The sequence below is a fragment of the Rattus norvegicus genome, chromosome 3 (assembly GCF_021556685.1).
Source record: "Rattus norvegicus strain SHRSP/BbbUtx chromosome 3, alternate assembly SHRSP_T2T, whole genome shotgun sequence".
Lineage (NCBI taxonomy): Eukaryota > Metazoa > Chordata > Mammalia > Rodentia > Muridae > Rattus > Rattus norvegicus.
The window spans coordinates 141,036,778-141,177,301 of record NC_141536.1 but is presented as its reverse complement, the minus strand read 5'-3'; the positions used below and the strand labels follow the sequence as shown (position 1 = coordinate 141,177,301).

General features: G+C 48.5%; 6 protein-coding genes and 2 long non-coding RNA genes across 24 annotated transcripts; 3 read left to right on the top strand and 5 right to left on the bottom strand.

Annotated features, from left to right (window-relative positions):
* Window positions 1-23,373: 23,373 nt before the first annotated feature.
* Hm13 (histocompatibility minor 13) lies at window positions 23,374-58,685 on the bottom strand. Of its 5 annotated transcripts, none has more exons than NM_001399536.1 (13): window positions 58,401-58,685; window positions 50,495-50,593; window positions 47,510-47,592; window positions 42,222-42,310; window positions 39,558-39,643; window positions 39,341-39,466; window positions 38,471-38,528; window positions 36,401-36,484; window positions 33,644-33,680; window positions 32,688-32,790; window positions 28,056-28,141; window positions 24,526-24,725; window positions 23,374-23,811 (listed from the first exon to the last, which is right to left on the bottom strand). In NM_001399536.1, the coding sequence occupies exons 1-12, from the start codon at window positions 58,581-58,583 to the stop codon at window positions 24,575-24,577; spliced, it is 1,185 nt and encodes a 394-aa protein (NP_001386465.1). In that variant the 5' UTR covers window positions 58,584-58,685; the 3' UTR covers window positions 23,374-23,811; window positions 24,526-24,574. The 5 variants fall into 5 exon arrangements, with proteins under 5 accessions (NP_001386465.1, XP_087508411.1, XP_087508410.1 ...); XM_087652285.1 differs by having other exon boundaries at window positions 24,579-24,725; XM_087652284.1 differs by lacking the exon at window positions 24,526-24,725 and having other exon boundaries at window positions 42,971-47,592.
* Window positions 40,374-41,152, bottom strand: Mcts2 (MCTS family member 2). Its single transcript, NM_001408789.1, has one exon. It carries the CDS (start codon window positions 41,050-41,052, stop codon window positions 40,507-40,509), a length of 546 nt encoding a protein of 181 aa, NP_001395718.1. The 5' UTR covers window positions 41,053-41,152; the 3' UTR covers window positions 40,374-40,506.
* Window positions 58,686-58,796: 111 nt separating the features above from the next.
* On the top strand, window positions 58,797-94,272 carry LOC102553281 (uncharacterized). Of its 3 annotated transcripts, XR_015684718.1 has the most exons (6): window positions 58,797-59,068; window positions 77,117-77,220; window positions 77,566-77,668; window positions 88,596-88,751; window positions 91,635-91,721; window positions 92,708-94,272. It is a non-coding gene; the product is annotated as an uncharacterized LOC102553281 (long non-coding RNA). The 3 variants fall into 3 exon arrangements; XR_015684719.1 differs by lacking the exons at window positions 58,797-59,068; window positions 77,117-77,220; window positions 77,566-77,668 and adding an exon at window positions 85,617-87,693; XR_015684717.1 differs by lacking the exons at window positions 58,797-59,068; window positions 77,117-77,220; window positions 77,566-77,668; window positions 88,596-88,751 and adding an exon at window positions 90,527-90,695.
* Window positions 92,267-100,732, bottom strand: Rem1 (RRAD and GEM like GTPase 1). 11 transcript variants are annotated; one of them, XR_015683254.1, is made up of 6 exons: window positions 100,568-100,732; window positions 99,307-99,845; window positions 98,261-98,340; window positions 94,143-94,241; window positions 93,794-94,044; window positions 92,267-93,019 (listed from the first exon to the last, which is right to left on the bottom strand). XR_015683254.1 is itself a non-coding variant. In NM_001434435.1 (5 exons), the coding sequence occupies exons 2-5, from the start codon at window positions 99,644-99,646 to the stop codon at window positions 92,748-92,750; spliced, it is 894 nt and encodes a 297-aa protein (NP_001421364.1). In that variant the 5' UTR covers window positions 99,647-99,845; window positions 100,568-100,709; the 3' UTR covers window positions 92,267-92,747. The 11 variants fall into 11 exon arrangements, 3 of the variants coding, with proteins under 3 accessions (NP_001421364.1, NP_001020924.1, XP_087509770.1); XR_015683256.1 differs by having other exon boundaries at window positions 100,659-100,732; XR_015683258.1 differs by lacking the exon at window positions 100,568-100,732 and adding an exon at window positions 100,084-100,283.
* Window positions 100,733-104,725: 3,993 nt separating this feature from the next.
* On the top strand, window positions 104,726-105,661 carry Defb25 (defensin beta 25). Its single transcript, NM_001037516.2, has 2 exons — window positions 104,726-104,839; window positions 105,461-105,661. Exons 1-2 carry the CDS (start codon window positions 104,782-104,784, stop codon window positions 105,616-105,618), a joined length of 216 nt encoding a protein of 71 aa, NP_001032605.1. The 5' UTR covers window positions 104,726-104,781; the 3' UTR covers window positions 105,619-105,661.
* An 11,996-nt stretch (window positions 105,662-117,657) lies between these two features.
* Window positions 117,658-126,492, bottom strand: Defb36 (defensin beta 36). The gene is made up of 2 exons (NM_001037515.1): window positions 126,429-126,492; window positions 117,658-117,907 (listed from the first exon to the last, which is right to left on the bottom strand). Exons 1-2 carry the CDS (start codon window positions 126,484-126,486, stop codon window positions 117,762-117,764), a joined length of 204 nt encoding a protein of 67 aa, NP_001032604.1. The 5' UTR covers window positions 126,487-126,492; the 3' UTR covers window positions 117,658-117,761.
* A 3,431-nt stretch (window positions 126,493-129,923) lies between these two features.
* On the bottom strand, window positions 129,924-138,519 carry LOC147995757 (uncharacterized). The gene is made up of 2 exons (XR_015684716.1): window positions 138,418-138,519; window positions 129,924-130,876 (listed from the first exon to the last, which is right to left on the bottom strand). It is a non-coding gene; the product is annotated as an uncharacterized LOC147995757 (long non-coding RNA).
* On the top strand, window positions 135,722-139,353 carry Defb27 (defensin beta 27). Its single transcript, NM_001037519.1, is given in 2 exon segments — window positions 135,722-135,802; window positions 139,113-139,353. Coding segments are annotated over 2 exon segments (204 nt in total). The 5' UTR covers window positions 135,722-135,744; the 3' UTR covers window positions 139,259-139,353.
* Window positions 139,354-140,524: the final 1,171 nt, after the last annotated feature.

Here is a 140,524-nt window from a genome sequence, read left to right as displayed (position 1 = left end):
TCCGGCCTCTGGGCCCTTGCCCTGGATGTGCCCTCAGCCTAGATCACTTACCAACCAAATCTCTGCTAGTTTGTCACCCTGAGGTCCCAGGTCAAAGGTCCCCTCCTTACTGGAAACCTCAGAAGACCCTTGGCTATTTTCTTTTACTATCTAAAGTGATCTTTGTCTTGTGCTCTGTTACCCATGTCCTAGTCCCATCCTCCTTCCGTGGGGCTGGGAGCTCTAGAAAGTGAGTAAAATTTACGGGGCATGCTAAACCTGTTACCCCAGATTTCAGGTAAGGCAGCTGGAGAACTGAGGTTTGAGGTCATCTTGGATTGCAGAGTACGACCCTCTTGAGGAGGGTGGGGAGCAGGGTTGGTGAGCTCAGAAAAGGTTAACAATTTGCTCAAAGTCACACAGCATAATGCTTTGAAGCTGAATAATTTTTAGATAATTTTGGTTAACTAACGAATTGTTCCTCTAAGTCCCCAGTTTCCTCATTTACAAAATGAGAATAAAAGTGGAATTTGGAGCTATGCAATAGCACAGTGGGAAAGGTGCTGAGGCCAGGCCTGACAACCCGAGGACCTATTCTTGTGATCTACCCAAATGATCAGAGGAGAGAGCCAACTCTTACAAGCCGTTCTGTGCCCTCCACATGAGTGCTATGACAACACTCCTCCACACCACCACACGCACACTAAATAAACAAGGATAACATAGTAACAAGAGACACTTAAAAGCTGAACTTAACCCAGAGTTACGGTTAATGTTTAACCTGCAAGAAGTGTTCTCAAATGGGAGCCAGCAAAAAACGGTTGTATCTTTTTGGGGTCTCATTTATCAAGACTCCAGATCCGGCAGGAGGCTGGGGTTGGGGTTTGGCACAAGACGGGTGTAAAGGCTTTCTGGCCTTCCCACTCATGGAATCATCCCTGCCTGCTCTGGACTCAACTTCTCCATCTGCACAATGGACCTATAGCCAGCCTCACTGTGAAGGTTCCAGGCTGCTTTCCTGGTGATTCTAGGGAGTGTGATGGCCTAGGCCTGGACCCACCTTTTGCCTTCCACCCAGTTTTCAGAAGAGGCCCCAGAACAATGGGAGGGAGCTTGGAGCCTGGCAGTCTGGGCCTGCCCAGAGTCCCTGCAGATGAAGGGGTGGGGCCTTCCTGTGTCTGGACAAAGGGCTGCTGCCCCCATCCCCCAGTCTCCGAAGGCCAGGAGAAAGGCAGAACCCTTGCCAGGGAGCTCATATCTTAAGCTACCAAACCTTAAGGCGGCACACTGCTGTATACACCCGCACAGAGGATATGGGCGTGCTGATCCAGCACCACAGGCCTGTGCATCAGACACAACCAGCATGGTAGCAGCATGCTCTTACATATGAGCAAAGGAGCAACCCGCTAAGATGCACATTAACATACGTTAACATGTATGTACATACACCAAATCTGCACAAAGCCAATACACTGGAAAAGACACTAAAGGAGGCCACACATCAAACCACAGAATGATCTTCCTCATCCCAGCCACTCACATAGCACATGCAGCCATCCCAGGAACTGAACCAACTAACACACACCCTCCTCCCCTGTACTGGAACCACCAAGGTAACACACACTCCCAAACTGGGCAGGACCGTTCATACCAAAGCACCATCCACAGACTGCAGTGTAGCTTGGGGCAGAGCATGCTGGAGGCCCTGGGTTCCATCCTGAACACCACACAGAGCAAACCAAAGCAAGCCGAGCATAGGCCTCATAACCCAGGACCATCACCGAAAATCTCCAAGGCCTGCCTAGTAAGTCCCAGGCCAACAGGGGCTACATGCAAAGTAAGAGCCTGTCCAAAACTAACTAACTAACTAACTAACGCCAAAGCTCAAATGAAAACATTAAAAAAAAACCCCAAAAACAAAAAAACCGAAAACCTCTCAGATACACCGAGCTAGCTGTGACAAAAACTTCTCTTCTAGGCATCATCAATCGCAATGCTTATGCCCAGTCACTGTCAATTTCTGCCAGGATGAAGACTCCATGTTGGGTGATACCATGCAACTAGGATCCCAACTACTTGGGAGACAGAAGCAGGAGGATCTGTCTCAAAACAACAACAGACGGCAGATTCTATGGAGTTTAAAATTAAAACAAGCCAAAGTCCCACCAAGACACAATGCCGTCACCCAGCCCGGTGTGTTTAATTGTACACCGCCCCTGGGTCCTCAACACGAATATCCACTTCAGCAGGCTACATTAGTCCCACAGACACACAGCCGTTCTTATCCTGACCTCAGGAGTCCCACGCCCACGCATACAGGCCTAGCCCTTTCCCAGGACTGAGGTGTGGGAGTTTGCCTGACCTTGGCATGCTTACTCCGAGGCTGGCAGGTCCAGCCTAAGCAAAGCCCAGCAGAGGTTGGAGGACGGGACAAGGAGATGATTGCCCAAGAGACCTCTGGGTGGGGCCTCAGTGACTTTTTGCTTGCACCCTCTGGGACCGGACAGGAGACTCCAGAGATCCCCTCCTGGAAGCTGCGCCCCTCCCTTCCTCCCTGGCACATGACCTGGCCTTTCTTTGACTCACCTACTTCCCATACACCTGGGCTCCCTCTCCTACTGCTCCAGGGCCTGGAACCAGGGGAGCAGCTGAGGTTGAGACTCTCATAGGACCCCACCCAGCTCCCTGCCCATCCTTCAAAGCCTCGAGCACCCCCTTCCTGCCCTGCTCCACCCAACCCTGAGTATCCTGTCACTGGGGTTGACATCTCAGGCCCCAAGGAAGGACAGCTGGATTCACACACTGTGTGAGTCACCACCCTGCCTTTCCTACTTTTCTTTTTAAAAGTCTCATTATGGTTTTTACCGAGGTCAGAGTAGTGATGTGCAGGTTGAAAGGAAGTTAAGACACCCAGGAAGCTGGGTTTGATGGTTCACACCTGAAATTCTAGCTCTCGAGCAGCTGAGTCAAGAGGGTTATCTTTAGTTCAAGACTAGCCTGGGCTACATAGTGAGTTCTAGCCAGCTTAGAATTGGACAGAAATTTGAGAGCTCGTCTCAAACACCAACACCACAAAAAACAAAAGCAAACAAACAAAAACAATGAGGAGGTCATCCAGGAACACATAAGAATGAAAGGGACCTTTTCCAGGGTGTCTCAGAGGCTCCAAGAGGCCATTTGGCTCCACTCCTTTCAATCCGAGGGACTGAGCCATTTAATTTCTTTGTGTCTCTGTGTTGTTATCTGTGAGAGTCAGGAAGGTAGTGCTCCCACCTCTGTGAGGACAGCAGTGCTCCCACCTCTGTGAGGACAGCAGTGCTCCCATCTCTATGAGGACAGCAGTGCTCCCACCTCTGTGAGGACAGCAGTGCTCCCACCTCTATGAGGACAGCAGTGCTCCCACCTCTGTGAGGACAGCAGTGCTCCCACCTCTGTGAGGACAGCAGTGCTCCCACCTCTGTGAGGACAGCAGTGCTCCCACCTCTGTGAGGACAGCAGTGCTCCCACCTCTGTGAGGACAGCAGTGCTCCCACCTCTGTGAGGACAGCAGTGCTCCCACCTCTGTGAGGGTGAGTTGATAAGGCCAGTGAAGAGCTTGGAACAGTCTTTAGGAAAGGCGGCCTTCTTTAGAAACTGTTCTAATTGTTCCCAGACCACACTGTCTCTCTTAGAGGCTCCACAATGGCCATTTTCTTCATATAGAGCGGCTCACACTTGCACTACAGGGAGTGACTTTAGGGAGCCCCATTCGTTCAACTGGAGTAACCAAATGGGAACACTTTGCTAGGGACACACAGATGCTATCTGTAGCCAGCCATTGTCACCTCAAAGGCACAGTCAGTAGACTAATGAAAGCTCTATATTCTGGCTAGCGGAACGTCCTGCAAGATCACTATCTGCGGTGCCCGTGTACCCTTCACAGTTAATTCAGGAGCCCCCAAACTGCTGCCTACCTAGGGAACTCGTAGTCTGGTGGGACAGCTGGACCATAATGAGGCCAGCATCTCCCAATTCCCAGAGCTGTGAAGACACAGGGATGGGAGACAACCCACAGAAGACTGTTAGGGAAGTCAAGGGGGTCTTCCTGTCAGAGGAGACTACTGCCCTGCTAAGACAGGTTTTTCTAGCTCTGACATCTGCTGAGCGTGCAGACATGTTTGCAGGAGACAATGGCCCATCACACTGCAAAGCCCTTTCCAGTCGGGTAATTTAAAATGCTGGTGCTGGTGTGGGAGGAGACCTCTAGTCCTCTGCAGGTGGGTGCGGAAACTGGTAGGATGGCTCAGAGCTCTGTGTGGCAAGAGGAGTAAAAGTGAACATTCAAACACCCAGTGACCCAGAGGCTTGCTCTCACTCCCACGGACAAACCCAGAGTGTCTTGCACACAACACGCTGCAGATGTGGGCTGGGCCCCACAGCACTGTCCTGGCAGCCTCAAAAGGAAAGCGCCTTGTCCTCACAGAACAGAACTAAAGTGACAATGGCCAACTGTGCAACACTTCATCAGAGTGAGCTGGAGGGGACGGGAGCACTCCGCAGATGCATGACCGACTCCTGCTCAGGCGAACGGAGAATAAAAGAGAAAACAAACACATTAAAATCCTCATGAGCAGCCTGGCAGTAGTGGCTCCTGTCTTTAATGCAGAGACAGGCGGATCTCTGAGCTTGAGGCCAGCCTGGTCTACAGAGCAAGTTCCAGGACAGCCAAGGCTACACAGAAAAATCCTGTCTTGAAAACTCAAACAAATCTAATGAAAAGTGCCAGTATGTTTATGTGCAGCAAAATCTAAAGCAGTGATTCTCAACGTGGGGGTCATGCCCCCGAGGGTGGGGGGGTCAAACGACCCTTTCACAGGGGTCACCTTAGACCATTGGAAACCAGATACTTATATTATGATTCATAACACTAGCAAAATTACAGTTATGCTGTAGCAATGAAAAGAATTTTGTAGTTAGAGATCACTAAAACGTGAAAAATTATATTTAAAGCATTAGGAAGGCTGATAACCACTGCTCTAAAGAAAGGGGCATGGGGAGTAATAAAAATAGAAGCAAGGGACAGGTGTGGTGTTACACGCCTTTAACCCCAGCACTCAGGACAAGAGGAAGATGGATCTCAATGAGTTCCAGGACAGCCTGGTCTACAGAGTGAGTTCCAGGACAGCCAGGACTAAGGGAAGAAACCCTGAAACTCTGTCTTGAAAAAGAGAGAGGTGGGTAGGGAGGGAAAGTATGAGGTGGTTAGGGATGTAGCTAAATTAAGAGTGCTTGCCTTACACTCAGGAGGACCTGGGTTTGACCCCCCAACACATGACTTGGTGGTACATGTGTACAGCCAGCACTTGGGAGGAAGAGGAAGGAGGATGAAAGTTCAAGATTATCCCAGCTACTAAGGTAGCAAATACTAATGCCAAAGCCCTGGTGGGAGAGAGACCCAATGCAGGACAAGCTATTGGCACCCCTCCCCCATGCCTCTCCCCAAAACAACAACTACAAAAACCTACAACCAAGGCTAATGTCTCCTGCAAGTCTGCAGTGTTTCGAACTGAGGCAGAGCTGGGCGTGGACCTTGGCCTGAGCTGCTCCTGCAGCGATGTGGGACGGAGTAGGACCCCGCCTGGAAGAGGCTAGCACCGGGTTTTGTTCCGCGCGCGCAGTTCCCGAAAGCATCCCCCGCCAGGGCACCCGCCCCGGCAGATGGGCGCCCGGACTGAGCGCGCTGGACCGTGGGAACCGGCCCGCGGCTCAGGAGAGGCAGGGCACAGATGGGGCGGGCGCCGGGGGCGGCGGCAGATGGGTGCGAGGCTGGCCCCGGCTGTGCGACAAAGGCGAAGGGCAGATGTTTGTGACCAGATGTTCGCAAGAGTGAGGCGGGGGCCTGGGAAAAACCGACAGGCCAGTTTCCTGCATCCTTCCCTCGTGGCCGCAGGGGAGAGCCTGGGAAGCCAGGGATGGAGGTCTTGGTCTCACGGCTGATGTGATGCTGGGTCTCAACCTGGGTCCACTGCACCACACCCTGCACCACCGTCCTACCCTGGTGTACAGTAGCACAGGAGTCTGTGGGTGCAACTGTACCATCATGGCCACAGCACAGCTCAAAACCTCCTACAGGAGGACCCTATGTGCCAAGTTCTGGCCAGTGCTGAGTTATCACAGGGAACAGAACCAAATCAAATCTACATCCTGGGCAGCTTTTATTTTGGAGGCAAGGACACATGCAGTACAGATACATAACATTATCTTATATAAGAGCAATTCTTACTATTTTACTAATTGCGAGATAGTCTTGCTACAAAGTCCAGGCTGGTCTGGAATTCAGAATATCCCTACCTTGTCACCCCCAGCTCCCAGAAGGTAATATGCTATTTTTATTTTTTAAAAATCTAGGGGCAGCTGGAGAGATGGCTCAGCGGTTAAGAGCACTGAATGCTCTTCCAGAGGTCCCAGCAACCACATGGTGGCTCACAACCATCTGTAATGGGATTCAGTGCCTATTCTGGAGTGTCTGAAGAGAGTGACAGTGTACTCACATAAAGTAAAACAAATAAATCTTTAAAAGAATCTATTTATTTATATTTGTACGAGTGTCTTTCCTGCGTATGTGTATATATATGTATACATACATATATATGTACCGAGTATGTACCTGGTGCCCAAAGAGGCCAGTTTTCTGGAGTTATCAATGGTTGTAAGTCTCCATATGGGTACTGGGAACCAAACCCAGGTCCTCTGTAAGCAACAAATGCTCTTAACTGCCATCTCTCTATATCTGTCTGTCTGTCTGTCTGTCTGTCTGTCTGTTGTTGTCTGTCTGTCCTGGGGGGATAGAGAGAAGAAGATCAGGAGCTTAAGGGCATTCTTAGTTACATAGTAAGTTTGGGGCCTGGCTGGGTTGCACCAGCCTCTATCTCAAGCCGGTTTAAGCCTGTGAGAAGGTTCAGCAGCGAAGGTACCTGCTACCCAGCTTCATGAACTGATTCTCATCTCTCAGTTCCAGGGACTCACATGAGGCAGAAGAGAACTGAGCCGACACCCCCCCCCCCATTGTCTTCTCTCTCTCTCTCTCTCTCTCTCTCTCTCTCTCTCTCTCTCTTACACACACACACACACACACACACACACACACACACGACTAAAAATACTTTTTTTTCCCTTTTTTTCGGAGCTGGGGACCGAACCCAGGGCCTTGAGCCTAAAACTACTTTAAAATTCATTTTTTTAAAAAGTCAGGTCAGTTCGTTATGTTTCCTGGGAAGAGGAAGCTGACAGGCAGCAGAGCATGAAGGAAGGTTACCCGCAGTGTGTGTATCAGCTTGTTTGAAAGAGCAACTAGAAACAAGTCCTCATAAACAGCCCCTGGAAGAATGGCTGAATGGACTGTGAATTCCTCGTGGCTCTAGGATATCATGAGACAGCACCTTTCTTTCAGGAATTTGTCTTATGTGGGGGAAAAGAATGTATGTATGGGAAGGGCAGCCAGCTGGAAAAAGCCACACAGCCACGGCCAGGGCATGTCTCAAATCATGGTGTTGTAGTCACGAGGGAATGGGGAAGAGTGGAGCATGGGTGTGGGCCTGGAATTTCAGCGTTTGGGAGGCAGAAACAAGAGGATAGAAAACTGGGCTTACCTACGCTACAGAGTGTTCTTCAGGCTTTCAGGCCAGCCTGGGCTACATTTCAAGATCCTGCCTTAAAAAAAGAAAACTATGGAGGTTGGAGAGGGGGCTCACTGGTTAACAGCAATTGTTGCTTTTGTAAAGGACTCAGGTTAGGTTCCCAGCATCCACATGGCAGCTCACAGCCACTTGTAACCCCAGCTCCAGGGTTCCAATGCACACCACATATATACACTCAAAATAAAAGTTGTCTTTTAAAAAGGAAAACATCCAGGTGTACTGATGAATTCCTTTTAAAACCCTAGCTTTCAAGAGGCAGAGGCAGATACAGGTGGATCTCTATGAGTTTGAGGTCAGCTTGGTCTACATAGTGAGTTCCAGAACAGTAAGACCTGTGTGAACCAACCCAACATCAAACAGAAAAAGAATACAGCAGGCTGGGGCTGGGGCTGGGGCTGGGGCTGGGGCTGGGGCTGGGGCTGGGGCTGGGGTTTGGTATTTGCCTCAAATTCATGCAATCCTTGGTTCAATCTCCAGTGCTGCAAACGACCTCAAAACCCAGGTTTATGCCATAAGATGAAAGGCCACAAAGGACTTGCTGTTGACTTTAATCCTGGGAGCTTACAGGACAGAGGGAGACGATAATGACTCCAGAGAGTTGTCCTCTGACCGCCACACTCATGCCATGGCATGTGTACCCTCCTCCACAACACACACAACACACACATAACACACATATACAACACACACATAACACATACAAACACATACACAACAATATAGACACACAAAACACATACACACAACACACACATAACACATACATACAATGCTTACACACAGACACATACACAACACATACAAACACAGATACAACAATACACAGACATAACACATACACACACATATACATACACACGCCATACACACACACACCACATACACAGACACACAAAACACATACACACAACACATACACAAACACACACAAACACATACAACACACACAGGCATACACGCACACAAGACACATACACTCAACACAAACACATACAATGTACACACTAATAATAATATTTAATGAAATAAAAACGTAAAGAAGTCAGAATAATGCCTTGCTGCTCAGTGTTTAGTGTCCTACAGGGCCGTTCGGCCATCACTACTGACAGTTCTGGAGCGTCCCCATCACTTCAGAGAAGCCATTAGGAACTCCTCACCACAGAACACCGCCCCACACCCCTGGGCCTGTTATTATTTTTCTGTCTTTAAACATCTGAGTGCTCTGGATACTTGATGTACATGGAATTGTTCAGTATGGATCTTAGTGACTTATGCTTTGATTTATTTGTTCGGGATTTGTTTGTTTGTTTGTTTGTTTGTTTGTTTTATTTTTGAGACAGGGTCTCTTTACATAACCCTGGCTGTCCAGGAACTCACTATGTAGAGCAGCCTGGACTTGAGCTCACAGAGATCCACCTGCCTCTGCCTCCTGAGTGCTGGGATTAAAGGTGTGTGCCACCATGCCCCAGCTTGCAACTCTCTCTCTCTTTTTTTTTTATAGCAATAAAGTTTTCAAGTTCCCCCCACTTCCTCCCTCCTCCCCCCCTTTCTCTCACTCCACCTCTCTGTCTATTAAGCAAGGCTAGGATGATACTCCAGGACCTTTCTTGTACACGCTTGCAAGGCAAGGGCTTCTTCACCGCTGAGCTACAAGCTGTACATCCAACCAAAACAAATTTTCTTCCTTTATATTTAGATTTTTTAAAAAATGTGGAAAAAAAAAAACGTGATAACTCAGATTTCAGGTGCACCCTGTATGGTGTGTTTGCGCGCGCGCGCGTGTGTGTGTGTGTGTGTGTGTGTGTGTGTGTGTGTGTGTGTGTAGAGGCAGGCTATTGTGAGCCACCATGTGGGTGCTAGGTCCTTGGTAAGAGCAACAAGTACTTCGAGCCACTGAATCATCTCTCTAGCCCTTTTCTTTGACAAGGTCTTATGTAGCTCCAGCTGGCCTTGAATTTAATATGTGGCTCACAGCGGCCTTTTCTGTCTCCATCTTTTGAGTACTGAGATAAGAGATGTATGTGTGTCACTATACCTGGTTTATATTATGCGGGGACTGAAGCTAGGGCTTTGTGCCAGCTATCTAGGCAAGCACTTTACCAAGTGAAACACATTTCTAGCTGTAGATCGTGTGTCTTTGTTTTTCCGGGGTGGCATGAAAATGGGTAGGCAGGTCAGACTAGCCTTAAATTCACAGAGATCCCCCTGCCTCTGCCTCTTAAGTGCTGGTATTGAAGGTGTGTGCTATATGACCAGCAGAACATATTTTTTTAGGGCACAGCTGGTGGAATACATTTTAAATCTCAGCACTTGAAAAGCAGAGGCAGCTGAATCAGGAATTTGAAGCCTTCCCTACAGAGGGAGTTTAAGACCAGTCTAAGACCCTATCTCAAAAACAGCAAAACCATGGAGACACTGGCAAGTTGTTTGTTTACTTTTTCATCTTCTCTTTTCAAGGCAGGGTTTCTCTGTGTAGCTCTGGCTGTCTTGAAACTCGTTCTGTAGACCAGGCTGGCCTCAGAGATCCACCAAGGGTGGGATTAAAGGCATGTGCCACCATGCGCCTGGCTTGGCGAATTGTTTCAGTGGGGATTTGGATGGGGATTATACGGATATCTCAGATGTCAGATGCACCTTTTGTTGTGTTGTCCAGGTTTCTGCATCCTTTGCTTGTCTGTGGTGCTGCACTGTTGGTCTTGTGCTGACTAAATGACCACACAGCCACAGTGGAACACTGAGAATGCTTTGGCTTTAAACAGAATGGAAGCCTTTCTCAGTTCTATGCCCCAAACACCCTGAGATACTAGCTTGAATGTTTGAGGGTGGGCAGGAGGAGTTTGGGAAGGGTAAAGATGCTATTTTACATGGGGAACGGAGGGCTGGGAAGCCAGTGATTCCCGAGATCCCATGGGAATGGACAATGATTCTGATTCTGTTTCTAGCTGTGATTGGCAAATATCCCACCCCATCCTTCCTTTATATTGAGGTGGAACTGCACATTTGAGGATTCATTTAGTTCAGGAGTATTTTGAGTTTCTGGAGGCTATAAAGCAAATAGGAAAAATGGCTTCAACATCACTTAGAGACCTGGCCAATGGAGCTCTCAGTTCCTGGAGACCTTTGTCATCTGTGGCAGGCATAGCATCTGTAGTGTGTGTGCTTATCTTCTGGGCATCCCGTCCATTCCCTCTTCAGTTGTGCTTTTGTTTTTCCTAGGCAGGGTCCAGGCTGGACTTGGAAGTTATGATCCTGGTGATGCAGCTCAGTTTGTGTGTGTCTAGCATGCAGGAATTCCTAACTCTATCTCTAGCATCAAATAAACTCGGCAACACTTCTGCAATCCCAGCACGCAGGAGGTTGAGGCAGGAGGATCAGAATTCAAGGTCATCCCTAGTTACACAGCAAATTCAAGGTCAGCTTGGGTACCTAAGATCCTATTTAAAAAATACTTCCCCCCCCTTTACAAAGCAATTAAATTATAACTGGTATGCCTTAGCATCTTGAGAGCAGAAATTCTGGGCAAGTCCATTAGACTTAGTTTTGATCTTCAGTTTTAAGAGCCTACTGTGTGCCATGGTTTGGCCAAGTCTTGTGAAGATGGTGGTGAGTAACAGTAGCTTTCGTTCCCTTCTTAGCTTCCTCAAGGTTTTTACACGACATGGTCATGACCTAACTCCTTAACTGATATTCAGAATGACAATAATGAGCCAACGTGCTTCCGATTTCAGGCTGGGAGAGCAAAACTGCCTTCATATCCCTGCTCTGCCGCTTGGGAGACTCGTATCTTCTTGGGTCTGGGTGTCCCCCTTTTCGAGAGGGATCTCAATCGTGCCACTTGTTGGGTTGTGGTGGGGGGTGTACAGGACAATAAGGAACTTGGAAATTCCTCCTGCCCAGTTTAGTCCAGCTAAGTGCTCAAGAAGCCACGAGGACTGGAGTTTTCTTTCGGGCTGGAACCCAAGGTTTTTGTGCATGCTGGATAAGAACTCAGAAAAAATTAACTAAACTATTAAAAACTTTAAAAGATCGCTATTATGGGAGCCTAGCAACTAGTGCAGCATCAACTCCATTTTCCCAGGAGGAAACAGTGCAGAGGAGAATGGCTGCTTGCCCAAGGGCAGCATGCTCTGGCTGGTTGATTCTCAGGATCCGGGTCTATGGAGCAGGGAGTTAAGGGCTGGGAGCTGGGGCTCCTCCTCTCAGTTGGCTCCCCTCCTCTTCCCTGGGAAAATCCAACAGGTGGTGGGGCCACTGTGCTGGGGCCATTGTGTGGCCTGGAGGGTCGTGAGTGTGTGTGTGGGAAGATGGATGCCTTCATTACCATGTGAATCCTGGGAAAGCGCAGGGCTGGAGGTGGGTGGGTGGGGGACTTGGCTGGCTCTGGCCAGACCACACAGCGGCTGAGAAGGGGGTCCCTGTGAACCCTGAAAGAGCCTTTTAAAATCCCAGGTACCGGGATTCGTCCTCTTGTTTAATCCCTTATTTTTAGAACATTTCCATCCTGTGAAGCGTGGTGTAAACAGAACACTGACAGAAACAAGAATCTTTAAAGGGAGAAACACCCGTTTCCCACCCATACACATACTTTTTCAGTTGCAATTCCCCACTGCAGGGGCTGCCTATCACAGCAAACTGTAGTCCCACACCTCAGTGGAACATTTCCCGGTGGGGTTCTTTCTGACTGCTCCTCAAATATGTCCTAGGTAGCTCCAGAGTGATTAGCGAGTAGTTGGTGAGCAAACTGGTAGAAGCAGGGCTTGGACTTAGAAACTAGACGTGGTCACTATGGTGGGAGTGGAACGGGTGACTGGTTTGATGATGGGGAAAGAGATGGAGATACACAGACTACAATGCCGGGTGACCATGAATCCCCCACTTTACAGATGATTAGAACGAGTCCACTGACAGAATCCACACAAGGCTAGCACTGCGGCAGTAAGGCCGGTTCAGTTTCTGCTATTTCTGGAGTTTTCCCTTGGGACAGGAAAGAGGAAGGCTACTTGAGAGTTGGGGTGGGTGAGGGAACAAGAAAACCAGAACTGGGGAGTGGCTTCAGGCACAGAGAAATGAGGACCCGAAATCCAGATCTGACACATACAAGCAAGCACACAATGAAGCACACAGATGTATATACATAGACACATGCACACACAGAGAGACACATATAAAGACACAGGCACACATGCACACACAGACACATATGCAGACACATATACATAGACACGTGCACACACAGACACACACGTACACACATATACACATAGACATATGCACACACAGATACACATCCACACAGAGAGACACACACACAAAAGACCCACACACATATACAGACACACAAGCACATGCACATGCAATCACACAAAACACACACATGCACACATATAGACCCACATGCACACACAAGCACACTCACACAAAAACACAGAGACACACATGCACACTCACACAAGCATACTCATAGACATACAAGCATGTGCACTCACACAAAACACATACATACATGCATACACACAGACACACAAGCACATGCATGTGCACTCACACAAAACACACATACATACATGCACACAGACACATATACACAGACACACATGCACACACACAAACACAGGCACACTCGCACACAGAGACATACATGCACATGCATGCACAGGTATGCACACTTAAACACACACATACATGCACACAGACACACATGGATACTCCATACATACTCGCTACAGAGCAGAAAGAAGGCAGAAGGGCACAGGTTCACAAGTTGACACAAACAGGCTTGAAACCGCTCATAAGCTGGTTCTCAGCTCGTGTCTCCCTCTCTCCACCAGGCATCCTGCCGCAAGCGCTTATAAATTCGTGCACCCTTAAGTGTGCCAGAAACACCAAGGCATGCACAACGGGGAGGAAAGAGTATAGGCAGCCACAGGTTTGGCCTGAGTTCTGGCACTAGACCAAGATAGTGAAAGCTCATTTGGCAAAATGCAAGTCGAGATGTTTATCTGACTGTCCAAGAAACGAGGAGAAATGGAAGCAACCGCTCGGCAGACCGGTTCAGCCACTGCTGGTGAGCCCTCTGTGTCTGTAACCTTTATGACGGAAAGTAACTTGATTTTTTTTTTTTTGTTTGTTTGTTTTTTTTAATGGCAAGGTCTCCCACTGTAGCCCAAGCTACAGTGCCACGTCTTCCTGCCTCAGCCTCCACATCCATCTAGGGAAGTAACTTTGAAATGACGAATTCACTGTTTGTAGTTTCTATGGTGCCCGTGCCTTCCTTGCATCATCCCAATCTGTGAATTCCACCTCTTTCACTCCCCCCGCCCCCCCACCCGCCTTGTTTTTTCTGTGATAGAATCTCCCGGTGTCTCCCTGGCTGGCCTAGAACAACTTGCTATATAGACCAGGCTGGCTTTAAACTTTCATTCTCCTGTCTGTCTTCCAAGTGCTAGAATGAGAGGTTCCACCGCACACAGCCTGAACGGTCATTCTAGTTTAATAGAACATGTGCTTCCCGATTACAGAATCTCACATAAAAGCCAGCTAAGATCTGAAGAACGAGGTTGGCTAGGTGTCGTAGTCCATACCTTAAACCCAGGAGGCAGAGGCGGGCAGATCTCTTGTGAGTGGAGGCCAGCTGGGACTGTGTGGCAAGTTCCAGGCCAGGCAGGGCTGGATAGAGAAACCCTGCCAAAGAAAGAAAGAAGAGAGAGAGAGAGAGAGAGAGAGAGAGAGAGAGAGAGAGAGAGAGAGAGAGAGAGAAAGGGAGAGAGAAAGGGAGAGAGAAAGGGAGAGAGAAAGGGAGAGAGAAAGGGAGAAAGGGAGAGAGGGAGGGAGGGAGGAAATAAAGGAAGAAATAAAGAAAAGGTCATTAAACAAATAAATAAATACAGGAAGGAAGGAAGGAAGGAAGGAAGGAAGAAAGGAAGGACATTTCTTACTACCTAGCAGATTCAAAGACAACTGTGGCTAGCAAAACCCTGTCTAGGGGGAGAAAAAGCCAAAGTCAGTTAAAGGCTGGTGTGGCTCAGTGGTAAAGCACTGGCCGTGTGTACAGCCGTGCTTGAAGCCTCAGGATTGAGTCAGCACAGCAAACAAAGTAAAGCAAGCTAAGGTTCCGAAGACAGGGGCTTCTTCAAGGAAAAACATTTTAAAGATAAACTTGTTATAATTTTGTTTTTGTTTTCCTCTTCCTTTCTCTTTCTTTCTTTTCATTTTGCCAGACAGGGTCTGCATAGCCTTGGCTGTCCTGGAACTCATTATGTAGATCAGGCTGGCCTCAAACTCAAGAGATCCACCAGCCTCTGCCTCTTGAGTGCTGGGATTAAAGGCTGCACCACTTGTACCCAGCTGTTTGCTTGTTGTTTGTTTATTTATTTATTGAGACAAAGTCTCATGTAGCTAAGGCTGGCCTAGACCCCTTCGATCATGAAGCATCCACCTCCTGGGTATTTGGATTACAGACAGCTCCCCTCCCCCACCCATGAGACTAACCAGCCACTGTCTGATTAAAGTACTGATCTGCACGGTGAACCCCATACCTAACACTATCATCAGGCCATAATGATATATCTATATATGTCTGTCTGTCTGTCTCTATCTATCTATCTATTTATATATGTCTATCTATCTATCTATTTATATCTGTCTATCTATCTATTTATATCTGTCTATCTATTTATATATGTCTATCTATCTATCTATCTATCTATCTCTATATCTATCTGTCTGTCTGTCTATCTATCTAAAATATCTATCTGTCTGTCTGTCTGTCTGTCTGTCTATATATAACAACCTGTGGTCATGGACCCTGGGAAAACCTACGGCTGCTACTCTGCTATACAGGCACAATATTAAATTGACTGCTAATGGCTTACTGTTATACACATAGGTTAGTGCATTTCTCAACCCTCGCCTGAGAAGTTTCTATTCACAACAGATGGCAGCTGACACAACTGGTCAAGGCACAGAGAATAAGAGACTGCACAATGCTCAGTCCTAAGTAGAGCATCTTCATCACGTCTCCTCCCACGGCTCGGGGACCATTGTGGAAGAGGCAGTGGAAGACGGTGAGAGCAAAGGCAACGGCCAATGACAAGGCACTCGTTTCCTAGACGCAGCAGGGCAGCTGCACACGAGCTCACAGTGGTTGTCACAGCAATCATGACACCTGGACAAACTTGTCCCAGACAAAACTCTCAGTGTAGGAGGGGAGGTGGCATCAAGCCCCACCCCTAGCTGAGAAGGTACTGACCGTTGATACCTGCTGGGAGAGGGAGAGTCAATTTTCCTTAACAGTGTGGTCCCTGGTGGGGACGACCACGCGTCTAAGATTATATGAGGAACACGAGTTGGACTAGATGGGCTAAAAGAAGGATAGATCCAGAAGTAGGGCAAGGGGTGAATATGCTAAAAACATACTGTGACATTCCCAAAGAACTGATACAAAAACGAGATAATAACAAAAACAAACAATACTAACAGGGCCTTGTACTTTTGTACTTGTTAAACAAGTACTTTATCTTTTTTTTTTTTTTTTGGATATTTTTATTTACATTTCAAATGTTACTCCCTTTCCCAGTTTCCCCACCATAAGCCCCCTATCCCATCCTCCTCCCCCTTCTTCTATGAGGGTGTTCCCCCTCCCAAACCACCCCCCCTTTCTGCCTCCCTGCCCTGACATTCCCCTACACTGGGGGGTCCAGCCTTGGCAGGACTAAGGGCTTCTCCTCCCATTGGTGTCCAACAAGGCCATTCTCTGCTACACATGCAGCTGGAGCCATGGGTCTGTCCATCTGTACACTTTGGATGGTGGTTTAGTTCCCGGAAGCTCTGCTTTGTTGGTATTGTTGTTCTTATGGGGTTGCAAGCCCCTTTAGCTCCTTCAACCTTTTCTCTGACTCCTCCAATGGGGACCCCGTTCCCAGTTCAATGGTTTGTTGCTAGCATTCATCTCTGTATTTGTCTCACTCTGGCTGAGCCTCTCAGGAGACAGATATATATCAGGCTCCTGTCAGCATGCACTTTTTGTTAAGCCACATTCCTAGTCCCTATAAAAGTCTGTTTTTTTCCCTTTTTATTTTCCAAGATAGTTTCTCTGTGTAGCCCTGGCTGTCCTGGAACACACTCTATAGACCATGCTGGCCTTGAACTCAGAGATCTGCCTGCCTCTACTTCCCAAGTTCTGGGAATGGTGGCATGAGCTACCAACACCCAGTTGCCTAGCAAGTTCTTAATAAACTAAAACTGAGTGACATGGAGAATAGGAAGGATACTGGGGCAGCCAGGCTAGGTGAAATCCGTGTCTTCAATGTGAGAACTTGGGAAGGTTCTTGATTACTATTTGGCCTTGGGCAGACCCTTTCCCATCCGTACCTTTATTTCCCCATCTGTACAATGGGAACTCACCCTATGGGATGGGGCTGATGTGGGGCTTAAGAATATGAAGCCCTCCAACACCTGGAATGCGGTTAGCACAGCAGTGAGAGTGGCGACTGCTGCTGGCGTATTTCTTACATGTCTGTGGTACCCAGTTCATACTGCTGCCTCCTAGATGGGGCCACGCTTGAAGGTATATTCAGGCTCACGCGTGGAAGTCTTTGCATTTGCGTGTATATGTACTGCCTTGATAGTTTTAATGTCAACTTGACACAAGCTACAGTCATCGGAGATGAGGGGACCTCAACTGAGAGAAAATAGGGAAGCCTGTAGGACATTTTCTTAGTGATACTTGGAAGAGGGCTCAGTCCACTGTGGCTGGGGCCATCCCCAGACTGGGTCCTGGGTTCTATAAGAAAGTGGTTAAGGAACAGGACAGTAAGCAGCACTCCTCCACGGCTTCTGCATTAGCTCCTGCCGATAGGGTCCTGCCTAGTTTAAGTTTCTGCCTTGGCTTCCCTCAATGGACTGACTCAGGATGTGTAGGCCAAACAAACCCCTCCTCAAGTCGCTTCTGGTTTGGTGTTTCATCACAGTGATAGAAACCCTAAGACATGTGCCGTGTGCACACCTGAACGTGTGCATTGCAGGAGAAACTGTGCACAGGGAAATCCCAGGTCCTTCCCCACAGTGAGTGGGTAAATAACACAGCTCCCTCTTTTCGGCTCTTCTCTACTCTGTGCTCATCCCTAGACTCCTTCGTCTCAACCCTGCTGGGGTTTCCCGTTCTTTCTGGGACCCAAACAGATCTAGAGGTCTTGAGGATCTCCCTGGGATCTCAAGTCAGGCTAAAGGGAAGCAGGTTCCTCAGTTCTGGGCAACCAGCTGAACTTTTACCAGGAGAGCAAAGACACACCCCTGGGTGTGAAGACCCTGCCCACAGTATGGACTCCCTGTTTTTTTTTTTTTTGCCCTGTAAGTTTCAGTGACCTTAAGTCTCGGGGAGGGGGGGGTGGGGGGCTGGCTCTTCTTCCCCTCCCCTCTCCCTTATCTTTTTATTTTTCTCGAAATAAGACATTTGAAATCATATTATTTTAGTGCACGTAGGTGTGCATGCCACAGTGTGAAGGTGCGCGTGGAAGGGGGAGACAAATTACAAGAACCGGTTCTCTCCTTCCACCATGCAGGCTGAGGTCCAAACCCTGGTTTTAAGGTGTGGCAGCCAAGTGCTTTTAATCCAGAGTCGCCTTGCTGAGCCTCTCTCTCTGAGACAGAGCTCGTCATAGCCAGGACTAGTCTTTAACGTCTACATTTGATTTGTGAATTTTGTGCAGGAATGAACGCGTGCTCCAGCACATGTGAAAGAGTAGAGGACCAACGGTCAGGGGCTGGTTCTTTTCCTCTGCCAGTTGGGGCCCCAGGTCATCACACTCAGAGGCAGGTGCCTCTACCTACTGAGCTGTACTGCCTGGCTGGCGGACTTAAACTTCTGAACCTCTGGTTGGAATTACAGGCATGTACCACCACACCCAGTCCTAAGGGCTAGCTTTGGAAAAAAAAAAAAAAAAAAAAAAAAAAAAAAAAAAAAAAAAAAAAAAAACCACCCCGTTTCCTTCTACCAACTTCCGGTCGTCTGTTTTTTGGTTGGAGTGGTGAGCTGTAAGAACCCGAAGATTATTCACATGAATGAAGCCATGAGAACATTGTCAGGACACGCTAAGGGGCATCTGGATGGCCTCGGGTCCACTCTACGGCCCACTTGTGTTATCTCCCATGTCTCTTCTTTCTCTCAGAATCAGGGCTTCTCTTTGTGTAGCCTCTGCCTGCCTCTGCCTCCTGAGTGCTGGGATCAAAGGTGTGCGCCACCACCATCGGGCTCTCTCCTTTCTATCCATCCTGTAGTCTCTGCCCTGGCTTCCTGACCTTGTTTATTTTAATGCCCATTAAGGATGATGACACTTTCCTGCTCAGAGTTCTCCCTAGGGTCCCCGCTGCCTTTAGAATAAATTCTAGGGGTTGGGGATTTAGTTCAGTGGTAGAGTGCTTGCCTAGGAAGCACAAGGCCCTGGGTTCGGTCCCCAGCTCCGAAAAAAAGAAAAAAAAAAAAAAAGAATAAATTCTAAGTTCCTCCCTTGGTCTGGCTTGGTGCAAGGGCTGTTTATTGCTCCCCATCTCCTCCCACAAGCTTCTGGCTTCTCTCCCTCTCTGCTGGACCCTTTTCCTCTTTTGGGCTAGGACTCACTCTTGGAGAAAGTAATGAGAAGCGGGGGCAGGTGGGGGGAGCTTTCTCCCCTCACTTTTTCTGTGTTTACTTGGAGTCTCATTTCTTCTGTCTCCCTCTAAGGTTCTTGTTACCATTGGTTTTAGTGATGGGGCTCGAGCCTGAGGTCTGCCTCCCTCTTCTAGATCAATGCTCTACTGAGCTCAAGTGCTAGCTGCTGGATCAAAATAATTAAGACATTTGACAAATTATTTTCTTGAATCTAAGCTTGTGGGTACCCCATGGATTTCTGACTCTTTTTAGATGTATTATTTGATGTGTATCAATGTTTGGCCTGCATGTGTGTATGGATGTGTGTGCGTGGTGCCTGTGGTGGTTAGAAGTGTTTCCTGGCCCTGGAGTTACAGATGATGTTGAGTTGCCCTGTGGGTTATGGGACTTGAACCCAGGTCCTCTCTGTCAGCACCAAGTGCTCTTGACTTCTGAGCCAACTCTTCCGTGGTGGATCAAAATCTTTAAAAACATGAATAGAAGACTACATGCGTAGAAAATTTCTTGTAATCTTAGCCTGGTATACAGAGCTCCATCCGGATCAGCCTGGGTTACATAGCAAGACCCAATCTCAAACCAAACTACCCACTCCCTCCAAATTCCCCTACCCTCCAAAAAGGAAAAGGAAAACCTTCCAAGTGCAATTCTTTTGAGCATTTTTTACCTCCAAATTTATCTATGTTTTTGAGACAACAGAATCTTACGTAGCCCGAAATAGCCTCAAAATCTGCACCAGAAGCTGACTACAGACAATCCTCTTGCCTCAGAGTATTCTAGGAGTACAGGAGTGTGTTAGCACACTTACTTTCAATTAACACTTTTTTTTTTCACATCTTAGGAGACTCTTCCATAATATCTTTTACAGAGGATATTCTAGGTGTTCATGTTTCCGAGAAGTTTAATCCTAGACACTCTTGAAATAGAGAAAAACGCAGCTCAGGGATGAAACAAAGGATTCCTCCCCTGTGTGAAGCTTTTGCCCAAGACAAGGCCAGGCCTCAGGGCTGTTCTAGACCCTTGCATGCATTCTTTTAACACACTGCCGGCATAATTTTGCACTGCGCCAGGTGTTGGGGGTGGGGTACAAGTCCCTCATTTTCTAGGTAAGAACATCAAAGTAAAAGGTTGCGGGGGTGGGGGGTGGGGAGTGAGGGGGTGGAGGTTTAGCTCAGCGATAAAGCGCTCACCTAGCACGTTTCAGTCCCCTGGGACTGGGAAGAAAGAAAAACACAAATAGAGAAGGTAAAGCCAGCCGAAATTCCAAAGCTTGTCCTTGGGCCACAGTGACCCTGTCCTCCCGGGTGGGACCGACCCCGGACCACGCCCCCAGGGCGAACGGCTTCCGGCAGCGGAGCTGCGCAGGCGAGCAGCCCAGCTGGCGGCCCCCGCAGTGCGTAGGGAGGCGGCCCAGACTCGCTGGAGCCAGGCGCTGGCCGGGCCCTACCGCCTGCGGAGTCCAGGTGTGGCCTTGGCGGGGGCGAGAGAGGTGGCGCTTTCCTTCCCGCTTGCAAGGCCCTTCCTGGCGCACCCCGCAGGATGCTGCTCCTCCCGTGGCCGGCAGTCACGAGGGGCGTCCATAGTTGGAGAACAGGAAGGAGGCGCAGGCTGCCGCTGAGACCCCAGCCAGCCTGGCTTTTTTTTTTCCTGGGGTGGTGGTGGGGCCACTTAGTTTGTTTGCCATTTTGTGCAAGGGCAGCTGGATGGCACAAGCCCTTGCTTTGCCCACTAGGGTCGGGGCAGGCAGCCCATCTCCTGTGGCATCATCTCTTGGCACATCCACTCAGTTATTTCAGTCAGTCTCCCCAGAGGAATGTCATCTTGCAGGCTGTCAGCTCCAGAGAACCACCATTTGTGTTCCCTGCTATGTCCTCCCTTAGCGACTTAGCTGGTGTCTGACACGGCATGGAAACAGAAGGGCTCCGGACTTTCCAAAGGGGGACCTGCTCTGAGAGGAAGCTCTCATCTCCTTAGCTAAAGAAAGGGATTTCATCCTAGAAACCATCGTCATCCTCTCCCTGTCCCCATATCCTTATGCTGTCCCCAAAGAATCAGGAATCCACCAGCACAGTGGTAAACACGAGCTTAGAAGCCAGAGACCAAGGTTCAAACACCTCCCAGGCCAGTACTGACTCACTGCTTCAGTTTTCTTATCTGTAAATATGGTAGGTGCCCTGTAGGATTGTTATAATTAATCTCCCCACTTGGCTTTGAGGCAGGGTCTGGCTTTGAACTCTTTGCAGCCAAGGGGGATTTTGAAATGATCATCCTGTCTTAGTCTCCGGAGTTCAAGATTAGTCACAAACCAGTATGGATCAATCTTGCCCTTTTTTGGGGGCTGGGGGTGGGAGCTAGTTCTTATCATGTAGTGCTGGCTGGCCTGGGACTTGCTTTGTAGACAAACCTTATCTCAGCTTGCCGCCTCTACAAGTGCAGGGCTGGCAGGCATATACTACACAGGGATAAGCGAGCATTTCTAGAACACTACACAATGCTGGCCACATGCTAACCTGGTTTAAGTATGGAGCATGGGGTCTCTTGCGGGGATGGTCTTACCCCTTACATCCTCCTCCTACTGGAAAAACCAAGGCATATAGAGAACACCACAAACTAGGGGAAATCTGTTTGAAAGCAGCTTCCGAAGAACCCACCCCTACTTCAGGGTAAGCCTGGCACCAGGCCCATCTGAGGCCCTGCCCAACCACCCATCCCGCCTCCCAGTATGCAGGCCCAATGCATGCCCGGCCTGGTGCCATTTTTCCATGGGGCTCAGGCGGTGGTGGTTCACATCTGGAGTCTAGACTCAGAGGCTCTGCCGGCCGGGCCTACCGCCCAGGCTGGGCCCCGCTGCCCGCTGTTTGCTCAGCTGAAGCTGGTTAATTGGAACTGGAGTGGCCTCTGTGGCTGGTTGGCCAGGCAAGCCCTGATCGGTGCTGCAAGGTCTGTGGAACATCTGGCAGGGCCAGGATGGTCATTAGGTGGCAGGCGCCCGGCGCCACTGCCACCTCAGCCTCTGCTGGGGGTCGGCAGTGACTCAATGAGGCCTTTGTGGGCTGTGGGCTGTAGAGCCAACCACACTGTGTGCCTGGGCTGCCTGCCCCATCTGCCACCCTCAGAGGGGCTTTGTTCCAGGACCACATGGCCTCCCCCTGAAGGCAGTACAGGCCTGCAGAGACCCAAGAAGGCCCTAAAGAGACCCCCTGCCTACAGAAGCCTTTCAGGCTTTCCTCCCCATAGAATCTTAGACTCAGAGAAGTCGGGTGGCTAACTCAGAGGGGCCCAGCATACCAGCCACAGTGACTCGGTCCTATAAGAGGATGTTGAGCTGAAGTCAACTGCTTGAGGTCACATCACTGTCTGAGGGTGGACTGCCCCATTCCTTCTCTGTACAGTGGGGCTGCCAGCACATGTAGCTTAGAACTGTAAGTACAAATCAGAATCCTGTATCGACACACTTGGTCTACATCAGAAACCGGGAAGACTCAAGCCCACTCAAGTCCAGGCTCTGGGTAGTCTTTGTTCTCTGGCCACTTCCAATCTGTTAATTTTAGCCATTAAACCTGAACCCTAGCCAGGGAAAGCTCACGGGTCATGGCCATTTTACTGTCTCAGTTTTCCCACCTGGGTAGGTGGACAGGGGATGAGCTGCCCTCTCTTGTCCCTTGGGGACTTTCTTGAGGGTCAGGAGTGAGGGAAACTTTGACTATGGGATCTCTAACTCCTGCCTGACCTTGGATGGCCTCTTCTATTCTCTGGGGCTTGCTCCCTTCCCAGTGCAGGCTTTCTGAAGACCTGGGCTGTATTTTGATTTCCAGCCAGGGAGGAGCCGTCTGTCCATAGTTACACGGTCCTTGGCTGAGGTGGGGTGCCCTGTGACACTCTCTTCATCCCATACCAAGGCCAACAGGGCACATACAGCACTGCCCGCCACCTTCACTGTCCCCAGGAGTTTGGAAGAAGGCGGGGAGGAAAATCGCTGGCTGGGGAAGAAGGCTCACGGGAACCCTCTTCTGGCCTGAGGTGGACACCTAAGAAGGCGCTTGCAAAGACCTAGTGAGTTCAGCACAAGACACTGGGTAGAGTTGCTGAGAACTCCCTGGGAGCACAGTGGCCTAAGTGGCCATGGGATGAGTTTTAATGTGAGGCAAAGTCAGTCCACAATACAAAAATCTAAAAACCACATTCAGTTCCCACCTGGCTCCTGGGGAAGGAAGCAGCAGAGGGTTTCCTTTGCCTGCAGGGGATGAGGAGGAGCAGAAGAAGCCAGAGAAAGGGGAGAGGGGACAGGCAGCAGAGGCCCGCTCCCCATCCTGGAGCCACCTTCGCCTCCTGCAGGTGTCTTCTTGTCTTTGTCGCCTACAGGTCATCCCCTGCCTGCCTGGTCTGGCCCTCAAGGGTCAGGCAGCGCCGCCTCATTTCTCCTTCTTCTCTAGCCTCTTGGATGCCGACGCCTCTGTTGATTCCTCTTTGGATTCAGTCACGGCTGCTGGATCTTTAGGGTTAGACTCCTCATAACTGACCAGAAAACAAAGGAACACACTTAAGAGGCTGCTGGGGGCAGAGTCTTCTTTGCCCCCTCCTTGCGATCCCAGGGAAGGTCATTGCATCTCAAGCCTACCCTCTGCCAGTACCTGGCCCCAGCCATCTGTGTGTCCTCATGGGCGCCCTGCTTAGCTTTCCCTGTGCCCCGTGCTGCCAAGGGGCTGCAAGGGCAGTGGCAAATGGGGAAGGCTGGGGCTGGACTTGTGTGGATCAACTTTAAGCTTCTTGTATCTTCTGCTGGAGAGAAGACAGTAGCAGGGGACGAGACTCTGGGAGACCAGCTGTGTCCAGAGTTAACAGCTCTGCCCTGGTGGGAACTGTTCTGGTGACCAGCACAATGCTACTCTAGGGTAGACACATTAGCTCTCATCAGGGTCTCTGCTTACTAAGCCCAGTGCATATTTCCTGGCTGGCCAGGGGGGCAGCAAGTACCTGGTTGATGAATAAAGGAGCACAGAGGAGAGAGCCGTGTGTCCAGAGTCATAGGCTTAATGGAGCAGTCATAGGTCTACTACAGTCTGACAGGGCCACACATGCTCATCTCATGTGACTCCCACTGTCGGCAAGTACCCTGAGGTTCTGGGCCACCTGCTTGCCTTGGGCCTGGGCAGCAAGTGCTGATGGTTCCTGCCACCAGCCCCAGGGACACTCCCTGACTTTCCACTAAGGCTGGAACATCTGCCCTACCTTAGGCCCAGGACAGTGGGGAAGCGGGCAGGTGGGCACCCGCTGGGCATTACATGGCGCTGGGATTCTGCGGGCGCCGGCGACGAGGGCCAGCTAGCTTCTGCTGCATGGAGTCGGCCAGGCTGGCAGGGGAGCCCGAGACTGTGGGAAAGTGAGTGAGCCTCGGCGTATGAGGCAGGATTACGGCCGAGGACTCGTAGCTGTGTAAGAGACAGACAGAGAAGACAGAACAAGGAGATACAGAGGAAAAGGTCAGGGAAAGACAGACATCCTGCCCTAGGGGCACAGAGCACCACTGTTTTGGTTCCATGGCTTGTACTTCCACTTTGCCGAGTGTAAAGCAGCCTGTGTGCAGCACTGCAAAGCGCACCATGCCGACAACAGAGAAGCAGGGCATGCTGGGATGGGCTGAGCATGCCGCCAAACCGGGGTCTCTAACATATGCTGTTCCACAACATAGCAAGTGCCAGGGTGTAGCTCAGCAGGAGAGCACACGCTTAGCCTAAGTGAGGCTCTGGGTTTGAACCTTGGCCTCTAACACACCACATGTAGGAAAAAGCACCAGAGTGCAGAGAAGGTGCTAGAGAATGATACCGGTCTCTGCAGGTCTGTGAGATCTGGCCTCTCCAGCAGACTGAACAGGAGCGTAGCCTCCCTTCTCGAAGCTGTGCTGTATGTGCATGCGCAGGTGCGTGGAGGTCAGAGGGTGATTATGTCTTCCCCTCTAACTTTGCACCCTACATTTGGAGCCAGGGTCTGTTAATGAACCCATGGCTCACCTACTGGCGAGACTGGCTGTCTAGTAGACTCCAAACATCTGTATGGCTATCCCCTCACAAAGCCAGGGTTACAGATGTGTGCCACTCGCCCCTGCTGGGTGCTGGGTTTCCAAACCCAGGTCTTCATGCTTCTGCAGTAGGCACTTTATTAACAGCCATATCCCTAGTTTGTTTTAAAAAAGTCGATTTGTGTGTGCCATGGCGCTTGTGGAAAGTTCAGAGGACAACTTATGAAAGTCGCTGCCCCCCTTCTACCACCACTATTTTAATTCTTTGGCATGTGAGTGCTTCGCCCACATTTATGCATGAGGCTGCAGAAGAAAGAAGTGTGTGGATCCCCTGGACCTGGAGTTTACAGAGAGTTGTGAACTGCCATGTAAGTGCTAGACTAAAACTACGTCCTCTGTAAGCACAAGAAGTACTCTTGGCTGCTGAGCCATCTCCCTAGAGTTCTCTAAAAAAATTTTAACTTTTAAACTTTTCTTTACTAACTTAGAGACAGGATCTTACTATGTAGCCCTGGCTGGGCTAGAACTCAGACACACACCTGCCTCTGTTTTCCAAATGCTAGGTTCAAGGGCATGCACCACCATGACAGGATTAAGGTCATGTTCCACTGTTTCGTTTTGTTTTTTGAAACAAGGTTTGACTGCTCCATTTCTGACTTGGGCTGGTTCACCCTTTCTTAGGTAACCAGGAGGCCACCATATCAATGCCTCATGAGCATAGTGTGACTTACAGTTGAGACCCTGCTGGGTCAGCCTCCCCAGCAGCTGGGACTAAAGGCACCTGGCTGAAACAAGGTTTACTCTGCCTGCCACTCAGGCTGCCAGCCTGCGGCTTGACCTTAATCCTCCCATCTTAGTGGAGGCTGGTCTTGCAATCAGTGGTCCTTGTGCCTGAGGACAGGGTTAAAGCATGAAGTATCATAAGGCACAGGCTCAGCTGTGAATATTAAAAGAAACATTCATTTTCTACCCACTTGGCCAGCTGGGTGCTGAGCGTTCAGGCACAGTTCTTCATTCTTGTGCAGCAAGCGCATTAGTGACCGAGTGCTCTCCCTAGTCTGTCTACAGGTACTGTGGTGGTATGAAATGAAACGGCCTCCATAGTCATCGGCAAGTGGCTGAAAAGAATTAGGAGTGTGTCCTTGTGGAGGACATGTGACATCGGTGGGCCATGAGGCTTCAAAAGTCCATGCCAGCTCAGTGTCTTGCTCTCAGCCTGCGGACCAGGACACAGCTCTCAGCTCCTGCTCTATACCCCAACCATCATGTTCCCTTCCACAACTAACAGACTAAGGCTCTGAGGTAAGCAAGCGCCATAATTAAATGCTCTCTTCCACCAGAGCGCCCTGGCCATAGTGCTTCTTCACGGAAATAGAACAGTGACTTAGACCGATACAAATTTATCCATGTGTGCCATGGTGCTTGTGAGCGCAGAGGACAACTTATGGGATTTGGTGAGCATGTACACGTGTGTGTGTGTTTGCTCTAGCACATGCACTGAGGATAGGCTTCAGATCCCTGTGGAGGCCTGTTGTGAGCTGCCCAGTGTGGGTGCTGGGACCCATACTAGAGTCCTCCGAGAAAGGAGCAGGTACTCTGACTATGGAGACACCTCTCCAGCAGTAGCAACTGTACAAAATGTAACCCATTCAAGAATGAATCACATGAGTTTTCAAAGTGGCAGTGAGAAAGAAATAAAAGCAAAAGATGAGGCTGAGAAAGGCATGGAGGACAGAAGAGAGGACTGCCTGGCTCGCTTGCTTTTCCCCAAGGACCTTCTGGGTAGGGTGGGGCTTGCCCAGGAGAGCATTTAGGGAAACCAGGCCTCAGAGGGGGAAGGAGGCAGCTTCTGCCCTGGCTGGGTGCTCAGAGCTTAATTAAACCATGGGGATACAGGGGACTGGTTTAGAGATCTCTCCACGCAGGGATGTACAGAGAGAGATGGAGTGCTGACCTCAAGCACCAGGTGCCTTGCCAGAAGATGGGGTGGGCGGGCTTCCAACCGGCAGGCCGAGCCCGGAGCTGGGGATTCCAGGCAGGGCAAGCATGGGGAAGGGGTGAGTCATCTGTCGCTCTGAGGCAGCCAGGTGCACAGGAGGCCCTGGCAGGCACTTGGGGGACAACTCGAGGCCAAGCGGGTGGAGTTGGGTGAAGGCCCCCGAGTGGGCAGCTTTAATAGTAGCTGGCAGCTATTTCTAGGTCTCTGGCAGATGGGGTTGGTGGTGCTGGGGAGCAGACACCTGCTGGGAGTCATGCAGGCCCTGGGGTAGGGGTGGGGCTGTGCACAAGGTGTGGCAGATGTGGTAGTGGCCGTGGGGAAGGGGAGGGCATATGAGAAAAGAATAGGCTGTAGGTTATGGCTACAGAGGCAGCTAGAGAGGGATGGACAGATGCTTTCTTGTTAAGGGCATCTTGTCCTAGTACATGCAAACTGATGTTGGGGGGTAGGGGTAGGGGTGAGGGAAGATGTCTCAAGTCACCTGGTGACAGAGCTAGCCTGTGATCCAAGGCCCTGGACAATGGGCAGTCTGGAGAGAACCTCTACCAGCCATTTGTCTAACACACAGTAGGCATGTAGGCTGCCCTAGGCTAGACCTCCTTTACTCCTAGGGAAGGTCCCACAGCAAAGCACAGGCCAGGCAGCTAGTCACCAACAGAGAGGCACAGGTGGTGGACACTCCCTCGGAGACAATGCTCACGTGATCAGGCAGGCTGTGTGCAGGTGTGCCCCATCCCGCCTTACCTGAACATCTCTGCCACTTCTCCCTTGACCAGTGCCACCAGGACAGGAAAACCGATGCAGGCAGGGACCAGGTACAGGAGGGCCGGCTAGGACAAGACAGAGGCTAGTGAGGGAAGGCACTGACTCAGGACATCCCAGTACCCCAGCCCTTTTCTGAAGTTAACTGAGGGATAGCTCAGACCCAGGTTTTCAGAGTGAGTCAATGGCAGAGCCTAAACACAGGGCTAGAGCCAGAGACCAGGGCTCCTCCTCTCTGGCAGGAAAAGCACGCACTGTAAAAAACTGGATGCAGGGCTCTAAGGTTCCCTAGGAACCTGACTGGTAGCGAGTGTCTGAATCACAAACACCAGTTCAGTGCTGCTGCTTCTCTGGCTGGCTTTCTTCCTAGTAGCCGGCAGCTAGGCTGGGGCAGAGCCTTGCATTTGGGAGACACAGTGACAGGGTGAGAACAATGACAGTAGCTACCTGTGGCTGCAGCCAGTCTAAATGCGACTCCTGCTCACTGGCTTTTACACTTCTGTGCCCCCCACCTCTCCCAAGTCTGTGCTAAGACCCTGGGAAAGCTGGGCTGAGAGAGAAGGAAGACAGTCCTCAGGCACGAGGCCTTCCCTGGTCCTTCTAGCTCACCTCCATGCTGTGACTACCCCCTTTGGACAGAGAAGGTCTAATGTTTTGGGGACAGCCCAGGTCTCCATTCTGAGAGTTAACCGGAGAATGGAAGTCCCACATACTAGACCCTGAAGTCATTCCTTGCCTATTACCTTTGAAAGGTGGACATCACACCATAACACCGTTGCTACTGGAAGACCCCATGAGATGTGACCCTTGTCATCTCTTCCATGTCTTGTGGAAGACAAGATCTAGTTTAGTTGTAGCCCCAGGACCTTGGCATGTGCGGGTTCAGCTGCCTAGGCTACTCTTCATCCCTCTGCCTGGTTCCTTCTCCTCAGACCTTGTCTCTGTGGAGACGCTTCCACTTGCATGGCTTCAGGTCCCTGGCAGTGTGTAAGTGATCACTGTAGGCAGAATGGAGTCTCTGTCCCCTGGTGGGTTGTGGACGTGGAGGGAGCAAGTGTCTTCTTCCCTGGTCAGTCTCTATGTCTGGCATTTAGCAGTGGGCTGTGGTGTGTGTGTGTGTGTGTGTGTGTGTGTGTGTGTGTGTGTGTGTGTGTGGTGTTGGGGGTGGAGGTAGGGGCACGAGGTGTACTCATGGCTTCTCTTTGCTCACGAGTTAAGAGATAATTTATCTTGGAGGTAAATGGAGTGAGATAACAGACATCAGTCTCAGTATGAAGCCATCCTGTGACCCAGCAGCAGCAGGTCTCTCTTTGCACCTGAGGATGAGCTTCAGGGGACCATTTTTTGGCCCTGGTCTGGGAGGATAGTGAGTCACATTACTTTACATAGATCACCCTAGAATCTAGTAATACGCCTAACTATCCAGACCTGAGTTCTAAAGATGGTGTTCCTGAGGATCACAGAAGGGGACAGACCTCCCCAAGGTCATGGAAGGTGTGTAAGGCCAAGCTGGGATGGGACCTGGGAAGTTGGGCTTCTTTCACCGGCACTGGGTCCTTGTGGGTTTTTGAGGTCCATGACCCAGGCTGTGAGAAGCAGCTGGAGGTACTCTAAGTCCTAAGCAAACTCATGAGAAATAAGACATGTGAAGCGATTTAAGCTTTCAGGACACAAAACTAGAAAAATGGGCAGAGGTCTAGCTTAGTGGCAGACTGCTCACCTAAAGTCTAAGCAATTCTGGGGTTTGATTCCCAGCACTGCCACAGGTGGTGTGGGCGGGGCAGCTAGAGAAAGAATAAAATATCTAGAAAGTAGAAAGGAGAAGGTGGACATTGTGGTGCACACTTGGAATTCTAGCACTAAGGAGACTGAGGCAAGAGAATTACTCCGAGTCTGAGGCTAGCCCAGCTAGACAGGGAGAACTTGCCTCAAAACAAAACAAAAAAACAGGCAATGAACCAACCAAACAGCCAAAACCAGGCTGGGTGTGGTGGTGCACACCTTTACCCAAGCGTTTGGGAAGTAGAGGCGGGAAGACCTCATGAATGATAGTGTACTCTCACACAGTAAGTTGCAGGCCAGCCAGGGAAACACCAAACAACCATCAGCCAAACCTAACCAAACGAAACCAAATCACACAGCCCCTGTGACTAGGAGGAAAAAATAACGTGAACAGAGCAGGGATGGAAGGTCCAACTCCAACAGCAAACTTGATTTATGGGGGCCGGAGGGATGGGCTCAGGGGTGAAGAACGCACACTGCTCTGGTAGAAGACCCGAGGTTGGTTCTGTAGGCTCACAACTGCCTGTAACCCCAGCTCCAGGGACTCGGAAGCCCTTTGCTGGCTTGTGCAAGCACCTATACTCATGTACACAAACCCAACACTCTGTCACATAGCAGTAACAAACTAAGGACAAACCAGTGAGCAAAGTGGGGATGTGAGGGTGGGGAAGGGCTGGTCAGGAGTGACAGCAGGGCTCTCCTCTACAGCCCATGCATTCTCTTCCCCAAGACAGCCTTGGGCAGAATGTAGGACTTTCAGGGGAGTATGTGTGGACTTTTAGTCATCCCCAGTGGCCTTCTTACCAGGGAGCTGGTGGCCTCAGGCTCATGGGAAGGTTTCTTTTAAGACAGAGGAGGTTTGCTATTGTCAGAGGGATACAAGCCTGCCTTCTTTTTTCTTCTCAATGTACCCGGGAAACTCTTCAATGAGTGTCGAGGAGAAAGAGAGATGTACTATTCAGGGCAGTGAGGTAGGGACCAGGGCTTTCTGAAGCAGCTTCTCATATATGTAACCCAGGCTCCCTGGAATTAGCTATGTAGCTATGAGGCTGACTTTGAACTTCTGCTCCTCCTCTTCCACCTAAATGCTGGGGTCATAGGCATGTACTACCATGCCTAGCTGGGAAGGCTTTCTAAAAGGCTAAGTGAACTGAAGGCCATACAGGGGACATCTACCTAGAGCAATGTTGTCGCAGGGGCTGCTCATGTCTTCTTGGAGAAGCGGACACCATTCATTAGGCTCCACCTGCGCCCTGGATCCCCTCTTCAAGGACTTTCAGGGAGATAGCCATCTCGATGAATCAAGACCAGGTGCACAGGCCTGGGCATAGTCTGGCTAGCTGGATTACCTGGTCAAGTCTGTCCTTCTAGGCCTCTGGGCCCTCCCTGTACCCTGCATGAGAGCAAGAATCTCCTTCCTCTCCAGGGGAGAAGGCAAGCCCGCCACCTGGTGGCTGCAGGGGGAATGAATGTCTCTGGCCTACTCCAACGCAGGGCTGGGAGCTGTAGCACAGGCCTTGAAAAGGCCTCTAAGCCTTTCCGGATCTGGCCATCTGTAATCCTCTCACCAAGCACATGCCATGCTCCACTGACACAGCAGAGGCTGTACCAAACATAAATGACTGAATGAGAAGGCTCTACAAACAGTTTGGATTTCTCTGCTTATGAGCCACACCCTTGGATCTTTGTCGAAGGTTTAAGCACAGGCCCGGAGCTCAAGAATGGGATCTTGTGATGAATTCTAAGGCAGCTCCCATGTGACGGTATTTTGGAGATGGGAGGAGTGAAAAACAACAGTACAGTAGCTTCCCCCTTATCCTCAGGGCACCTCAAAACTGTACAGCATAGCATGCTGTGTGTGCCTACGTCTGTAACGGTTAGTGGTGTGCAGTGTGATAATTCTGGATCAGGAAAGACTCATGTAGACAGTAAGAGTTATCTTGGCATTTAAAACTGGAGTTTTCCATTCAATATTTTTGGGCTGTGGGCAACTGACCTCACAAAAAACAAGGTATCTAGGTGTAGTCTGTCCCACCTTTAAGCCACTCCCCTTTCTGCTTTCATTAACTTAACAACTAAGGAAATTCGATCATGGAACTCCCATGACCTGGCCTGCCTCCCAGAGAGGCGTCTGGTGGATTCCCACTGGGGCTTCCTCGGCCTCTGCACCGAGACTGTTCTTGCAGCCTGGGCCTGGTTTTTATGCTGTCCCAGGTCAAGGCCGAGCTCTACTCCCCACTCACTGGATGGAGCACCAGCTCCAGCTTCCTTACCACCTTTCTAGGACTCAGGTTACAGAGCCTGGCTCGTGCCCTGTGTCGGTCAGACAGGAGGAGAAGCAATCCTTCTGTCCAGTCCCTAGTGGCTTCTTCCCTTCAGACCCCCAAGACCCCATGCTGTCCACTGAGCTGGCTCAGTATCTGCCGCCTACCGTGGTGGGAGGAGGCAGCAGAGCCTTGGCTTCCACTTGGCGGAAGCACCCGCTCACTCGGTCCTGCTCTGTTCCCTGCTAGGCTGCCTGGGACGCCAGCCTCCTCCCCCATACCTGGAATGGCCAAGTGACACACTGTCTGTTTAGGGGCGACAGGCAGAAACCAGGTGGAGAGCTCTGGCAAAATGTCTGCTCTCCCAGTGAAGACAGTGGTGTGCCGAGAATGCCTAGAGCAGCAGCTGCCCTACTGTCACAAGTCAAAGAGCCAAAAAGCCACGACTGTTTGCTGCCACCACAGGGTCCTGACTTCTGGGCTGCTTGTGCATATGACAGAGCGACTCCCTGTAGGGTCTGTACTGTCGAGGGAGCACTCTAGACACCGCGAGGGACGCGCTGCTCACCTGGGCGTGCTTGAAGATGTGCATGATGAAGATGGTGAGACCCAGGCCGAAGATGTAGGCAGCGAAGCTGGTGTAGAAGTAGGTGTGGGTGTTCTTCTTCAGGCTGCGGGAAGGTGGAAGAGGAGGTTAGAGGAGGCACATTCTGTCTGCAAAGACTGGAGCTGCATATGTGTTGGTGTGGAGTCTCTGCTAGGAGCCTGGACAGCCGTGCACACTGTACTTCCCTGAGCTATGTCTCTGTCGATAAGTTACTTTTCTTCTTCCATGTTCAGTTTATACCTTTGTCAAAATGGGAAAGCCATAAGGCCATTTGTAAATAACAAATGTAAAAATCTAGAAATGACTCTAAGAGTTTTAGCCAGCGCAAATCTCTTAGGGGAAAAACAAGCTGGCCCTAGGTTATCCCCATAGAATGTAGATTTGGGGCAAGGCCCAGGGAGTCTGTTGGGGACTGAGTCGGGCACTGTGCGTGCTTGGCAAGTGTTCCTTTGAGCTCCAGTCCAGCCTTAAGTTTAGATTCTACAACAGCCTGTAAACAGTCCAAGGAGGGAGAATGCAGGGAACAGCTAGACCTGAACACAGTGGCCCAAGTACAGCCTGACATAGAGCGGCTGCAGCTGGCTTTCCCCAAAGCCACCGAGGTCAGCCTGTGCTCAGCGCGCTCCCTGAATTGGCACAGCAGACCCGAGAGGGAACTCTTGCTTACCACCATGGAATGAGGTTGAGGCTGACAAGGTCAGACTGGCCGCCAAGGGCACAGGGCTACAAACACCAATCTCAACTAAAAGGATCTCCCCCCCCCTTGGCAGCGGCGGGAGGGTGGGGGTGGACTTCAAACTTCAGAATGCAGGTGGAATGAGAATTTCTCTGGCAGGACATGGGTGGAGGTCCCTTTTCTGGGCTCCTGAAAGCTGGAGAATGCTGGAGAAGCCCAGGCCAGGCCTTCCCGTGCTTACCTGATGTCGAAACGGAGCAGCAAGGCGATGAAGATCCCTGAGAGGAAAGGCACAGTTAGAAGGCCGGGACTGGGGTGGAGGTGGGGACATGGAGTGGGGTACCCGACTGATGGACCGGACTGGCCCACCTCCAGCACCTTATTATCACAATGGGCCGTCTAAACACCGAGTGTCCCACTGACCAGGCACAGTGTAGACCAAGTAAAGCCACAGCTCCTAGAGCTCAGCCAAGGGGGCAGGACAGCAGGAGGACGACACCAGTCATGACAGATTCCGGCAGGATACCCAATCTAGGCCTGTCCTAACCGAAAGATGGACGTCTTGTGATATAAAAGGTGGACTGCAGTGGGCCCTAGTCTGAAGAGGGCTTCACTGAGGGTGACACAGGCCAGGGAAGGAAAGCAGGTTCTGAGGAACTAGCACGGCTAAATGTGGAGCAGGAGGGAGACAGCGCAGAATGGCCATGCAGCAGGCCCAGGTCTCCATTCTGAGAAAGGAACACAAGACACTGGGAGAATTCTGGGAGGAGAACCACCTAAACAGATCTAGAAAGAGCCCTGTGGCTGCCGCCTGGTAGGAGGTGGAGGACTGGAGCTAGAGGCAGTCCACTGGGAAGTACCACGGAAGCCCAGGAATGCAAACTCTGTCCCTTAGCACCCGACCTACACTTCAAAACAAAGTCCAAATGCCCCAGAATCCAGAGTCCCTGAGACACAGCTAGCCAGTGCAACCTGTGTGCCACACACATCCTTAATGGACCTCCCTCCTCACAGGCCTTTCAGGCTCACACAGGACAGGGTCTAAGTCTCACTTAGCTGAGGACAACCTCTCAAGAGCTGAAACATTCTGTGTCCATCAAAAGCATCAACTACCAATCATGATCAATAGATATATTTACAGTGCTGCCTTTGGAACCCAGGCCCACTATTGTGCACGCCAGGCAAGGGCTCTACCACTGAGTTATGCTCCCCACCTCATGTCATTAATTTTAAAGAAGGAAATGAGTCGTCCTCTGAGCACTGTGAGAGGAGAGATGGGTGGAGAAAGCTGACCAGAGCTGCCTTTTCCACAGTGTTTGGGGCTCATCGCCCCCTGGTGACTCATACTGGTAACAGCTCTCCAACTAAAGCAGAGGCAGAGGCTCTAAAACTGTATTCAACTGCTGGCACCTGAGGGGTTTCCAACATGCTGCTCTCTGGCCTAGAAGATTCGGAGACGTGTATAGATGCTGGAGTAACTAATATGGAGAGGATGTATGTACTCCTAAAGCCCAGAACCAAACACACCAGGTCAATAGTGGGCATCTGTCTGTAAGGCAGTGGTTCTCAACTATGGGCCATGATCCCTTTGGTGTCAAATGACCCTTTCACAGGGGTCACCTAAGACCATTGGAAAATACAGCTATTTACAATTCATAACAGCAGCAACATTACAGTTATGAAAAATAGCAATGAAAATAATTTGGTGGTTTGGGGTCACCACAAGATAAGGAACTTTATTAACAGTTGAGAACCACTGATGTAAGGCACTGGACCTAGGGGTGGGATTCTATCATTCTCCTTAAAAAACAGTTCTGGCCACCAAGCCAGGCATCGAGCTAGGAGGAACACAGGACCACAATCTGTTCTGCCCCTGGTCGTCGTCACCATCACCATCACCACCACCACCACCACCACCACCACCACCACTGAGATGTCTCTATCCACTGCCAGGGGGCTTAAAATTAATCTTAAAAAAAAAATTCATGTGCATTGTTATTTTGCCTGCACACACGAGTGTGTGTATGTGTGTGTGTGTGTGTGTGTGTGTGTGTGTCTGTGTGTCTGTGTGTCTGTGTCCATTCGTGTCGGATCCTCTGGAACTGGAGTTGTGAGCCGCCACGAGTGCTGAGAATTGAACCTGGGTATTCTGTAGAGCCACCTCTCCAGTCCCTACTTTTTTTTTTTTTTTTTTTTTTCTTTAATAAGAGTCCCATGTTGAGCAGCTAACCAAGGCTAATTCAGAATTCCCTGTGCCTGGGGTTACTGGGGCTAAAGGCACGTGTCATCATCTCCTACTACGGGAATCACATCTCTCCCATGTTAATTACCCTGTTGACTTTGGTATTGTATAGTGTGGGGAACCGGGGGGAGAGGTGTGTGGGATATGTCAAACCCAATCTCTTAGACAAGCAGAATCATTTCTTTGCGCCTGTTTCTTTAACCTGGAATACAGAAATTCCATCTATTCACCCTGTAGAATCAGAGGCCCACTGCTGAGGGCAGTGTGACTTTCTATCCATCCTTTAGAGGAACTAGGTTAGACAGATCCCAGACAGGCGAGTAGGGAGAGGGCCACAGATAAGGACACACAGTTTCAATTGCTTCACCCCTTGACCTCAGACTAAGGCCTGGCAGGCTTTTTCTCCCATAAGCAGAGCTCCCTCCAGCTCCAGGTTGGCCATATATGTTCAGGCCATTCTTTTTTTTTTTTTTTTTTTTTTTTTTTGGTTCTTTTTTTCGGAGCTGGGGACCGAACCCAGGGCCTTGCGCTTCCTAGGTAAGCGCTCTACCACTGAGCTAAATCCCCAGCCCCAGTTCAGGCCATTCTTATGTTAAAGAAACCTGCCGTACACCACCAAACCACAAACACGCACTGAGGGAGAATCTGACCTTGCTCATTCCCAATAGGTAAGGCTAGCTTCCCAGTTAGTACTAAAACTCTGACATACCAAGCATCTTCTCCAACCCTCCACCACCGTCCACTCCCAGCAATTACCTGGGATGACAATGTCTCCAAGTCCCAGCATGGCAAAGTTGTCTGCTTCAAGACCCTTCTCCAGCAGATCCTGGGGGAACACCACTGCAGGGAGAGGCAGGGGCGAGATGGGAAGGGTCAGAGAGGACTCTGTTTCCCCAGCCTCCAGCCCTGTGAAGTAGGACTCAAACATATTTGTGCTTTGGGTGTACAGGGAGATGACAGGGTGCACAAAGGATGAAATGGCAGCTCTTACAGCAAGGACTCTAGGATCACCTAGCCACAGGTTTCATTCATCCCTGTCTTTCCTTCCAGTTGCCATGGGACCAAGCCAGGGCTGCCATGATTGGACAGACCACCACGCATCTCTCAAGGTCACCTCACCCTCTTTTTCTCTGAAACCACCCGGTAAGGTCCTTGAGCTTGGATATCTCAGGTGATTCAGGGTCATCTAGGGTTGAGACTCCACGTTAATCTGCGTTCTCCATCTACCTTGCTGGAGCACAGCAGTTTGCTTTTGAGACAGACTTAGCTATGAAGTCCAAACTGGCTTTGAACTTTCATTCTTCTCAAGTACCAGGATTTCATTCCTGCATGTTCAGCCAAAGAAACCAATGCTTTAATTTTTTAAAGATTATTTATTTTTATTTTATATGCGTTGGTGTTTTGCCTGCATGTATGCCTGAAGGTGCCAGATCCCCTAGAATTGGAGCTCGACAGTTGCGAGCTGTTATGTAGGTGCTGGGAATTGAACCCTGGGTCCTCTGGAAGAACAGCCAGTGCTCTTAACTGCTGAGCCATCTCTTTTTTTTGGGGGGGGGGGAGGGGTGGTGCTGGAGACTGAATCCAAGTCCTACCGGTGAACACTTCACTACTGGCTACACCTACAGCCCCTAACATGACCTGGCCAGTGAAGCACGAAGGAAGCCTCCCCAGTGCCCTTGGGGGTGGCAGGGGTGGAGTGGGGTGCACTCCTTCTCGAGGAAAGAGAAACAGAGTTCTCCTTCTCTGCCTCTGGACATGTCTGGGTGAGGAGTCAGTGCTGGAATTGTGGTTCTTCTCGGGGACCATGGGAGGCTGAGCTTAAGCATACTGGGAATGGTAGGGTGGGAAGGCAGAAGTAACCTCGGTTTTGGTGATTTTAGAACGGCATCCCATCCTTGAGCTCATCTACCCAGGCTTACTGTAACTGAGATAACAAAAATGTCTCCTTGTTTATTTAGGCCCTGAAATCTCAGTACTTTGGAGGCAGAAGCATCAGGATCAGAGGCTCAAGTCACCTCAGGCACACAGTGAGTTAGTTCTACGATTGCTTTGGCTACCTGAAATGCACCTCAACAAACACCCAAAGAAACTTTCCTTCTTCAAAGACATTGGTACTTAAGGTTTTCCATTTTCTCTTGGGTGGGAGTTGAAACAGGGTTTCTCTGTGCAGACCTGGCCAGCCTTATCTACAGAGTGAGTTCTAGGAACTCTGCAGACCAGGCTGGCCTTCAACTCAGAGATCTACCTGCCTCTGCCTCCCAAGTGTTGGGATTAAAGGCATGTGCCAGCACACCCAGCACTGCTGGATTTTCTTTTTTTTTTTTTTTCTCTTTTCTTTTTTTCAGAGCTGGGGACCGAACCCAGGGCCTTGCGCTTGCTAGGCAAGCACTCTACCACTGAGCTAAATCCCCAACCCCACCGCTGGATTTTCTAATACTGTTATATAAACACCAGTCACTGTAAAGAGCAGCACCGAGGTGAGGTGCAGACACCACCAAGAGTTGGTAGACAAACAGCACCTGGCAGTCAGGGAGCAAGGGAACCCCAGTGTGGTGCAGTGAACGTGGAGGCCCTGCAGGCCCTGTGATACTGCTAAGCACCTTGCCCATGTTTGTTCCCGTTCCTATATATTTCATGCCACATGAAGTCATGACCAAGTGGCCCATGGCCAGGGTCTGTGAGGAAGCCTGAGTTCAAGAAAAGAGACAAGAAAAAAGATCAACGAAGAGGAAATAAAGAGGCCCTGACACCAATGATGTAACATCAGCAATGATGACCCAACTGGGTAGAGAGGAGGATGGCTTGGATGTGAGAGTGGTCACTTACATTTTATTGGTGCCTCAAAGGACTTGGCCACAGTCACCATCACGTTGGTGCCGAATACCTGGAAGGAGAAGACATGAGTCTAAAGGGGGAGCGGGTGGGTAAGAAAAGGCTCCCTAGGCTTCTAAATGCAGTACTGTGGAGGCATAAGAGAGTCGAGCAAGGAACTGGGAGAGCCCAGTGCAGACCTGACTGATATTGAATTGAGGTGGCCCTTCATGTGGTTCTGGGCAAAAGAAAACGTGAAGGAGAAAGACTCTAACTGGCCCAAGCAGCTAGATTCCACCAGGTGGCGGTGGCACAAGTCTTTAATCCCAGCATTTGGGAGGTAAAGACAGTTGGATCCCTGAGTTGGAGGCTAGCATGGTCTGCAGGGCAAGCTCCAGGACAGCCAGACTGTTACAGAGAGAAATCATGTCTTGAAACACTACCACAACCGCCAAAAGAAGAGAGACAGAAAGACAAAGACCGTAGGTAGCATTCATTCAAAGAGGTCTTCTGGAGCTAGGGAAAGGATGCTCCAGTTAGACAAATCTCAGACCCTTTTCAGCAGTACCTCAGAAAAGTGAGTATGCAGCCAGAGCACAACTAACCTTTGTCCTTTTTGCTGGGCCATTCACCAGCATCCACCACTACTCTCCAAATGTCCCTGAGCCTCAATTCAATTGCCCCAGAGACACAGGATTAAGTTTCCCTGGAAAGACCATCTGAGGGGATCTGAAGGCACTAGGTTCTCTGGATTTATAGATGGACCAAAAATAGACCTGCTTTGGGGGACAAACTTCTGTCAGACTGCCACTTGCACCAGAGATTCAGGGAAGCCAGGAAGCGGCGGACCCTCAGAGCTGGACGTCATGTCCCTGCCTGACTCACCCAGAAGATGTCATAGATGAAGAGTCCTCCAAGCAGAATACAGCCAGTGCTCACGTTGTTCAGGTGCAGGAGCTCTACCCCATTAAGGGAGAAGGCCAGGCCAAACAGGTTGTTGGCAATCCAATGCTGAAGAAAGGTGGGAGTGAGACCAGCTTGCTGTGTCCCATCCTGCCCTATCACCCCAACCTCCCCTTCTGAGCAGGCTCTGACTACTTACCTTCCTTAGAAGGTACCAGACACCAACGACGCTGCTTAGGCCCAGGCACACCAGGTCCTTAGTGTCAAACTCATAGTTGATGATCTCTGGGCAGAGAGGCCAGGTAAGTCCACTCCCCAGAGCGAGCCTGTCCCCCCAACCTGTCAGCCCTTGGATGGAGGAGGGCATGGCTGTTGGCATGGTCAGACAGGCCCATAGGCTCAGCCTTGGCTTGGTTAGATTGGTGGGGGGAATTAGGATGGGAAAAACTCACTGGAGCCATCTCCACCCCTCAACTTTCTGGAGGGGGAACATCAGCCCAGATCAAATGTAGGATGTTAGAGTCATAAGCTCTGCCACCTGACGCTGGGTGTCCCTGTGAAGGCAGTGCCTTCTTAGGAGTTTGTTTCCCTATCTGTAAAAGGTCAACAGTACCTTCCTCATGATGGTAAGGAGTAAGTAAGGCTGTTCTTACAATGCCCTCATCACAGTGCCTGGAACACAGTGGGTTCCCAACTAATGGTACTCTTACCAAGCTCAGAACAGCTCAAGATTTTAGGAAATCAAGTGAATTGCTGGCAATGCTTCACAAGCAGAGGAAGGAGGAAAGAGACAGAGATGTAGAAAAGAGGCTCAAAGGCTGCTCTCATCAGGAGCACCTTGGTAGAGACCCTGATGTCAGACCCACTCTGGATGCTTCCGAATTCCCTAATAAGGAAGCTCAGAGAGGTGGTGGAGACTGCCCTAGGCCAGAGTTCGGCCACTTTTGTCAGACTCCACAGTGCAGCAAGCTGCTTGTTTCCAAATTTCTGCTCTCTTATGGTTACAACACCCCGATTTTGTTTTTTTAAGGCATCTTGAATTTATTCAGCACAACCACAGAGGTATTGTCTTCATGATGTCACATACAGACACACACACAGATACAACACAATATTTATATTTAGCTCAAGTGTATTGCGTCTAAGGCTCACTTATATGTCTTCATGTGCCACAGCCCGTCATTTAGATAATGGATATTCTCAATGCCGATCCCCTTGTTGATCTTCTCAATGTCTGCTGCTGCCATCTTCATGACTCCGACACACAGGGCATGCTCTTTCCCTTCTGCCATGACCGCCACGATGGTATCTACTGCAGCAGTGTAGAGCTTCGCTCCAGGAGATGTTAAACCCGGACACATGATATTTGCACCACTGAGCACAAATTTGATGGCTCCTTTGTCGACCTGCTGGTGTGGCAGGATAAACGGGTATTTGTGAAGTAATCTTAGCGTTGGATAAAAAGGTCCTTTTCTCTGCCTGAAAAACAGTAATTCTCCGTTGACTGTAAGGATTTCCATGTGTTCATGGCATCTCACTATTTTGACGGGATCTTTCTTAGGCATGATTTGATTAAGCCACGGCTCGATACCTGGAAACTGCTCAGTCAGTTGGCTCTTAATACCCTTAATAACGGAAGTTTTCAGTTGGATGCAGTTGGACACACTTTCTTTCTCGTCAAATTTCTTGAACATGATCTTGGTGAAGGGGCACCGACAGGTAAGAGAGCTGAGGCGAAGCGCGGATCGCTGACCGTCCGAGTCCGTGGTCTACAGGAAGGATGGCACCGGCATCCGTGCCGGCCGTTGTCGCTAACCGGAAGATGGTCCGACAGATTGCGCTTTACGGCTGTACAAAACCAATGACTTCCGCTCCACTGACCACCCACCACGTTTCCTCTGACCCCCACGTGGTTGCCCCACCGGTTCTTCTTCCGACTTCCGGCTCTTCTCCGGATTTCCGATTGCAAGAAGGGCGGGGTCTGGACCGGAAAATGCGTCAGAGCATCCAAATCTAAGGATGGACAACCACTTCGGGTTCGGACTGGACATGCGCCAAGCTGCGGCACAAATCTCTCGCGGCACACTTCTCGCGGCACTATATGGCTCCCCCCCGGAGCTCGCGGGCCAATTGGAATGTTCCTGTCTTCCCTCAGACTGCGGGATGGTTGCTATCCTAGACGTCTCCGGAAGGTCCCCCGAGTATTATAAAGCTTCGGAACCCTGAAGGGCTTTACGGTTGGTTGTTAAAAAAACAGGCGTAGCCATAAAAAAAATCCAGTATTTATTTGGCAAAGATGTACTTGACGCAGAGATGAAACATATCAATGTTTTGGGGACAATGCAGAGTGAGTTTGGCAACCAGGAGAGAATGGAATACATTCCACAGGCATTTCATTTCATGTGTGTGAATTATCTTCCATTTGGTCCAAGCCATTGTTATTCTTGTCACCTTGTTTGATCCGCACGGTAACATACATATCTTCACAGTTATCTCTTTCAAAGCTTGTGTGAAACAATCACGATAGCCACGCTAAGAGCTGTCTGGTACGGCTTTAACTAGGGGGCCTATACAAGCCAGGCACTGTGCTGAATGCTTTCTGCTTATTGTTTACTCCCTAACAGAAGAAGGTAAGGTACTAAATTATTTTTATTTTACAGATGGGGTAACAAACATCCAGATTCCCATATCTAGGTGGTGGCAAAGCTGGGCTATGAACCAGGGCCATAAGAATTGTCTCAAAAAAAAAAAAAAAAAAAAAAAAAAGAATTGAGTTTCTCCTTTAGTACTCGTTTCTTTGGGAGACCCATATTGGAGAAAGAAAAGAGGGAGACATACTTCAGGGGAAGTGGGCAGCACTGACCTTCCTTGTTTTCCCCAGAGCCCTGTGTGAAGAGCAGCTGATACTGGCGATTTGGGAAGTTGGCTGGAAAAAACTTATTCATGAAGGGGCTGAAAAGAAAGACAAAGCAGGTCGGCAAACTCAGCCCCTACAGATGACCCCAGCTCTGGCAGTCCCCACTAATACTTATTTTGGTTGTTAACCTGCAAATACCCTTTGGTGCCTTGGTAGGTACACTGTTTCCACTCTAGAGATTTGGAGTCTATCAGAGGATGACTTGACCAGTGTCACACGGGCAGCCAGGATCTGAACTGAGATTCAAACTGAGGTTTCTGAACGTCTAGTGATTTGTTTCATGTATTGGCAAAGTAGACATAAAACTTGGTCTGAAAAAATTGGGGGAAGAATCAGAATTTCCAAGTGTGGCCCATGTGCCTCCTGTATCTGCCTGTTTTGTCCCAGATTCTGATACTGTCCCAGTTCCATGATACTGATCAGACAACAGAATTTGGGTTTTTACAAATGTAGCTGAAATCTAACAGCCGGGTGAGCCACAGCCCCCAGGGTGGGAATATCTTCAGTTTTATGCCTATTATGAGGTCTCCGTTGCTCAGGATGAGCCTAACTTTAAAAACATTTTTACCTAGGCAAGGCAGGGAACGGAGGGGTATTTTCCCAGATTACATTAGAGCCGGTTGAGCAAACCAAGGCCTCTTGGTTGTGGGTGTGACAGTGTTGCAGTCCTGTCTCCCTGGGCTTGGTTTCCTTACCTATGTGTGAGAGAAGCTTTTTGCCTGTTTCAAATTAGTCTGAGAAGATGAAATGAAGCAGGAGAGATGTCCAGCTCAACGCTGGCCTGTAGCAGGGATGTTTAAGAACATATGTCATAGAAGACATCCCAGAATGGTTTCCCACTAAGAAGAGAACCAGGGAAGGTTTGGAAATATCTAGGTCACAATGGATAAGAGAGATGCCCCCCCTCGCCCCCCCCCCCCCGTGGCTTGGAGAATATGAATTTAAGAACTACCTCTGGGCCCCAGTTTCCATTTGTTAAACAACTGATGCTTTGCAGGCTGTGTGAAGTGATTGATAAATGAGTATCACAGGCAAAGAGGCAGGCACAGGGCTCACAGTGGGCATTCATGGAAGGCAGAAGCAGCCAGGATGGCCAAAGCTGGGTGCTCAGTTTGCTGAATCTCTTTTGAGGGAGGGCGAAGGCACGGTACATGTGCAGACACAAGCAGAGGCAGAGAGTGGTTTGAGGAGCTAAAGCACTCACCCTGCCTAGCCTCTTAGGAATTTGGGGTTTCATTTTAACCAGCAGAGTAGACTGGAGACACGATTCTTAGGTTCAAGTCCTATCTTTGCTACTTCTCAGAACTGTGACCTTGGCGAAGTTACTCAACTGCTCCACGCACTTCTTTCCACATCTGAGTTAGTAGATACCTTATTACGATCACCACTGTAATATCTCTCAGAGGATTATTGTTTGTGCTAAGATGGAGTCTCTCATTCACAGCTCAGACTGGCCTCAACTCCGCAATGATCCTTCTGTTTCTGTCTCCTGAGTGCTGGGTTACAGGAAACCCAAGTCTGATACTCTCAGGGACTGTGAAGAGGACTAAGCTAATACTTGGTATTTTATGAGTTCATCTGCAGCTTCCACTTCAAGTGTTAAATGTCTGTGCTGATTTCTGCATGTATGCTACACCACTCTGCCACACATTTAGGCCTTAATCATTCTGAAATAGTTTCACTCAGTTGCTCAGGCTGGCCTCCATTTTTTAATCCTCATGTTTTAATCCCTCTAAACAACTGGGATCACAGGCAAGCGCTGAGGAAAAGGGTTGCTGTAAGATACAACACAAAAAAGGACTCACATGATGTAACTGGTGTGAAACTGTGAACCTCAGGGCCAGGGCCCTGTCTTGTTTGCTGGCCTATTCTGAATGCACTTTTACTTCATGCACACTGTTTTGTGGACTCTCTCTCCATCACTCAGAAGAAACTCAAAGTTCATTGTTTCCTGCTGAGAAATGTTCTGGTGCCTTCACCTCTGGGGGTAGACAATGAGGGCTAATGAAACTGGTGATGTGCCCTGTTCTCCAGAGGTGGAAGCCTGGGGCTTTTTCTCTGTGGGCCACTTGAGTAGGGCAAGAGCTCAGCCACAGGTGATAAAAATAGGCCAAGATTGCTTTGGCAGATGTGTGGAATCTGGCTGGGTTGGAGTTTTGGTGACTGTATTATGTGAAGGCAAGATGTCCCCTGCCTGTCCCCAAATACTGTGAGCTGTGGTCTGGTCTGAGTGGGGTGGCAACAGAGGTGGAGGAATTTAGGTGTGGCCTGGGCCAGCATGGCCTGGGATTTGGCTCTTACAATCTTTAGCAGGCATTTTAGAGAGATGTGGAGAGGTGAGTCTGTTTTCTCCAAATTCTCTCTTCCCCTTAACTGTGGCTACAAAGCGATAAAGAATTCTAGTATTGTGGTCAGACAGCCTGGCGACCAAACTTCTTTGCTTTTATTAACTGTGAATCTTGGAAAAGCCATAGTAATTCTTTTGAACCTCAACTTCCTTGTCTCATACCCTCAGACCTTCTGGTACAAATCAGAGGAAGGTCTGACTTATGGATATAAACAGCTCATGGAAACTCTTAAACACTGTAGTTTTCTTAACCAAAAGACTCGAGAAAACACACCTCCAGTGAGTAAGAGTCAGTTTAATTTTTGGATCAACACTCTTAAAACAAAAAAACCCAAAAAACCACGATTAACTTATATTCCCCCCTTGTAATAAAATTTGTTGTTGAATTTCTTTCTCATGGTAACCTTACGCCTCAGTCTCTCAAGTTCCTGGGTGCCACAGCAGATTACTAGTGTTCTGAATTTTGTTAAGAAAATGACTCATGACTGGGGATGTGGGTCAGTGCTAGACCACATGGCTAACCTATGGGTGACCCTGGGTTAATTCCTAACACCAAAGAAAAAGCAGAAAACAAAACTTAGGGCTGGGCTGTAGCTAGGTAGAAGAAACTGCCTAAGAATGTACAAGGCCCCAAGTTCAACACCCAACACAGAAAACAACCAAACCAGCTTCTACCTACAAGTTTACCATGTACCATGTGCTGTTTCATACACTATCTCATAGAACTTAATGTAGCTAAGGATGAGCCTGGGCTCCTGCTCCTCCCCGTCTCTGCATCCCAGTACTAGGATCAGAGTCCTGAGCCCACACACGAAGCTTCTACGTGTGCGCCCCCACCCCCCTTTTTTCGAGACAGGGTCTCACAGTATAGAGCTGCTGGTGACTTGCCTGCCTCTGCATCCTGAGTACTGGGGTTAGAGGTGTGTGGTACTGCCTGGCTTCCCTCGGAGTTAACTGCTGACTTTTGTTTGTGGTGCTGGGATCAAACCCAGGGCTTTATTTACCTTACTAGGCAAGTGCTTCACTAAGCTCTGTTCCCAGAAGATGGTTGGCTTTATTTTGTGTTGATAATAGCTATCAGTAACATTCCTGAATTGGTTAGAGGGCAGAGAGACAATTGGCTATTCTGAGACATGTGGACCTCAACAGTTTGTAGGCAGTGGGATATAGGGCTGCTGGGATACTGTGAAATAATCAGCTCTCAAGCATATGCCCTTAATGGTGCTTTCAAAGAACATGCTCTCCCGAGTGGTGAAGCTAGGCTATGGGAAGAACAGGGAAGACGGCTCTGGCCAGACTCGGAGTCCTCATTGGCATGAAAAGGAAGGAAACCCAGGGTTTCAAGGCGATGACTCCTATCCTTGCCTCAGGTCCTCATGAGTGCTGGACCTGCCATTCTTGCAGGTAATCCTCTGAGAAGGGCGGCAGTACTTTCAACGCAGCTAGAGAAGGTTCTAGGTGAAAATGGTTCTAGATTTACTACGAGGCCCATAGCTAAATCCCAGCTATGTAACACCGGGCCGATCCTGAGCTCACTGTGGGCCTGGTAAGACTTCAAGGTGTGCGGAGACAGGAGCAGCCCATTTGACACTTCCTGTTTGTTAGAAGGCTTTGTATACTATGGACTGATACTTGGAGGCCAAGGGTACATTTGAGATCACACTGCCTGCCTCCATCCTGCCAGCTTACCTGGAGGAATAAGTCTCACTGTTCCTTGGTGCACATTCTGTGCCCACATCATGTAGCTCTAAATACTCTAAAAAGAGCCTGAAATTGGTCCTTTAATGTACAGAGACCATCTAGCTCCTGATCTGGCACCTCCTTCTACCTCTTCCAGGTTTCCTACTTCTCAAACCTGAGTTCAAGTTGTGTTCCTTCCCTTGGGCAACTTTTCCTGGCCACTCCTCAGTCTGTCTGTGGACTACTGCTAACATGCAGACAGGAATGGGCTGGATGCTTTTTATTGTCCATGCCAAGGATAAGACTCTTACTTGGTGATGTGAAAAAGTACCAACAGAGTTTACGTGTGCAGGCCAGCTCTGCAGAGTGAAGGTGGCCAATGGCCCCTTGTTTCCATGATACTGTCCCAAATCATTTATGCCTGATGTGAGCAACTGGGTCTGAGCAGAGTGGCCTGTGTCCACAGACCTGGGCTTCCACCCTCATTTTGCTGTTTACCAGCTGTGTGATCTGACTGAATGTCTTAATCTAACTTCAGCTTCACTAACTTACCCAGGAGCAACACCCAGAGTTAAAGGTGTCTAACAGGTGATCATAGAAGTCCTAACAAAGGACAGCTGTACTTTTTGACGGATAGACATTTTGTACATGAAAGGCACCAGACCAGTTTAAAAAAAAAATAAAACAAAAAAACCCACACACAACCCACAACTTTGAGGGACTAAAGTCAGATAGGTTAACATGGAGTACAGAGGCTGGATTTAAGGCCAGGCAGTCACGTTCAGGGCCTGCCCTCTAACCCTCTGCAGGTAGGTGCCTATCCCATGAGGAACCAAGCCTAGTACGTGTAAGTGGTCCTGATATGACACACATCAGCACTGTGATGACTCTCTGACACTCCTGCCTATGTTTTCTCTAAGACTAGGTCTTATATGGTAGCCTAGGAACTTGCCTCAGCCTCTTGAGTACTAAGAGCCACCATACGTACATGGCCTTGCACATCCTTATAAGGAGTCTGTGGCCCTGAGAAGTTCTGGGTTCCATCCTAGGTCGCATAGAGTGCCAACATGAGGGGAAGATTCCCTTAGATTTTATAGGCAGGATTTAAACCTGACTTTGAATGACACAAAAGATCACGTTCTCATCCAAGACCCTGTACTGGCTCCTGAGAAGCAGCTTCAAGGGCTGTGGAGAGATGCCTTCTGACCTGATGGTGTGGGACAGGGCCAGGATCCCCAGCACGAAGAAATACATGGACAGCAAGAGGTTGATGTACTCCTGGGAGAACAGCTGAGGAGGAAATACAAAAAGAAGCAAGTCAGGGTTACCAAAGCCTGAAGAATATCCTGGAGGTTGGTCTCATTCTGTCCCTCTGCAGTTAGGGGCAGTCAGGACGAATTTCAGACTCCAGGACCTCCATTTTCACAGCTATGGTGAAGAGCAGTACCTCAGGTCCCGCCTTGATGGGTTCTATGAAAAAGTGTCTAGATGCTTACACATGTGATTTCATTGGAGGAGGGCAATTACTATGTGTGCCTAAGGCCTTAGATGGCAGTTCCAGAGGAATAGAGGAGTCTGAAATCAAACCCAAGAGCAGTGTCAGAACCATAGAATTTGTTCAATGGTTCTCCCAGCTCAAACATCCAGGAGCCCTTTCGAAGCAGCCCCCAGGTCCTCCAGCATGATAGTTTTGAAATAACTACACACTGTGTGCTCCACTTTTCCTATTGACTCTTCAAGTGACACCTTCCCATGCCTGCAATGGCAGCTGTAAGTTGGGACACCAGGTCCTGACAGCCACTTCATCTTATCATTGCAGGTCAAACAGAAGCAGTCTGCCACAATGCTCCAAAGCTAGCTTCCTTCTGGAGCTTGGGAAGGCTGTGCTGAACTGATCTGTGCCTGTTGCAGTGCCTCTGCTACACTGGTCACCAAGTTCTCTTAAACGTGGATGTAGGGCCCACACCACTTGAGAAGACTCAGTTATCTGCTGAATGTGAGTCTGATCATGTTGCTCTCCCTCCAAGCCTTTGTGCGCTGTTCCCTAGTGGGAAGAAGGGCTTGTACCACCTCTGGATGGAGTCTGTAAATCACTCTGCCCTGCATACACACTGCCAGTTTCACCCATGGCAGGGCAGACTCATTCCCCTTCCTAGGCATCCTGGGGGTGTGTTCTTGAGCTGATGAGACAGCTTTCTTTCCCCCTTACCTAGGCCACTCCAACTCTGCCTTCATCAGCTTTCAGCACTGAGAAGCTTTACTCAGGGAACTGGTTGACCCCTGCCTAACAATTTGGCTGCATTTCCTGACTGTCTACCATGTGTAGAGCACTGTGCCAAATACTAGCCACACAATGAGGAGTAAGGCAACTTCAGAGTTCATATGCAATGGGAGAGAAAGAATTGCAAACAATGCTGGGGGCCAAGGCAGTGCCAGGTTCTGCAATACCATGACAGAGAGCCCAGGAAGGAGGGGTCCTGCATGAGCCAGCAGAGGGAGCACTGTGCCCTGGTCTAGAGGCATGGGGACTGAGGAGAAGCAAGACTCCTGCCTGTGGACTGGATGTGCAGAGAGGTATTGGAAAGGGTAGGAACAAAGGGACTTGTCCTGGCTGAGCAGGTGGGTGGGTATGAGATGGGTTCTGGCAGGAGGAGCTTGCAATGGCCTGATTCCATGCTTTACACTTAATCTGCAAGACTGGTGTATGTCTTCACCATTTTACAAGACGCTTTTGGGTTTCATTTGACTTGTAGACTAGTGGGACTAAGTTTGGTGGCAGTCAGTGGTCACAGAACCCAATGGGAAGGTAAACGAGTGTCAACACTTTGGAGGGCAGTTTGATGCTATCTGGGGTGAGGTGCAGTTCAGTGGTACAAAAATGTGCTTGGCACGATAACACCTCGGTTCTCAGCAGCTCCACTGCTGCCACCAGTACCACCCACAAAGGGATCTGGCATTGTCCATCTGACTGCAAACGGAGACCCTGTTTGACTTAGAATCTTACTGCATACTTGAGGAAGACATATTTGTGCACCAAAGTATTTTGTGCCACACTGTGGAATGAACATACTCATATTCACCATGAATGAATTGCTAGCAGTGCCACTATGAGAAGCCAACACCGGGCCTGAGCCCCTGGGGCGCATGAAACAACCAGGCACATCTGATTGTGTTAGTACAGGGCAACCAAGCAACTCACAGAGCCCTCCAACCCTCAAATAGTTAACGTCATCTAGGACTACCAGTACAGATTCTCAAGAAACTACGGGAGAGGATGTGGCTTGTTGTACCTTTCCTTAGGTTGAAGAACACAAACAGACATATTTGGTTACTGTGTTAGTAATGAAATCTAGGGCCTTGTGCCTGCTAGCCAAGTATTCTATGACTAAGCTACACTCCCAGCCTTGAAAAAAATTAATCATTTAAAGAACTTTGCAATTGCAAATTAAAGCTATTCTTGACTAATTTTCAACAAACAGAATGAGTTTGTGATATACTAGTAAAAACATGAAGAGTTTAACACTTTGCTTCTGATGCCAAGGCACATTTACCGAAAGCCTGAAGGGAGTCACAGCATACAGTGACTACCCTGTTGTGGGACCTGCTTCTCTCTCAACAGCCTCTTCTGTGTAAGGAATGCTAAGTGTCCAGTGTCCATTACTTTCACACTCAGAGAACAGTATGTATACATGGAGCAGAACAGGCTTACAGTGCACTTAGCTACATGAGAAAATGCTCACGGTATTTTCAAGGGGGAGTGACCTCTACAGATGAGCTACACTGTGTGGCCACAGCTATGGAGAGAGCATGGGAGGACCATGGAAGACACACCTCTGAGGGGAACTGGGCATGGACCTGGAAGTTGGGTTTTGTTTCTTTCTTTTTAACTTTTCTCTGTTTGCCAAGTTTTCAACATTGAGCCTGGTTAACTTTTATTGGGAAAATAAACCTCAATTTAAAAACAAAAAATAAACAAACGTGATCAGTATGGCCGAGGTATGTCTGCAACAAAAGCTCACTCAGACCAGCCCAATGCAAGGAAACAGAAGTGGTACAAGAGTACAACACTGGGGAGACAGAGGCCTGCTGGAGGGGAAAGGGAGCAAACACCAGCCCTGGCTTCTGCCCGCATGACTCACTTTTGATGCTGTTTCCATGCAGAAAATAGTTATCTAGGTAGCAAAGGACTTACTTTGAAAAAGAGGTAGAGCCCCAAGAGTGTACAGCTGGCGATGATGGGGAAGCGGGCAGCGTCTCGGCTGGTGATGGTTTCTGGCATGTCCGAAGAGCTCTGGAGAGAGAGGGAAGGGGCAGCTGAGCCACCATGGCTCCTGGAACACGAGGCTTCAGCAGTCATCATTCTCCCTTCGTGCTGGTGCACTTTGATATCTCGGGGATTCCCACATTCCCTGTCTCGAGGCTTTAGCTAGTGCTAATTCCTCTGCCACAGGGCTTTATGATGACAGCTGTTATTATAATTGGCAAAAATTTGGCATGAGAGCCGACAAAAGATAAAATATTTACACAAAAAAGAACTGAATGTTAAGCACAGCACCTTAGTGCTGTGAGTATGGGAAATAAATGAAACCGGAGTAACAGTGTAGCATGCGGACTACACCAGTTTTACAGAATTTAAGTCAGTCTTGTGGAATGCACTCCTACACTTGTACTAAAAACATGGGCTTGGTGCTACACCTTCAACCCCACACTCAGGAGGCAGACATAGGGCCTCGGTGAATTCAAGGCCAACCTGGTCTACATAGTGACATTGGGTCTATTCTAAACCCAAAGCAAAACAAAAGCCCAAATCTTTATTGTTTTTAGGGAGCCAGTCCACACCCCGTTGGGAAGCCCTTCAGACGGCCGTATTCACCCCCCTTTTCCTGAGATAGATGGATGTTCTTGCAACGAACCTGCTGTTTGGTCTCCTTCAGCCTCCTGATTAGTTGGCGTACAGGTGTGCACTGCGGCACTTGGCTCTTCTAGTTTCTATGACAGCACCTAAAGTCCTAGCAACGCCAGATTAGACTCCTGATCTAATAGCTCTCTTAACAGGAGCCGGTCTCATCCCAGCACTGGAGGTTCCTATCATGGTATCTGCCCTGTGAGCGAGGTCTCGGCACTCCTTCAAGAGAGCCCCTCGAGCAGCTGTGAAGGCTGCTCATCAATTTGGCTCATCAAAAACATTAGGAAAGCATGACAGGAGGGCGGCTATATGGAGAGAAAGACTGAATCTGAGGAGCTCTTGTGAGCCAAAGCGCAAGACTGCAAAATGCCAAGGAGCCGGCAGCTAGGCAGCAAGCCTGTGAAATCACCAGAAAAGGAGTCTTATAAGACAGATGTGCACAAAGCCTTGGGAAGGTTATTTGGTGGGATGTAGAAGGTAAGTCTACATAAGCTCAATGACACAGGGAGCACGTGCCTAGGGATGCATGTTTAGATGTGTGAACGTGTGTTTTAATGGGTGCATGTGTATACCCCTTTTACAGAGACAGGGCCTCTCACTTGAACCCACAGGACCTCAATTTGGATAGTCGGGCTAGACGGCTTGTTTGAGGGGTCTTGTTTAAATGCTGGGATTAGAGGTGGCCTGCCACATGCCCCACTGATGAGATCTGAACTCTCGTCCTCACTCTTGTGGACAAGTGCATTACTGACTCACTTCCTCAGCACTAATCCTTATCCTTTAAAACTTTCTGTGGCAGTGGGGAGTGAATCTGGATCCTCACACACAGCTCGGCAAGCACTCTGCTTCTGAGATCGACAGCCTGTATGGTGAGAGAGGTTCAGACCATGTGTCAGGATTTCATTTCTGATCTTCCTGAATGGGAAAGTTCATGCTTTGTAGCATACCAACCTGACAAGCCATGGGTAAGTGAAGGCCAACAGGTTTTTCTGAAAAGATAATTGGTGATATATGCCAAAAACCTCACATTTGGCCAAACAATTCCAAATCTGGGGAACTTCCCTACAGATAGTCATGGTTCTGAGTCTCAGTTATTCCTCTGCCAAAAAGGGCGACAGACTTCAGCTTTACTTACCTCAAAATGGGCGTGTGTGTGTACGTACATGCGTGCTTACTCGTGCGCGCACATGTGTGCTGAGAGGCTGAAGACTAAGACACATATGGGGCATGAGAAAAGGCAAACAAAACTGTGTGAAGTAAACAGGAAGGTCTTTAACATGTTCCCCCATGCCACCCACAGGGCTGAGGGCTGCCCAGGCTGCAAGGTGGGCTCCCCACTTTGAATACCTCCATGGGTTGCCAGAAGGGATATAAGCACGGGCAATCCCGACCGGGAGGCCCAGTTTCTTTCCTTCTTTCCCCTGCCAGTCCGTGGCTTCTGCTTTTGGTAGCAGTGTGATAACACTTGGGTGGCACCTTGCTACCATGCACCTCCAAACCAGAATACATTTTCCGTGTAGCAGCAGTATGGGCACAAAATCAACAGGACAGCTCCTATCTCAGTGAGTCCCCAGGCAAGTGGGCTGCAATCCTGACAGCTTAAATAGCCTGGCACAATGCAGTGTGATGTGGGGTAATGCAGACACACGTGCTTATCCATGGGATGAAGGCCAAATGGTTAGAGCTTGCCCTGAGGCCAGGAAGCCTAGCAGACTCATTTCCTTGACTGCAAAATCAGGACTCCAGTGTTTGCAGTGGAGTCATTACTGAAGTCTATGTGCTATTTCTACCGATACGTACAAGGAATCACGGGTAAGCCAGCTCTATTTCTGCAGCGAAGTAATTGCCACAGGTGGCTAGAGCAGATGCCATTTAAAGCCTTGACAGACAGTCTCAGGGTCTGGAATGCAACGGAGGACCAATAAAGGCCAACTGTGTTGAGGTGTTTGCTCTGTGTACACAGTGGAGCAGTTCTCAGGCAGACTGCACAGAGAGGCTTGGGGCTCGAAAGCACATTCAGGGCTTTGTGGCTTCCCTACAAACCAGTGCTATGGCTCATTTCCACAAATTCCTTTCAGTTTAGCCTGGTCCCAGGGCAGGAAGAGGCTTCATGTTATTCGATGACAAACCAAGGTTGGACAGATGCTTCACCAAACAGAGGAATCTGGTCTCCTCTGTGGGTGTCTATTATAAATACCTCACACTTCAGTGTTGAGTCAGAGTGGGAGCCTTGCGATCTGACTGGTAGTAATACAAGAAGGAGAGCATTTACTGAGCCCTTTTATGTGCCAGGCAGTGTCCCAGGGCCCCTGCCTGAGCAGGCACTTTCTTAACTCATTAAAAATGAGGCTCGAAGAAGCAGAGTATTTTGCTTAGTATGACACAGATGGTGAGTGGCTAAGCCAGGGATCAAACCCAGGTAAGCTGGTGGCCTCACCTCTCTCTATTAGCAGACCTGTACCTTTCCTCTGGAGAGGAAAGGCTTCTGTTGGCAGCCTGATGATGCCAAAGAGGCCCGTGGCTTCCCCAAAACTCAAGAGTCCTGAAGAAAAAGAACAGTTTATTTGTTTGTTTTTGAGACAGAGTTTCTCTGTGCAATACTGGCTGTCTTCGAACTCTCTCTGTAGACCAGGCTGGCCTTGAACTTAAGCGATCTACCAGCCGCTGACTCCTGAGTTCTGGGACTAAAGGCCTGAGCCACCACTGCCAGGCTGAACATCTTTGTGGTTACAAAAAAACCAAACCAAACCAAAAACCCTTACACTTTATTAAGATTCACTACAATTTGATTTGGGCTTTTAAGCCCAACACAGCGAGAATTAACGGGGAGCTGTACAAATGGCTGAGACATTTAGCTCTCAGTTGCCTGGGTATTTAGACACCTGGGTGGAAGCCAGAGCAATGGGGAGCCCGATGCCCAGCTTGAGCCCTGGACGGCTGCTTCCTGACCACACCCAAGATATCCTGGAATTCCCACTCGATTACTGTCTATCTAGACTGAGGCCCCGGGGACACCTGCGGTTACCTCACACTCACTCTTTGCCACCATTCTGTCTCCTGACTATGTCCTAAACGCATCTTCTCCCCACATATGCCCCGCACCACACAGCTGGCTTCACCAACTGCACCTGGCATTTTGCCTCCTTCCAACCGATACCCTCTCTAAAGCCTGCACCAGGCTGTAGTTAAATACCTATGAGCTCTACAGCAGGCCATCTTGTAGAAGCTGAGGATAGAGATTCGTGTAGTGTTTGACTCGATAAGCCAACTTCAAGAAACTTGCCCTACGAGTTATGAAAATAATAATTTTAGCATGGTTTTTAGTGGTTAAGGACTAAAAACATATTGTGGAGGTCTCTAAATTAGTGGCTTTCAAACTTTTAGAGGTCATCAGAATCACCAAGAGGGCTTTTCAGAGCCCACCTTGAATGTCTGATTCTGATTCTGCATTTCCTGAAGAGTTCCGTCCTTTCAGAACTGGTGCCCCGAACAAACTCTGGGTACAGTGGGAATGGTGCTCACATCTGCACTTCTAGCTCCCAGGAAGTTAAGGCAGGAAGAGTGTTTAGTTAGAGACCACACTGGGCTGCTTGCTGAGTATCAGGCCAGCCAGAGCAACACAGCAGGATCCAGTCTCATATAAACAAAAACAAAACCCATTCGCACTTCCTGAAAATCCAGATCCACTGACACACTTGGGTGTCTGAAGGAACAAAATCTCTACTGATGGGTAAATAAGACGCAGGCACAGGAGCCGCTGCTGGAGTGGGAGGGAGGTAGTCATATCTACCTGTGGGCTTTTGGCTAGTGTAACAGGGACCTATCTCACTACAGAAAGGCAGAGGCACTGTAAACAGAAAATGACTAATTCACACTGCTAAATGAAAACAAGCTGGAGGGCAGCGGGTACCGAATAATCCCCTTTCAGTGAGGCTACCTGTGCGCGTATACAAACGCCAGTGTCTATTCATATACGGGCAGAAAACGTTCTAAAAGGCAGGCCCGCTGGGGAAAGAGCTTGGTGGTAGAGTATATGTTTAGCATATATGAGGTCCTGGGTTAGATCAGGAGTGTCTCAAAACTGGAAAAGTTCTGGAAGCTTCCGTAAGTAGCTGCGTGTGCGTGTTTCCAAGGAGGATTTTATGTTCTGGCAGCTGCCTGAATGTCACACACGAGCTTTCTAAGTACCCATTTTAAGTGTTACTTTACCTTCAGTGGTCTTTTCCTCAGAAAGGTTGTAGGGTCCCCGAGCATCTTGTCACATAGCACCCAAGTCCCTCTCCTGAGCTCCTGTCATACTTCTCTCCATTCCCTCTCCTCAGCCTGAAGAACCCTCACTCACATGGGCAGAACACCTGTTGCCTCTTCCGGGCTACAGCAGAAGTCGGCTGATCATACATTCTTCGTCTCATCCCAGCTGCCCTGTAACGGTGCCCAGTCCTGTTGGCTGAGAGACTCCTCTTTGCTGAATCGAAAGCCTATTAGACCTATCAGTCAGCTCCTGCTTGGCTGGAAGTTGTCCCCTCTAAAGGACACAGGTTTCTGACACCCCCACAGGGCGACTTCTTTTGCCCAGGATTTCACAACATACTCTGCCTTTTGTAGATGCTGCAGACCCCAGGGGAACTGTCCTTGAGTGCACTCTCTCGGCAGGCTGTGGTGTCGAATACCAGTTGGAAGTGCCAAGCTCCTGGGTCCCCGCTCTGCCCTCCTCTCTTGGACAAGGTGGACAAAGGAGTCATTTGGTTCTCATCGTATCTCAGGTCACAACACTGCTTGTGTGTTTTCAGTGGCATCTGCACCAAGAATGGGCCTGGTCTAGAAGTGGGCCCACCTGATGCATTCTCTAGCTAGCTGCCAAGGGACCTTCAGAAGCCATTCTTTGATCCTCTGGTCTTTTTACAGACAGACATGATAAACCAGCTCTTGCCTGCTGCTCAGAGTTGTGAGCACCAAGGCAGATAAAGGCTCCATACGTTAGAGCATCCTGGCTACTGGCACTGGGAAGTCACTAACAAATGGCCAGGTCCTTTGTAGTCTAAATCATCTAAGGCCTCCCCGTAGTCGATGCCTGGAACAGATAAGAGACATTATGGTTCCCTTTCTTCTATCCACGCCCTCTGCTCCAGCTACTCTAAGTCACCCGCTGTTTCCTGCAGTGCCTCCTTCCTTCCTTCCTTCTCTGGTACCTTGCTTGCTTTTCCCAGCTTAAGAATGCCCTCTCCTGGCTGGAACTGCACATCTCATGTGCGCAGCCACAGATGCTCTGCCTTTCTCTATAGCCCACCGCAGCTGCTCCCTTACCATCTTCCTGAATTCCTTGGTAACAGGGCTCTGACCTACTCATCTTTGCGGCATCCCCCACCATTGATAACAGCTTGAATTCAAGAAACCCTGCTGCCTGGAATGCATTTTCTGCAAAGACTAGTCCATGTGCAGACCAATGAGAGCCATTCAGTCTAGGGGCTGCTCAGCCTTGGGCCACGCTGTCCTGCCTCTCTCTTGTCCTAATCTGTTTCAGAGCTTGCCTTGGCACCAAGCATCTGCCTGACTGGACTGGTTAAGGACACCTGAACTCTGCTTAGAAGAGGCAGAGGAGCAAAGAAAATGGGTCACACCCAGCTCTCTCAGCCCGGGTCCAGACTGAGTGCTCTCTCTTTATCTGCCCAGAAAGGTCCAGCAGGAGGCTCCTGTACTCTGCCACATGGTGTTTTGAGAATCGCAACTGAAGCAGTTTCAAAAGTGCCAGCTGCCCTGTGCGGCTACCCTTTCTGGGGAAGGCAGCTTCCTCTCCAGGCCACCTTCAGGTTTGGTGGGGGAGGGGCAGTGGGGAACTGTACGGTTAAGGTTAAGAGGCTGTTGGAGAGAGGATGCCAGAAAGGGAGAAGTTGTTACTTTCTATGGGCCTCAGAAGCTTAATATAGGGCAGATTTGGGAGGGGGTATGTGTGGAAGGTTCTGGAGTCCCCCTTGATGTGCAGAGACAGACTGCACAGAAGCCCAAGGAGAGGGCCCACCCCAGTCTCATTAACAGTCCAAACGTAGTTACTATTCAGCAGGTAGGCTCAATCTGCAAAGGGATTTGTTCTGGGGAGAGAGGCTACTGTGAGGTAGTCACCGTCTGGGCTTTAGCTTGGAGAGATGCAAGGCTGGGTGGTAAGCAGGGTGAAGAAATCAACCAAACAAGTCTAAAGCCGGGAGAACCAAGGAAGATGGGTGGAACACATTCTAAACAAAAGACAAGAAGCCCAGCTGGTGCTCTAGCCCTCCAGCCCTTTCTCCCCTGGGCAACTGGGTCTCTGTAGCCCAGCTGCTCTAGAATTTTTGATTCTCCTGCCTCAGCTCCCTGAGTGCTAGGCTTATGGCATGGCAGCGGGCTTCTATTTTATATAAAGAACTTTACATTTGCTTATTTAATGTGATCGTGATGAGGTCAGAAAATAACATGCAGTAGCCAGGATATCTCCTTCCACCATTTGCTTCCCTGGGATTTCACTGAAATCATCAGGCTTGGCGGCAAAAGCACCTTTAACCGCTGCGCCACCTCCCCTCCCCTGGGTTTTGTTTTTGAGGCAGAGAGAGGGTCTGATTTAGGAGTTCCTGGTGGGTATAGTCGCAGCTGTGATTCCAGGGCGACAGAAATCAGGGCCTAAGGATGGATCTGGATGCTACAATTAACTGTGGGTGTGGCCAGGCATGGCTCCTTAACAGAGGATGACAAAAGATGGTGCCTTTCAGAGCCATACCTGTAAGGAACACTGAGGCTGACCCAAGCCCTGGGATGGGGTGATTGCCCCGGGTGCAAACACTTGGTTGCTTAATAGCTATAGCATCAGGTGGGTTCGGGTCCAGCAGGCTCAGAGTCAGCGCCTGCCTTTGTGTCTGGGGTCGAGCCGACAGGGTTTCCAGCTGCCGCATGAAGCAGGGGGTTTTGGGGGGAGGGGAATATGGCAGGGTCTGTTTGAGGGACGCTATCTGGGGACGATGCTAATCCCCGCTTCTGGGAGTGGCCGGATCTTGGGACACCAAAGGCCAGTCACAAATGTGAACCCAGATGGAGGGAATGGTGATCCATATCGGGGTGGGTGAGTGACGCGGGAAAGGGGGACAGCTATCGGGGTCTTCGGGGACCCATCCGTGGGGGCTGTGGCCAGGATGGAAGTTGAAGGCGCTGGCTCTCGCCCTGACCCTACCTTGCCGCGGGCGCAGCGCACCGAGCGCAGGGCGCCGAAGAAGATGGGCAGCAGCGCCATGAGCAGGAGGCTGCCGTAGGCCAGCGCAATGCCCTCGGGTGTGGAGGGCGGCCGCGTCGTGCCGTTGGCTGGGGTGCCAGCCTCGCTGCTGCCGTTGTGCGGGTCGCTGAGGGCCGAATCCATGGCGAGGCTGCGCTCGGGCTCCGACTCCAGCTCCGGCCGCCGCAGCACGAACGCAGACGGAGAAGAGGCACTGCGGGGAAAGCCACGTTCCCCTAAAGAAACAGGAAGTGACGTGTTCCCTTGCCTTTCCGTGAGGCGCAGTGAACGCGCGCGCGTTCACGCTACCGCGCGCCCGATCGCCCTCTGGTGGCGGTGAGGGAGGGGCGGCATGTTGCTAAGCAACTTGAAGCCGACCGGTAAAGAAGCTCTGGACCACTATGGCTATAATCCATCCTGAGATATGAGGACCCATCCCTTAGTCCTAGGCTATTTCTTCAGTGCCAGGCTATCCATCTCTCCGCAAATCCTCATCCTTCATCCAAGAAGTTATGCATGCATTTACCCGAAACTCAACTGTTCATTCGAGCCTTAAATATGTATTGGGGTTTCCCACTTACCCTTGTCACGCTTCTAAGGTCCAAGGACACTGAAGAGAACAAGCAAAGGTTTGTCCTTTCACGAAGCTTGAATTTTAGTGTGCAGGAATTGGGAGGGGGAAGGCGGAGAGAGTAAAATGAACAAAATAAATTACGAAGTCTAAAATATGATTATCTGTTAGAATAGCTTTAAAATGTAAAGATGAAGGCATATTGATATGACTTAGAAACCATGTTGATGCAGGCAAATTAGAGAAAATCGAAGCAAAATAGGATGAGTGTGTAAAAGGTTGCAAATGCATTATATGGCTATTACGTGCCAGGCAATAATAACCCTTCCCACTCTGTAACCCCAGACAGCTTATAAACTCCGTGGCTCTTATCCTAACCGGAAGGAACTTTTTGGGGGTACTTTTAGTATTTTTTTAAGAGATTTATTTAATTTATGCGAGTACACTGTAGCTATCTTCAGACACACCAGAAGAGGGCTCTAGGTCTCATTACAAATGCTTGTGAGCCACCATGTGATTGCTGGGAACTGAACTCAGGACCTCTGGAAGAGCAGTTAGTGCTCTTAACCCATGAGCCATCTCTCCAGCCCTAGTAATTTTTTTTTTAAAACAGGCAGCTTCATAAATGCACATGACAATAATCCAACAGTACTAAAGGGACTATTGAAAGAAAAATTCTTTTTGAAGGTCCTCCCCCCTTAAAGGAAACTACTCTTAGTTGTTATTTTATTTCATGTATGTGGACTTTGCCCACATTTATCTGTGCAGCAATTGCTTGCCAGAAGAGAGAGTCAGATCCCCTGGCACTGGAGTTACAGACAGTTGTGAGCCATCCCGTGTGTCCCAGAAATTGGACCTTAGTCCTCTGAAAGTGCAGCCAGTGCTTTTAACTGCTGAACCATCTCTCCAACTCCAAAGTAGTCAGTCTTAATAGTTTCTTGTGTATCATTTTTTTGAAATATGATTTCATATAGCTAAGGCTGGCCCCAACTTTTGTAAGTAGTTGAGGATGACCTTAAACTTCTGACCCTCTTAAACTCCCCAGGTCTGGGATTACAGGTGTACACCACTATTCTTTGGTTGTGCAATGTTAAAGATTGACCCTAAGCTCTCAGACATGCTAGGCTTGCAGCCCACCAGCTGAGCTACATTCTTAGGCCTCTTGTCTATCATTCTAGAACTTTCCTTGAGTTTATAAACACATGCATTATTCATTTACTAATCTATTAAACAAATCACAATTGCATACCTAGTGTACAAGAAGTTGTCCACTCAGGTGTGGGGTTCTAGTTGTTAAGAATGAAACACACACAGAGCTAGGCGTTGAGCGATTGGAAGGGTCCTGGTAAGAGGTTGTTCAGAAGCCTGATGTTGAAAGACGACGGGGAAGCAGAACAAAGCTAAGAATTCCAAGCAGAGGATAGATTAAGGTGTTATGTGTACCTATAGGGTATGTATTCTTTTTTTTTTTTTTTTTGGTTCTTTTTTTTTCGGAGCTGGGGACCGAACCCAGGGCCTTGCACTTCCTAGGCAAGCGCTCTACCACTGAGCTAAATCCCCAACCCCGGTATGTATTCTTTTAATATCTTTTTTTTTTTCTTCTGCTGAATGGTACAGTGTATGAAGGCAGAAACAGGGGTTGGGGATTTAGCTCAGCGGTAGAGCACTTGCCTAGCAAGCACAAGGCCCTGGGTTCAGTCCCCAGCTCCGGAAAAAAAGAAAAAAAAATGAAGGCAGAAACAAGGTCACTAATATTCAGCACTGAATTTCAAGCACCTGAAATAGTGCTTGTAACATAGTGTGCAAGGGCAGTGGGGAAGTGCAGGATACTGCAGGCTGACCTCAAACGTGATTCTTTGGCCTCAGGCTTCAAAGTGCCGGGATGACAGATGCGTGCCACTTTGCCTGACTCTAGTCAATAATTAATTATTCGAGTTCTAAAATGCTTCTTTCACACAAATAGAAAATCTGTTGGGACTTCCGGTGATGCCCAGTGGCCCTAGCCAAGGTCCATTGTGAAAGCAAAAGAGAAAGTTGTGTCCTGCAGGTGCCTGGCACTGGACAGAGTATGGGTCAAATAGAGGACCTCACTCTGAGTCTGAAGATCTGTGGTCCTCCAGTTCAAATTTAGTAAATGCTATCACAGAGGCTTAGTACACAGAAGCTGCAGAAGAGAGACGCCTACAAAGCTCAACTCCATTGTGGCAGAGCAGGCAAAGTGAATGTGAAACTGAGATTTAGTAAGTTGACAAAAGTACAGATGGTAATAAAAACAAAATCCCTGCTTCAGGTTAAGAAGGTAATTCATACTAGACAATGGATTTACTCTTATTTTCTCACGGTCCCAAAATGATTTCAGAGAGACAAAGTTGTCCATGCAAGTCACAAAGTCAGACATGGAAGAGCGGGGCCTTGACTGTAGGTCTATAGGCCTTCAAAGGTTCTGTGGCAACAGCCCAGCTACGCAGAGGCTAGGGTGCGTGACATGAGCCCAGCTGTTGATAGTTCCATTGCAGAATGTTGACCAGGAGCCAGGCATGGTGTTTGGGAAGACTCTTCATCTGATAGCTTGGGACTACAAATTGGAAACAGTTTACTTTTTACTTTTATTTTTGCTTGTTGAGACAGAGTCTTACTAAGCAGCCTTGGCTCACCTGGAACTCCTATTGATCTGTCTGCCTGTGCTGCACGCAGGGCCTAAGACTGTTTTGATTTCTCTTGGGTGGAGCCTTGGATTCGGTTAGGTCTATGACGTATCTGGCCTCTTCCTTCACCCTCCTGGACAGGAAGTTGTGACCAAGGTAGAAAGTCCTGGAGCTGACCCAAGTTCAGGCAGTCACTCTCGAGGCTTCTCTGTGGACAGTTGGGTTCCTGACTTGGAGATGCTCTGTCTTGCTATCCCCTGGAGAGAGTGATAGAGAAGTCAGAAAGAGGGAGAGAGTGCCTGCCCCAAGGGGGAGTGTTCTATGTAGGCTTACATCTGTGGAATATATGCTTAAAGGCAGAGTCTAGCATCTGGGATGGTTAAATTACCAAACATTCATTCTAAAGACAGGTACAACCACACCTCATTTCTCTATGGGCAAACCTCACACTCCCTCTTTGTTCTCTATCTATGCTCATCTGCATAGACGAGGACACTGTCACACCTTGTTCAATGTACTTAAATGTACTTCCTCTAATAGCTAGCAAAGGTCATCAGTGGGTATGAAATCATTTGGGGCAGATAGTTGAGGAACAGGATACTCATGGAGCCTTACAGTGTCACCTTCCAGATGACTCTCTATTAAGCAGCCACAAAGGGAAATGTGCCCTTCCAACAGAGTAGTCTCGGTTAACTGAACGATCAAACTTAGTACAAGCCAAACTGGGACAAAGTGACACGATGCTGTGCAACATGGGCCACATCACCTAGGTAGTGCCAAACACAACATGCACCCATGCCCTGCCTGCATCTACTTATGGAGAGAGAGCTGGAAAAGCCAAAACAGTTCAGATCCTATAAGACACATTCCACATAACAAACTCATTCTCAAAAAGAAATAGTGGCGATTATTATAGATTGAAGAGGCTGAAAAGAAGAAAAAAATCTAAGGTTGGGAGTCATGGCGTATGCCTGTAACACCAGTAACCTTAGCACTGGAGAAGTAGCTGGAGAGTCAGAAGTTCAAGGCCAGCCTTGGCCTTTAGAACTGACCTTAATACAAACCAAAAACGAAAGTTCCTTATCAGGCGAGACACCCTTGGCTGGGATATCAGTGCATTTCGCCGTCTATGGTACACACTAACACAGTGTCTCTGCCACTGACAGAAATCTGGTGGCCTCTCCAGCTCTCAGGAGCATGCTTAGTTCTTCTAGAATCTGTTGGGGATTCTCTGTCATTTTTTGTCAAGGAAAACTGAAACTATGCAAACAGGAATCCAGTTTGTGTTTCCCCAATTCCCAACTGACAAAAAAATAAAATAAGAATAAAATTAAAAAAGGAAAAAGAAAGGAAGAAGGAAAGAAAGAAAGAAAAGGGAAAGAAAAGAAAAAGAAACTAAATTCTCCAGGCTCTCCCCAAACATTCTGAAGAGAGTCCCATCCCCAAAGAAGCATGTGCAGGAGAAGCAGTGGAAAGCCCACCCCTGGCAAGCGGACCACAGGGATGATGGAACAAAGCGAACCGACTTCTTCATCTTTGAATACTGTTAGCGCTTTACTTTGGTATTGTGCGTGTAGGACTGGGCAGGTGTGCTTGGTCAGTTGGCTTGTTGACAAGGTTATGGTTATATACTTTAATAATACAATTATATGTTGCTTCTTTTACCTATTGTGAAACATCTTGTTGCTAAAACTGGATTATCGCATCATATTCTAACTCCTCACCCCACTGCCTTTGAGATTTACATATTTGTACAGATGCTGGTTTTATGGGCTTTTGATGGCTATAATGGGGCCATGTTGTCATTCGTTGCCCACCCTTTTTAAAGATTTATTTATTTATTATATGTGAGTACACTGTAGCTGTTTTAGACACACCAGAAGAGGGCATCAGATCCCATTACAGATGGTTGTGAGCCACCATGTGGTTGCTGGGAATTGAACTCAGGACCTCTGGAAGAGCAGTCAGTGCTCTTAACCGCTGAGCCATCTCTCCAGCCTGAAAGTTGTCATCTTTTTTTTTTTCTTGGTTCTTTTTTTCGGAGCTGGGGACCGAACCCAGGGCCTTGTGCTTCCTAGGCAAGCGCTGTACCACTGAGCTAAATCCCCATCCCCGAAAGTTGTCATCTTGAAGTGCCCCACCCCCTTTGATGTTTTGACAAAATACCTGACAAGAAGCAGCTTAGGGAAGGATGGATGGGTCCGTTTCTGCTCAGTGCTCACAGGTACAGCCCATCCACAGGGCAACAGGAGCAGAGACCACTCTGTTCACTTTGTCCCCAGTCAGGAACTGAAGCGAGATGCATGCCAGGCCTCAGCTCACTTCCTCTTAGTTTGGATCTGGCCATGAGATGGTGCTACCCACGTTCAGGGCGGGTCTTCCCTTCTCAGTGAAACCTCTCTGGAAACGATCTCATGGACTTTTCCAGAAGGGCCATTTCATGGTGATTCTAAATCCAGTCAAATCCATGATGAAAACTAACTAGTGTACTTTGTTCTCTGAGAGGCTAGGACTGGCAAGTGGGGAGCCTGAGTTTCTGTTTGAAAGGGCTAGGCCAAGGGTGAAACATTTTAGCAGTGGAGGGAGTGCATTGAAATTAAACTGAGGTAGAGAATCAAGCCGTTACACAGAACAGGCAGGGCTTGAGCTGGGCCTCAGAACTCCCAGGTGCCTGGGTGTCCGTGATGCCAGGATTGTGTGTCCCCACCCCTGCTCTGCTCATTTTGTTTACTCTCCTTCCCTAAAACACACTGGACTACAAATGTCAGACCCCAGAATTTGAGTTGAGGGTCAGGGGAATTTCCAGGGTGCCCAATTGGAAGTCCTTTGGGATGGGCAAGTCATCTTACAAGGCTGCGTCTGAAGTTGGGGGGGGGCAGCCATTTGAGGTCTAACTTAAGAGGTTGGAATTGTCAGCTGCAGTCAGGTAGCAGCTAGAGACGGCTCCACACAGCCACCAGCAGCAGCTGCAGGCATTCTTTTACTGGAATTCTTGATTCGATACAGAAAAGCATTTCAGGACAAGTCAGTAGGAAGCAGAAATGGAATTCGCTAAGGGAGATTTTAACATAGATTTAGATTGCAGTATGGGAGTTAAGAGAGAGAGAGATCCAGCACCAGGTGTGGGTAACAGCTTCCAGAGACAGACGTGCATGGTGTCTCAGCAGTAGCCATACACACAGTTTTGGTGGCTTCTGAAGTTGCACTGCCTGAAGGCTCTCCAAGGAATCTTTATTAAAAAAAAACTTTTTTTTTCTTAGCATCTGGAGCGATGGGTCAGTGGTTAGAGCACGTAGTGTTTTTGCAGAGGACCCACATTCTATTCCCAGCACCAATACTGGGCAGCTCCTAACCACCTGTAACTCAGCTCCCTGGAATTCGACGCCCTCTTCTGGCCTCCTCTGGCACCTGCACTTACGTGCACAGATGCAAAATTAAATAATAAAATTTTAAATGAAAAACCAAAACCAATCTTTTTGGTAGTGACCATAGGATAGTGTCTGAGCTGCGCTGGCTAGGATTACAAGCAGCCAAAGTGGTGAATGATCTTAGCAGCGGTGGGTCTGCTGGAGACATAGCCCCCGATGTCCCTTCCTGGCTGCAGCCCGAGCAGTTCTTTCACAAACTCCTCCCCATGCAAAGTAGATTCCTGCCCACGCTCTCTGCAGCCAAGAATTTCAGAACTGGCGAGTGTAAGACAGAGTTGGAGTTTATTGAAAGAGGTGGCAGCACAGATTCCAAACAGGAGAGTTTGACTGACTGAAGGGTTGTGAGGAAGGAGCCTGCGGTTTTCACTGTGGGCTCGGTGGGTGTGTGGGTGACCCTGAGGCTTTTAAGGTCTATTAACTTGCAACCAGAGTCAAAGGTTAAAGGGTTTCCCACTGTAAACAAGTTTTAGGGTGGACGTCCTGGGCAGTTGTTTGGCTTTAGGAATGGCAACAGGGCAGGTCGTATATCCTTCTGACCCCAGTTTGCCCATTGTCTTTGACATTTTGTTAGAGATGTCTGTCTTTAGGAAATTAGGAAAGTGTCATCTCTATCGGTAAATTTGGCTTTCCCTGGGTGGTGTATGCGTGTGCGTGTGCGTGTGCGTGTGTGTGTGCATGCGTGTGTCTGGAATCTTCCGATTGTCAGCAGGAAAGGGATGATGGGCCTCTTTGGTTTCCTATGCCCCTTGTTGCCCTTCCATCTTGCCTCTAAACCATGAACCGCTAAGTTTAAAAGGGAGTTAAAGCAAGCCTTTTACTGTGAGTGGAGTTTATAGTCTTACTTGGCAGATTCCAAGTCTTCAGGTTTGTAGCTGGGAAAAGAGGAAGACCATACTTGGTCATATATGCTTAGGCCTTAAGCATGGTCCGTCGTTATTTTAACCTAAAACATGTTTCTGTTGTTGTTGTTGTTTGAGACACAGTCTTCCTATGTAGCTTTACACAGTCTAGCACTCTCTATGTAGACCAGGATGGCCTTGAAAGAGGTGCTCCTGCCTCAGCCTCGTGCGTGAGTGCTAGGATTGATGAAGGCATGCTCTTTATTTTAACATTCTTATTCGAAATATCCATGAAAAGAACATTTTCTCTATGTTGCCAGCCTTACCAGCAGATGCTAATTGCTCAAGAACTGTTGCTTCTCATCTGGTGGGCGGCTTCACCAGTCTCTGGAGGGAGGGGATATTTTTCCTTCCTATGTCCCCTTAATTTCTCCATCTTTCCATCCTGCCTCAGCATGACAACGTGTTAGTCACAAACTGTTAGCCTCACATATACCAGGTTGGAAACATTCTCCTGGCACCGGTGTTTTTCCTAGGGAGAGGATTGTGTATGGGAAAATTCTTTGGTAACCTGCTGGAGGGAGGAGAGATCCTGAGCATGTTGGCTAGCAGGGCTGAAATGGCCACTCTGCTTTGGAGTAGAAGCAAACAGGAATTTGTGGGAGGGAGGGAATGGAGGGGAAGAAAAGACTGGGCTGCAGAAGCAGAGAGGAACCAGTGAGATGCCCTGAGGAGGAACTCCACTGACAGGGGGCATTCTCTGGTTGTGTGTGTGTGTGTGTGTGTGTGTGTGTGTGTGTGTGTGTGTGTATGTATGTGGTGTGTGTGTATGTGGTATGAGTCTGTGTACGTCTGTAGTGTGTATGTGTGTATATGTATGTGTGTTTGGTGTGTGTGTATGTGTGTGTGATGTGTATGTGTTTGGTGTGTGTGTGGCATGTGTGTGTGTGGTATGTGTGCATGTGTGGTGTGTGTGTGGCATGTGTGTGTGTGGTGTGTAGGGATGCCTTGTTTATGACATCCTGATTGTGAGCCTTCTTACAGCTTTTCCGACACCTCCAGTACCCTGGTGGGAGGCCCCTGAGCACCACGGTGCCTCCTTTCTCTACGTGGTGTGGGGAGCTTCACACAGAGGAGAAGAGATTCTGGAATGAGAGGGAACTGTGTGTGTTCTGCCCAGTGGGGAGATGTGAGCCATCACATTGGCATTGGCCAAGGCCAGAGTGGAAGGGAGTTCATGAAGAAAAGAAAGAAAGCCATGTCAGCATGGCCAGGTATGAAAACAGTATGGACACCAGATGCAGCTAGGAAAGAAAGGCACCTCTGTTAGACTTCTGCTTAGGGAGTGGAGTGAGGGCAGGAGCACACTGCTCACCCGGAATTGGTACCTGCCACACTCATGGAGGCTCACAGCTTCCTGTAACTCCCATCTCAGGGCATCCGATGCTCTCTTCTGCCCTCTGCAGGCACCAGGCACACATGTGGTGTACATGCATGTATGCAAGCACACACACACACACACACACACACACACACACACACACACACACACACAGAGCAAAAGAATCTCAAGGCTGGAGAGGCAGATCAGCAGTAAGGACACTCACTGCTCTTGCAGAGGACTTGAGTTCAATTTCCTGTGTCCACATGATGGCCCATAACTTTCCAACTCCAGGTCCAGAGATCTGCCTTTTTTCTTCTTTTTTTCTTTTTTTGCTTCTTTGGGCACTGGCATTCATGTTGTGCACATGTATGTATACATGCAGGCAAAGCAGTCATACACATAAAATAAAAATAAATAAATCTTCAAGGCATATAAAGGAGAAGTAAAGTTGGGTGAAAAGAGCCCCGTGAGGGGGTGTGAGAAGGATGGGTTGTGTCAGCGCATCTCCATTCTCAGGGCTTGCTCTGTGGCTCCAGCTAGCCCTGAACCCTCGATGTCTTGCTTCAGCCTCTTGAGTGTTGGAGCTGCGGTGCTCACCGTCATACCTGGCTGGGCTCTGGGCTGCTGACTTATTGCACTGGACAGCGAACTAGGTAAGAGTGAAGTAGGGAGTCCTCTAAATGTCTGTCTGGAGTTCTTGGAGGCAGAGGCTCCCCTTGCTTAGTGTTCTCTCTTGCCAGCAGAGGGCAGTCTAGGCCGGTTAACAGATATGACCTCCCAGGGGTGGCTGTTTGCAACGTGAACCCAAGGGAAGGCCGCACTTTGTGATGGAGAAGCCTGAGCCACAGGCCAGTTCTAAGACTGAGGCTCAGCTTTGGACTCTAGGCTGAATCTAGTCAGAGAAACCTGGGCTTCATCAAGCCCAGTGCTGCTGGCAAATCCGAGCCCTACGATCTCTCTGGGAATGTTTCAACAGCCTCCATATTCCTCTCCCACAGTTCCTCCCCAGCATGCCTGGTGTGCTGTTAGAAACCCTTCAACGGTCCTCTGTGCCTGCAAGATGTGCTGTTTTGTTTGTCCTGCCATCAGGAGAAGGGGAGCATGTAGCTCCTTTAAGTATCTGAAAGACCTAGCCATCTCCACCCTGTCCTGCATGGATGTATGTCCACCATGTTTATGCCAGGTGCCTGAGGAGGTCAAAAGAGAGCATCAAACCCCATGGACCTGGAGTTACTGATGGATGTGATTTGGGGGTGCTGGGAACTGAACCCAGGTCCTCTGCAAGAGCACCACACGTTTTTAACCACTGAAATATCTCTCTAGCTCTAAGTCATTATTAAATAAAACAACGAACAGGCAATTTCCCAGAGCCCACTGTGGTCTCTGTATCTCAACCTTCATTCCTCACCCTACACAGCTGTGTTGCAAAGTACAGAATCGCACAGGTTAGAGGTGGGAAGAGAATTTTTGGTGAGTCTCTGTGGTCCACAGGACAATGTCCATTCTTTGGATTGGTAATTGGTCCTTTTTATGTCACCTCTGGCTTCTCTCTCTAGCCTGATTTCTCTTGTCCCCAGACTTTCAACTTGCAAAAACTACTCAGTTAATGTAATTTTTGTAATGTTAATGTAAAAACTCCCCGGTTAGTAAAATTCATTCATTCATTCATTCATTCATTCATTTGTGTGTGGGGGTCATGAATGACATGGTACATACAGGAAAGTCTTTGGGGTTGGTCTTTTCTTATCTTTACACAGGTGATGCCCACTCTTGGCTGTCAGCCTGGCTACATCTAGAACGAGTCACTGGGTATACCTGTGAGGGATTTATTTTCTTTCTTTTTTCTTTTTTCTTTTTTTTTTTTTCGGAGCTGGGGACCGAACCCAGGGCCTAGCAAGCGCTCTACCACTGAGCTAAATCCCCAACCCCGGGATTTATTTTCTTAAGTAAACATTAGAAGTGGGAAGGCCCATTTTAAATCCAGATCCTCTGAGGTGGTAAGAGCCACCTTTGATCTGGGCCACACCTTCTGCTGGCAGCTCTAATGTTGGCAAGTCCATTCCTTCACTGGCAAGAGGGCCTAATTCTTCAGGGTTCTGGCACATTCTGAAGACCAGCTAAGACACTGTATACTGAAAAACAACTGGATTCTTGGACCTTCCTTTAGTAGACAGACATTGTTAGGGTAGCTTGACCACAGCCTGTAAGCCATTCTAATAAATCCCCACCCCAGGTCATTCTGTAAGTTCTGATCTCCTAGAGAACCCTGACTGGTACACATGGGTCCTGGAGGTTGAACATAGGTGTCTACACCTTCACGGCAGCTCCAACTATTGACCATCTCCCTCTATCTTTTCCTCATTGCTTTTTTTATTTACTTATATTTTTCAATATTTAATTTTATTTTAAAGACCTATTCATTTTATCCTAGGTATACGAGTATTTTGCTTTTTAAGTATGTATGGGCATCACACGTGCCCAGTGCCTGTGGAAAGCAGTTAGAGGGTGTTGTATGCCCTGGAGCTGGAGTTACAGACAGCTCTGATTCATCATGTGGGCGCCGGGGCTTCCGGAAGAGCAGACAGTGCTCTTAATTGCTGAGCCATCTCTCCAGCTCTAAACACGAACATTCAATTTTTTTTTTCTGTTGATGTTTGAGGCAGAATCTATCTAGGTAGGACTGGTTGTCACAGAACTCAATATCTGAACCAGGCTGGCCTCAAAAACCACACAGATCCATCCACCTGTCTCTGCCTCTTGAGTGCTGGGATTAAAGTATGTGCCACCATTCCTGGAAAGATTTTCTAAAAATCTATCAATCAATTAATTTTTATTTATTCTTGCCTCATACATTATATCCTGACTGAAGTTTTCCTTCCTTCCTTCCACTCTTTCTAGTTCCCACCCCATCAACTCCTCCTTTTCCCTTCAGAAAAGAGCAGGCTTCCCAGGGATACCAACTGAACACACACAACGAGTTGCAATAAGACCGGGCACAAAACCTCATACCAAGGCTGGAGGCGGCGGCAACCCGGTCAGAGGAAAAGGGTCTCGGAAGCTCGTGAAAGAAAGACACCTCCTACTCCCACTGTTAGGAGTCCCACAAGAGCATCAAGCTACACAACCGTTACACATGCAGAGGACCTACGGTCCCATGCAGGCTCCGTGATCGCCGCTTCAGTCTCCGTGAGCCCCTCTGAGCCCTGCTTAGCTGATTCTGTGGGCCGTGGAGTTTTCTCTTTTTATATTTTATTTTTAAATTTACCCATACGTGTGTGCCCGTGTGCAGTTTGGTGCATCGCGTTCATACAGGTGCTCGTAGAATCCAGAAGAGGGTATTGGATCCCTAAGATGGTTGTGAGCCACGTGATGTGGGTGCTAGGAGCCAAACTCGGGCCCTCAGGAAGAGCAGTAAGTGGTCATAATGGCAGTTATCTCTCCAGCCCTATTTACTGATCGTTTTTAATTTTTTTTTTTTTTTCGGAGCTGGGGACCGAACCCAGGGCCTTGCGCTTGCTAGGCAAGCACTCTACCACTGAGCTAAATCCCCAACCCCTCATTTTTTTTTTTTTTTGGTTCTTTTTTTCGGAGCTGGGGACCGAATCCAGGGCCTTGCGCTTCCTAGGTAAGCGCTCTACCACTGAGCTAAATCCCCAGCCCCCCAACCCCTCATTTTTAATTTTAAAGGCAGCATCTTGCTATATGTCCAGGCTAGCCTTACACTCATGATCACTTTACGTCATCAGTGCTGAGATGACTGGCATGAGCTACTAGGCTTAGTGTAATTCAAAAGGAACCCAGGAGGGCAGCAGGCCAGCTCATTAAACCACCACCACCAGTATTGCTGGATAGTACTGAAGTACGGAGCCCTCACCTGCTCTTCTCCTGTCCTCATCTCTAGCTTTCTGGTGGAGAGACAGAGCACCAGATGGAAGGACTTGGTACAAAGCCAAATAGGAGATCGGGCTCAGAGTTGGGTAGGCTCTTGGCCTTTGGCCTCCTAGCCCACAGTTTTTTCCATAACTAGCCAGAGGTTCTGTCAGGCACCAGCCACCATGTATTCTGACTACTTCAAATAACTTCCTGTTTCTGAGCACAGTGTTTGGAGTTCCAGCATTGGAAGCCATTTCCTTTGGAGGGCGAAGGGAACTGAAGGCCTCTTGGTCTTCAGGGAGCCCCAGTTCATGTTGAAAACTCCTGTGATGAGTCTTCTGATAAGCCCACGTCAAGCTCGTTCCCAGGAGGGTGAGCTGGCTGACCAGCAGCCAAGGGCGAGATGAGATGCCGTGGGAAGGAGATCCTGACTGTGGGCCTGAGGAATGTGGGAAGCACCAGGCAGCAGAACAGCAGGGTGGGGAGAGTGTTCATCTCAGAAGGTCAGACAGCTGTGAGAGCCTGGGTTGAGGATGCAGGAAGCCTGGCTTTACCACCAACTGGCTTTAGGTCAGCATGCTACGGTGCTGGCTTGTTTCTGGATTTTTGTAGAGGATCTTGCATGCTAGGAAGCTGCCAGCTCTTGGTGGTGGTTGCCATGACAACTATCTCTGTGCTATAGCAACCAAGGAGACAGTTGCCATGACTATGGCTGCAAGGTACAAGAGACAAGTGATTGGCTAACAGTTCCACCTTGAGGCATATTCTCCTTCCCCTCCCATTCCTTCTGCCAACAGTTGCTAAAGTTCAGTGTGTGTGGCCAGACACAGTGGTGATCAACTGAGATGTCAGGCAGCAGGGACCTAGTGTTCCAAGACTTGGGCGTAGGCTGACATTCTGTATAACAGTAAATCTCTGCTTTATCTGTGCCTTACTTTCCCTATCTAGATATTTCAAAGACTGTGCAAGCTCCCTCCAGTTGTAAATTGAGGTTGCCTTTAATTGGGAACCAAATGGTTGTTACGAAAGTAGTGAAAAGTGTCCCAAGGACCCTTTTGGTCCTTACTGCCCCAATGACACTAATGTGTCACGTGTGTAGTGCCCTCTCTGTGGCTGTGAGGAGGCCTGGGGAGAGGGGTCCTTTCAAAGAGCCTGGAGTGTTCATTGTTTCAGGTGAGTGGCACTAGGAACTCCAGATAGAGCCATTAATAATTATCAGAACCATATACAATTTTTCTTTTGGCTAGTCTCTGCTTATATCAACATGGCGGCCTCTAACTTCTGATCCTCCTGCTTTAGCCTCCCGAGTCCAGGTATGTGTCCCTACATCCAGTTTATGCTATGCTTTGAATTGAACCCAGAGCCATGAATGTTAGGTGAGTGCTCTATCAACTTAGTCACACCCACCCGGCCCATAGTATGACCACGTGTTTGTATCGAGCACCAAGCTAACAACAGCCTTCCTTGTGTCTGTTGTAGAAGAGATCATGGGCACTGCACTTTCTGATGTCAGAGAGATCAGGCTGCCTCTGGCTTAGCTGATGGTTCTCAAGTCCAGCCTTGGCACAGAGATAATCACTGCCCTTCTTCCTGGTCTCCACAGCTTTGGCTTTCTGGGTTTCAGGGATGGCTGATGGTTTTAGAAACAGGTGGGGCACAGCATGAAATGGCAGGGCCCAGGAACCCAAAGAGGAAGCAAGGAACTTGGATGCTTCTCCCTGGGCAGATGCCAGATCTGTTGCCTCCAGGCTCTGCCCTTCCCCCTGCAAGCTGGACAGTCCCCACCCCTTGCCTTTCATAGCAGGACTTTGCAAACAGTCTCTCCGGATGGACACTGGACACGGCTGCGCCTCCTCCCTGCACACTTTCCGTTCCCAGACTGAGCCTCAGCCAGGGCTCCTCAGGAAAATTGGCTGAAAGAGACATTTTCCATGCTCTTGACTCCTCTGGCTGTGCTGGCCCTCTCCGGCATCTTCTCCCATTAGCGACCCACACCCAGAAAGAGAGGATGCTGTCAATCAACTTGCTGTTATTCATCCACCACTAAGTTTGAAGTCATTTCACCTCTCTGGGCCTCAGTGTTCTCAGGCTGCATATGGTGGTGCAGGCCTGTGGTCTCAGCACTGGAGAGAAGGAGGCCAAGAAGAGAAAGTTGAGGCTAGCCTGGGTATTGGAAAAGTACTTGCTGTGTAAGTATGAGGACCAGATTTGGACCTTCATCACTGACAGGTACTCATGACAGCCACAGCAGGATTCCAGGACTCAGGGAATTGGAGAGAGGTTTCCTGGGGCAAGCTGGTTAGCTAGCCTAGTCTAGGTGGTGAGTGCTGGGTTCAGTGAGAGACCCTGCTTCAGTATATAAGGTGGAGAGAGTTTGCAGAAGACAACTGATGTCAACCTCCGGCTTTCATGAACACATTCACATATGTACACCAGCACACACATAACCGTCCACACATACGTGAACAGTTATGCAGGTATACACCCAGGTACAGCACATGCATAGACACATGCTAAAAGAAAAAATAAAAAGAACCTATAAAATCCATCCAAACAAACACCACACACACACACACACACACACACACACACACACACACACAGAGAGAGAGAGAGAGAGAGAGAGAGAGAGAGAGAGAGAGAGAGAGAGAGAGAGAGAGAGCGCTGGCTCAGTTGGTAAGATACCTGACACACAAGTACAAGGAACTCAGTTCGGATCTCCAGAATCTAAATCAACAGTTGCGCACAAAGACCCAGCCCTGTAACCCCCTAGCTTGGGGGTAGAGAGCAGAGACAAACGGATCCCTGAATCTCATTGGCTGGACAGCTTAGCCAAACCACTAAGCTGCCTGTTCAGTGAGAGGCCTGACTCAGAAAGTAAAGGTGAAATCAGGCAGTGGTAGGGCTCGCCTTTAATCCCACACTCGGAGGCAGAGGCATGTGGATCTCCATGAGTTTGAGGCCAGTCTGGTCTACATAGGAGTTCCAGGAAGTCAGGGCTATACAGAGGTATAGAAACAAAAATAAAGGTGGAGAGTGAGAGAGGAAGGACATTTGATGTGGACCTTGAACCATCACATACTTGCACACACATGTTCATGTACACCTGCACATATGATACACACACACACACACCATATACCTGCCCATATCACACACATGCATATACCATATACTCTACACAGTGCACCCACCACACATACACCACAAACACACATACATGCATACAATACACACCACACATATACACACACCATACACATACACAAACCACATTATACAACACATACCATACACATACACACCACACATGCATACAACACATACAATCACACTCTCTAATACACACACCATGCACCACATATACATATACCACATACAAACATACATGCTTACAACACACACATACCACATGCATGCAACACACACACACCACACACACACACACACACACACACACACACACACACACACACAATGAGCTACCTGGGAAAGACTTAGTTAGAACTCAGACATTTCTTTTTCTTCTTCTTTTTTGTTTTTTTCCAGACAGGGTTTCTCTGTAAAAGCCCCAGCTGTCCTGGAACTTACTTCATAGACCATTCTGGCCTTGAACTCACAGAGATCCACCTGCCTCCGTCTCTGCCTCTGCCTCCTGAGTGCTGGGATTAGAAGCAGGCACCACAACCATGCCTGACAAGAACGCAGACATTTGATGTTGTGTTTTGAGAGAGGGTCTTTCTATACAGTTAAGGTAGTCTTTGAACTCAGTATCATCCTGCCTCTGGGTCCTGAGGTTACAGGTATGTGGTACCACGTCCAGCAGCATGTTTGAGACAGGGTCTTACTATATAGCTTAAATGTACTGCAACTTCCTATGTAGCCGAGGCTTGCCTCAAACTCTCCATCTTCCTATCTCGGTGCTGGATTTTAAGGATATGCCATGATGGCCATTTTATTTTTAAAAGATTTACTTATTATTTTGATTTTATGTGTATGAGTGTTTTGCCTGCATGCATGTACCTGCTTGTGTACTTGGTGTCCCTGGAGTCTGGAAGAGGGTACCAGATCCTCTGGAACTGGAGTTAAGGGTTAAGGATGGTGTGAGCAGTCACGTGGGTGCTGGAAACGGAGCCAAGTCCTCTGCAAGAATAGCAAGTGTTCTTGACCACTGAGCCATTTCTTCTTTCTGTCTCTGTCTCTGTCTTTCTGTCTGTCTCTCAGAGACAGGGTTTCTCTGTGTAACTGTCCTTGCTGACCTGGAACTTGCTTTGTAGACCAGGCTGACCTGGAACTCACAGAGATCCACCAGCTTCTGCCTCCTTAGTGCTGGGATTAAAGGCTTGAGCCACCACAGTCAACTTCTATTTCATTTTTTAATTTTTTAACTAGGTAATTACAATTAAGTTTTAGATTAGCATATAAAACATCACAGTAAACACTGACTGTTTCAGTCTGTGTAATGCCTACTAAACACAGTCCTTTGTTTGCTTGGTTTTTTTTTTTTTTTTTTTTTTTTCAGAGCTGGGGACCGAACCCAGGGCTTTGTGCTTGCTAGGCAAGTGCTCTACCACTGAGCTAAATCCCCAACCCCAACACAGTCCTTTGTAAACCTGAGCAGATCCCACATTTCAGAGGCCAAGTGTCTCCCCTAATCTCATCTGGCTCTTGGTTAAACAGGAGGTGACTGCAAGCCCGATGTTCAGAGGAGGCTCTGGTATGCAGGAGAGGACTTCTCTAGCTAGGCAGACAACAGAGTGCAGTCATCCACAGTAAAGCACAAGTCGGCTTTTAGAAGCTGTTCTTTCAAAGCTTTGCTGGGCTTTGGGCTAGCTGAGGGCACAGTCACAGAGGGGAATATTGCCCAACTCTTGTAATCCAGGAAATGTCATGTAAACAATGGGACACCCTCCTGACAGTTTCTACTCATCCCTTTCCCCAACAAAATGGAAAAAAAAAAAAAAGGCCTGGTGCTGTATGAGGTGGGCCTTGGTGTGGGAAATCCAGCACAGCTCTCATGGCAGACAATCTAACAACTGACCTGTAAAATGTACATGTCTTGGGTAGCCAGCTTGACTCTCCTAGTTTCTCCTACGTGTTTCACCCAGATGTCAGTGGGTGAATGATGTATGATACAGTATATCCATACTGTGAAATATTTCTCAGTTATGAAAAAGATCATAAGAAAGAAAACACTGGCAGGCCGAGAGGAGAAATACACACATCCACAATTATAGTTGGAGATTTCTACACTTCTCAGCGTGGATTTTAAAAGGAGGCATATAGTTACTTTTAATCAAGGGGGAAATTGATTAAAATTGATGGGTACATGGAAGACTTGACCCGCATGCCACGGTGCCCAAGTGGAAGCCAGAAGACAACTTTGTGGAGTCAGTTCTTTTCTCCATTTTATTTTTTATTATTTTAAACTATGCGTCTGTGTGTCAGGGGTGGGGTGGGGCATGGGCATATGTATGCAAATTCAGCTGCCTACCCGATCCTCCGGAGCTGAAGTTACAGGAGTTCGTAAGCTGCCTGGCATGGGTGTGGGAACTGAGCTCGGGTCCTCCAGAAAACCCCATGTCTTACCCACTGGCTCAGGCTTGGGCACCACATCGTGACCAGTTGAGGAAAAGAGAACCTGCCTTTCAGTTGTAGCTCTCTCTTCTTTTGTGAAGCTGCAGGCAGCCTCGTGGATAAATGCCCCTTTTAAATTTCTTGCCATCTGTTTTCTGTTGTTTTGTTTATTCTTGTAACAAAATTATTACTGTAAATTCAAATCCAGTTTGAAATCCTTAAGAGCAAACAAGCATTTAGTAGACATCTGCCCTGCAGCCCAGAAAACCTTCCTGCACGTGTCATTGCCCTGAACGGGGCAGATTCTCCTTAGATCAGTCTCTAGCTAAATGTAATCAGAATATCTTCTTGATCCCACAGAGGAGAACAACGCTGTAGCTCTCTAATGTGGAAAAAGTGAAAAAAAAAAAGTCCAAACATCTTCTACATGGAGTCGAAAAAAAGGATAAATATCACCGTTGATGGTGGATACGGGCATGGGGGAGGGCATGGAGAGGACATGGGAGAGGGCATGGGGGAGGGCATGGGGGAGGGCATGGGAGAGGACATGGGGGAGGACATGGGGGAGGACATGGGAGAGAACATACGGGAGGTTATAGAGAAGGTTATGGGGGAGGTTATGGGGGAGGACATGGGAGAAGGCATGGGGAGGGCATGGGAGAGGGCATGGGGGAGGATATGGGGGAGGGTATGTGGGAGGGCATGGGGAGGACATGGGAAAGGGCATGGAGGAGGGCATGGGGGTGGGCATGGAAGGAGTTCTATGGCAGATACCACAGTTCTGTCCAATGGCCTTCATTTCCTTACAGAAATCATCTTGTTTGGAACAGTGGGGATGAAGCAGGTGTGGTAACCTCATTCCCATTCTCTTCTGCCCTGAAGTAGCTTCTCCAGCTTCCCTCAAAGTTGGAGGTAATAAGATTCGTTTTGGTCAGTGAGCTATAAACCAAAGTCTCTTGGCAAACAATTTCCCCCTTGATTAAAAGAAGGATAGATGGAGGGATGGAGAGAGGGAGGGAGGGAGAGAGAGAGAGAGAGAGAGAGAGAGAGAGAGAGAGAGAGAGAGCGCTCTTTCTACCACTGCTGGTTCTGACTACTTGCTTGGGATACTAGTCTGAGGCTGGGATGCTTGGAAGTGTGGTAATCACACCATAGGCACGAGAAAAAGCTTGAGAGAGCTACGGAGCTGCCGACCAGGCTCCTCACCTTTTAGGGCTGATGAGTCAACCCGCAGCTGCCCACCTCTGGAGACCTGGGTAGAAAATGTTCTTAGAAGGATTCGTATCATGCATAGCTGCGGGCAACTTCATAGATAAAGCATCTCTGAAATTTCATACCGCATGTTCTCCATTGTTTTGATTTATCCTCCCAATGAAAATGTATTATTGCTGTAATTCCAAGTTCAGCTTGAAATATACACTGCCTGGCATTGGGCATCCTTGATATTCCAAGGGGCAGGAAAGAGGCAGTGTTGGGAAGAGGGCTAGTGAGGAGTTCACAAGAGGAACACACTGTTCTTTGTGATCATGTCCTAGCTGAGAGGAGAGGTCTTACAGACTGGGGGCAGCTGGGCATCCATTTCTCATCTCTGTTTGGGTTTTCATCTGAGGCTGTAAAATGCTAGTCTCTGGTTAGATTTCGGATGAAGGATGTGCATACTGCTGGCTGGTAGACATGTCTTGCCCAATTTTTAAAAAAAAAATTATTTTATGCGTATGGATGTTTTGCCTACACGCACATCTGTGCGTCACGTATGAGCCTGGTGCCCACAGACGTATGGAGATACATATCTTTAATTCCAGCACTTAGCAGTCAGGGGCAGGAAGATTCTGTTCAAGTTCAGCTTGGTTTACACAGTGAGTTTCAGGCCGGCCAGAGATACATAGTAAGACTCTGTCTCAAAAAACAAAACAAAATTAAACTAAAAACAAAAACCTTGAGGGCTGGAGAGATGGCCCAGTGGTTAAGAACACAGGCTGCTCTTTTTTTTTTTTTTTTCCGGAGCTGGGGACCGAACCCAGGGCCTTGCGCTTGCTAGGCAAGCGCTCTACCGCTGAGCTACATCCCCAGCCCCATCAGGCTGCTCTTCTAAGAGGGTCTGTGTTCAATTGCCAGCACCCACGCGGCAGCTTACAAGTGTTTGTGACCAGTTCTGGAAGATTTGATGCCCACTCGCAGCCTCTGTGAGTACCAGGCACGCGTGTGGTGCATAGACACATAGAGGCAAAGCCTTCATACCCATAAAGTGAAATAACTAAGGTGAGTACATTAAAGATTTGAGATATTCCACAAAAAGATCTGGCTCCTGATTTTCTTAAGAAATTGGAAGTATCTGTGGTTCTGTCCTCCTAACTGACAGCCCAGGGGCGACAAGCAGCTCGGACCTCCCTTCCTTTTAAGCAGGCGAACTGTTACTTTTCTATTGCTGTGGATGAAGCACCACGATCAAGGCCACTTGGAGAGGGAAGGGTTTGCTTTGGCTTACAGTTTCAGATGAATAAGAGCCCATTATATCGGGAAAGCCCTGGGGGCTGGAGCAGTGAGCTCGAATCATGAACGCCGAGCTGAAGCGGAGAGTGAGAGAGTGAACTGCAAGTGGGGCAGGCTCTATACTCCCAAAGCATGTCCCAGTGACACACTTCCCAAGGCCACGCCTCCCAAACCTCCCTAAACAGCTCTACCAAACAGGGGCTACGTGTTCTAATGCCCTGTGGGGGAGCATTGCTCATTTAAACTATAACATGGGACAGGTTGTTCCGAGTCAGATGCTCTCTAAAGTCTACCCATGACCTCCATAATTTATGTGACTTAACTCTGTGAACGTGTGTGTGTGTGTGTGTGTGTGTGTGTGTGTGTGTGTGTGTGTGTGTGTGTGTTTGGACTTTTGTATAAGCCTGGAAGAGCCATTAGCAAGGAGTCATTAGCACCTCACTACCCTGCTGAGGTGGGTGGGGTGTTTATCGACCTGGTAGCTCAGACTGTGGGAAACGTCTTGTTTTGTGAGGAAGCTAAATGTGAGACAAGTTTACTTCTGTGGGTGTGGAGTGGGATTTCCTGAAAGGTGAAGAGGGAGAGATTTGCTCAGTGCAGGCACATTAGTGACCAAACACCTGTCAGAAGCAACTTAAAGTAGGAGAAATTTAGTTTGGCTTGCAGTTTCAGGGACACACAGTCCACCATGGCAGAGAAGACATGGTTAGCAGAAGCAGCTGGTTCTGAGGTGATGGGAGCTTGCAGTGTTAGCTTCTCACATGGCTTGGACCAGGAAGCCGAGCTGGATTACACCTCTTAGGGCTCTCTCTAGTAGCCTTTTCCGGTTAGCTAGACCTTATGTTCCAAAAGTCCCAGGGCCTCTTAAAACACCACCAGAGCCTTTAGGCCGAGTGTGGGGGAGATACTTCAGACTACCTTTAAGCATTGCTTCTGGATAAAGGGATGGGCTCTAGGAAGAGAGGCGAGATGAGCCTCTGCGGATAGTGACCCATTTCTAATATCCCCCAGGTCTTCTCTTCATATCCCTTGCGTCTTAGGGTTTCATTGCTGTGAAGAGACACCATGAGCAAGGCAACTCTTATAAAGGACAACATTTAATTGGGGCTGTCTTACAGGTTCAGAGGTTCAGTCCATTATCATCAAGGTGGGAACAAGGTAGCATCTAGGCAGGAATAGCCCTAGAGCTGAGAGTCTACATCTTATTCTGAAGGCAAACAGGAGAAGACAGACTCCTTAGGCAGCTAGGAGGAGGGTCTCAAAGCCCACACTCACAGTCATACACCTCTTCCAACAAGGCTGCAGCTCCTAATAGTGCCACTCCCTGGACCAAGCATGTCCAAATCTCCATACTTTGGAACACGGCTAGGGTGAAGGTATGAATGAATAAAAGTCCATTCATCACTTTCCTGCCTTCATTTCTCTCCCTCACTATGGTGGAGACATAAGTAACTTTCTACAATTTCCAGGTCTAAATCTCTAGAATCCGTTACATTACATGGTGAAGACATGTTGCCTTACACCTGCTCACCAGACAGATGACTTTAATCTGAAGAGGTTAGCAGCTGGGGAAATGGCCGTGGGCAATGAATGAGGACCTTTGTTTGGCTCTCCAGCACTGATGTAGTAGCCTGGTATGATGCTGTGCATCTGTGACCCCTACTGGTGGTAGGCAGAGACAGGCAGGTCCTGAGGAACCCCTGGCCAGCTGGAAACAGTGAGGGCTGGGTTCTGTGAGAGACTTCCTAAATTAGGTGAAGAGGCACAGAGGAAGACCTCTCATGACGTCCACCTGGAGAAATGGACCAGTGGTTAAGAGTACTTGCCACTTTTGCACGGGTCCTGAGTTTGATTCCCAGCACACACATTGGGTGACTCAAAACTGCCGGTAACATCAGCTCCAGGTAATCTGATACACTCTTCTGGCCCCCCTGGGGACCAGCGCCAGGAAAGTGGCATACACATACACGCACGATATGTACATAGTTAAAAAGAAAATCTTGCAGGCATGTTGACACACACATTTAGTCCAGCACTCAGGAGTCAGAGGCAGCTTGGTTTCTGTGAGTTTGAGGCCAGGTTGGTCTACATAGGGAGTTTCAAGTCAACTTCAGGGCTGCCCAGTGAGATTCTGTTTAAAAACCAAACCAAACCAAAAGCAAACACTACATCTGTTTTGTTCTGATTTTGAGACTTATTGTGTGACTGGCTTGAAAATGGCTTTAGAGACCTGACTGGCCTCAAACTCATGGAATTACTCTTGCCTCTGTCTCCTGAGTGAATGGCTCAAAACAAACACAAACAAACAAAAACCCCAAACAAACAAATAAACAGCCCTGAATGCTACTTGATAAATTCATGTATAGTCATGAGTACTAGCATGCACATATGTTTGTATATTCACACACACACACACACACACACACACACACACACACACACACACATACACACGAGACAAGGAGGCAGTCCCATGTGATCCGTGCGGGCCCAGTGTAATCTCAGGGTGGAAAGGAAGGCAGCGGAGGGGTCAGAGAGATGGCGCATGTGCTTAGTTTGACATTGTTGCCTCTGATGATGATGATGAGGAAAGCTGTGAGCTGAGGGACGTGCTTGCCCTCTGGGAGCTGAAGAGGAGGAGGAAGTGCCTTCTTTGCAAGGTACTGCCTTCACGATGCTGTGTACTGAGTCTCACCAGACCCGTGCCCCAATTTCACCCAATTGTAAAATAGTACACCTGTGCTGTTGGGAAGTCACTGAACGTATGGTAATTTGTTGTAGGAGCAGTAAGGAACAAATATTCCGAACCACTTGGAGAGGCCACATGTAGATGGAGACCATTGCCAGCTGCCTGTGTCACCCCAACATGTGGCATCACCTCCTGCTCTCAGCAGAGAGCCCAGGCGCAGCTGGATCTGGGGAGCTCTTATCAGAGACCTTCACTCAGATAGGGTTAGATCCTTGACTTCACGTAGAAGGGAGTTTCAGGATGAGCCCATGTGGAGCAGAGTTGGAGCGTATTAAAATGGATTTAGTATTAGACATTAATGGACATACACCCAGAAAAAGAATTAGAGACACCCAAGAGCGTGGGTGTGGGCTTCTGATAGTGCCTTATCTCCACAACAGCATATTTATGGTTTTAGTGACGTCTGAGGTTACTATCTTCAAAAGTTTGCTAAGGAATTTAAATACATTGTCAGGTGATTTCTGGGGTGCACTGGAACGGGGTTACAGCTGCTGAGGTAAAGCCCAGCTCACGGGGCTTCAAGAAACAGGTCAGCTTTACCGAAAGCAGATGTTAACAGCTTTGCTTGTGAGATCCTTGGAAAATATTCAGACATCTAGCCAGGCCATACCTGTGTGCATGGTTCATTGCTATTTTAACTTCTTAATTTGGCTTAATCGCTATGTAAAACGAATATTGTCTTTATATTGGCCACCTTTACAGCAAATGGTACTAATTTTGCTGGAAGCCTTGACTGTCAGCTGGTGAGAGGCATCAGCCAGACTCCAGAGAGAGGAGTCCTTTTCCTTCCCATGGGACATCATCTCCCCAATCTCTCTGTTCTGCCTCAGACCCACTTTTTTCTGGGTGAGTTCCTGACTCATAGTTTCTGGGCATGAGAAATAGTGGCGTTTAGAAGGCTTCTGCACTTCAGGGCAGCTTTAACTCCGCCCAGAGTGAGGAGTAGTGACCCATCTAGCATGGCTCCCTCTTTTCTTGTCTGACACGTAGCTTTCCCTGTACGTAACTTTTGTTGTTTCCCTATTACATCTGTTTGTTTGTTTGTTTATTTTGTGTGTGTATGGTTCTCTTCTTCCACCGTGTGGGTCCTGGGGATTGAAGTCACTTCTTCCTGCTCAGAGGCAGGTTCTTCGCCCGCAGAACCATTTTACCAGACCCCTCAAAACAGCTTGGATGATCAAAATGTGAATGCTTCACTCCTTCTTTAAATGAGGAAAAAGAATACCCTTGGCTGGGAAGGGAGAGGCAAAGATTAAAACAGAGACTGAAGGAACACCCATTCAGAGCCTGCCCCACAGGTGGCCCATACATATACAGCCACCCAATTGGACAAGATGGATGAAGCAAAGAAGTGCAGACCGACAGGAGCCGGATGTAGATCGCTCCTGAGAGACACAGCCAGAATACAGCAAATACAGAGGCGAATGCCAGCAGCAAACCACTGAACTGAGAATAGGTCCCCCGTTGAAGGAATCAGAGAAAGAACTGGAAGAGCTTGAAGGGGCTCGAGACCCCATATGTACAACAATGTCAAGCAACCAGAGCTTCCAGGGACTAAGCCACTACCTAAATACTATACATGGACTGACCCTGGACTCTGACCCCATAGGTAGCAATGAATATCCTAGTAAGAGCACCAGTGGAAGGGGAAGCCCTGGGTCCTGCTAAGACTGAACCCCCAGTGAACTAGACTATGGGGGGAGGGCGGCAATGGGGGGAGGGTTGGGAGGGGGACACCCATAAGGAAGGGGAGGGGGGAGGGGGATGTTTGCCCAGAAACCGGGAAAGGGAATAACACTTGAAATGTATATAAGAAATACTCAAGTTAATAAAAAAAAAAAATAAAAAAAAAACACCAAAAAAACAAAAAAAATAAATTAATTTTATACCCTTCTTTGAGTAAAAAAAAATAAGATTGATTAAAAACATAGACTGATTTTATTTAAAAAAAAAAAAAAACAAAAAAAAAAAAACAGCTTGCTCAGGGACAAACCCGATTAATCCAAGCCAATGATTGGTTCGAAGGTGGTCATGTGACTATGGAAAGCTTAGCTTGCTAGAAGCCTCTGGGAGAGGATCCTGGCTGGTGAAAGGAATGTGTCCAGGAAGCAGCACTCTCAAGTCCCCTGGATAACGTCATGATCATATTTGATATTTGGAGCCGGGGTGGCGGTGTTGGCATCTCAAAGGTAGTCAGCCCAGGTAAGCTGGGACTCAGAGAGGAAAGACAGAAAAAGGAAAGTCTGATAGAAGTGCTCAGTGTTCATAGCAGCACTGTTTGTAATAGCAAAAGAAGTCCAATGGGAAGATGAAGAAAGTCTTGTATGTTTATAAGCTACACAGAGGAATGGTATACAGCTCTAAAAGGTATAAACTGTAGTTAATTATCAATGCAAAGGAATATCACAAATACAATATTGGATATGAAAAGTAATGCTGAAGGATATGGATACATATCTACATATACATATAGATAGATATAGATATATAGATATCGTTTGAATAGTCTAAAAGCATGCTTCCGGAGAGTATATACATGGGAACAGATAGAATGAATCGAACAAAGATATAACTACAAATTACACAGTACTAACCATGAGAAACATCTAAGGAACAATCACTGAGTTCTCATCTGAGAGAGGGAAGAGTCGTCCAGAGGCAGCAGATGACTTCAGGGAAACTACAGCTTCCACACTTAAAAAGGCTAACTAACACACACATGAACTCCCAGTGTATGCCGGCGATCCCAGCAGGGGGAAGGGGACACGGTGCAAAGCCTCACCCCTACTCAAGAAGCTGTCTGCAATTAATAGCTGCTGGAAAAGAGGATAATCAGTTTTCCTCAGTGGAGTGACTGGGGTCAGGCTCCATGTTCAGGGATAGCTAGCCAACACAAACCAGACTCCATGTTCTGTGTGTGTATGTGCTTAGAAATTTTTAAAAATATTTTATTATTTTATGAGTATGAGGGTGCCTACATGTATGTCTGTGTACCACATGCATGCCTGGAAGAGGGCATTGGATCCCCTGGGACTGGAGTGAGTTACTGGTGGTTGTGAGTCACCGTGTGGGTGTGAGGAGTTGAACTTGGGTCCTCTGTAAGAGCAACAAGTGCTCTAACCACTGAGCAGTCCCTCCAGCTCCACCACCCCTCCCCCTTTCTTTTTTCAAGAGAGAGAAAGAGCATGGCATTGGGCAGATAGGGAGAGGTGATCTGGGAGGACTCGGGGTAAGGAAAGAATATAATTAAGACACATTAATGAAATTCTCAATAAATAAATAAAACAAAAAAAAAAAAGAAAGGAAAAAAGAAAACTCCACAGGCCCATCCTTAGTCCAGTCTGATGGAGACAGTGCCTCATCTGAGTCCTCCTCTTCCCAACAGCCTCTAGTTTGTGTCAACTGACAAAAATACTAACCAGCATGATGTCTTTGCTATCCATAAAATTGAATAAGCCTTTCCGTTTTCCCCCATCAGAAAAGGGGGCAAGGGGAAGAAGGGAGGCCAGAGACTCATTTCCCAGAGGAGAGAACTGAGTTCTGAGAGATGAAGGGAATTACCAAGTCGTTCCAAATACTTAGTCATTTCATATTTTTAATTTTAATTTTTTTTCTTTTCTTTTCTTTTTTTTTTCGGAGCTGGGGACCGAACCCAGGGCCTTGCGCTTCCTAGGCAAATGCTCTACCACTGAGCTAAATCCCCAACCCCTTAATTTTTAAAGTATTTATTTATTCATTCATCTTTTTATTTATTTGAGCAGTCTATTTGCATGTATGCCTCCAGGCCAGAAGAAGGCACCAGACCTCATCACAGATGGTTGTGAGCCATCTTGTGGTTGTTTGGATTTGAACTCAGGACCTCTGGAAGAGCAGCCAGTGCTCCCCCCCCCCCCCGGGGGCTGGGGACCGAATGTGCTTCCTAGGTAAGCGCTCTACCACTGAGCCAAATCCCCAACCCCGAAGCCAGTGCTCTTAACCTTGGAGCCATTTCATTTTTATTTTTTGAGACAGGATCTTTTTATGTAGTCCTGGCTGTCCTGGAACTCACTATGTAGAACAAACTCACAGAGATCCTCCTGTCTCTGCCTCCCGGGTGCTATGACTAAGGGTGTGCATTGTGTACCGGGCAACCCCACTTCATTTTGTGAATTGGAATTATCACCTCCGGGAGGAAGGCAGTCTGAGTGAGGCCTGGAAGTGCATGCAGACCAAGCTTCCTAGATGGGATCAAATGTTTTTTCCTAGTTCTAAAGTACTTTCTATAGTCTCATCCGTGAAGCATGGGAATCATACACACACACACACACACACACACACACACACCACACACCACACACACACACACACACCACATACACACACACACCACACACACACACACACACAATCACCCCTTCCCTTGAACTTGGACCGCATGGGAGTGAGAGAAACCACACACTTCGGTGAACCCCAAGCTTCCATCCCATCATGCTGTTATTTTTAACTGAACTCTGAACCGAAGGGGACAGTGCTCGAATTGAGATGGAACTTGTGTGTTTTTTCAAGCTGTTAAAATGGAATGTTCCAGTAGTTCTTGAGACAGAAACCACCATGTGACAAATTCCACCATAATCTCCCCCTTTTGTATATGTTGATTTGTCCGAGGTCGCATAAATGGCCAGAGTCTAGAGACACTTAATCTCCCTGAAGGAGCGGAACAGGAGTTGTTTCTTCCCACATCTCCCTCTCTTTTCCACTCCCAAGCCAGGCGCTTGCACATTTCCACTTCTGCTAGGGGTTCCCTCCATGCCCCAGGCCTTCCTTCACAGCACAGATGAAGATGGGTGAGCCGGTTCCTCTGAGACCCTGAACTTCCCGCTACCCAAGGACAGGAAGCCGTGGATGGAACTTGCTCCCTTTGGGGGCTCCAGGCAGAAGCCTCACGGTTTGGGTGGAGAGCCCCAACTATTCTACTAACTCGCCTCTGTATTCTGAGCAGCGGCTGGGTCGTCTCAGAAGCAGGTGGCCTTCATCTCTCTGGATCGAGCCAGCACAGTGCAGCAAGATGGGGACTCTGCGGAGCCTTGGGGCCCCTGGGGAGACATTCCTCTTCCCAGCCTTTATCATATTTTTCCACAACATTACTCTCCCTTTGAGGTGCAATGGCCCAGCTGGAGGCTGAGGACTTTCAAAGCTGCCTTGTTCTGTGCCCCTCCCCACTCCAGGCAACTAGGTGCAGAGCAAAGACTCCTCTCTCCACGACTTTTCTGGGCTTGGGGTGACAGCCTGCAGTGGGACGTAGATGAGCTCCAGCCACTGTGGGACAAGACTGCTAGTTTGGTTTCTGGTGCTATTTGCTCACTGTGCAACCTCGGCTGGGTTACTGAACCTCTCTGTGCTACAATTTCTCCACCTTAAAACTGGCATGGTGGCCAGGACAAGGACAACGCAAGAAAACCCACAGAATCGACTAACCCGGGCCTACGAGGGCCCCCACACTGAACCACCAACCAAAGAGCATGCCCAGGACCAACCTAGGTCTCTTAGACATATGTTAACATGTGTAGCTTGCTCTTCATATGCGACCTATAATAACTGGAGTAGGGGCTGTTTCTGACTCTGCTGCCTGCCTTTAGACCCCTTTCCCCTAACTGGGCTGCCTTGTCTAGGCTCAATAGGAGAAGAAGCGCCTAGTCCCACTGCAACTTGATATGTCAAGGTGGGTTGATACCCCTGGGAGACCTTCTCTTCGATGAGGAGAAAGGGAGAAGGAATGACAGGAGGGGAGAGGAGGGGGAGGGACTGGGAGGAGTGGGGAGGGGGAAGGGAAGCTGCAATCAGGATGTAAAGTAAATAAACCAATTTTAAAAACTGGCCTGGTGGGGTTGGGGATTTAGCTCAGTGGTAGAGCCCTTGCCTAGGAAGCGCAAGGCCCTGGGTTCGGTCCCCAGCTCCGAAAAAAAGAACCAAAAAAAAAAAAAAAAAAAAAAAAAAAAAACTGGCCTGGTGATGACATCACCAGTTTGGAGGATATAATATTTTTCCTGCTGAAAGCACCTATATCATCGTACCTAGCACATAGCAAAATGTGGGAAAAGTGCTAGTTAGGGTGGAAGTCTGCCACTGACCTGACAACCTTCTGAGGCCCGGTGCATTATGGGGGGCCTCCTTCATTAGCAGACGTTCTCCTTCTCTGATCTTGTCTGAGTCCTAAGCCCCCGCCCTCACCTCCACCTGAGGACTGCCACGTGGTCTCAATTAATTTATAGGATCAATTTCCTTTCTTTGGACAAAGCCTGCTCAGCCAGCATCTGAGAGTCCTAAAAGGCTTCCCCATGCTAACGAGGCATTCTAATCCTAATCCCCCAGCCATTGACCTTTGTCCATCCCGGATGTCCCTACCCTCAGTCCCCCCAAAGCTTTATAAGCCTTCAGTCACCCCAAGTGAAGTTGATCTTCCTACTGACTGCGGGTCCCAGTGTGGTGTAGTCACTCTATTACCCACAAGACTGCCCCCCCCTACCCTCCACTTCCCCACCCCCTGTTCAATGTCTCTCCCCCACTGATCCCCAGGGACCGGAAGACCCACAGCAAAAGTAATACTTTCTGTTATTATCCCAGGATCTTGAACTCGGACCCTCTCCTCTCGCCGTCTTCAGTTTCTTCAGCATCCAGGATGCCTCCTGACAGTGGCTGAGTCCAACTGGCCTTGGGTCTATTTCTCAGGCTCTCTTGGCCTCAGCGTGTTCATCTGTAAAAGAACCTACTGAGGAGGAGGTAGGGACCTCAGAGGGATGAGAAAACAGGTATCAAGGCACAGGGCTGGACCCTGACACACAGAAATACTTCAGAGTTAACTCTCTTGCTTGTTTCTGTGGGGAAGGCCTCTCTAAGTCAGGGTAGGTGGTGCGCCGTGTGGTACACATGCTGTCCCAGCTTTGCCTTACTCATGGACACCTAATGCCTGGACCGGAAGGCCGTTTTACAGGTCCATGAGTATCTGTCTGTAGAGGCCAGCAACTGTCACAGCCGCAGGCGCTGTGCAGGTGACAGAACGGCGTGTAACCTCACCCTAGTGAGCCTCCATTTCTTGGGCTGAGAACGGCAAGTAAACACAGGGACATAAAGATATGCAGATGGGGAAACTGAGGCCTAAGGAAGAGAGAAATTTTCCTAAAGCCTTCCAGTGGCATATCCAGGCAGAGACTTCCAGGCAAATCCTCAGTTTAGACTCACTTCCGCTCAACACTGAACTTCTCCAAGGTCTTAAAATGCAAGAGCGTGCATGTGCAGAGATCTCAGGTACCGGGCCTCAGCAGACCTCCATTCCACATTTTGTTGTTTTGATTTTTCAAGACAGGCTTTCTCTGTGCAGCCCTGGCTGTCCCAGAACTTGCTGTGTAGACCAGGCTGGTCTCCTCCCCAGTGCTGGGATTAAAGGTGTTTGCCACCTGGGCTCACCTTGTAGATTTGAGACAGGGTCTCTCACTGGGACCTACGGCTCACAGAGTAAGCTAAGATGGTGGTCCATGGAGGGTTAGGAATCTGCCTCTCTGCCTCCTCGGTGTCGACGTCACAAACCTGTGCCATGGTATTTAGCTTTGTGCCTGGTCTCTGAGGAACTTGTGTCTTTGAACCTGTGCAGCACCAAGCCATCTCCTCAGCCCTATTTAATATGTCTTTTTTTTTTTAAATAAGCCATTCTTTATTAGTGTTGAGGGCCCGGTGACCTTTACCCATTCCCATTTGCCTCCCTTTTGGAATCCCCAGTCTGCCTGTGGTGAAGGACCAAGACACACACATCCAGCCCCAACCCATATCCTCATGGACTTGAATGCAAGAGAGCGGCTATGGTGTTTCTCCAAGTATCTGGGATCAGGAAGCACAGTACTTTGTGGGGGTGGTGAGGTTCTTTGGGGGTGTGTGGACAAATGAGGTGTGAGAGGTAATCACCTGTCTCCTTGATGTTGGAAGAGAGGAGGGCAGAGGCAGAGGGTTACGGTGTGGTGTGGTCTCCGAAGCCCACAGTACACTCATTTGATATGTCTTGAAACAATTAATCCTCGAATCAGGTTTGGGGCAGGGACTTGCCAAGCATCTTATTTTATAGTGGGGAGGGAAAATGTAGCACAGAGACGAGGAGGAGGGAACAGAGTTCTAATGCCGACCCCTGGCTGCAGGCTCTCGGCTGTCAACATAGCCACACTCGCTATCCTGGCTTCCTTTCCATTCTGAGTGGCTTCTCTTTCTTTGTGGGTGAATTGAGAAGCCCTCCCTGATGACCCCTAATCTCTGTGACTCTCTTACGTGCTTAGTTGTTCTCTAACGGACCTTCCCACCATCCAGGGTGAGCTCCAGGCAGCCAGCAGTGTCTCTCCGGGGCCTGGCTCTCTGCTTTGGCACATAGTAGACCCTCAATAAAACCCGTGGGGCAAGAGCGAAAGGCCCACTGGGAAACTCTGGTCGGCCTCCTCTCTCGGGTCTCGGTCCAGGCAGCTGTTTTCCCCTCCCCCTCCCTCGCACCCGTCCCTCCATCCGGCCTGCATTTTTCCGGGTTTGATATCATTTTTTCCACTCTCCCGGCTGCTGCTGGTGGCCTCTGCCAACTTTCCACAGTTACAGCCTTCCACCCCCATTCTCGACCGCAGGCCGGAGACAACTTCAGGGGCGGGGAGACCCTCCTCCGCTTCCTGGGCATGACTGCTGACCAGTGAGTTGGTGGTGAGCATCGGGGAACTGGGCACCTCAAAGCACGATTTTTCAGTGCCCCATCCTCTGGACTGGGTCACGTGTGATTTCCGTGTAGGGTCCAGGAGTCTGGTGGAGGGCAGCTGGTTGGAGGCACGGGTGTCTGAGGCAGGATGGTCTAAACAGTTTGCATCTTGTTCTCTTCTCCAAGTTGTGACAGTCCCTCCTCCCCCATCCTCCCCGAGATGGAAACTCCTGACCTGACCCCTACACGCAGCTGGGTCCTCAGCCAGGCGGGAAACCTCAGTATGTCCTTCATCCCTCACAGCCAAGGGAGGTCAGAGGAGGGGGCTGGGTCCTGAGGGCCCGGAACTCACTGACTGTGATTCTGGAATATCCTCTGCACGTCTCAGGGCTTCACTTTCCACATTTGGAAAATGAATGCACTGATCTAAATTAGTGTCCATCCCGGGATTAATGGACTGAGTTCCATGGAATCCATGCCCGCCCCCCTTAAATTACATGTAACATCGTGTAAGAAAATTGGTATCCTCCCTTTGTTTTGAGATGGCTACATAGACCTCGCTGGCCTGGAACTTGCTTTATAGACCAGGCTGGTTTTGAAGTTTCGGGGGGGATCCTCCTGCCTCTGCATTCCCTGAAAGTTAGAATTATGGGTATTTATTTAATGTCCACCTCCCTTTCCTGGTAGGCTGGATTGGCCTTGAACTCTAGATTCTTCTGCCTCAACTCCCTGAGTTCTGGGATTATGGGATGCACCCCTATTCCCACCTCCCCCTTAGAATTTTACCCCACTCCCACCCCCTGCAGTGCTAGAATCAAACCTATGACCTCACATGTGTTAGGAAGCTTGACCTTCAGTCATACCTCTACCTCCTGTCACTCTATGTGTCTATAGGTCAGAGGTTACCTGCCTACTGTTTTGTTTTTGTTTTTGTTTTTTCCCCACAGACAAAGCCCCTGACTGGCCTCAAGCTCACCAAATAAGGCAGGCTGCCCAGCCAGAGTTCCAGGGATCCACTAGTTCCTGCCTCCAAGGTACTGAGATTACAGCCCGAGTTTTGCCTGAGTTTTGGGGATGGAACTCGGGACTTCTCCTTAGCTCTTCGTTTACTGAGCTACTCACCCCACCCCCTCCAGAAGAGAAATGTGGCAAGGGGCTCACAGGACCTGGGATCTCAGTGGCTTCACTTAGAACAGCTGTGTGATTACGGGGTCCTGCTTTCCCTCTCTGAACCTCCTTTTTAGAAGCAGCCAGAGGAGGTTAGGGGCCACACTTCGGTGTTGTACAGACAGAACACACATATGCACAGAAATAACAGGGGCTGGGTGTGCAGCTCCACGGTAGAACTTCCTAGCATGTGTGACAGGTTGGTAAGTTGGCATAGCGGGCTGGCATAATCAGCAGCTCTTACAGTGCCAGTCTAGACAGGCAACATTTTGTGGCTCTGGAATCTAAAAAATAAATTAAGGAGGAAATAGCAGGCCACTCAGAACTGTACTGTGAATGTGATCCACAGTGTGTCCGTCTCAAAGCCTTGAGGTAGAAACTAAACGGGGAAGTTGGGAGGAGGGCCTGAGCATATAATTAATTCATTGACTTTATTGATTGTCCAAGACATCTAGGCCAGCAGGCCAAAACAGTCTACAGTCAAGTTAGACGTTTGGGGAGGAGGTGGATGCCTGGAAGAACCCACTGAGAGACATCCACACATCAGACAAGACATCCCAAACTGGCTTATTGTGGTAAATTCTGAGAGTTGGTCACAGCCCAGGGACAAGAAAGCTTTTTTTTTTTTGTCTTTTTTTTTTTTTTAACAAAAAGACACCCATCCTGTAAAAAAGAAAAACAAAAACAGAAAACCTTGTGCCTAGCTAGGGTTTATAGCCCCATAGTCTGTCTATTCATCACTTTGCCAGGCAGGAAGGATCCCCAAAGCCCTAGCTCCTGGCAACGTCCTGGCCATCCTGGCAACAGCAGAGGTCAATCACGAGAACTCTAATGATGCACCTTTTGTCCTTAGTGGCACCACAGTGTCCTATCGCCCCAGAGAGACGCTGGCCTCAGAGCACAGCCAGGTTGTGGCAGGACTTGGAGCGGGCTTTGAGTGCCCGGCGTCGTGCGCTGCGTGCTGTCAGGCGTGCCAGGAAGCGGCGGGCACGCTGGCCCAAGCTGGCCCGCCGTCGAGGTGAAGGTGTCTCCGGGGCCGCATTGTCTTGGCGGCGCAGGCGCAGTTGGCGCACCACACCTTCGAAGAGCTCTGTCACGTTGTGCTGCAGAGTGGCTGAGGTCTCGATGAACTTGCAGTCGAACACCACAGCGCAGGCGCGGCCCTCTGAGGGGACAAAGCCATAGCCAGAAGGCAGAGGTAAAGATGGAAGAGATGTGTTCAGACTCTCAGGAAGCAATTTCCCTGGTGTCTACTTAGTTGAGGTGTCAGGGGACCAAGGGGCAAATCATAGGCTCAGTGTAGGGACGGATACTCAGAAGTATAAAGCTGGGAAGATTTGACCTTGTAAGTAGGGCCATTTTAAGACCCTTATGGGTCCCACTAGAAATATGAAACTTATTAAAATATTCCTCGCCCATTGTAAATATAATTTATACCTAACTTTAAAAGTTTTGGTTTGTAGTTCCTGGCCAACACACTAAGTGTTTCATATAAAGCTTGAATTTACAATCTCCCCAAATTTATGCCGGAGCCACTAACGGCCATTTTCAGCCTTTGAGAGAAGCTGGGAGGCACTGGGTGGGGGTGGGCAGGTCGTCTCTGATTATCAGCTATGGGACTGAAACCGGGGAATTTTAAACAAAGGTCACAAGGCAAGCTGTGGTTCTGGAAATCTGTTCGCCGTCAAGGAGGAATGATTAAATAGGGTTAGAATGATTGAATAGAGACCTGCCTAGACAAAGGGGAGCTGCCAGGCCAGGGCAGACGCTTGGTATGTAGAGGGGAGAGAAGGGGTCTCTAGGGCTTGGGTGCCGATTTGGGAGGTGAGAGAGGACCGGACGGAGAAGTCGTTTCTAGTAGGACAGACTAGGCTGGAGGGCACAGACCTTCTCTGAGGCAAGCACTGGAGGAGGGGCAGTCAGGCTGAAGGAGACTCACCTTCTACAGAGACTTCTCGGCAACGAGCCAGGTCGGCCTTGTTGCCCACCAGGATGATAGGCACATGGGCGGCCTGGTGCGTGCGCCTCAGCTGGATTCGGAGCTCGGAGGCACTCTCAAAGCTGCTGCGATCTGCGATGGAGTACACGATGACATAGGCGCTGCCCGCCTGCAGGCATGACTCCTGGCTCCAGCTTTCATCCTGCGGGGGAGGGACCCCAGGCCCATCCTCAGAGGGTGCCTATCCCTGGCTGGGAAAGAGGCTCTGTTGGTCTAAAGGGCAGAGTAGGAGAGGTTCTACTTGGAATGGTTTTGGTGGACACATTCTATCATAATGCCCCGGGGCTACCTGGGGAAAACCATGGATTCTCTTGAGCCTCAGTTTCTTTCCTCAAAAGGCTGATGGACACTTCCTTATTTCCTTCCCACTGACTGTGGGGGCTCTGTCCTGCAAATAAAGGAATACCTTTGGCTGTTCAGACTCCTCACCTTTCTCTTCCTCCTTCCTCCACCCCATCTTTCTCCTTTTGTTTGTTTGTTTCTTTCTTTCTTTCCGGACAAGATCTCCCATTATATCCCAGAGTGGTTTTAATCTTGAAGCAATTCTCCTGCCTCAGGCCCTGGAGTGTGTGCCCTATCAGGCCTGGCTCATTCAGCTCTATCTAGTGTGTAAGAAGAGGATGGGGCATTGTCTGCAATCCAGAATTAAGGAAAAAAAAAAAAAGGAAGAGAAGAGAGGGTCATTGAATGGGTGAAAGTGTTGGCAGGGAAAGTCTGGGTAACGTTCCTGGATCCCACAGTGGGAGGAGAGAACCAACTCCCAAGGTTGTCCTCTGACCTCACACCCACACAAGGCGAGCCTGCATCTGCACTCACACACAAAACTGATAATAGAATAAAGTGTGTGTGTGTGGAGGGGGAGGGAGATAGAGACAGAGATGGAAACAGAGAGGGAGAGGGAGAGGGAGACGGAGAGGGAGAGGGAGAGGGAACAGAAGAATTCAGGGAGACTTTTCTCAGTATAGTTTTGGATAGCTGAAAGGTCACCTGTGGTGGGTGAGGACACAAGGGGACAGGAATGGAAAGGGACACTTAAGAAGCAGAGCTCTTTCTAGTCATTTTACCAGGGGAAAGGACAGAGGCAGAGTAACAGCCGGCGCTCTGGGAGGGTAGATTTCAGGCCTTTAATGAGGTCTGGTTCCTGTCCTCAAGGCTCATGTTCTGGAAGGCGGGTTATGGGATGGGCTAGAGTCGGGGAGGGCCATGCGGAGGGACTACAAAAGTGGTGGAGGACAGAGAGGTGGCGTGGGGTGTTAGGGGAATTCTGAAGAGTATGGGGGAGTTCCCCAGTGAACCTGTGGGCAGTGTTTGAAAGGAGGAAAGAAGGCTGGCCAGGAGAAGGGAAGAGTCAGTCTTAATGGCTGTGTGTGTGTGTGGGGGGGGGGGGAGGCTGAGTGTGTAGAAAGAGAGGAAGGTGCTAGAAAGTAGGACAGATGAGCAGAGAGGTGTCAGGTCCCTGGTGGGGGAGGGGCGCATGCTCAACAGCTGTATTGATGGTTTCTCAGGCCAAATAACTTTTGAGTAGAATCAGACCTAGAGGAAAGCGCACTGTGTAAAGTGTTTGTCACCTGCCCCTGAGGATCTGAGTTTGATTGAATTTGATTCCTGGAATCCACATTTAAAAAAAAAAACATCAAATATCTACCCCACCCCCACCCCCCAAACCTAGGTGCAGTGGTGAGGTCAGAGGACAACTCTCAGGAATTGATTTTCTCCTTCTACTGTGTGGGGTAAATCTCTGTCAGGCTTGGCAGCAGACACCTTTCCTCAGCTCAGTCATCTTGCAGGCCCCATGCCTGGCTTTTGATTGGTCTGCCTAACTCACTGACTACTCTATGGGGTAGCGTTATACTGCATTCAGAAAGCAATTCTTTCTCATACTGGTCCTTGAGCTCCACGAGGCTAGCACCTTGTCTGTCTCCTTCACCAGGGTCTTCGGCATCCTGGCCCACTGGAGACAGCCAGCGAGTAGACAGTAATGGGGAATTTAGCACAGCCCTGTATCTGGCATGGATTCCGGAGTGACGGCACCTAGGCTTTGACGTAGCCTTTTGTAAATAGTCAGTGACTGTTATCTGAGGTTTATGGAGTTGCTTTAACTGAAGGATCCTCAGAGCCTTTGCATAACTTCGTCCCATACCCGGCAAACCAGGGAGTCTTGTACGGCTGAGAACTGCTTGGGTAATAATTCCTTCAGACAACTCAGAGATCAGAGGCTTTGGTATGCAGAAACTGCCTGGGTAAGCGTGCCCTTTGTGTAACAATGGAAAGGCTTCGAGGAGGTGATTTGGAGTTCAGTCCATCCGAGACTGTTTCACCCTGCTGCTGAGGAAGCCGTAATGCATCCGGAAGTGTCTCTCTTTCTCTGATCAAGCTGCATAACTAAAAACACCAATATAAGACTAGGATGAAGGGTCAGTAGCTCCCAGGGCGGTTGGGGACATAATCCTAGTGTAAGCTGTGGCGTTTGTAGATCTGGGCATGATTTACTTGCCCGGGAGAGCTTTGGACACAGCCCCTCCGAGCATCAGCTTCTTCGCTGACAGAAGGGAAGAAGAGTGGTGGTATAGCTTTACCTGCCCATCATAGTGTGTGTCCATTGGTTTCCATCGTTGGCCTCTGGAGAGGGTGCTCTGAAACCCCGGTTGCTGCTTGGAGATCATCAGTGGGCTCTCTCACACCTTCTTTTGTATTTGTCAAAAAGGAATCAGTCAAGACAGACATGGTGATGCATGCCTATGATTGCAGCACTGGGGAGGCTGAGGCAGGAGGATCAAGAATTTGATGCCAGGGCTGGTGAGATGGCTCGGAGGGTAAAGGTGCCTGCTGCCAAGCCTGAGGACCCAAGTTCGATTCCCAGAATTGGAAGAAGGAGAGAACTGGTTCCATCAGATTGTCTTCTGACTTCTACATGTGCTTGTATCCCCCCCCTCGCCCATACAATAAAAATCTAAAACAGTGGTGGTATAACATGAGGCCCCATCTAAAAGAATACGACGGATCTGTCTACACAGCCCCCTTATTCCCCCTTAGGTTCTATCAGCAGCACTGAACACTGCCCACTTATTATTATTTTTAAAACGGGGTTTCCATACACAGCCCCAGCTGTCATGAAACTCACTATGTAGCCCAGGCTGGCCCCAAACTCACAGAGATCCATCAGCCTCTGCCTGCCCAGGGCTGGATTAAAGGCATGTGCCATCAGGCCTAACACTGTATTCTAAGCTTCCTTTATGGGGCTTAAGTTTAGGAGAAAGGTGACACAACGAGTCACTTCTCCATGTTTCCTGTGCCCACTAGGTGACCTTGTGTCCCTAGCTGTGAATATAATACTTAGCACATGCCAGGCAGGTGCAAGATAGTGGGTTTTGTTGGTTGAACCCCTTTACAGAGAGAATATCTCCACTGAGGTTTTAATTTCTTCCCATCACTTTGAGACAGAATCTCATGTAGCCCAGGCTAGCCTTGAACTCACCATGTAGTCAATGATGGCTTTCAACTTCTGCATCCTTTTGCCTTTAGCTACTGGGATTAAAAGCATGTGCAATCATGGCTAGTCTGTGCAGTCCTGGGGCTCTGACTCAGAGCCTTGTAATTCAGAGCAGGCCAGCATGTACTCTGCTAACTGAGCTGTATTCCCCAGTTCATCTCCAGTTAATTTATCACAGTCCCACACTATGTACGGATATCTGTGTGATGAAAGGAAAGAGGCCCATTGCAGGCCTGTTCTGGAAGGGGACGGGAGGGGGGAGGGGACCCCTGGTTTCCCTTTTCCACTACCTCCCCAGCTGTCACCCCAGACAGTTCCCATGTTCTGCTTAGCTGCAGCTCTCTTTGCATTCTAAGCTGGGCTCATCCTTCACAACTGCGTTGGGGTTTTAAAAGTCAGCCGGCGGCCATGTGGCTAGGGCACAACTTGCGTAGTGTTGAGACACAGAGCTGGCTCTAGGCCCTGGGTTTGATACCCAGAAGTTTTTATAAACTAACAGTAGTAGTTATAAAAGCATCTGATAAGGCAGGAATGCTTGACCCATTTATCAGATGAGAAGACTGAAACTCAGGGTAAGTCTATTAATTGCACAAAGCTAGGAAGGAAAAGGAAGGGGTATGTGTCATCCTTAGGCATTTCAGGGCCAAATGCACTGCTTATTTTTGTTTGTTTGTTTTTCCTGATGTGGGAGTGCTGTGAGGATGAGGAGCATTGGAGAAGTGCATTCTGGGATGTCTGCTGGGAGGGGAATCAGTGAGGGCAGAGCTCAGGGCTACAAGGTTCTTCAGCCTTTAGGAAAACTTTAGGTTTGAAGGGCGCTGAGGCAGGCCCCTGCCCTAGGTCCCGCTCTGGATGCCCCAGAAGGAGACAGGTGTCTAATATTAATTCTAGTGCCCCCTCCCCTAACCAGTGCGTACCAGTTTCTCAGCCTCCCAGGTGTCCATGACCACCAGTGTGGTGTCCTCTCCGTCCACCGACAGCGTTCTCTCATACACACCTGCAGTCAGGAGAGAGAGAGTCAAATGAGTGTGGAGGAGACCACTGGAGACAAGCTTCCCTTCCCTCCCTTTCCTTAGGGGTAGGGAATCCTGTCATTCCTGGTGGTCAAAGCTCTGCCAGGTGTCCATGTGTCACCAGGTGTCCATGTGTCACCAGGTGTCCATGTGTCACCAGCTGTCAGCATAGTACTTGGCACATAGCAGGCAATTGCAAGAAGCTGAGTGACTGTGGGCTGGCGGGGTAGCCTGGGAATCCTCCCCAACCTGCTCTGACTCTCAATTAGTGTGCCTTCAGGCAGATCGTGTTATCTGGGGCCTCAGTCTCCCCACCTATGACACACAGGTGTGCATATGTACATGACTCCCAGGAACGTCAACACTGGAGAACAGGCCAGGCCGGACAGTCTCCGTCTTTGCTCCGTGTTTAGCCACTCCTTCCCTATATACCCTGTATCCTCAAAGCCAGTTCAGCAGAGGTCTATCTTCATGTCATCTGTCCTAGTGCTGTGTGCTAAATGCATGGGGGGGCGAGAGGGGGGAGCAATCCAGAGCTCACAACTGGAGGTCTGGAAGTCTCAGTTTGGGAAGAATGTTAGTTTCGTTGTAGGTCTTGGTGGCTGACAGATGGGAGGGGTGGGGGTTGAGAGTCAGGGGGTCTTGGGGCTGGGAGTTTCTAAGCTGGGGGGAAGCCCATCATTTCTTGGCACCCATAGTTTCTGGTTTTCTCCCCTCGGGACATAGAGATAAATCATGTACCTTTCATCCAGTGTCTCTCCTCTAGGCCCTGTCTAGGCTGTCCTGCACAGCCCTAGGTGAGCACCATTTACTTCGTAGCAAGCATGAAAGGTACCCTTGTAAGATGAACCGTGTGTGACCTGCACATCTGTTCTCTGCAATCCTGTGCCCCTGGTGACAGGCTTTTCTGTCCTGTGACCACAGCCCGACTTGTCCCACAGGGCTCCTACCTCCCAGCTGCTCGTGAAGGTCTCGTTCTTGTTTCTCTGCAAAGAGGCTGGCCAAGCTAGTCTTCCCGACACCGGGGTCTCCAAGAAGCACCACCCGGTAGAGTGCCTCCCAAGAGCCTTCAGAGTCGCTGGATTCAGAGGACCACCCATCCTGGGCAGGGGAGGGTTTCCGAATGGGAGGGTTGAGGGAGGCTGACTGACCCAGTCGGGGATGCTGGGATTGAGCAGGGGGTGCTGTGCACAGGCGGCCAGGCTGGTGGCCCCTGGACGACAGGGGTAGTGGTGTGCTGGCTCGACGTCGCAGAGTGGTCTTTGCTTCCTGCTGGGTGTTAAGAGTCATCCTCTGTGAGGAAATCTCTGGCTTCCCTGGCTCCTTCCTTCCTTCCAAAAGAAGTAGGCTGGGTGGCAGTAAGTCTGTAGCCCGGAGTCCCTTCTTCGGGCCTGATAAACTGTGGAAATAATTTCCTCCAGAGTCCTCTCTGGTTCAACTGGAAATAGACCTTTCAGCTCCTTGGGTTCAGAGATTGCTGGTTTCAGGCCTAGAAGGGGTGAGGGAATAGGCTGTGAACATTCACAGATGCGCACTCAGATGCAGATTCCCAAGGTCTGAGGATGACCCCTTTCCCGGTGACACAGACAGGCAGTGAGGGCTACAGGAAGCTGAAGCATCTATAGTGTACTCATCCTGCCCACCCTGGTCCCCCACCTTCGGTATTTGAGACCCTCCCCACAGAAAGCATCAAACCGGCCCCTTCCCCCTTCCCCACTGGTCTTCACATGTTTAGGGATGGGAGACACCGAGGAGGGTTGAGGTCTCTGGTAAGTTTTATTCCAGCTGCCTGAAATCCCCGGCCGGCCGAGTTTGAAGAGGAACTGCCGGGATGCATTGATGCCCTACAAGGGCGAGGGGTTCCGGGGATCTCCTGGCTGTAACCCGAGTGTTCTGGTGCCATGGGAACGGCGTGCCCGGCCCGCCTCTGCGTGAAAAATTCAGGAGCCGCTGGCGCCATGGTCTCCAGCTGTTGTTGTGTGGGATAGGGGGAGCCACGAGGTACCCGACAACAGGTTTGGTGACAGAAAAGGGTGCGGGGAGGAGAACCCAGAGGGGAGCCCAGTGGGTTCGGAACTCAAGTGCCCTTGGAACTTTCTCGACTCGCGTTCCTGGATGTGAGTCCCGAGTTCTGGGACACGCGCAGGGGGTGATGGTGGTAAGGGTCCCTTGTGCCAGGCTCTCCCACCCGTGTCCCCCATCCCCACCTACCCCTGCTCCGGACACGGGTTCGAGGCCTCCGGTCCTCGGACCACACTGCATGCAAGGGTCCGGAGAACTCCGCCAGAACAGGCAAGTTTACCTTGACACGCGGAGGCTCCGAGTCCCCGCTGCCCCAGCTGCTGGGTACTCCTCTGTCCCCCGGCCGCAGCACGTAGCCCCTCCGGCCCGGCCCGCCCGTTTCAACGCCACCCCGCCCCGTGCGGCCCCGCCCTGTCAAGGCAGCCCGGGTCCCCGCCCTGTAGACCTCCGCCTTCAGTCCTCCCCGTGAGGTGGGGGGTGGCTATGTAGGAATGGGGTGCTGGAGAGGGAGTTTATTCTTGGGTCTGGATGTCCCTCTGTGTCCGCCTCAGTTCCCCCCACTTACGGGGCACATCAACTTCAGCCCTGGACGGAAGAAGCCTCTGGGGGAACTTAGTGTTCAGAGTCACAGGTTCCACCTTCCAAGGGAGGCGACTCCGCAGGACTGGGCTCTGGGCTAAGGAATCTGCGTTTTAAACAAACGCCCAAGTGATGTAGATAACTCGCAGAACACACTCCGAGAAAGCTCTGGGTAGAGGGTTAATTTTGGAAAAGGGCTTGGAGGAAGCAAGAACCTATACAGTCTGTAGTAAAGAGTTTGGAATGTCTGATTCTGATATCATTAATTCACTCTTCATCCATTTGCTTATGATTAGAAGGGACTAAGGTATCTGTCCTTTGGTTTACCGTCCCCTTTAAAAAATTAACACTTAAAACAAAACAATTATTTGTTGGGGGGAGAGGGAAGAGCGTGCCGTGCCTTAGCACCTGATGCAGAGGACAACTTGTACAAGATGCTTCTCTCTCTCTACCCTATGGGTTTGAGGGATGGAACTCAGGTTGTCCGGCTTGGCAGGGAGTGCCTTTGTCTGCCGAGCCAACCCACTGGCTCTGTCTACCAGTTATCCATCATTTAAACATTTGAAGGCATGTGGGAGCAGGAACGATACTGATCTGGGTAAAGGAGAATGAAACTGGCGGCAAGGCCAGGATTCAAGCTCTCTGAGCAGGGAGCCCCTTTAGCTCTTGAGAGGTTAAAGTGTATATGCATGGTGGTGGTAGAGACCTGGAGGCCGGGCAGTACCTGTGGGTGGGACTCCCAGTCATGCCTGAGGGGCTCCAGTTTTGGAACAGATCCAAGCAGCAAGAAAAGCTGCCTCAGCCCCCACAGGGCTTGGGACAATAGCAACCCTGCTCTGGTCTGACTTCCTTCCGCAGCCTGGAGATCAGGCTGTGCTCAGAGTTTAAGAAGACTGCAGAACGATGGCTTCCAGGTGTGCCTTGCCTTGGGTGACCCCATTTTACAAAGCAACAGTTGGCTTCATTTTGACTGGACATGCAGAGTTGCATGTGGACTCTAACGCCCGTCCAGCACCACCCGTGAGGCAGACACCAACAGACAACTTAGTCCTGTGAGGGAAAAAGCATCCTCCATTAGTGCATCAAATCAGACTGGGACCATATAAACTCATGTATGAGAATTGCAGCAGAAAAACAGACAGGGGGATTTACAGAACGCCAGGTCATTAAAGGGCACAGCACCCTCACCTGAACCCCACAAAAAGGACAAGAGATGTAGCTATGGCAACATCCCCAAAGACCTGTCATGTGACAACCTGCTGTGTGTGTCAAAGGACCAATAGCTCCCAGCAGAGTCTCCATTGTTTGACTGGGGTGCTTGAATTACTATTCATTCATCCACTGTCCATCTACCTGCCTGCCTCTCTGATTCACAACTCAGCCCTGTGTCTGGGCTCTGTGGGCCCGTAGCAGCTCTCTACTTGTATGGTTAATATCTTGTCGAACCTCTGGCAGTGACGTCTCTGGTCCAGTAGTCTGCCTTCTGCCTGCAGGAATATCCCTTCAACTCTGTGGCTGCTTTAACCCTTTGTTGAAGCTATTCTATAACACTCACACTCACACACACTCACACACACACTCACACAGATACATACCTGTATAGACAGATACATGCATAAAACTGTAAAAAGTGTAATATTAGTAATTAAGATCAGAATAAAAGAATCTGAGATTGCCAAGGGCCAATTACAAAATCAGGACTGCTGGAAATGGACATAGCTTGTGAATTTATTGTTTTTCAGTAAATTCTGGCACTGGGAAAAACACACAAATGTGATCACGCTTTTAACGTGTAGCTTGGCTGTCCCAGTCTCCCTGTCCTACCTGTAGTATGAGCTGTGCTGAACACATGCTTTCCACTCTTTGAGACTGTGGTGACCTGGTTTCCAGCACTATTTCTGTGACTCAGTCACTGTGTGACCTTGGACATATTGACTCCCCTCTTTGGGTTTCAGTTTCCTGGTTTAAAACTGTAATTTGCCAGATGTGATGTACATCTGATTTCCAACCCTTGAGAGTTGAGGAAGGAGGACTGTGAATTCCAGGCCAGCCTAACTGTATACCCTGACCTTGTCTTAACAGGAGGTAACCTTGCTAAAACATACAATCAACTGAAAGGCTTTTGTCTATGACATAAAAGTGTGAACTTGGCAGTTAAGACCTCAGGGTCGTAGAGTGCTTACCTAGGAAGCGCAAGGCCCTGGGTTCGGTCCCCAGCTCCGAAAAAAAGAACCAAAAAAAAAAAAAAAAAAAAAAAAGAAAAGAAAAGAAAAGAAAAGAGAAGAAAAAAGACCTCAGGGTCTGCAGTTGTTTCACAGTCTTCTAAGTAGGTCTCGAGGCTGTGACCTGCCCTCTCAAGCCCATTCTGCTCCTTCTGTCCGGGCTACCCTTTCCTACTCAGCTTTCATGATGTAACTTAGACGCTTACGTGCTAGATACCAGGCTAAGCTCTGTGCATGTTACCTTGGTGGCTCGGCTGGTCTGTAGCAGCGCCTTAGAAATGCCTGAGAGAGTCCCACAGCTCTTCGATTGAGACATTTGGGGCAGGCCTGTTGAGTTTGCATTTCTCTCAGGTAGGAGTACGAGTTTGCTGCTCCAGGGACCACATTTTGAGAACTTTACTTCATTCAGTGCTCCGAAGGTAGTTACTACTTTCTGTAAGGAATGTGTTCTTCCATTTTCAGTGTGGGCCTAGGGGTTGGAAAGATGTCTCAGCTGCTGCTCTTGCAAAGGACCCAGGTCTGGCTCCCAGAACCCACATGGTGGTTCATAGCCATCCCTAACTCCAGTTTCAGATCCATTTCCCATTTGGACTTCTGTAAGCATCATACATACTCCTGGTGCATGCACACATGTAGACGAAACATAAAAAAGTGAGTAAATCTAATGAAAATTAAAAAAATAATTTTAAAAGGGGGTTGGGGATTTAGCTCAGTGGTAGAGCGCTTGCCTAGGAAGCGCAAGGCCCTGGGTTCGGTCCCCAGCTCCGAAAAAAAAGAACGAAAAAAAAAATAATTTTAAAAAAGGAAAAGGGCACTTTCCTTCATTTTGTAGATGGCAGCCTGGGTCTCTTCATACTTAGGTGACTTATTTAAGGTCTTGCAGAGATCAGGGGGTGGGTTGGTCACTTCTGTCATTGTTGCGACAAAATACCTGACAAAAGTGACTTAAGGGAGGAAGGGTTCTTGGCTCACAGTCTGAGGGTGCACAGTCCATCAGGGTAGGCACTGGAGTGTGAGGCAGCTGGGGAAAGAGGGAGGGAGGAAGGGAGGGAGGGAGGGAGAGGGAGGAAGGGACGGAAGGATAGTGGTGGTCAGCTCACTTTCTCTTTTTTTAATCCAGTCCAGGATGATCCTGGCCCTGGAGTGGTTGCCTACTTTTAGGGTGTGTCCTCCCACCTCCATTAACCCAGCCTAGACACTTACAGACATGCCTAAATGTTAACCTCCTAGGTGATTGCTGGATGCTGTTGGGTCGACAATCAGTATTGACCATCACATGGGAAGATGCTAGGTAGAAGTGGGCCTTTCTCAAGTGTTTTCTTACTCTCTCAGGCTGGGAAGAGTCGTCCATGTTCTCCCAGTCTCTCTGTCCTTCTGTCATGAGCCCCAGAGCCTTGCACAGCCACTGGAGGATTCGGCTGACTAGTCCATGCAGAGGTAGCCGTGAGAGCTGAACAGTCTTGGGACCACGTGGCCTCACCCTCCCACCTGGGCTTGCTGCCCATGACTCTGCAGCCCATAAAAGCTGGGTATGCAGCAAGACTGTATGCTGGGCTCCTCTCCTGATTTCTTCCAGGCAACCTCCCTAGGAGCTTGGTGGCCATGGCAAAGTGGATTCTGCTCATTGTGGCTCTCCTGGTCTTGGGTCATGTGCCATCAGGTAATCACTCGTGTGTGTGTGTGTGTGTGTGTGTGTGTGTGTGTGTGTGAGAGAGAGAGAGAGAGAGAGAGAGAGAGAGCAAGCAACCGAGAGAGAGAGACAGACAGACAGACTGACTGACTGACAATGATTTCCTTAAGGGATTATTAACCTCTGAGAGCTTCCATTTCTCCCCACTTGTACAACAGGGATTGCAACAATACCATGTGCAATCATACAGTGTTGTTAAGAAAAGTGTTAAGGGGGTTGGGGATTTAGCTCAGTGGTAAGAGCGCTTGCCTAGGAAGCGCAAGGCCCTGGGTTCGGTCCCCAGCTCCGAAAAAACAAAAACAAAAACAAAAAAAAAAAAAAAGAAAAGAAAAGAAAAGAAAAGTGTGTGCCTGATGGGTGGATTTACTTGGACAGTAAATTATTCTCTTAACTATCGGTCTAACCTGTAACATATGGGCTCGCCTAGAACGAGATCTGTAACCTCCATTATCATCCATGCTCTCATTCATGACTTGTGGGCTAACAAACGACCAGAGAGCTGACCTACGTAATCTGTAGTCCAACTTGTGACCAGTGGTCTAACCTGTGACCCACAGGCCTCTCTGTGATCTGTGGTCTTCTTCCACACAGGGAGCACTGAATTCAAACGGTGCTGGAATGGCCAGGGGGCCTGCCGGACTTACTGCACAAGGCAAGAGAAATTCATCCACCTGTGTCCGGATGCTTCTCTGTGCTGCCTGTCCTATTCTCTCAAGGCTTCACCCCACTCAAGGGCTGGAGGTGTGTAGCTTGTTCTAGAGTTGCTGCCACCGCTCTCCAATAAAGTTCATGCTCTCTCTGTGTTCTGCTTGCATGATCGAGTTCATTTCCTGATAGGGAAGGAGGATGAAGTCAAAGATGTGGGAGTGATGGTTGGAGGAACAGGTGCTGGGGGGAGTGAGATTAATGATCACTCTGAATGTTCCGGGCTTGACTAACTCCAGAAAGATGATCCATCCTCCTGAAATCTTCCTCGGGATCCTCATCCACAAAGCAGGGATTGGATGGGTAGAACTTTGCAGAAAGAACGTCAAAAGCAAGGTAGAGCTCGTGATAAATTAATAAATGTTAATGATAACACGGTCAACAACACGCATCTGCCACCCAGGACACGATGGTTAGCTTGGCTTGAAAGGCAAGGTAACTTGGCTGCGAGGGGAAAGGTTACACTGGCAATGCTATTACTGATACATCTTGGCGCCATGTTATTGATAAGAGCTTTTTTTTTTTCTTCATCTCCTACCTGGTATTCACGAGTCTGCCTAGGTAAATGGGGCCCTAAGAACTTGATTAGACAGTTTTCTTACGAGTAGGAAGACACACAGAGGAAGGCCTGTCTCTTCCGGGATGAGGGCCAATGATGCAGGAAGGTGGGGGAAACGACCCCAGCAGAATGAGACAGGCACATAGGGAGGCACGGGGTTCAATTCCTGTCTGCCTTTTAGACTGTGTTAGGTGGAAAAACAGGAAGCTCACCTTTCAGGGAACCCTCCTCGTTATAAAGGAAATCTGGAGGGGTGGGGATGTGGTTTTGTTTTGGAGTGCTTGTCTAGTGTACGTGCAGATTTATGTACAAGCAACAGGAAACACACACACACACACACACACACACACACGAAGATTTCAGGCCCCATGTCCTGTTCAGAGAAGGCATGGGGGAATGACTGGTAGGGAGTATGTTGGTAATTCAAACCATAATAGTCACAGCTCTTAACGACACAGCACCGGGATGTAATAGTATGGGCAATGCGACGCATTCTCTGGAAACTTCTTGGCTGGCTTCTGCTTGCATCCGCTGTGCCACCTTACTGTCTCACGGTCACTTTCAGTTTAAGAGGCTTGGAAAAGAAGAATTCTGCCTTTCAGCTCCTGAGGACACCTGAGCTTGTGAGAAAGGGGGTTAGGGAGCTCCCCTGTCTGCCTTCTTCTCTCTGGGGTTGAGTCCACAGACAGAAAGGAACGTAAAGGGCAGAGACTCTAGTTCATTTTTCCTGAGATTTCAGAGACAGGAGCTGTTCTGGGTGGTGGTGGCCCAATGGTGTGTGTGTGGGGGCGTGAATTCCATGAGTGGATTGATAGTGATCAGATAGGTGAAGTTTGTGTCAGTGAAGAAACTGGTGTGACAGAGGGGCAGTGTTGGAGGACACCTGGCCTGAGAGTGTGAAACCTTTAGTTTCTGGCTCTTTAGGATTTGCAGATACAAACCAAGGCAGCTGGAGAGGAAGACAGACAGACCCACGGAGCTCAGGGACAATACTCCATTGCCGAATAACTTCTGTCTCAAAGTGAGCTGTGTGGAGGTTGGTGTCCTGGCTTCCCGCCCTGTTTCTGTGTGGTCTACATGGGGGAACTGAAGGTTAGCAAGTTGTTAAAGGCACACCAGGGTGGGCGGAAGGGCTACACAGGAACACTGACAACTAACTCCAGCAGGTCAGCTGAGCCACAGGAGTGACGACGAGGTGGCATTAGCTTGGGACAGCCATGAAGAGGGAGAAGGAGATCAAGCCATCCACACCTTAGTGGACTCCAACCAGCCAGTCTTTCCCATCGCCTGCCATATATAGGTAAGCAGTAGGAAGAGAGGAGGACTCTAGAAAACTGAGCTCTCATTCCGACTAAACTTTCTGGTATAGGAAACCCCAAAGTGACACTGTGGTGAGTCGAGATGTCAACTTACCATGATGTAGATTCAACTTGGAAGAGACTCTCAACGACAAATTATCTAGAGCTATCTAGACTGGCTGTAGGCATGTCTGTGCAGGATTACCTTGCCTATTAATTGAGCTAAGAGACATTATTTTATGGCCTGGACCCTGAACTCTTTAAGTTTGGAGAAAACTAGGAGGAGACGTGCACATAAGCAGACAGTGTGGATGTATCGGTCTCTGCCCTTGACTGCAGATCTGATGGGAGCAGCTGCTTGAGTCCCTGCCCCGCTCAGCAATGGGCTGTAACCTAGAGCTGTAAGCCAGACAAACCCTTCCTTCCCCAAGCTGCTTCCCTACGTGGGAGTATTTGTCACAGCGACAGAAACGACACTAGAAACAGATGCTTACTCATGGGCTAGGCTGGACCAAACTAAATTTAGTCTGGTGCCCTGAGTGCATTGCCCCAGTGTTTCAGAAAGAATAGAGTAGCCAATGCTCCAAGCGCAGCCTCAGATGTCACACTCGTGGCTTTGGGACTTTGCTGTGAAGTTGGTGATGACTTCTAAGAGTGGGGGTAGGAGAGACTCAAGTTCTCACCCCAGCTATGCCATGGGAATCAGGCTGTGGGACCCAGAGCCAGTCACTTTTTGAGCCTGATTGTCAGGTTTCTTTGTTGTCAGGTGGAAATCACCACAGCCTATAATGGGGTAGCTGGTGGAGGATGGGGGGGGTCAGAGAGGGTGGCTCAGCACCTTTGAACGGGCCCAGTAATACAAGTCACTGTGATCTGTCGTTGTTTCTGAGCAAGAGGCATGCTCTGGCTACCTTCTCAAAATAGTTTTATCGCTGGAAAACCTCCGGAATAGTACGAAGAGTTTCCATGGTTTCCTCAGACACTGACTGTGTTGAATAGTTTTATGTCAGCTTGACACAAGCTAGAGTCTTCTGAGAGGAGGGAGCCTCAATTGAGAAAATGCCTCCGTAAGTTCAGAGTGTAGGCAAACTTGTAGGCATTTTCTTAACAAGTGCTGGATCGGGGAGGGCCCAGCCTGTTGTGGGTGGTGTCAGGCTTGGGCTGGTGGTCCTGGATTCTATAAGAAAGCAGGCTGAGCAAGCCTTGAGGAGTAAATCAGCAAGCATCACTCCTCCATGGCCTCTGCATCAGCTCCTGCCTCCAGGTTCCTTCCCCGACTTCCTTCAGTGATGAACCACAATGTGGATGTTTAAGCCAAAGAATCCCTCTCCTCTACAACTTGTTCGTGTATCATTTCAGCAATAAAAAAATCCCAAGACAAGTTGTTACCAGAAGTCAGGTTTTGCTGTGATAGTCCTGACATGTTGTGAGGAGGATTGTGGAAGGACTTTGGAACTTTGGGCTAGAAAAGTCATGGAGTATTGAGACCTCAGTGGGATGGCCTGTAAGATCTTGGATAATAAGAATCTTGAGGGGCTGGAGAGATGGCTCAGCGGTTAAGAGCACTGACTGCTCTTCCAGAGGTCCTGAGTTCAAATCCCAGCAGCCACATGGTGGCTCACAACCACCCTCAACCATGTAATCTGATGCCTTCTTCAGACACACCAGTGTACAGTGTACTCATATATAAAATGGATAAATAAGTCTTTTAAAAAAAGAGGGCATGACTGGAAATTCATATTAAAAAAGAATCTTGCGAGCAGTGCATAGGAAGGAAATGGCTGTGAAGTTTCAGAGGGAAGCAGATGGCTCTGTTCCGCTGGGGCTGAAAAAATTGGCTATGATCAACAAGAAACCAAAATCACTAAAGTAAATCTTTTACTTCCCCGGGACAATGGATGCTGTTCAGCTGGGGCTGAACAGTCAGCAGGGATTGAGCTGTGCGTAAGCATCACTGAGGTGAACTCTTCTGGGAAGCGTTTCCTGAGGGTTAGTGCAAGCTGTGGTCCAGAGGTTGCCCATGTCGTACCTCCCGCTGGCAGCTGAACTTGTAGTGTAAGAGTCGCCTGGGTGGCATTGGCTTCAAAGGCATGAGGGGGTCATGGGTTGCAGCTGAGGCTTGGCACTGTGTGAAGGACTGGAGTCCCTGAAGAGAGCCCAGGAGAAGCTATTGGTGAAGGTGCAGCCCAGCTGAGGCAAGAGACCCCAGCATTTTGGAGATGCCGGTACTAGGGTAACCAGCCACTAAGAACAGCAGCCATGGTGGTATGGAGCTAGCTGGGAATGTGAAGGACAAGCTGTGTGCGCTTTCAACGGTGGGGCCAGAGAAGTGACCAGAGCTCAGGAGATTGTGAGCGGATTCCACATTATTTACACACTTGAAATTTGGCTTTGTTCGGATTGTGACTGTACCTGGTTCTGCTCCTTTTGCTGTCAAGTTTGTAAGTAACTTACAAAATTGTCTTACGGGCTGGAGAGATGGCTTGGTGGTTAGGAGCTCTTCCAGAGGTCCTGAGTTCAAATCCCAGCAACCACATGGTGGCTCACAACCATCTGTAATGAGATCTGATGCCTTCTTCTGCTATGTTTGAAGACAGGACAGTGTACTCATATACATGAAATAAATAAATAAATGAATAAATAAATAAATCTTTAAGACATTAGACTTACACTGGCAACTATTTTCGTAAAGAATTTATGAATTGTGTAAAAATCTCTTTTGACATCTTATAAAAATTTATTTTAGCCAATTTTGAAGTGTGTTGACATAGTTTATTTCTTATTGTGTGTGAGTATATTATGGGAGGAGAACAAGAGAGTTAATTTCTTTCCTTTTGAAGTGAGAAAGTATTTACTTCATTTTTAAAATTATATTACAGCCCACAGTTGAGAGACTTTGGTTTTTTTTCTTTTAAAGGAGATTGGGGGCTGGAGGATGACTCAGTGACTGCACTTCCAGAGGTCCTGAGTTCAATCCCTAGCAACCACATGGTGGCTCACAACCATCTGTAGTGTGATCTGGCGCCCTCTTCTGGCCCGCAGGTGCAATGCAGATAGAGCACTCACATAAAATAAAAATACATCAATCAACAAACATGTTTTTGAAAAGAGACCGACTCTTTAAAGTGTTTGTGTTTGTAAAACTGAGTCTTGTAAGTTTGAAGATGGCTTAAATGGTGATGTCAAATATATATATTTTTTTTTTGGTTCTTTTTTTCGGAGCTGGGGACCGAACCCAGGGCCTTGCGCTTCCTAGGTAAGCGCTCTACCACTGAGCTAAATCCCCAGCCCCGGTGATGTCAAATATTAATGTGAAGTCTTGAGGAAGAGCAAGAATAGAAAGACTGGGGTTTAACGGTGATTTGTGGGTCTAGCTGACCAAGAGTCAGTCAGGTAGGTTAGTTTTATGTCAACTTGAAATAAGTAAGTCCTCTCAGAGGAGGAAGTCTCAGTGAAGACAGTGAATCCATTTTTCATCCTTACCGCCTTAGCGTGCAACTCCAAACTCCGTGAGCAGTTTGCAGGTAAATTTTAGGTGTGCTGGCTTGGGGTTTTGTTTTTTAATTTCACTCCTTTGTTTTCCTAAGACAAAGGTGCTTGTTTATGTAACCACACAGAATGTAAACCCAGTTGTTAACAATGAAAAAAAACTCATTGTTTAATCCTCAGAGCTTACCTAGATAAACACCATCTCTCAGTTGTAACATTTGTTTGATCTCCTCGACCCCAGACTAGAGCTTCAGCGCTAGCCATGCCTCACAGCCGCTAGAATGTTTTGCCTACCACACACCAAGCCCTGGCTTTGATCCCCAGCACCACACCAGTTGAACATGACACGGGCGAGGTGGAGGTAGGAGGCTAAGATTAGCTACACAGACAGTTCAAAGACAGCCTAGGGTACTCGAGGAAAAGAGAGTTCATCATGATTGAGTCACTGACATCTGTCACTCATCCAGCCTGCTGTGTATGGAGTGTCCTTCTGTTTGAGTTGCTGCTGTCTACTTATGACTAGATTAGACAGCGTACCTATTTTTGGCCCGAATGTTCCAGAAGTGATGCTGTATCTCTCTTCTTGGGTCATATCAAAGAAAGCCACAACAGACAGATTGGATGGATTTCTAAACCCTTTCCTATGTTTAATTTTATACTTACTTTAAAATATATATATTTGTGTTTGGTGTGTGAGTACGCCTATGTGGTTGTGTACACACGAGTGTGTGAGTGTCCTTAGAGGTGAGAGGCATTGGATTCTCCGGAGCTGGGATTACAAGCAGTTGTGAGCTCTCGGTTGTGGGTGCTGGGAACTGAACCCTGGTCTTCTCTCCTCGAGAGCAGTGTATGCTCCCAACTGCTGTGCCGTCTCTCCAGCTCCCTCTAGTGCTTTGAAAACAATGTTTTCCCTAATTGTAAAAAAGTAGAACGTGTTTGCTGAGAAAAGTTTCAAAATGGAGATGCACAAATGAGAGAATGAAGACCAGACTATGTTTATTATACAGAAGAACAAGTAAAAATGTGTAAAATGTAGTTTAAAAGTAAAATGAAGTCAAGCAGTGGCTTTATGCCTTTGTCATTCCAGAATATATTCTCTCTCTCTCTCTCTCTCTCTCTCTCTCTCTCTCTCTCTCTCTCTCTCTCTCTCTCCATATATATAAATTCTAGACAGGATCTTTCTGTGTAGCCATGTCTAAATGAAATCCAGTCTGGCCTTGAACTCACAGAGGTCCACCTGCCTCTGCTTCCTGCCTGCTGGAATTCAATGTGTGTGCCATCAGGCCCAGCAAAACTTTTTCAATGAAAGATGTTTAGACTTAAAATACCTCCCACAGAAGCTATAAAATCTTTCATTCTTTATAATTCCAGTAGCATGGTGAAGACCCTTTGAGAACCTTGCAGCATGCATTTGTAATTCCAGCACTTGGGAGGGTCGAGGCCAGCCTGGGCAGCTCTGTTTGAGACAACTTTTCTTCAAAACGTCGGTCAGTTGCCCATCAAGGAGTCTTACAGGCAGATACTGTCCTCTAGTGGTTTCCTGGGGGAATCTACCAGGTACATTTTTGATGGTTGATTCTCTACTGGTAAGTAAGGGACTGGGGCTAGGGACCTTAGTGGCTTGAAATATGTAGTGCTGTCTAGGAGAATGAAATATTGGCTTATCCCCCAGACTTGTAGATGAGAAATCCAGATGCAAGTATTTCTTGTCAACTGAATTTTCCTGGAACAAAAATACTGCACAAATCGTGGCACCATCCTACGCTGTGCACATGAGTGTGTAGACATCCAAAGAGGCCAAGATAATGTCATTGGATTCCCTGAACTGGAGTTTGTGAGTTGTCATGTCGGTGCTGGGACCCCAGATTAAGTCCTTTGCAAGAGCAGCAAATGCTCTTGATCACTGAGCCATCTCTGCAGCCACTGGGAGACTCTATCACTACTGCTCATGGCTTTAAAAAAGTTTATTTTTTTTATTTGATGTCTATGAATGTTTTCTCCATATCTGTACCTGGCTCCTGCAGAGGTTAGAAGAAGGTGTCAGACCCCTGGGGCTGGAGTCACAGACAGAGGCGAGCCACCCTGTGGGTGCTGGGAACTGAAGCCTGGTCCTCTGTAAGAACAGCCAGTGCTCTTAACCACTGAGCCACCTCTCCAGCTCCTGCTGCTGCTGCTGCTTCCTCTTCTTTTTCCTTCTCTTCTTCCTTTTCCTCTTTTCCTTTCTTGTAGTCCTGGGGATCAGATCCAGGGCTCTGTACATGTTGGGCAAGTATTCACCACTAAGTCACTGCCTACCCCTCATTGCTGCTTATAGGTCAGTTTAGATTGATCTATTTTTACAGATAATATTTGCCTGACTATCAAACTCAGGTCATCAAACGTAGCATCATGTGCCCTGAGCCATCTCCCTGCCCCCTCAAGCAGTTTCTTAATGACCCTCTAGACTTTATTAGTACCTGCTATAATGTCTCCATTTGAATCTCCAGTTGTATTTTTATAACTTAAAAATTACTTATTATCCTTGTGTGTTCAAGATGCCCACGACATGCTTGTGAAGGTCACAGGACAATGTCGTGGAGTTGTTTCTCTCCTCTGACCTTCATGTGGGTTCTAGGTATTGAACTCGAGTCACCATGCTTCTGTGGCAGGCTCGTCCAGCCACAGAGCCATCTGGATGACCTTCTCATCAGAGCCCTCTGGCTTTCTTTCTTGGTTAATTTGGCCAACAATTTGTCAGCCTTGTTTATCTTTTCTTTTTAAATGTGTGCTCACATTTTTGTATGTAAATCTCTCGGGGTGTGTGTGTGTGTGTGTGTGTGTGTGTGTGTGTGTGTGTGAAGGTCAGAGGTTGGCTTTCTGTGTGGATCCTCACCATTTACTTCGCCTGAGACAGGACCGTTGTTATATTTCCACTGCATACACTGGACAAGGTGGCCCACGTGCTTCTGGGGATCTCCCGTGATGTCTGCCTCCCATCTCTCTATAGAGGCTGTTGCTATGCATCCAACATTTACATGGGTTCTGGGGATCTGAACCCTGTTCTCCCATTTGTGAAGCCAGTGAGCCATTTCCCCTCAGCCCTCCTGTTTATCTTTCCAAAGAACTAGCTCTGTCTAAATAATTCTTTGCCTTGTTCTTTTAGCTTCTTTCTGACCTTTCCCCATTGTGATAGTTTGAAAAGGAATGGCTTCCACAGACTCATGTGTTTGAATGCTTGATCCATAGGGAGTGGAATTACCAGGAGGTGTCACCTTCTTGGAGGAAGCATGTCACTAGCGTGCAGACTTTGAGGACTCAGAAGCTCAAGCCAGTTCTCTGTCTGCTGCCTGCTAATTCAGATATAGAACTCTCAACTACCTCTCCAGCCCCATGTTTGCCTGCATACCACCATGTTTTCCACCAAGATGATGATGGACTAAACCTCTGAAACTCTAAGGCAGCCCCATTAAGTGTTTTTTTTTTTTTATAAGAGTTGCCATGGTCCTGGTGTCTCTTCACAGAAATAAAACCCTAACCAATTTCGAGTTTGACCTGTTCTTGTGTTTCTAAGACCTCATGGCACATCGTTCGGTTATTTATCTGAAACTACTCTGACTTTTAAATGTAGGCTCTCAAAATGATGGAGATCTCTCTTAGCCGCCTTACAAAGTTTTTGCCATGTTACTTTTTCATTTGATTCTAGGATGAAAACATTTTATTCCTTGATTTCTTTAATCACCAAGTGATCGTTGAAGAGGGCATTGTTCAACCCCCATTCACAGGACGATTTCTGTTGCTATTGACTGTAGAGTTCCCAGGAAGCCCCCGTGAGGAAAGTCCAGAGTGAATGTGTATTGTTGCCATGGGAACCACCAGGACAAGGACCAAAAGACTCACGGAAAGTTGGCAAAGCTTTTCCCCATATTGGCAAAGCCTTCTCCCTCTGGTCCTAGTAGGAGTGTTTACAACTGATCCGTGTGTGCTAAAACCTGCAACTGCAGCCTCCTTCTGCTGCGTGTTTACCTCCTGAGACTGCTGGCCTACAGAGCCCTCCTGTGAGACTAGTAAGCTCTTCCTTCTGTGCTGGACACACTGAAACCACCATTGGTAGTTGTCGCTCCACTAGAGCACACGGCTTATCTAACCGCAGCTTTCCCGTATGTGTGTCTGTCTGTCCTTTCTTCTTTCCCTCACCAGTCCAGTCAGACTTCCAGGACCAAGGTGCACAGGACGTGGGAATTGATTGTTACTTTTATTTCCATTTTCTCTGTGTGTGTGTGTGTGTGTGTGTGTACGTGTGCGTGTATGTGTGTGTGCATGTGTGTCTATGTGTGTGTATGTGTGTGTGCATATGTGTGTGCATATGTGTGTATGTGTGTGTTTGTGGGTGTGGGTGTGTGTATATGTGTGTGTATGTGTATGTGCGTGTGTGTATGTACAGGTACATGAATGTATGTGTATATGTGGAGGTCAAAGGTCATCCTTTTTCAGCTGTCATTTCTCACGAGCTGCCTGAGGTTTGAGACAGGGTCTGAAGCTCGTGTTTCGCTATGATTCTTCCACTCCATTTCACTGTGTCTGATACTTTGCAGGTCACTCAACTTCTAGATGAGCCAGCAGATTGACACCTTTCTTTCAGCTGTTATCTTTCAAAATATGGTTCCCTTCCCCACTTGTCTCTTCTTCCGGGACTGTGTTTAAATGTACAATTGCTTGCTCAGGCTCCCTTTCACTCCCTGTTTCTCCGTGCCTAGTTTGTTTATTTTTATCCATCTGCCTTTGGGTTCACCGATTCTTTTTCCTGTGGCACATCCAGTGTGCTTTGAAGCACATCCATGGCAGTCTTCATTTCAGACACTGTCACTCTGGTTTAGAATGTCTCAGTTATCTTTAGGGGCTCCATTTGATTAGGATGTACCAATACATGGCGATCCACAGTGACTCATACCCCCATTCCTGTCCTGTGGTCCTTTCCCACAACGATCCTGGGTCATCTGCCTTGCTGCGGCCAATAGGACTTTAGCAGATGTAACAGAAGTCTAAAAATGCTGTGTATCAGGGCACAGCTCTTGGGTCTACCCAGCCTCTATGGAGGAAGCAAAGGAAGGAGATGTGGTCACGTGGGAGACTCACATGGCAATAACAGAAGGACGACTCACTCAATGCCCGTAACTATCAATCAAATAGCACACAGGGGCTATTTTATTGTATTTTAGATAGGATGCTTGAACATAGCAATAGAAAAGTGGCCCCTTTAAAAGGCATTATATTGTTATTATTATTAGGAGAAGGTCTTATTCAGTAGCCCATGCTAGTTTTAGTCCAGCCTCAAACTCTTGGTGATTCCCTGTCTTCTTCAGCCTCCCAAGGGCTGGGATTACAGGCATGAGCTGCTAGTCTCAACTGTTTGGTCTTTGAAATGGGTTCTTCTGTACGCTCAGCTGGCCTTACATCGACAATACAGCAGAAGCTGGTGTTGAACTCCTAACCCTCCTGCTAATGCTCCCCAGCTGCTAAGATTACAGGCATGCACGCTGTGCCTCCATCCCTTCACCCATTTTATCAGTATTTTATTCTCACTTCCTAAACGTATTTGCAACAGTTCCTTTGAAGGTGGCTGCTGATTCTAGGAAGTGTGCCTGAGATTGACTTGTTTATGGATTATCGACCATTGCTTCCTTCCTTTGACTGTCTTCCATATGTATGCACACACACACAACTTATAATTGTTTTTATGTGGTGTTTGGGATGGAACCTAGGGCCTTATGCATGCTAGGCAAGCCCTCTGCCAATGAGCTGTATGGCTACATCTTATAAGTTTTAAGTTATGCGTGTGTCATAAATGGCACCTGTGCTGGATAATTTTGTGTCAGCTCAACCCAAGTTAGAGTCATCTGGGAGGAAGAAACTTCAACTGAGAAAACTCCTCCATAAGACTGAGTTGTGGGCAAACCTGTAGGGCATTTTCTTAATTTGTGATTGATGAGGGAGAGTCCAGTCCATTGCGGGTGAGGTCATCCCTGGGCTGGTTGTCCTGGCTTTTGTAAAAAAGATCTGAGCAAGGCATGAAGAGCAAGCAGGCAAGCAGAACCCATCCGTGGCCTCTACATCAGCTCCTGCCTCCAGGTCCCTGCCCTGCTTGAGTTCCTGTCCTGACGTCCTTTGATGATGAGCTATGATATGGAGGCATAAGCTGAATAAAACCCCTCTCTCTCCAGCCTGCTTTTTGGTCACGGTGTTTCATTGAAGCTATAGAAAGCCTGACTAAGACGGCATCTAAAACACTCTATAGACAGGAATATCATCTTCCCTTCAGAGGTAGCATAGTTTCCTCTACTAGGCAGTTGAATGTGCTCGTTAATACACTTCTGCAAATAATAATGAGGCTCTAATAGAGAACACTTATGTCTCAGGCAAGGAAGGTTTCGGGATTTAAAGATAATGATTTTGAGGTTACAGAGGTTAATAATACCAACAATCATTATATGAGGGTAATGGAATTACTGTGAATTGATCGAGTCAAGCTCTGAAAATGATTATACCTTAAGCTTTATGCCTAAATGATTCTAGAGACACAAATGTATAAAAGCACATCTCTGTGAGCTGCCCAACAGTGTGTGGGCATATGCCTCATGGAGTCGAGAAAAGCCCGCTCTGCACCTATGAGAGGCAGAGATGTCATGTGATGACGATGGCGGTGATTATTATAATTCTGACTCCCCTGACTAAACACTGCTAGTGTGGATGAGCGGGCAGCATTGAGGTTGGGCAGGCACATTTATTGACTGAGCTCAAGAGTCCATGGGGTCAGCCTAGGACAGCTTGGCCATCTGCATCGTCTGGGCTTCCGGCTTCCGGGCAGTTAGAACATCCACGGCTTCGGCTTCGGCTGGTATTTGGGCTTCACGCAGCACATCTTCCCGTTTGTGCAGTAGACATAGACGCTTTCCTTCCGGGAGCATCGGTGACGGCACTTGCCGTGGAGATTCCAGCATTTCTGAGCATCACCTGATACAAAGAAGACAGAGCAGATCGTGGTAAGAAGAGGGCAGCCCTGGCCGGGAGGAGCTGGCACAGGTGAGAGAGGCTCCCCGCTTTACCTCTGACCCCTCCCACCTTGTCTTGTTATTTTTCCCGACCCCATTTTTTCTACCTTTTTTTGAGCACAAATTTAGACTAAATGACAAGTGATGGAACTTTGAAAATCTACCTTTCAAGGACTGCTGTACCAGCCTGGGTTCCAGGAAACCCTGTGGTCTACACCCCCCAACCCCTCATAACATGGATAGTAACAACAGGATGAGGCTACACCAAACAGCTGGAGGCAAAGAAGAGGTGCAGAAAGTAATGGATCCCTCCAGAGCTGCAGGAGGGGCAGCCTCTGCTGCCGGAGACAAAGCAAATCCCCATAACCACTTCTCCGTGAAATGCCAATCCTGCTTCGGCTTACAGATGCCTAGGTGTCCCTCAGCCAATCCTGCTTCGGCTTACAGATGCCTAGGTGTCCCTCAGCCAATCCTGCTTCAGCTTACAGATGCCTCGGTGTCCCTCAGCCAATCCTCCTTTGGCTTATAGATGCCTCGGTGTCCCTCAGATGAATGACGTCTTTAAGCTCTATTTGAGTCACAGATTTTCTTTGGGCGAGTCTGATGGAGACCCAGACGTGGAGCAAGTCATGGAGAAGTCAAGGGGGGCCTTTGAAGAGGAGGCCTAGAGTCCCAGCTTCTACAGCCTCTCTATCGGCCTTGCCCTCTCTGCGTGTTCTCTCTTAGAGCACAGAAGGGCAGCCACATTCCCATGTGCCACCAAGGAAAGAAATGGCACCGATTGTCTCCAAGGAGGTGGGGAGAGGGGAACCCTTGTTCACTGCTGGTGGAGGACAAACCTGAGCAACCATTCTGGAAATCAGTACAGAGGTTCCCCAACTAAAATGGGCATGGCCACGTAGCCCACGTGCGTCCTTCCTGAATATACTTAGGGCCTTTACAGCAGTCCGTGCTGTCAGAGATGCTTGCATTTCAGTGTCTGTTGATGTACCATTCGCAATAGCCTAGACGTGGAATCAGTCTAGATGTCCATCAACAGACGAACAAAGCAAACGAGGTTCTTGTACACATTATGTTCAGTTATAAGAAGAATAGAATCGCAGACTGACAGGAGCCGGATGTAGATCGCTCCTGAGAGACACAGCCAGAATACAGCAAATACAGAGGCGAATGCCAGCAGCAAACCACTGAACTGAGAATAGGACCCCCGTTGAAGGAATCAGAGAAAGAACTGGAAGAGCTTGAAGGGGCTCGAGACCCCAAAAGTACAACAATGTCAAGCAACCAGAGCTTCCAGGGACTAAGCCACTACCTAAATACTATACATGGACTGACCCTGGACTCTGACCCCATAGGTAGCAATGAATATCCTAGTAAGAGCACCAGTGGAAGGGGAAGCCCTGGGTCCTGCTAAGACTGAACCCCCAGTGAACTAGACTATGGGGGGAGGGCGGCAATGGGGGGAGGGTTGGGAGGGGAACACCCATAAGGAAGGGGAGGGGGGAGGGGGATGTTTGCCCGGAAACCGGGAAAGGGAATAACACTTGAAATGTGTATAAGAAATACTCAAGTTAATAAAAAAAAAAAAAAAGAAGAAGAATAGAATCATCCCGGGTGCAGGAAAATGGGTGGAGCTGGGGATTATAATGTGACATAGACTCAGAAAGACAAACATGGCCCCTTTCATAGATGGACCAGATGGAATCACACACGTATGACATGAAAGTAGAGAGGGACCTGGGAAAGGAGACGATGTTCGGAGATGGGGACCGGGAACAAGAGAAGTAATGGAATGTACAGTCAGAAAAGCAGAAGGTGGAGAGACCAACCAAAGGGCAGAGGGGAAGGCAAGGTGTATACAGGAGGAGAGACACAAAATGTGATATAAATGCTCAGAAATGTCGCAGTGAGACCCTTTATGGGCTAGCTAAACATTAGTAAAAATAATTTTAAAAGACTAATGGCAGCTCTTTTAATCAGGATATAAAACTTCAGATGGGCCTGAGAAGAGAGAAAAGAGGAGAGGAAAAAGGATACGCCCATGGTGTGGAGGTCTCCAGAGGGACCCCTCGACTTTGAAGAATACTTATTTGAACACACATGTGCAGAAAGTACCAAAGCCTGGGGAAGAGTCACCAAGAGACCAGAACTGTCCTCGGGGCTGGGATATTCTACACGCTCACCGGTCAGAGCGGAAAGGCTTTAGAAGACACATTGCATTTATGGGCTGCAGAGATGTCTCAGAGGTTAAGAGCACTTGCTGTTCTGTCAGAGGATCTGGGTTTGCTTCCCTGCACCCACATGGCAGCTCACAAGCTGTAACTTCAACTCCAGGAGATCTAACAGCCTCCTCTGGTCTCTGAAGATGCCAGGCATGCACAGGGTGTACAAACACACACACAGATAGTATATGCACATAAATAATAAGAAATACATCTTTAAAAACCCTCAGCCAATCAGTGCAGTCCACAGGTATAATTCCGGCACCCGGGAGGTGGAGACAGGAAGATTAGGAGACAAGTCTCCGCCATAGAGTGAGTTAAAAGTCAACCTGGTTTATATGAGACTAAATAAATAAATAAATAAATAAATAAACTTTGAAGTCTTTTTGAAAAGGCTTGGAGGTCCAAAACAGAAACTATTCAAAATGAAGTAGAGAGAAGGAGCAAGGTCTTGGTGACTGTGGAATAATAGTAACGGATCAACGTGTCAGCAGCTGCCGTGCCAAAGGATGGGAGAGCAAGAGGCAGTGAGGGTCCGTGGAGAAACAGCACCTGAAAACCTCAGCTGTGAAGATCCCGAGTAGCCGGGAGCCTCGGTTTCCTAATACGACTCCCAGAAGATTTTTTCTGATGTGCACACATGCACACATCTGCCGTGGTACATGAATGTAGGTATGGAAGTGGGAGGGGGGATGTTTGGAGGCTGAGAAGGAGATCAGCAGGAGTGGGTGGGGACCAGAGAGAGTAGAAGGGTAGATGTGTGTGAGTGTGTGAGTGTGTGCTGTGTGAGTGTGTGCTGTGTGAGTGTACTGTGTGTGGTGTATGTGTGAGTGTGTGCTGTGTGAGTGTGCTGAGTGGTGTATGTGTGAGTGTGTGCTGTGTGTGTGTGCTGTGTGTGGTGTATGTGTGAGTGTGTGCTGTGTGAGTGTGCCCTGTGTGGTGTATGTGTGAGTGTGTGCTGTGTGAGTGTGCTGTGTGGTGTATGTGTGAGTGTGTGCTGTGTGAGTGTGCCGTGTGTGGTGTATGTGTGTGTGCTGTGTGTGGTGTATGTGTGAGTGTGTGCTGTGTGTGTGCTGTGTGTGGTGTATGTGTGTGTGCTGTGTGTGGTGTATGTGTGTGTGCTGTGTGAGTGTGCTGTGTGTGGTGTATGTGTGAGTGTGTGCTGTGTGAGTGTGCTGTGTGTGGTGTATGTGTGAGTGTGTGCTGTGTGTGTGCCGTGTGTGGTGTATGTGTGAGTGTGTGCTGTGTGAGTGTGCTGTGTGGTGTGTGTGTGAGTGTGTGCTGTGTGAGTGTGTGCTGTGTGTGGTGCATGTGTGAGTGTGTGCTGTGTGTGGTGCATGTGTGAGTGTGTGCTGTGTGAGTGTGGTGTGTGTGGTGTGTGTGTGAGTGTGTGCTGTGTGAGTGTGCTGTGTGGTGTATGTGTGAGTGTGTGCTGTGTGAGTGTGCTGTGTGTGGTTCATGTGTGAGTGTGTGCTGTATTGTGTGTTCTATGGAATGCTGTTCTCTTGAGAATATCAGCCATTCCTTAAGGAAAGTAGATTTATTTATAGTTTGGCTGAGCTGGGTCAACAAAGACGCCTCCATTCTCCCTTTCCTGTTTGGATGCTACCATTCCACAGAAAGGATACAACAGTCCAGGCATCCCATGTGTTCCCAGATAAGCAGTCAGGACTGTGTGGGCTCCCTTCTGGGGAGGCAAACTGAAGCAGTGGCTCCGGGACTTCAGCCTGAGAGACTACTGAGAAAATTACAAACTTTTGGGGTGCACTATTCCAGTAGTATCAAAGAAAGAAAGCCACACCCAAAGCCCCCCACCCCCCATCTCTCCTCTGGTGTAGAGAGTGCTTGGCTTTTTATCTTTCCAGAAAGTGTCTCTGGGTTTCTTCGTCAGGTCATGAATCCATGCCCCATGGCAAGGGCCAGTATGTGACAGGCCTGCCATCACACTACTCCACCTCTCAGGCAGCATAAACAGACTGAGTCACAGGCCTTCCCAGAAACTGATGTGCATGAGTGGTTGTCACTGTGAGCCTCTGCCATCATCATATGACTTACATATCTTTGGTCTCTATGTACGACATTTTTGCCTGCGTGTATGTATGGGAGCCACGAGTGTGCAGTACCCAAGGAAGTCAGAAGAGGCACATTCCCTGGAAATGGAGTAGCAAAAGGTTGAGTGATGCCGTGTGGGTGTCCGGAACCCAACCCAGGTCCTCCTGAAGAGCAGCAAGCGCTCTGAACCCCTGAGCCATCTCTGCAGCCTCACCATTACCATCTCAGTCAGAGCAGCCGTGACTTCCTGCACGAGGCCCTCCAGGCTGGGCCTACTGAAGGCCCCTCATAGAGGGAGGGGTTGGGTAGATCATTAAATTCCCATTTCCTCTCGCACCCTCTCCCAACAGTTTGCAATTCTGCCCCGGTTGCATTTGTGTCAGGAGTTACTGGAGTATTGAGTAGGAAGGCTGGGGGTGGGGGGCAGGACTAGATCTATGCAGCCACGAATCCCATTGTCCATGCTGACACAAGACATTGGTAGTGCGCCTGTTTTGGGGTCACCTGTGCCCCTCTCTGTATATACCTCTCACTCGTGCCCTTATAACGTAAGCCCAGTAAATTGCTAGACTTGGGTGGAATCCTTATTGTTGCTGGTGTTCCATTTGGAATGAGCAGACAGTTTTTACATCTTGGGAACTGTTCACACATTGGGTGGATACAAGCAAAGTACAACGGTATACATGTGTGAAGACGTCAGAACGAACAGTCAGTTTGTATCCTAATGTTTAAAAAGTGACTTAAAAGAGCATGCTCCGAAAGAAAACAAGATAATTATTAAGGTCGGAGGTGCTGGTCAGAGGTCCAGCACTGTCTAATATATATGAGGCCCTGGGTGCAATCTCCAGTGTAAAAGTAATGATCGTGAGCTCAAGGAACATAAGAGCAGTGCATTGTGGGTTGGCAGCACATGTAAGTGGCAGGGCTGGTGGAGGGAATCAGGACGCTTGCTGGTTTAAGGTTCTTATATTCTGTGAATTGGCCTGTTAGCATCCGAAGGCCAACTGGGGTCAACCTTGGAGCTAACTTGAGATCGATGCAGAGACCGGACAAGAGTGGTCTATTACTTCCTGTTACACCAGCGTGAACTCCTCTGACAGCTTTGTTGCTGAACAAAAGGACTAACTAACTATGGCAGAGAAACCTGGTTTTCTCAAATCAGAACCACGACGGACACTTGGTATCTGAAATCCTACCCCCAAGAGTAAAACATCCCATTCTTTCCCCACGCAATCAGGTTTCCCAAAACAAACTCTCACTCCTGCTCAGGGCCTTTGCCTTTCTCCTTTAGGTGGGGAGGGAGGGAGCACTGGTCATTCTGTAGTCGAGGATGACCTTACACTCCTGCTTCTCCCAACTGGTGTGTGTGTGTGTGTGGGGGGGATCCCGAGGTTTGTGCCACCATGGTCAGCTTCTCTTTCCTCTTTATTTTGTGCTTTCCTCAGAAATTCGGCCTTGAATTCGTTCTCCCCTGGGCCTGATGTCAGCCTTTTTCAAACTTCGTGGTGGCCCACTCTTGCGTGGGATTTTCCCAAGCATCATTCATCCCTCTCCTCCTCCCCTAGATGTAGTGGTTCTCAACCCTCTTAACGCATCAACTCCTTAATACAGTTCCTCATGGCGTGGTGACTCCCAGCCACAAAATTATTTTGTTGCTACTTCATAACTGTAATTTTACTACTGTTATGAATACCAATGCAAATATCTAATATGTGACCCCAAAGGGGGTCTAAATCTACTAGAACTGCTGTGTCTAGAACGGTTTGCTTCTAGATTAGACTTACGGGAGGAAGAGAACTGAGGTGAAAGAACCAGTAGGGCGCTCAGCTGACAGAGCTATGTGCTCTTACACCGCCCTCACTTGGTAACGTTTGTTACTGGTAACTTTGCTACTTGGTAACTTTGCTACTTAGTAACTTTGCTAAGTAGCATATTTGTTTTTTGTATCCCTAATTCTACCTGATTTTACAACCATGCTATGGGAAAACCCACCATTTAATGAGATCTTTTTAAAAGATTTATTTATTTTTATTTTATATGTATAAATATTTTTGTTTGCATGTCTGTATGGGTACTACATTTCTACAGTGCCCTCAGAGGCCAGAAGAGGGTGCAGATCCCTGGCTGGAGTTACAGATGTCTGCAAGCTGCCATGAGATCGCGTATTTTAATTCAAGGATGTCAAACAGAACCACTGTGTGTGTGTGTGTGTGTGTGTGTGTGTGTGTGTGTGTGTGTGTGTGTGTGTGCATTCCATGAATGAAGAAGCTAGAGGAGAATATGGGGTGTTCTCTATCCCTCCCCATACTGTACTGAGGCAGGGTCTCTCACTGAGTTGGAAACTCAACACTTTGGCTGGCCTAACTGGCTGGCGAGATCCTGGATCTGTCTGTCTCCACCTCCCCACACTGGGGTTCCATGTCTGGCTTTGCATGTAATTGGCCAAGGACCCAAACTCAGCTTCCGCTTGCTCAGGAAGTGTTCTCACCCACTGAAGCATCCCTCAGCCCTTAACCACTTCACAACTACATTCATTCATTCATTCATTCATTCATTCATTCATTCATTCATTGCTTTTACACACCAAGGACAACTCGAAGGAGCCAGTCCCCTCCTCTTGTGAGGGCCCTGGTGCTCAAGGTCAGGATGTCAGGTTTGGTGTCAAGTGTCTTTACCCACTGAGTCATTTTAGGCACTTTTAAGGGATGGACCCTTCGGCCTCCTTTCTTCATGAGACCCTGGGACTGTCAAAAAGTAGAACTGTGTAGAATTTCCAGACTTTAGGGGCACTCGTGAGCAACTTTAGGATGACCATTGTCATTTACCTTAAGTAAGAGTTGTTTCAGGTCATAGCAAGACCATAATTTCAAGAATCAAATTTTACCAAGATAAGTCAAGGGCTAGGTGAAGCCTGGTGGGCTTAGACAGAGCCACCTCACTGTAGGCTCTAGGAGATGAAGACTGAAGGTGACCAATGCACTGACAGCTTCCACTCAACCCCTCTTACCACGATGTGCCACAGGAAGTGGAAGATAAACTCTTCCAATAACTTCCTGGGAACTGAGGGGTTTAAATTCACTTTTAGCAACAGCACCACCACCACCATCGTTGTCGTCGTCATCATGAGTAGCAGCAGGCGGTGCTGCCTGAGAAACCCCACTAACCCTGCCACCCAGCCTGATGTCATCAGCATTCTAGGGACACAGGCCTTCTGGGGGTGGGCGTGGTGTGTGGGGGAGGGAGGAGCTGAGGGGAGGAGGAGGAGGAGTCAAACAGTGGTGAGCCAGTTGCCAACTTGGGCTCTTGGCTTTTCTTTCACCCTTAGATGAAAGGTGTTTCAGGGCAGCGGGAGGGAACTGAGACTAGCTTGTTTAGGGAAAAAGCACATTCCGACTGTGGAAAGTTTGACAGTCTTGGGGTGGACAGAAGCCAGGTGCATGGGAGGGGACAGGTAGCTGGTACGGAGTTGTTGGGAAGGGTAGGCTGACCTCTGCTGCCTATGCTCTCCTCAGCCCTCACCTGGCATCCATGCTCACCAGGCTGCTTCCTCACCTGTGGTTCCTATCACCTACCCCTGCACTCTGGAGTGGGTCTCCCTGCAGACAGCCCCTCCCACTCTGGGATTATTACTGGGATGCTTATCTTGCCTGGGTCACCCTTCCCTGTCTGCCGCCACCCCACCCCCCCATCAACCCCCCCCCCCCCCGTGCCTCCACGCCTGATTTCATGTCACTATTTAGGACTCAGCTGACCTCAGGCTAGCCGGGCCCTAGTCATGTGTACCCAGTTCCTCGGCTTCCCTCTGCCACAGCTTTGGGTGTAATGTTTTAAAACACAGAGGGATGCCGTGTGCCTCCATAGTCCTAGCTCCAGCACAGAGTATGGGACACAGAGAGAGGAGCTGTAAACGTGAGCTTTTCTCCCCCATTAAGCTGGCTGTGGCTTTTACTAAGCCGAGAACATTTTGAAGACTATTTTGTAAGAAATCTGCTGTTGCCTTCTCCTCTCTGGCTGCTCCTACCCCAGCACTGGCCCTCTGCACAGCTTGATAGAGCTGAATATGTACTGGGTGATGTCTGAGACACTCCCAATGTCATTGTTGGTACTTAAGATGCAAGACGCCTCCTCCATGCCCCTGGGGATTCACTGACAAGGCCAGGGTCTCCCTACCTGCCTACCAGGCGCCTTCCCTGAGGAGATCTACATTACCTGGAGTGAGCTGGGACAAGAGTAGTAGCGCAGCCAAAGTCAGCAGCAGGAGCTTCATGGTGGGAGAAGGCCCAAGGCGAAGCTTCGAAGCTTCAAGTCCAGAGCAAAGTTAGTGGCGAACTGGGGAGGCTGGGAGATCTGGCGGAAATCCCGCAGATCTCCAGGAGCAGCCAAAGGGAACAGCCTCGTACCCAGGGTCGACCGTGTGTAGCCACACCCACCGAGTCCACAGCATCCCTTTGTCTTTTGGATCAGGAGGGTGAGGTCATCCTAGGTCCAAGGCCACACAGCACAGCCTTTCCCCAACAGCTCTGCGCTGCATATCCCAGGGACCACAAGGGGGCGCCACGCACATAAATGCCATCGAGTAGCTTGCAGAATAAACACCGAAGAAGCTGGCAGAGAACAGGAAATGGGGTTCCAGGCAGCGCAAGTTCTATTCAAGAGTAAATCCGACATTAGAGGAACAGAAACCGTGAGGAAAATGGCACGTGTGGGTTCTCTGAGCACACAGCCCAGCACTAATCAAACACAGAGTTGGTCTGGGCTCTGGGCGCAGTCCCTTCCTCAGCGAATCCAATAACAGAGGTTCCCTGAGTCCTGGTCTGAAGATTCATTTCCATTTCTTTGGCTCCCTTAGCTGAAGCGAGGTGGCGGCTTCTGCAGTCGGTAGTGGTAGGGTCCTCAGTTTTGAACCTCCCAGCAAAAGTAAGCAATTCCCTGCATTAACTATCTTCCGTCTCAGGTATTTACATGAATTCTAGTTCCTGACTGGACCCTCCTGATACATAGGTTAAGAGAACCAAAGCATGGTAACCATCACAGATGGTTAAGACCAAACCATCTGTGGGGACAGGGAATATTGAGTGGGCTGCCCGAGACTTACACAAAGATAAGTGAACGCTGGGGGGTGCTAGCTGTTCAGTATTGCCTTCGAGAACTTTTACAAGGAAGAAAATAAGAGATGGTCTGGGAAGGGACCTGGTGACAAGCCCTACAACCCTACCATGGTGGCCAGCCGCCTCTTCCTATGAAGTGTCAATCAGAAAACGTAGTCTCAGGTTAATTGTTCGAGGAGCTGGGAAGGCAAAGACTTGCCGAGGAACAGAGGATATTTGTTCCTTTCCAAGGGTGATGGGCGAGAATCGAAGCTGCCCCAGGACTGTGATGGGAAGGTGCAGGCAGGGTATTGGAGAGATTCTTGGCTCCCTGGCTACTGAGGTCTGTTTGTGGTACTCAGAGAGAAGTGGTTAGTGGTGAGCCTGGCTTCTGGGGTTCCTTTGGTCAGCGAGGCCGGAAGTGGGGAAGGAGAACTATTACTAAAGAAGAAACTGAGGAACAGTCGAGACTTGTACCTTGTCCTCACCAACTCTCACCTGTGACAGTGACAAAGCACAGTGGCTCTCGCTTCTGATAGCTGCAGTCCCCAGAGATCATTAAAACATAAAGAAGAGGGATTGGGGATTTAGCTCAGTGGTAGAGCGCTTGCTAAGCAAGCACAAGGCCCTGGGTTCGGTCCTCAGCTCCGAAAAAAAAGAAAAAAAAAAAAGAAAGAAAAACATAAAAAAGTTGTCTACACACGGACACTGGAGTTCACAGAAGGGAGGCAGCTGAGAGGAGGAATCTTAGCCAGCCTGGTACCCACCAGGGTGTGCTTGACTGTGTGGGACATCCAGCCTTTGTGCTCCTTCTTAGGGAGAAGGTATTCACTGGATTCTTCTCTTCTGAGAGACCTTCACTGACTGCAATGCCTGGGCCTTCAACAGAGTCAGTGACTTGTACTTCTTCTACAAACTTAGTCTTAACTTTGGAAAGTGTATTAAAATGTATCCTTCGAAATTTTCAGGAACATAATGTCTCTTCCCGTCACACTCTCTCAGCTCCCTCCAACACCTTTTCTTGGAGACATGTTTTCTGTAACGAAGACTGGCCTTGATCTCTCTTTGTAGCTGAGGCTGACCTTGAACTTCTGGTCCTTCTGCTTCTACCTCTTGAATGCTGGAATTACAGACATGCATTATCATGGCTGGGTTTATAAAGGGTTGACTCGGTTGAATCCAAGGCCTTGCATGTGCAAGGCAATCATTCAAGCAACTGGGACAGATCCTTAGCCCTTCTACTAATTTAATTTTTATTTAAAAAAGACGTATTTTTATCTTGGGTTATGTGTGAGTGTATGTGTATGCATGTGAGTGCAGGCGTACTTAGAGGCCTGAAGATCCCTTGGAGCTGGAGTTCTAATGCCTCCACCTTCTGCATGGGTGCTAGGAACTGAACTCAGTTCCCTTGCAATAGCAATATGTGTTCTTAACTGCTGAACCATTGCTCCAGCTCTTATGTGATATTGGAGGTTCTTTGTTTTCAATGCTAAACCCAGGGCTTCATGCACATCAATAAGGGGCACGTCCCCAGAAGGATGTGTTTCATCAGGGGTTTGGAACAGATGAGCCATGGGTCCGCTTACCCATTGATTCATGTGGGTCTGTATGTGGGGAGGCGACACAGAAAGCAAATGGATACGGTGAGGATTTCAGCCCCCATGCAGGGCAGGGTAGTTGTATTTTCACCCACAGACTCTTGGGATCAGCAAGTGAGTCTCTGAAACCTTTAGGCAATGGAGAGTCTTTTCAACCCTCAACTCCCAAGTACATGGTAGCACCTTGAAAGCTGCCTTCCCCTCCTGGGCCTCCTTGCACACTCATTTAGTACTCTGTGTTAAAAAAAGAAAACCAGAGTAGGTATAAGTGCAGTGGGATCTGTTAGTCACAGGGCCAAGGGATCTGGTAAGAGGCAGAGGAAAAATGCTATGTGAATACTTCCAGCACACCTCAGATACCATGGTTGTTCATGGACAAGAAAAGCCACTTTCAACCTGATCAGGAATCAAAGAAAACAAATCCAAATAACAAGCTGCTATCATTTTCTGCTATGAAATTAATAAGAATATTATTTTATCTATAATACCAGAAGTTTAAAAAGAGATGTTATTTTTCCAATTAACCATATGCGCATGTATGTGTATGACTGTGGCTTTGTGCACATGGGTGCAGTGCCTGAGGAGGCCAGAAGAGGGCTTTGATTCTCCTGGAGCTGGAGCTCCTCAAGGTTGTGATTTACCTGACATGGGTGATGGGGAGCCCTCTGGAAGATCAGCATATGCTATGCTCTTAATGTACCCCCATACCAAGCCTCGGCTATCTCCCCAGTAGCAACCCCAGAGACTTTTCTTTGGTGGGTTTTCTTGTTTGTTTGCTTTTTGGTTTTGAGGGTTTTTTTTGCTTTGTTTTGTTTTGTTTTGTGTTTTTGTTTTTGTTTTTGGAGACAGGGTTTCTCTGTGTAGCCCTGGCTATCCTGGAATTCACTTTGTAGAACAGGTTGGCCTCGAATTCACAGAGTTCTGCCTGCTTTTCCGCCTGCCTCTGCTTCCCAAGTGCTGAGAATAAAGGCATACACCACCGCAGTCCTGCTTCTAGAGATTAGGCTATAGGGAGAGAGGAATACTTTTATTAGAATCAGCGGACGGCAGCATGCTTTTAGCAGGGTGCTTGCCAATACTCAAATCATGAAAATGCGCTGGGCTAGTGTCCTTATAAGGAGGAGGCAATTTAGACAGAATCACAAGAAAGTCTTATTGGATGATGGTGCCAGGCTGAAGCTGTGCCTTTGTAAGTTGAGGAAGCTGAGGGGATCAGCAGCAAGGAGCCAAGCAAAGCACAGAGCACGCATCCCCTCTGGGCTTCTGGAGGATCCAGTGTTGCCACCGTTTTGATTTGTTTTTGTTTTTGATGTGGAGCCTTCAGAATAATAGAGGAAAAAAATAATCTGTTTTTACAAACCACTCTGTTGTGGTATGCTGAATGACAGCCGTAGGAAACAAATAGGCCATCTTTTCAAGTTTATTAACACAAAGTTGTGATATGTCTGTGATGGTTACCTTCACTGTCGACTTGACTGGATTGTGAAGTCTCTCTGCGACTAGGGAGGCACGCCTCTGAGAGTGTCTGTTGAGGGCATGCCCAGAGAGGATTAAGGAAGACGGACTTGTTCCGGGTATGGGTGGCACCATCCCCTAGGCCTATGCCAAAGGGAAAAGTCAGCTAGCTTGCTGTTCTCTTTCTGTGTCCCGGCCACCATGGTGTGGTCAGCTTTGCTGTTTTGACCCTTGCCACAGTGCCCCACCTCATCATGACCCAGAAACAACTGATGAAGACCACTGAAGCTTTAGTCCAAGAGAGGCGTCTTCTCTCCAAGCTGTTCCTCTCCAGTGCGCTGTCACAGGGATGTGATGTCTAGATAACATGGTGTCTTTGGCTGCTCGTGATGTTTGAGCAATGGGATAGCCATGATCTTCTTCTTTCCTTCTTCCTTCCTGGCTAAGCAATTCTACAAGCCACGGGGGAAGCAAACTCTTGCTGCATTCACTTGTGTCTTATGAACACCAAACTCACCTATGACAAGACAAAAAAGATATGTATTGGCTGCCTTATCCCAGTGACTGTCACCTTCAACTTCTGACAAACAAGTGGCTAGAAAAGAGCAGTTCTGGTGCATCATAAAAATCTGGAATAAATATTGGCATACCAGCCATTGAGTGCTAATCATGTGTGATATTGTAAAGCTAGGCCCTTGTAAGCTCTGAATAACCCAGTGTTAAGCAGAAGGTTAGTGCTGGAGGGTGGGCGTGGGATAAAGGACGGACCAACAGCCTCATTCCTCCCAAACCCTCAGGATATAAATCCCATAGGTGGTGGTCTCTCAGTGGGTCAGCTCAACTCTCACAATCCCTAAGTATGTATAACTCATGGCGATGGACTCTGGCTCAGCTCAAGCCGGCCCCAGGACTGCCCCGTGTCGGGGACATGCCCAAGGTACAGTTACCCTTTCCCCTAGTGAACTTTGCAATTTTAGGTGCTGCTTAATCCCTTGGATATATTCTTGCATCTTATTAATTTATCTATAGCAGACTGACTGCTGGGTAAAGTGGGCTTTCAGGAAGAGCACACCCCTTTCCTGGATGCCCCACTTGCCTGTGGTGCACAGACATACGTCCCAGCAAAACATCCATATACATAGAAAACAATGGGCTTTAAGAAATTAAAAAAAGCCATGTGCTTAACTAATCCAAAAGCCATAGGAAGTAAAATTAAGTACAAGATGGTTTTATTGAGAACTCAATCAACTTAAAATTTGAGAATATCAGAAGGTGGCCCATGAAAGCCAAGTGTTCTCTCTTGTAATTGTCCCTGGTTTCTGGCTGAAGGGATGATCCCTCGAGAAAGGACTATTTCCTGTTTCTAATGCATTCCCACTCCTGATGCTCTAGAGAAGTCCACCACAGTATAAGAGGCTCGGAGCCCCGGAGCTCAGCCTGCCATCCCCGGACTCAACAGTGTATCTCTTGTCCAGCCTGCACCACTGGAGTCTGGCAGGAGAGCGGAACCACTTGCTCCCCTCCCTCCCCCCAGTTCTTCAGGGACGTCAATGCCATTTGTTTCCCAAGCCACAATCTCAAGATTAATGTATAACGATGTTTAGCTCTGCACTGTCCTCCTGCTCTTTCTCATGAGATAGTTGACTGTCCAAGGTCACTGGAAGCCATTGTGTTGCTTGGAGCTTGCTGGAACTGAACATTCTGTAATTCTTAGACTTTTGAAAGACAAGGGAAAACCTTGTAGAGGAGCTCAAAAATATCTGAGCTCCAGCCAAGTCTGTCCAACAGGAATGAGTAAGACTTGGAAGAGACCAGGATCTTACAATTTATTCCCGATATTTCAGGGACCCCGGTCCTAGATGAGAGAATGCTGGTTAGGCAGGAGATTGATGTTAGAGGAGTCTAACAGTACCTTATTCCCACCCCAGTTACTTCAGTTGGACCAAAAGGACAGGTAGTAGTGGTCAGCAGGACAGAATATAAAGACAGGTGGTCTCTCTGGTAAAGAACAGTTGTTGGTGGACTCCATCTGCTTCAGCTCAAACCAGTGCTGAGGACTTCTTCACCAGCAGGGCATGCCCAGACTGAAGTTACCCTTTCCCCTCATGAACTTTGGATTTCAGGGGCCACTTAAACCGTTGTTTATATTCTTGAATCATTTATGTTTACTTATAACAGAGAGACTGACTTCTGGATAACATGGGCTGCCAAGAAGCACACATCCCTTTCCTGGACGTTCCCACCCTGGAGGACATACAGGGGACAGGGTGACAGAGAGAAGTGAGACACAAGCCCCATGCCTTCCAGGGTCAGCGCCGTTTCTGCTAGGCTCAGCTGTGCCGTTCTAAAGAGTGCATCACAGCTTCCTGGGCTGAGCTAATGAAACCCTCTTTGCTTTTCTCTGCTGCTGCGTCTCGTCTGAATTCTTCTCTTTGGGGAGCACAAGAGCCACGACTGCTTCTGGGGTCTAGAACATCGAGACCTCAAGGCCATTTTGTCCTGGTTAGCTATTCTCTTGCATTGAGAAAAAACCATGACCTAAAGCAACTTGGGAAGGGTTTGTTTGGCTTTTAGAATACAGTCTATCATTAAGGGAAGCCAAGGGAGGAATTCAGGGCAGGGGTCTGGAGGCAGGAGCTGAAGTGGTGACCATGGAGAATACCATTTACGACTCTCCCTCTCCCTCTCCCTTTCCCTCTCCCCACTCCTTCTCCCCTTCCCCCTCTCTGTGCATGTGATTGTGTGTCTGTCTCTGTCTCTGTCTCTCTGTCTCTCTGTCCCCCCTCCCTTTAGCTAACTTACTTATATAGCCTAAAGATGGTATTGCGCCCAGTGGGCTGGGCTCTTCTGTGTCAACTAACAGTCAAGGAAATGACCTGTATACAGGCCCACAGGCCAGTTTGATGGAGGTAATTCCTTAACCAAGGTTCCCTCTTTCCAAGGGTGTCAAGTTGCAAACCAAGATTAGCCACACACAACTCATAAAGGAAGTTCTAAGGCTGAGTGGGGACAGCATTAACATTCTGTGAAGCCATCTCCGAGGAGAGGCCAAGGCTGTCATTCAGCAGTGGTAACGAGGACAGTCTGTAGTTTGCACAGAAAGATACCCAGGTTGGACCACCTTCCTTAGAACCTTAACCTGGATCTCCATGGTAACCTCCATGGTAACCTCCCTGAGGCAGCTGGTGTAAGGAGTCATAGCCCTAGTAGGGGCAAGCCAATTAGTTTGGTCCACATTGGTGGCAAAATCTTAGATTTTGGTAGTCTTTCATTTTCCTGTGTATTTTGAGTGACCGGAGAGCCAGAGAGGTTGGATTGAGTTTTAGAATCCCAGAGGGTTTTAGAGCTCCCTGGTGAGACTAATCCTAGAGAGAGATTTGGATTCATTCCAAGGTCACAGAATTCAGTGGCGCAGCTAGGACATGAGCTGAATAATTTCAACTCTACCTTTCTTAGCTTCAATGCCAACATTCTTCCTAAAACTGAGCATTTTAGGCAGGGAGAGCTCTTCTCATTGATAGAGACTATCCTGATAGGTACATACTGCGGAAAGGGTGGGCAGTGTCCTCTCTTCTCCAGGCTGGAGAGATGGCTCAGTGGTTAAGAGAAGGTCTACTGCTCTTCCAGAGGACCTGAGTTCAGTGCCCAGCACCCACATGGTGCCTCACAACTGCCGGTAACTCTGGCTCCAGGGGATCTAACATCTCCCAGGGCAACTGCATTTATGTGCACATGCCTATGCACAGGAATGCGAATGCATATAAGTAAAAATAAAACAATTCTTTTTGACTGTGTGTTTGAGACAAGGTCTCTCTATGCAGTGCTGGCGGTCTTGCAACTTGCTGTATAAATCCACCTGCCTCTGCCCGTCAGGTTTGGTGATTAAGGGCCTGTGCCACCACACCCAGCTAACGTTTCTTTAAAAAATATATTTTTTAAAGTAGTTCATTTAAGCTATGTTAGAATCATGACAGCTGTGTTTGGATATGTGTGATGGTGTGTGTGGAGGTCAGAGATCAAGCTTGGGTGTCATTTCTCAAGAGCCATCACCTTGTGTTTTAAGACAGGGTTTGTCATTGGCCTGGAGCAGGCTGATTAGATTAGGATGGTTGGCAGTGGGCACCAGGGCTTCTGAATGCCTGTCGCCACTTATTCCAGCACAAGGATCCTAAGTGTGTGTCACCGTGTTTGTCTATTTATTTTATTTTATTTGTTGAGACAGTTGTGTCACTATGTAGTCTTGGCTGTCCTGAAACTCCCTACGTAGGCCAGGCTGTCCTCAGACTCAAGGAGATCCACCTGCCTCTGCCTCTGGAGTGCTGGGATTAAAGGTTTGCACCACCACACACCACTTCTGTGTTTGTATAGATTCTGGTGATCATACTTGGGACCTCCATAAAGGACTTGTGTGTCCAGTGCTTTACTGGATGAGCTGTCAGGGTAGCACTTTGTGGGGCATGGTAAGGAGTGTTGAGGATTTTTAAATGTATTAGCATTTTAAATATAATGTTTTAACTGATCCTTTGAAAATTGTGTGCATGCATACAATGTATTTTACTCACATCCACCCTATTCCTTCTACTAGCTTCTCGAAAATCCATCTCCCACCTCTCTACCTTCCTCCCAACGTCATGTTCTTCTGTTAAAAAATATTTTGTTAGTGTATGTGTATGCATGTGTGTGTGTGTGTGTGTGTGTGTGTGCACGGCCACACTTGTGTTTGAAGTCTCTGTGCCACATGCACACAGTGCTGCCAGAGGCCAAAAGAAGGTGCCAGATCCTCCGGAACTGGAGTTGCTGACAGTTGTGAGCTCTCCAGTGCCTTCTAGGAACCCAAGTGGCTTCCTCTGGAAGAGCAGCCAGTGCTTTTAACCAGTGAGCCATCTCTCCAGTCCAATCCTTTTAAAACATCTCAGCTAGTTCTATTCGTGCTGCCCATAGACCCATGGATGTGATGCTGTTCGCTGGAGCATAGACAATCTACCAGGGGGCCACACTCTTAAGGAAAAGATATTCTCTCTCTCTCTCTCTCTCTCTCTCTCTCTCTCTCTCTCTCTGCAGTCATCAACTGTGAACAGCTTCTCAGTTACAGGCTCCTTTACCTCCAGAGTAGAGGATTCTGGGCTGGCTTTTGACATAGAATGACATATACTTACAGTGATGTGCCCTGGCCGTTGTAGAATTTAGTCTTGCTGGTTCTTGAGTGAATAAGGGAGTGTCAGCCTAGGAGTATGTGGTGAGTGCTGTGGGTGTGCAGGCCTAGGGATGGAGAGACAGACTGTACCCGTGGGCCTCGGAGGACACGTGTCCCTGCTGATTACAAGGAACAAGGATCCAGAGCTCTTGATCTCTGCCTTGTGCCAACACCCTGGATTTCCCGAAGCCATGAAGACTGCAGTATTAACTATGGTCCTGCTGCTGCTGCTGTCCCAGGTCATTCCAGGTAACCTAAACCCCTTCAGAGGAGGGACAGAGTTGGAGAATAGGTCTGCTCAGGGTACTTAGGACCTGGGTGGGTGACAGATGTGTAGGAGACACTGTCTGGGCAGTGGGAAGAGCCTCAGATCTTGGGTTAGACCTTGCAAGGCAGCTCACGTCTGTGTGTTCCAATGTCCTAATATCTAATTTTTATGCAACAAGTTAGGTTGAGAGGTCAAGACTGGGCAGGCTGAAATTTTGGTGGGCTGCCACTTCTTCGTTTTCTGTAATTCATCAGAGAGTTCCAGGGACTTCCATCCTGCTGGTGGGAGAGCTGGGAGGTGAAGGCTCAGGGGACTGCCCGTAACTCTGGAGGCCAGTTGCTTTGGCCTCTTAGGACTTGTGAGACAATTCTAGCTTGGTGAAATGGTTAGGCCTCCAAGGTTTCTACCTTCATCCCTCCCCCATCTCATTCCAATAATAGCTGGATTTAGGAGACAATGGATATACATCATTACTCAGTTGAATATAATTTATTTTAGACTAATGTTTTTGATTTTTTTTGAGGTGGTAGTAGTGTTGTTTTTGTTTTGTTTTGATTTTTGTGTTTTAGAGACAGGCTTCTCTGTGTAACAGCCCTGGCTTTGTAGACTAGGCTGACCTTAAACTCATAGAAACCAGACTAATAGTTCTAAGGCACATGGTAAGTATACTGCCACCATCGTCCCTCCTGCACTATAAGCTCTTCCTGTTTGGCAGTGGGGAAGTGTTTGGTCTGAGGTGCTGATCTTTCTGATAAAACTCTTCTTGTCTTTGATGTTGCGTCCTCAGTATCTGGTATGATAGGATGCTTCAGGCTTGTTTTGGAATTCTTGGTCAAAAATTGTTTCTTTTTTCTTTCTCTTTTTTTTTTTTTCCGGAGCTGGGACCGAACCCAGGGCCTTGCGCTTCCTAGGTAAGCGCTCTACCACTGAGCTAAATCCCCAGCCCCTTCTTTCTCTTTTTTAAAGATTTATTTATTATATATAAGTACACTGTCGCCATCTTCAGGCACACCAGAAGAGGGCATCAGATCTCATTACAGATGGTTGTGAGCCACCATGTGGTTGCTAGGATTTGAACTCAGGGCCTCTGGAAGGGCAGTCAGTGCTCTTAACCGCTGAGCCATCTCTCCAGCCCCAAAAATTGTTTCTATGATTCTAAATACTGGTCAATGCTTTGCAATAACCAGAAATGAGGAAACAGTCTTTTTAAAAATAAGCACCCATCTACCTCTATATTCCTTTATTTTTTTTCTTTTTGTAGGGGTGGGGATGGAGCCCAGCTCATTGATGGTAGGGAAGCACTCTGCCTCTGAGTCACATTCCTAGCCCGTTAGGAATGATGGCCTAGACGCTTCTTCCTCATCTCATTGTCTGTCACCACAGATAGCTCTACAGTCACATGTTCTCAAGCCATTGTGAATGTCTGCACATGTTCTCCGTGTATGCCCATGTTGGTATTGTGCTGTGTGGCTCTTCTCTCTGGATGTGTAACCATGGAGTCTTTATGAACTCCTTTTGCTTCTATATTCTTGTGGTTCGTGCTGGACAGGCACTCTGTCACTGAGCTCTGGTGGCCTGACTTTAAGTTGTCATTTAGTTAGAGTTCTACAAGGCACTGCATATCCAACACTTAGTTGTGTGTCTAATTTGCTAGTCTGAAGCTCTTTCCCTGTTAGAGTCCTTAGGAAAGGCATGTGGAGGCAGTATTTGTCCAGTTTCAGATGTTAACAGTTTCTTGTTGTCCTTTGTCCTTGGAAGGCACGAGTGTCATAAATGCATGATGCCAATCTTTACTCTGTCATAAAGCATCATTGTCAATAAGTTCTAGTATAGCCCCAACCTCTGGTGAGCATGAGTGTGTGTGCATGTGTGTGTGCGTCATGTGTGTGTGTATGTGTGTGTGTGTGTGTGTGTGTGTGTGTGTGTGTGTGTGGTGAATGTGTGCGTGTCCACTGAGTTCATTCAAACAGTGCCTCTCATATGAATGTGTGTTTAGGGCTGATCACTTGGGATAACTTATTGGGGAGCTTTTCCCTGGGGAAGACTGATTCTTCTTCTCTCAGCCGCCACTGATGGCCTGTAGCTCTTCCTCCAGCTGATGGTGCCTTGTGAGACTTCCCTATCCTCACTGGTGGATCTGCTGGTGTGGTGACATAGGTCTAACTTATGTGGCCATAGTGTTAGGATTTCATGGGTATAGCATCCCAAGCATGTCTAGAAGACACGGTTTAGCAGCTATGTCCTGGTACTCTGCCTCCTACTGTCTGTCTTTCCACACCTCTTCTGTGCTGTTCCCTGTGTGGATGGCTTGTATTGTAGATGTAGCAGCTGGGCGAGGCTCCTTATGGCCATTAATTCTCTGCATTTCGATCAGTTGTGGGGCTTCCCTTTTTTATTTAAAAACCCTTTCCATTTCCCATTTCTCTTAAGCCATCCGGCTTCAACATTTGCTAATGTGTTCCTTCTAGTTCAGTTTCCTTCCTTGTAAAATAAACTGCTCGATCTTTGCTGAGGTTCTGCCCCATTCATACCGGGGTTTATTTAATACTAGTGTTTTCTTACACAAGTTAATTAATAATTAATTAGTTTTACTTACATTTTACCTTTTATTTCTTTTGAGACAGGGTCTCATGTAGCTGAAGCTGGTCTCGAATTCACGGTGTGTTGCTGAAGATGCCCTGGAGCTCCTGATTCTCCCGCCCCTAACTCTCGAATGTTGAGATTACAGATATGGGTTACCACGCCCAGTCTGTGCTATGCTAGGGCTGGAAGCCAGGGCTTCAAGCATGTGAGGCAAACATCAACTGAGCTATACCCCCAATGCTGTTCCTTAGCACAGCTCATCCCCTTGTAGAAAAGAGGAAAGAGATTCTTTTTTTTTTTTTTTCCTTTTTCTTTTTTTGGGAGCTGGGGACCGAACCCAGGGCCTTGTGCTTGCTAGGCAAGCGCTCTACCACTGAGCTAAGTCCCCAACCCCGAGGAAAGAGATTCTTAAGAAAAGAGTCACCAGTTCAAGGTTTCCCAGCTGCCTTGGGACACAGATAGAATTCAAACCCAGTTCTATCCATTCTGATGGTTCATATTTGCCTCACAACCCAATGTACTTGTTAAGCCTTACAGACTACTGCACTTCCAAGATGGAGTGTTTGTAGAAGATGTGAGGTGATACAAGTCTCCCCAACCTCTAGAGGTGACTGCTCCTTCCACTGCCTCTGTTTTTATTACCTGAGGCCCTGGCCTCTACCTGGGACCTCATGACTCATGCAGGTGTCTGTGTCTGTTCTGGCGTAGGGAGCCCTGAAAAATGCTGGAAGTCTTTTGGTATCTGCCGTGAGGAGTGCCTCAGGAAAGAGAAGTTCTACATCTTCTGCTGGGATGGCAGCCTGTGCTGTGTGAAGCCTAAGAATGTGCCCCAGTGGTCACAGAGTTCGGAGTAGCACTCTAGATCCCAAGGCCACAGAAACGAAGGTGGACCTAGGCAGAGGTCTGAGCTCGGCAGTTTCTGGAGCTTCATTAAAGCAGCTTTGGCTGGCTTCTGTGTTCGCCTCTTTGTATACAGAGTCAAATGTCAGCAAAAGGCCTGTGGCTCAGGGGTGTGTCTAGCTCTTGCCCGGGAGTTCTGCAACTGTGGATGAAGTTAATCAACTGCATGGGTGAAATATTCAGAAAAAAATGTTCATTACTGTTCATTACTGTTCATTACAAGTGCATTTCTAAACAATGCACTTGAGAACTATATATGGCATTTGCACTGTCCTAGGAAATACAGGTAAATCTAGACATGATGTAAGTATAGTCAATCCTTGTGGTAGGGTTCTGCAATCCCCAGAAACGTCAAGGCATGTATGTCCCCAATTCTCTCACATACGGTATCATGCTGTCTGTGTGTGACCTGTGCACAGTCCCTCTGGTGCTTTACTTCTTGTTATTAGGTTACGTTGATTGTTCGAGACAGTAGATTTTATTGTGATGCTTTTGCCTGAAATTCAATGTGACGTGATCGTCTTAACTCCCATGACTTCCTCACACTCTTTCTCCCTGCTCCAGGCCTTCTTCCCTAACAGTTCCCTGCTGATATTCGTGTCATTTAAATGTTCTTCTTTAGACTCCACATGTGAGAGAAACCATCATGTTTGTTTTTCTGAATCTGGCTTATTTCTCTTAACAAGATAATCTACTCTTCCAATGAAATGATTCCTTAGGATTGATTAACATTTCATTGTCTACATTTCACGTTTTCCCTCCTCCCCACTCTCTTACATTTGATTTCTGACACAAAGTCTTACCCTATGGCCCAGGCTATCCTGGAACTCACTGTGTAATCCAAGTTGCCTTGAATTTGTGGCAATCCTCCTGCCTTAGCCTCCTGAGTGTTGCAGTTACCAGTATGAGTTACCACACCTGACTGTTTCACATTTTCTTCATCCATTCATACACTGGTGGACACCCAGGCTGCCCTCCTGACTAGGCTACTTGAGTAGTGCTGTGATAATCACTGATAGGCAGGTAGTAATAACCCCTTCTGCCTTAGCCTCCTTTCCGTGCATGCCCAGGGCTGATAGCTATAGTGTGGCAGTTTTGTTTTTAATTGTTTGGAGAACTTGCATAAGTGTTTCTGTGGTGGCCGCACTCATTTACATTCTCAGAAGAGGATGTGAGAGTTCTGTTTCCCTTTTAAGCTCTCCAGTTTTTACTTTTCCTCA

Bases quoted from the DNA above. Each gene is read 5' to 3' on its own strand.
- Defb36 (NM_001037515.1), bottom strand. From the start codon at position 126,486: ATGAAGCTCCTGCTGCTGACTTTGGCTGCGCTACTACTCTTGTCCCAG. The intron at 117,908-126,428 runs GTAATGTAGATC...TCTTTGTATCAG, and splicing joins CTTGTCCCAGCTCACTCCAG to GTGATGCTCAGAAATGCTGG.
- Mcts2 (NM_001408789.1), bottom strand. From the start codon at position 41,052: ATGTTCAAGAAATTTGACGAGAAAGAAAGTGTGTCCAACTGCATCCAA.
- Defb25 (NM_001037516.2), top strand. From the start codon at position 104,782: ATGGCAAAGTGGATTCTGCTCATTGTGGCTCTCCTGGTCTTGGGTCAT. The intron at 104,840-105,460 runs GTAATCACTCGT...TCTTCCACACAG, and splicing joins CTTGGGTCATGTGCCATCAG to GGAGCACTGAATTCAAACGG.
- Rem1 (NM_001434435.1), bottom strand. From the start codon at position 99,646: ATGACTCTTAACACCCAGCAGGAAGCAAAGACCACTCTGCGACGTCGA. The intron at 93,996-98,260 runs GTACGCACTGGT...CCTCCCCCGCAG, and splicing joins CCTGGGAGGCTGAGAAACTG to GATGAAAGCTGGAGCCAGGA. The intron at 93,020-93,793 runs GTGAGTCTCCTT...TTGTCCCCTCAG, and splicing joins CCGAGAAGTCTCTGTAGAAG to AGGGCCGCGCCTGCGCTGTG.
- Hm13 (XM_087652285.1), bottom strand. From the start codon at position 58,583: ATGGATTCGGCCCTCAGCGACCCGCACAACGGCAGCAGCGAGGCTGGC. The intron at 39,644-42,221 runs GTCAGTGCTGCC...CTCTCTGCCCAG, and splicing joins CTCTGGGGAAAACAAGGAAG to AGATCATCAACTATGAGTTT. The intron at 33,681-36,400 runs GTAATTGCTGGG...CTTTCCTCTCAG, and splicing joins TGGAGACATTGTCATCCCAG to GGATCTTCATCGCCTTGCTG.